A 144,179-nucleotide genomic window follows, 5' to 3' on the forward strand; every position below is an offset into this window, starting at 1 on the left:
TTGACTTATGAAGCTCTTTGATTCTTTGACTTTTTGATGCCTAAGAGACTCCTGAATTCTTTTGTTAATTCATTTGAGGTTTTCAATTCTCGACTCTCCCATGCTTTTGAGTCTTGGCGTGTACATCACCAGGTCTTGACCTCATATAATTGCATCACTAACTTGACTGCTTTGACTTGTTCACTTTAAAACTATCTTGTGGACTTTAATTTGTGATCTTCCTATGTTTGTCAATCAAAAATTTTCTTTCCTTTCTTTTTTATATTTGAGGGCTTTAGTGTCTTATGCTTGTGAAGCCTATTTTTATCATTGCCAAAGAAAGGGTCTTCTTCTAATCATTACCTCAATCAAAAACATATTTTACCATTTGAAGGCTCTTTCTTATCCACACTTGGAAAGCCTCTTCTTCCTACTAGTTGAGGGCATCTCTTTTGTAGATCAATCCTCAAATTTGCATCTTTTCGATAAAATTTTTAAGTTTGTGAATGTCACCATCTCTATCATGTTTCATACATGCCTAAAGAAGCAAGGAATCTACATAATAAATGGCTAAAGAAGTTCTAATCAAATTTAATAAATGCTAATCCCACATATAACCCTTCTATCAAATAATCAAGATGATTGCATTTAAGATCAAGTCATAAATTACAATAAGATGAACCATGTGATAAGTGCTTGTGCGATAAGAATGCGAAGCGTTCTTTCCATATGATAGGCATTACTTTTGTCAGGTTTTAGCGCTAATACGTGTGTATTTACGTACTTTTATGCAGGTTGGATTGTGAGGCCAATTATTTGTGAAAGAAGCCATTGTAAATCGTTTTACGCATTATTTGGAGGAGATCTTGAGAAGGCTCAAATGCGGAGACATGAGTCAGGTTTAGAATGCTAGAATGTATGCCAACCTCCTTGTATTTGAGCTAAGGCAATAATTCGGAGTGGCACGAAGGAAGTTACATCTTAGTATTCCGGCTTGTGCATATTTAACAAGTACTGTTCACAGCCGGCTAAAGAAGGTGCAAAACAGAGGAGCCACACGGGTGTGTGGAAATTCCACACGCCCGTACGCTAATTCCATAGGCCCGTGTGCAATATCCACAGGGGCGTGTGGAATCCCGATTCCAGCCCTATTTAAGGCCGATTTCAGCCCCGATTTCAACATTCTTTTCTCCATCTTTTCCCCAACTTGAGAGAGGGCTGCGGCTAGGGTTTTGAGAGGTATTGGCTAGAGATTTGGAGAGGTTCTACGGCTCCGACATCGTCATCTCTTTGGAAGAAGGTTGGTAAGGGAGCCTCCGTCGGATTGATTCGGCGAGGTGTATCTTATACCGGACAAGGGGATCTTGCGACGAGTAGAGGACTCTCCACAAGACCATCACCACGACTATCGAGGGTGTTTTTCCTATGGATTGTTTTCTTTTATATTTGATTTCATTATCATTTGTATTGTGCTCCATGGAGAGCGAAACCCCTAGTGGGTACTTGGGTATTTTTGAACCCTAGGATGCATTAGTTTCATTGAATCTTTTTATTATGCTTTCAATTAATTGATGTTATTTAGAGTTCCAATCTTGAATGTTTGATTGTTTGAATACTCCCTTAGAGTGACACTAGGGTTGAGAGTTCATGTGGTAACCCTTGTGAGTGAGTGACACATCACGAGAGTTAGACAAAGCTTGATTGGAGAGGGTTGAGAGGGTGAGTCGAGAGGTACATGAGCGTCCCCTTTCCCCTTCGGTGTGATAGATTCTACCTCCATTCCTCGAGTTCTTGGCGGCCATAATAGAGCGAATGAGCTAAGGGATGACCCTCCGCTGGGGCTTAGTTGCGAATGCAACGGAGTGAACCATTGAGGTGATTTTAGCATCTAGGGATTAATTGTGGTTAGGGACCTTTCTTCTGGACCAAGGGTTAGGTCTACAATTAGGAAGAGATTTATCACTTGGAATCCCTAGAGCTTAAAGCAATCTTTCTTACAAGTGCGAGGTTGAGAGGTTGTTCAACCTCTCCTCCGGGACATGTAGAGGATTAGGCTTGGTTAACCCTAGATTCGGGGCTATGCATTAAAGGATGTCCCTGACTCACCATTGCATTAGTTAGGAAGCATAATAGAGAGTTCTTACACTTGAAACGATTTTCCTAGGCGGATCAATACTTGGGTACCCCATCTTTATCGATTGCCTTACCTTCTACTTTACTTTTGCTCTCTTTCGAGTTGTTTTACTTTTGAGAATTGAATCTTCTCACACATATCACTATTCATCTTTCATATAGTTAAGAAGCAAATTATTTCACATCTTCTTTTTTATCATCGTTCTAATTTGTTTTCCTTTTCTTTGATTTCAGAAGAATGATTTACATATCCGAATTAATCAACACCATCACCGGAATGGTTGAAAATGTAGAGGACAAAGTTCAAGCATTTACAGTACCGGACACATCGTGTTACTTTTTGCAAGAGCCGGATACTATTCAACATGTCGTGGGAGAATCAGTTGAAGAGTACATCGCCAGAATGCAGAAGCAGGACTGCGAATTACATAGTGTGCTGGATCAGTTTGAGAGGTCCGCATTGGCATCATCGAGTGATCATTTAGAAGAAAGTTTGGAGGTAGTTCTCAATCAGTTCGACTCATTTTATCACGAACAAAGGCAGGAACTTCTCTCAGTAGGGGTATCATTCTCAGTAGGGGAGATTTGTGGTTTGAATACAGCGACAGTTGTTGATTATCATACAAAAGTACATTCACAGTCGGGAGACGGGAATAATGAAGTTGAGCAGGGAATGAATGAGTTTGAGGAAATTGACAGGTTGAAGGAGAGTAGGTTATGTCCGTCAATTGATGAACCGCCAACCTTAGAGCTCAAGACCTTACTAGCACACTTGGAGTATGCTTTCTTAATGGAAGAATCTAAACTTCCGGTGATTATAGCCTCAAATTTGTCGGTGGAGCAAAAGGACAAGCTGGTTAGTATGCTAAAAAAGCATAAGTCGGCTATTGCATGGAAGATTTCAGATATCAAGGGCATAAATCCATCCTTTGGCACCCATAAAATCTTAATGGAAGATGATTACAAGTCTGTAATCCAACCACAGCGAAGACTAAATCCAAACATGAAGGAAGTTGTTAAAGCAGAAGTAATGAAGCTACTAGATGCAGGAATTATTTATCCCAAATCCTATAGTACATGGGTGAGCCCAACTCAAGAGGTTCCGAAAAAAGGAGGCATGACGGTGGTAATCAATGAAAAGAATGAGTTGATTCCGACCAGGACAGTTACAAGATGGTGAGTTTGTATTGATTATAGAAGACTAAATGACGCCACTCGCAAAGATCATTTTCCGTTACCATTTATAGATCAAATGTTGGAGCGTTTAGCAGGGCATCAATTTTATTGTTTCCTTGATGGTATGTCAGGATATTTTCAAATCCTATAGCTCCAGAAGATCAGGAAAAGACCACTTTTACTTGTCCTTATGGTACTTTTGATTACCGAAGAATGCCTTTTGGATTGTGCAATGCACCAGCCACATTCCAATGTTGTATGACAGCCATTTTTGATGATTTGCTGGAGGACATTATGGAGGTATTTATGGATGATTTTTTGGTATTTGGAAACTCTTTCGACAGTTGTTTGAAAAATTTGGAGAAAGTTCTAGTGAGATATGAAGAAACAAACCTTGTCCTCAATTGGGAGAAGTGTCATTTCATGGTTCAAGAAGGCATTGTCCTTGGACATAAGATTTCAAAAACAGGGATGGAGGTGGACAAGGCAAAGATTGAGGTAATCGAGAAGCTTCCTCCACCTTCAAATGTAAAGGGGATCCCCAGCTTCTTGGGGCATGCAGGGTTTTACAGAAGGTTTATCAAGGATTTCTGGAAGATCGCACAACCATTGACCAACCTCCTAGAAAAAGATGCTCCTTTCAACTTTGGGGATGATTGTTTAAGTGCATTTAAGTTGTTGAAGGAAAGATTAGTGCAAGAACCAATTCTGACAATACAGGATTGGAATGAACCCTTTGAGCTCATATGTGATGCAAGTGATTAAGCTATAGGAGCGGTTTTAGGATAGAGGAAGGACAAGCAATTCCGTCCAATCTATTATGCTAGCAAGACCCTCACAAGCGCGCAGGAGAACTATACAACTACCGAAAAGGAATTATTGGCAGTGGTATTTGCTTTTGACAAGTTCAGGCCATATCTCATTTTATCAGGAGTGACAGTATTTACGGATCACTCAACACTCCGCTATCTCATGAATAAAGTTGATGCGAAGCCAAGGTTGATTCGGTGGATTTTATTGTTACAGGAGTTAGATATGGAAATAAAAGACAAGAGGGGAATTGAAAATGTGGTTGCAGATTACCTTTCAAGATTAGAAGGGTGTGAGGGGCAAGAACTGGCGAGCAAGGAGATCAACGATTTTTTCCCTAAAGAACATTTGTATGCGATACAGGAGTCAGAATCAGAAGGTACTCCATGGTTTGCAGATTTTGCAAACTATTTGTCAGGGAAGGTAATGAAGCAAGGTCTCAGTTATCAGCAGAAGAAAAAGTTTTTCAGTGATTTAAATAATTACTTTTGGTATGATCCTTATTTGTTTCATATTTACGCCGACCATGTGGTTCGACGATGTGTATCTAGGGAGGAAGGTTGGAGCATCATTACACATTATCATTCGGGTCCCGTTGAGGGGGCACTATGCTTCAAGCGGGGACTCGCGAAAAAAGTTCTTCTCTGCGGATTCTATTGGCCAACTTTATTCCAGGATACTCATCAGTTTGTTCTTCGATGTGACAGTTGTCAGAGGGCTGGGAATCTATCGTGAAGAGATGAAATGCCTCAAAATCCGATGCAATTTTGTGAGGTGTTCGATGTGTGGGGTATTGATTTCATGGGACCATTCCCGAGGTCTAATGGAAATCAATACATCTTAGTGGCGGTTGATTATGTCTCTAAATGGGTAGAAGCTCAAGCCCTTCCGACCAATGATGCTAGAACAGTGGTAAAATTTCTGAAGAAGTTGTTTTCTCGGTTTGGAACTCCAAGAATTATCATAAGCGATCGAGGAACTTACTTCTGCAACATTCAACTTGCTAAAGTGTTGAAGCACTATGGGGTGCATCATCGTCTTGCTACCCCTTATCACCCATAAGCGAGTGGTCAAGTAGAAGTCACAAACAGAGAACTTAAGAGGATTTTAACCAAATCTGTGAAACAAGGGAAGCGGGATTGGTCAGAAAGGTTAGACGACACACTCTGGGCTCATCGAACAACGTACAAGACACCAATAGGGACCACTCCCTATAATCTGGTTTATGGAAAGTCTTGTCACTTGCCTGTGGAGTTGGAGCATAGGGCGTACTGGGCAATCAAGGCCATGAATCTTGACTTGCATAAGTCGGGGGAACAGAGAATGCTACATTTTAATGAGCTGGATGAGTGGAGGACGAAAGCATATGAGAATGCAAGAATTTATAAGGAAAGAATTCGGAAATGGCATGACAAGCATATTAAAAATCCAAAGGAGTTCAAGGTGAGAGATCAGGTGTTGCTATTCAATTCTCGTCTATGTTTATTTCCGGGGAAGCTCAAGTCCAGATGGTTTGACCCTTACACGGTGACCGAAATTTCACCTCATGGGGATGTAGAGATTACCCATCTGGAGAAGGGTACGCTTAAGGTAAATGGACACAGGCTGAAACCATATCATGGAGAAGAGGTTAGTAATGCCGACAAAGAAGTATTCTTCCTTCATGAACCCCGTGAGGAGAGACAAGGTACGTCAAGCTTAGTGAAGTTAAACAAGCGCTTCTTGGGAGGCAACCCAAGTGTTTATTGTTTTTCCTAGTCATAGTTTAGTTCTGCATGAATAACTTGTTAAGTGTTGGTGTCTTCATGTTTAGATGCTTGTGCTATTTTCATTTTGGTGGATTTCTGTGTCATCGTGTGTTTTCAAGTGGATTTGGCGAAGATTTATTCGTTTGAGCTTGTTTCCATTGTTTTTCGCTGGTAATTGTTGCATAAAAGAGCATGCTCTAAATGTGTAAACATGTTCAGAAAATTTCTGCAGAGCCTGCAGAGTTTGTCAAGTCATCCAGAGAAAATGCACGGGCGTGTGGAATTTCCACAAGGCCGTGGGGTTGTACTGCGAGCTCATTCAGAGAAGGCACAGGGGCGTGCAGTCGCCCCTATGAGCGACCTTGCGATTATCTCACGGTCGGGCGGAATTTCCGCATGGGCGTGCATAGTTCTGTATAAACCTAGAATTTTTCCCGAGAGCACATAGGAGCGTGCATTCGCCCTTGTGGGTAACCTTGTGACCAGCACACGGGCGTGGTATTTTCCACACGCCCTTGCGGATTTCTGTAGACGATCCTTTCTCCATCCCAAGAGCGCACACGGGCGTGCGAATGCCCCTATGAGTTGGGCTTGTAATTGTCCACGGCCGTGCGGAATTTCCGCACGGGCATGCGAAACACTTGGTGATTTCTCTCGGTTTGACAGAAAGCGCACAGGGGCGTGTGGCTGCCCCTGTGGGTCGAGCGCACGGGCGTGGGTAATTTCCACATGCCCGTGCTGGTGCGTTCAGAGTTTGTGAATGTTTTCCCGAGAGCACACAATGGCTGTATCCATCACTGCGAGTCTCTCATGCAAAGGCACATGGGCGTGCGTAACTTTGCCACGCCCTTGTGGATGTGCAGGCGTCATAAAGCTGCGCCTCTCGTTATAAGCCTCTCTCATTAGCACATTGCCAACTGAGTAGAGAACATTCCCCAGCACTTCTCCCGACCTCCCAGCGGTGATTTTTCGTCGATAACTTGAGTTTCTCGCCGATTTCAGAGATTTTTGTTTTTGGTTCAACTCATCGGTAAAACTCATGTTTCATCTTGAGGATGCCCTTATTTTGATTCTATTCGATTTGATTCGATTAAACTGGAAAATGTACCTCAGTTCCAGGCTAAAATGATTTTTGATATGTTTCCATGAGTTTTGAAAGCGAGAGGGAGATGCATTCACAGCTTTTGGCAAAGGGGCCGTACGATTTTCACGCCCCGTGAATCCACACGGACGTGTGGATTTTCCACACGAGTGTGTGAATTCCTGCAGAATTATATTTTGGTCGAACTAATTGAGCTCTTTTCCAAAACATGCAGGTATGGCCCCCAGATCAAAGAAGGCAGTGGGTAAGCATCCTAGGGAGCCTACTCATGACCCGGAAAGCATGGAATTCACACTTCCCGAACATAAAACTCGATTTGAGCCAGGAGATGCCGACTGATTATTGTGGAAACTTAACCCCCCAGAAGGCTTACTAAATACTATGTGGACGAGGGCGATACGAGCCAGGAGTTTCCAAGGCCACGTGTCTTTCTAGACCTAGTTACAGATACCTTCACGCATCTTGAGTAGATCAGTGAACGGTCGCGGCGACAGCACGGGAGTCCTTAGCAAACAGGAACTTTTATACTTATACTCCATCGTGCGAAAGGAGCTGATTCATCTGGGACACATTGTAGTGGAGTATTTGAGGCATCAGGGACATTACCCTAGGCTTGGTGTCATTTTCTCAGGTCCATACATCACTAGACTCATTCTTGGGATGAATCTACGAGATACGATTAGAGGTGCTGAGAAAACAATAATTCCAGCATCCCTCGGTTTGGAAACAATGAGGCTTATGGGTATGATCACGAAACATCCAAGGGGTGTTTTTGTGCTGAATATGCCAACTGGGTCCGAGGAAGCCGCAGCCGAAAGGTCTCAGCCAACTTTAGAGTCACACAAGAGAGAGATCAGACAGAGGCGGTCCCCCCAGCACAGGATCCACCCCCAATACATATGTTCTCAGCTTCTTGAGCCCATGATCATTTTGAGAGGCTCGAAAGTGCCGTGGGGGTAGTACAGGCAGAGATCGCTGAGGCACGAGCGGAGATAGCAGAGATACACGCGACGCAGGCCGCACAATTTATAGAATTCATGGCGCATTTCGACGCTTTACAGCAGATCCATCAGAGAGATGCTGCCACACCTCTTGTACTGCGACCGCGCACCTCCCAGACGCCCCCTGCATCACCATCATTGGACCCACCAGCACCTTCTGATCCAGCAACAGCAGCAGAGGAGCCATAGCGTGGCGCCGACACTTGACTTACTTTTATTTCTACTTGCATTTTATTCTGGACATGTTATCGTCAGAAAGGACTTTCCTTCTGAGCTTATTTTTCATTTTGTTGTCTCGAGTTGTATTTCTTGCTCTATCCTATATATACTCGAGTTTTGTTTTTCTTTTATTGAGCTCTACTGAACCCCCTCATGTATGCGTGCAGATGGTCTTGTCATCATGGGAATTGAGAACTTGTTATAGACACGGCCAAGGTGCTTCGGCACTTGGCCGTGTGTGCCTCACAACCCATTGGAACATCACCCCCAAGGATTTAGCTCCATCAAATGCAACACTAGGTGTCAGGGGATTATTGTTTCGATTGCTTCTCCCACATTTATTCTTGATTGATATACATCATAAGTGGGTGGGGGAGGGGAGTTTCATAGTACACATATCTTTTTACACTATTTTTGATTGATATATATGCTCACATAGCCAATGGCGGTTCACCTTAGTTGCAATGAAGGTATTCTCGAGTTTAGGAGAATTTTTAACATTGAATGTTCTCATGCTCTAGTTCTTGCTTGAATTTTTAGGAATTTTTGCCCGAATAACATTTTGTGCACTTCTCACTCTTTAAACTCTTTTGGAAACTCAAGTCTAAGGTTAAATGGACCAGTTTTAGTTTTATTTCTTATGTTGCTTTATTATAAAAAAAAATGGAAAATGGAAAAGAAAGAAAGAACAAAGTGTTTTTATCGTTTAATTGTGCTTGTTGGGTGGAAAGAGCTACCACCCATGATGTATGAAGCTACTCTCATAAGTCGGATACTAGCTATGCCCTATTGAGAAAAAGAGCTATCTCATGGGATGTGTGAAAGCTACCACCCCGGTAGAAAGAGCTACCACCTCGAAAATGTGAAAGCCACCTTAGCGGGCGTTTTGGAAAGGGCTACCTTAGAGGATGTGTGAAGGTACTACCTTTTTTGAAATGTTTGGTATTCTCTGTAGATAAATAAGTCCCTTATACCTAGAACTTTGAGGAGTATACTTTGGGTTGACTTGAGTGAGTTCACACACTTACACGACTTCGGGTTTGTTGACCTTTTTAATTCAAGTTTTTAGCTAGAGCATTGATTCTTTTGTATTTAGTGTTGAAATTTCCTTTACTATTAGAATGTTGTCTTTGTATGCTTTGGTGAACCTAAAGCCAAGAACTTCCAACAGTCCCTTCATCTATGCATACAATGTTTTAATTTTTGCTTGAGGACAAGCAAAAGCTTAAGTGTGGGGGAGTTTGATAAGTGCTTGTGCGATAAGAATGCGAAGCGTTCTTTCCTTATGATGGGCATTACTTTTGTCAGGTTTTAGCGCTAATACATGTGTATTTATGTACTTTTATGCAGGTTGGGTTGTGAGGCCGATTATTTGTTAAAGAAGCCATTGTAGATCGTTTTACGCATTATTTGGAGGAGGGGCACGAAGGCAGTTACATCCCAGTATTCCGGCTTGTGCATATTTAGCAAGATCTCCACCAATGTAATCGTTTATTAAAGAACCAAGGCGATCTACAACGCGAACGTGTGCCTGTTTACGTTACCTCGATGAAAGCATGGATTCGGGAGTATTTCGGGCCGGCGCTGTAGCAGTTACTGTTCACAGCCGGCCAAAGAAGGAGCAAAATAGAGGAGCCACACGGGCGTGTGGAAATTCCACACGCCCGTGCATTAATTCCACAGGCCAGTGTGGAATATCCACAGGGGCTTGTGGAATCCCGATTCCAGCCCTATTTAAGGCCGATTTCAGTCCCGATTTCAACATTTTTTTCTCCATCTTTTCCCCAACTTGAGAGAGGGCTGCGGCTAAGGTTTTGAGAGGTATTGGCTAGGGATTTGGAGAGGTTCTACGGCTTCGACATCGTCATCTCTTTGGAAGAAGGTTGGTAAGGGAGCCTCCATCGGATTGATTCGGCGAGGCGTATCTTATACCAGACAAGGGGATCTTGCGACAAGTGGAGGACTCTCCACAATACCATCGCCACGACTATCGAGGGGGTTTTCCTATGGATTGTTTTCTTTTACATTTGATTTCATTATCATTTGTATTGTGCTCCATGGAGAGCTAAACCCCTAGTGGGTACTTGGGTATTTGTGAACCCTAGGATGTATTAGTTTCATTGAATCTTTTTATTATGCTTTCAATTAATTGATGTTATTGTGAGTTCCAATATTGAATGTTTGATTGTTTGAATACTCCCTTAGAGTGACACTAGGGTTGAGAGTTCATGTGGTAACCCTTGTGAGTGAGTGACACACCACGAGAGTTAGACAAAGCTTGATTGGAGAGGGTCGAGAGTTTGAGTCGAGAGGTACATGAGCGTCCCCTTTCCCTTTCGGTGTGATAGATTCTACCTCTATTCCTCGAGTTCTTCGCTGCCATAATAGAGCGAATGAGCTAAGGGATGACCCTTCACTGGGGCTTAGTTACGAGTGCAACGGAGTGAAGCGTTGAGGTGATTTTAGCATCTAGGGCTTAATTGTGGTTAGGGACTTTTCTTCTGGACCAAGGGTTAGGTCTACAATTAGGAAGAGATTTATCACTTGGAATCCCTAGAGCTTAATGCAATCCTTCTTACAAGTGCGAGGTTGAGAGGTTGTTCAACCTTTCCTCCGGGACATGTAGAGGATTAGGCTTGGTTAACCCTAGATTCGGGGCCATGCATTAAAGGATGTTCCTGACTCACCATTGCATTAGTTAGAAAGCATAATAGAGAGTTCTTGCACTTGAAACGATTTTTCTAGGCGGATCAATACCCGGGTACCCCATCTTTATCGATTGCCTTACCTTCTACTTTACTTTTGCTCTCTTTCGAGTTGTTTTACTTTTGAGAATTGAATCTTATCACACATATCACTATTCATCTTTCATATAGTTAAGAAGCAAATTAAATATTTTTATTCTCTTTTTCCTGTGGATACGATACCCCACTCACCTAGGATTTATTAGTTCGACAACCCCGTGCACTTGCGGGGAGCATTGTCACTATGAACAAAAAAAACCCTAGTTTTCATCGCCCACCTTGAATAATTTATGTATACTCCCTCTTTTTTTATTTATCGTGATTAACCGAATCCCATCCAAGAAACTTAGTTATTTCACAAAATTTTATTAAAAATTAGTTATTTTTCTAAAATTACCCAGAATTTATATCTTCACATTTCTTTCTAATATTTAATTCCAACAATAGAGTTGAATAAAGTGTTAAGATGAATTTCGAAAAAAAAAGTAATAAATGCTTCTTGATGTTAAAAAATGACAGATAAAAGAAAGATAGATTTGTGAGAAATAAAAAGGAACGGAGGGAGTATATATATATATATATATATATATATATGATAAAACAATGATCTATCTAAATGTCTCAAATCACAGTCATAAGACTAAGAGATGTTATAGACCTAACATGGTTCCAAAACTTAGACGGTTGACCTGAAAAAGTGAAGGCTTTATGGTATAATTCTACATTCAACTTTATCTATTAAAAGAAAACTACTAGTCTACTGTTGGGAAAATTTTTTGTGAGGTACCCAAACTATATCTTAATTTCACTTTGGTGTCCATACTTCAATTTGTATCAAAATAGTGTCCCATTGTCTATTCCTGTATCACCGACTGGTTATCCGCTAATTTCAAGTCAAATCCTGCTGAGCTAGCAGGCGGGAAGTTGATGTCAGTACTCTTTGGACACCCTTGAACTCCATGTGCTCCTCCACATAGGATTATTTGGTCACAACAGCCGAGGGCTGCTACATCAGTCATCTCCCACGTGTGAGTATCCATTTTTATGATGTAACCCCCTGACTAGGGTTCTTCAGTTGGGATAGAAAGGCAGCATGGTGGAGACGGGCAATCTTGTTTTTATCTACAGGGATCAGTGAGATGTTCGCCGATGAGGGAGGAATCGGTGGTGATCTTAGATTATTTTTCTTATTTTTTGTAATGAATGTTGTTTTAATGGTTTCAAATGTTGGACTTGTGATTAATCACGTTGGCTGTTGTACAAGCTCTTAAGCTCTAAATGAATTTTTTCTTATATTGTTGTTCAATGTTGTTCTTAATTTAGAATTTACAGTTGATAAATTGATGAAATAACAGTTAAGTTGAATTTGTGTTTACAAAACATTGTCAATAAATTGCGTTCAATTAAAGTTAAATTAGCAAAATGGTGTTGTTGAATGTTGTCTTTAATTTAGAATTTATAGTTGATAAATTGCAAAAATAAAAGTGAAGTTGAATTTGTGTTTACTGAACATTGTTAATGAACTGTATTCAATTAAAAGTAAATTAGCAAAAAGAACATTGCTAATGACCTGGAGTCATATAAAGGTAAATTAGCAAATTGAACATTGTTGATTAATTGCAGTTGCTACATATCAATACCTGTTATGGTAGTACATGAATATATATATCAAGACCTGTTGGAGAATTTCTTCTCATTTCCAGACAATTTAGAAAATAAAAAATAAATGTTCAGCTATTGTTCAATTAGTAAATGTGAACAAAACACATTGTCTTTCATTCATAAACACACTAATTTCCATTCATGAACACATTGTTTCTCCCTAAAATAGAACACAGATTTGATCCAAAAGTTACAGGAAAGCAATGTGACCATAAAAAATCAACCTACTTCTCAAAATTAGAGAATCATTGCAGTACTTCTGTTCACAAGATTTGCAATATTTTTGACACATAAAACATGGCATTCAACATTTTGAAAATAAAAACAAGCTTCAAAGAATCTTCTTCCTCTATGGGTCACTTGAAGCAGTAGAGCACATAAAACATGGCATTCACCTTCAGTCCATGTTCCCCTAAGACAAGTGTGCCCTGAGCTGCAGATGCTGAATCTTGTGTTCTTGCTTTGATAGACCCTCTCACCTGCAATTTAGGTCTCCTCACTTGAAATTTTCTTGGTAAGGTAGACACTTGGACCATCTGGACAGGAACCTGAACCACGTACCAATTTTTACAGTATAGTAAGTCTTATACTCTCTTTGAAATTTTGACATGATCATACAGAAGTACTAAAAAAAATCTGGCAAAGGAGCTAAGTTTGCACAAAAAAAGTAACTGATGGGATTGGCTCACATGTGATTGGTTGCTCTGCTGGGATTGGCTCCCCTCAGTTTGATCATTTCTGCCCTTAGTTGTTTGCCCTTCCCTCACCTGATCTCCTACTGAATTTGGTGGTACTTGGACAATTTGAACATGCCCTGTGGTTACCTGTAAACAGTGAACAACAAGAAACAATTTGTACTTCATGGATTACTATGGAAATCATACAAGATGGAAGTACTAAATCAAACTATCTAACCAATGATCCTAATTCAATCTCCACTCTAATTTCTGTTTCAGCTCTAGGAATTTCTGCTAAGTAAGGGTGTTGAAGTTCTGTAAATACCTGCATCAAATGTATGCAAAGATCAAAGCTGTAGAAGATGCTATTTGTCAATTATAATACTCACTTCATCATGGAATGCTTCAGTCCCAGTTAAACTGCTTTCTGGATTGGCAGGGGGGGGTTCACTTGGCTCTCCTTGGTTCTGTCTCCCAACACTTGCTTGGCTTCCCTGCGAATCATTAATTTACATTTCATAGAAGTCCATGTTGTTGAACAAATTAGCATAGTTATTAAACAAAAGGAAAAGATACTCAACTCACCTGCACCCTATGAAACCTCCTATTATGGCATGTGGCTCCACAAATGCTGCAGGTCATCTTCACACCTTTTTTCCTGACCCTCCCCTTATTCACTATCATGTTTTCACCATCTTCTCTTCTCCTAAGCACTGTTTTCCTGCCTATTTTCTTGTTTACTGGTTTAGGTCGGATGACAGCTTGGTCATCCCTAGGCCATGTTCCTCTTCCATGAGTAGGGTTTAAAATGTTTCTATATGTGTCCATAAAAGTGCTAACACTGTAACAGTTGTGGAGGTAATTTTCAGGCCTTTCTTTGTTATAGAACAAGACTAAAATTGCATGTGTACATGGTATCCCATTGAGTTGCCATCTCCTATATGAACATGTGAACAATTTCTTGTCAACAATGTACTTGCCCATCTGAGCCCACAACTTGGTACTTGTCCCCTCCAAACCAAGTAGTGTTACAAAAGAAGCTAAGTTGCTTGGACTTCTCTAGTTTCTTTATTATCTTAAGGCAGCGTGTTGTGATGACCCTAGTCATAGCATCCTTCCTTTTTTGAATTCTTTTCATCAACTGAGTCCTAATCATCTCATTCACGGTGACCACACCCTTAACCCTAGTTTCCAGAATCTGGCTATTAAAGGACTCACACAAATTGTTCAACAAAATGTCACACCTAAACTTGCTTTGAAAGTAAGCCCTCCTCCAATGTCTAGGTTCAATGTTTTTCATATATTCATATGCACCAATAGACATTCCTTTCAAAGTATCCATTTCTCTCTCAAATGCATGAAGGTTGGTTGCTTTGGCACAAGCCCACAGTTGATCTTTTATTGCCTTGCCTCTAAATGTTTTTCTAAGGTTTGTGTGAATATGTCTCACACAATACTTGTGCTCACTATAGGAAAATAATTCATGGATTGCAGTCATTAGTCCCTAATTTAATCCCACAATCATTGGAAAGAGAAGTGAAAATGGAAATATACAAGAATAAAAACCAGAAAAGAGAAGCTTGTGTTAGCAAATCAAAATTGAACATTCAATTGCATTAACAAAAGATTATTTTACCTTTTGTAAATCATACATAAACACCCATTGTCTACTATTAGTGATATTTAAATCTTGGGCCAGCACCTGCAATTGGGTAATTTTCTGTTACATGAAGGACAATTGCAAATAAATAAGATATCAATCATTTCTAGATAAAAGTAATGTCAAACTCCTGAAGAGTAAACAACAGGACTAAATCAGTACTGTGATGATGTCTAATTACCCTCACCATATAACTCAAAGCAGTAATTAAAGCAATAAAAAATAAAAAATACCTGCAAGAGTCCTTCCAATTTTCCCTGCTCTCTTTACTCACCATGGGCGAGGCAATGGGATAGATGCAATCATTGGCATCTATCCCAACTGCACATAGAAGTCTCCCTCCATAAAATCCTTTGAGAAAACATCCATCAACTAAGACCAAATTCCTGCACCATGCCAAAAAACCTGTCTTCAATGGTGCCAAGCTGACATAAAATGACTTGAAAACTCCTTCATCAGTGCATGACACAATCACTATTGAACCAGGATGAGTCTTCAACAACTCCAACATGTAATTATATAAGCTCTTCATCTGGTATTCCTCATCTCCATCTATAAACCTTTGATCAAAGAAAAAAAAAAATACATAGATAGAAGCAAGAAAAATCCTCATCTCCATCTATAAACCTTTGATCAAAGAAAATCCTCATTTCCATTACAGTCAGCATCTACCAAACCTACTATCACTTCATCTATTTCATGTTCTTCCTTTACACCCTGTACACCATCCTCATTGTTAGCAACTTCTTTTAAATAAACATCAACTTCTTTACTGCAATCACCTGCATCAACCAAAGTAAATGTAAGTGCATTTAAACATGAGTCATTACAGGTAAACAACATACATGTAAGTACTGCTAAACATGGTTAATTACAGGTAAACTTAATTAAAGTACACTAATTACAAGTAAACCAAGTAAAGTACTAAGGTCATAGATCTATTTGAAATTAGACAAAGTTAATCATCAGAGGTAATTACAGTAAAACAGAATTAAAGTATACTAATTGCAGTTATACCAAGTAAAGTACTAAGGTGATTAAACTATTTGAAATTAGACAAAGGTAATCATCAAAGGTAATGACAGTTAAACCAAATTAAAGTATACTAATTGTAGTTATACCCTTACTTACACCAGGTTCTTTCAATTTCTTACTATACTTGCCACTCAACTTCAACTTTAGTTTTGTAGTGCCCATACTTTCATACTGCAACTGGTGTAGAAGTTAGATTTTCTAGTTATAGTTTCATAGTGCCTTGCTATGTTGCTTAAGTATTGTTTCCAAACTTAAAAATCTCATTTGCAAATAAATACAAAAGCTCCATTTCTAAAGTCAGAGTTTCAATATTCGTCAAGGACCACATGTACATCTTGTGTCATCAATCTCATTACAGATAGAACACCTCACACATATAAAAATTAAAAATGAGTACAAACAAACAAGGACCACAACACTTCTACAAGAATTAAACTACAATCTCTCCAAATCAGGACATTCAAAAGGAAACTTACAGTATTCGGGTGGCTCCTCCCCTTGGGCTCTTACTTCCAAGTTCATTGCCATAGCTTGAACCCTCAGTCTTTGCTCTGCTTGGTCTCCTCGTAGGGTTGAAGGATGCACACGATCAATGTCCTACTTCCTAGCAAAAACCAATGATTGCTACCCTCGCAGATGAAAAAACCTAGAAACAAGGGGACTGAACTATGTCTGAACCCTTTCACCGGCCTCTCACCATGACCAAGGAGAAGAAATGGGCTTCCATGACACGTTGTGTCTAAATGCTCACATGTGGGAGATGACCGATGTGGCAGTTCTCGGGTGTTGTAGCCAAATAATCCTACGTGGAGGAGCACAGGGAGTTCTAAGGTGTCCAAAGAGTGCTGACATCAACTTCCCGGCTGCCAGCTTAGCAAGATTTGACCGAAAATTAGCAGGTAACCAACTGTGATACAGGAATAGATCTTGGGATACCATTTTGATACAAATTGAAGTATGAACCCCAAAGTGAAATTAAGGTATAGTTTGGGTACCTCTCAAAAAAATTTCTCGTCTACTGTTTGTGACGAGAATATTCTTTTCCGATATCTAACCTATCTTTTTTTTCCATGTTCCTCAGTTCCTTGTTTATTTTTTTATTTGTTTTAATTTTTTTCTTTCCATTCTATTTTTCTTGTTGGTGTTTTCTTTTCCCGTTAAGATCACAACAAGTGACAAGAATTTGAATTTTTTTTAAAATTTTTTATTATATACAAGTGAAACTCATGATGTGAGCCCCACTCTTTAATCAAATCCTAGCCATTGCTTTTATCTTTTAATCCTAGCCGTTGGTTTTACTTTTAATCTTAGCCATTGATTTTGTTTTTGTTTAGTTTCAAAACCCTAGCCGTCTCTTCAGGTTCTTCAGTTTTAGATCATAGGGGAAAAGAGAGAGAGAGTGAGAGAGAGAGAGAGAGAGAGAGAGAGAGAGAGAGAGAGACTTGCCTCATCTCTTTCTCTTCCTTTTTGCGGGTGGTGTCGGCGATGAGGACGGGAGAAGGGTCTCATCGTCACGGATTTCGTTTCACTGTTATTATTGAGGTAAAGTTCTGAGTTATTTTTTTATTGCTCTTTCTTATGCTTGTTTGTGACATGTTACTAGTTAGGGTTAGGGTTAGGGTTTGGTGAGAATTTATTTGATTTTAATTTGAGGATAAAATTCAGAAAGTCCCTATTAGCACAGTAGAGAACTCTAATTTATTTCAAAGATCTAGAGATTGAATTTGGGAGAGATAAAAATATAAAAATTGTAGATCGAGATCTTGTTTAGCTTGCTACCAAATTTCAGAATTTTTTGAGTATTATCCTGCAAATTATAAATTTTTAGACACAGGTGATGCGGACAGGATTTCTGTTCATCCCTTAAACAGTTTGATTATTTTCATAATTGTAAGTTCTGTTTTAGATTTATATTTATATAAGAAAGTTATATAGGATGATGTTATATTTGACTCTGCAAAATTTCAGAATTTTTAGCCATGTAAATTGTGAGATATGATCAGATTTCTATAGGTGTGCTCAATAATATTTCTGCAGAGAACATAACGATTGCTTAGACAATTTGATGGTTTTTTATATGGAATTTGGAGAAGAGTAATATAAAAAAGTTATATAGTTTTATGTTACCTAAATACCTGCAAAAGTTCATATTTTATACATCTGTAGTTTGTGAGATATAGCCCTATTGGTATAAGTGTCTCCGATGATATTTCTGTGCATAGCCTGAAGAATTATGGCCATTTTTGATGATCATAAAATTGAATTAGATAAGGTAAAAAATAGGAAAGTTTTTCATTTCTGAGTTATCTGATTCTCAGTAAGATTGTATTACTTTTGAAGTTTTATGTTGTGAGATATTTTTTATTGGAATAGGCATATCTGAAAATGTTGGTTTACATAATTATGATTTTTAATACTGATGGCTTAAATTCTGAAGGTATCAAATCATTGTGAGGTTTGGATATATTTTAGATGAAGATGCCTAGTTTTCTCATAAGTTTGAAATTTTTGATTTGGGTTAGAATTTGCAAAGCTACGCTGATTTTAATCTTAAGGTTTGTAGGTGAATTGGTTAATGGTCTTGACCTTGGTAATTTTGTTAGTGTTTGATTTGTTTTTGCATTCGTGTGAATTTTAGAATTTGTTTACTTGTAATTCTGATGGGTTATTCCCAAATTAGGACTTCCTGAGAAATACTTGATTAGTGTAAGAATTCAAAAATCTGGCTGTTAATCAGGTAAGTATCCTACATATAAATCATATTATATGTATATTCTTTAGTTTTCTGAACATCTGAAAATTTTGTGAAAAATAATGATTTTATGTATTTATTTATATTTTGAATTATTTATTTATTATTATTTTTGGAATTATTTTAAATTATTTTAAAGTTCCAGTTAATGATAATTTATTTTGTATTAGAATTATCTGAAAGGTTTAAATAATTTATTTACATTTAGATTACTAAATTTTTGAATTCCAGATATTTATTTACTTTCTGATTAATTACTATTGTGTTTTTTTTTATTATTTGTTCATGTTTGGATTCAATTAACTGGATTATTTTGATATGATAAAAATGGGATCAGTTGACTACAAATTACTTGCATTTTGCCCAGTATGAATTTTGATAGTTTATTGTTTTGTGAACATGAAATATTTTGACAAAGTACTCGTAGTCCCCAAAACTAACTTTGCAATAACCCTGTCACTGGGGATTAAACACTGACCGTGTCAACATGTACTCTGATATAGAAACTATAGTTTCCCACCGCTTTCCGTCGGTGAAGAATAACGGTCTCTGATGAATCTGGCTCGGGTCACCGAATGTAAACTTATGAGTTCTGATATTCTGGCTCGGGTCACCGAGGATAAATATATGAGTTCTGTTATTTTGTTTTGGCAATAGTTGTTTGGGGGACCTATATGCTTGGTTTTGACATCTATGTTTATTTGAAATAAATTTGATTTCTGATTTTGATTTTGATAATTTTTTATTTTTGCAAATGATTCCTATAATTTTTTAGTAAGTGCTTACTTGGCTGTCAAACTCATAATTTATTGTTTAATATCTTTTTAGATCAAGAGTAGAGTTGAGTAGCGGATAGCTTAGCGGGAATCGGTAGGCAATCGTCGAGTATTAGCATGTATTAAGTCCCGTTTTTTGTGGGGCTATGTTTTATTTGTATAAGTTTATATTGTTGTTTTCTTTTTTGCAATCCACTGAGTTTGATTCTTTGTTCTGTTTTGGATCAGGTTTTGAGGCCTTGTATACCTACATGGTTTCGGCCTTGTAGGTGTACGGCCGTTTGTCGGCGTCCCAGGTCCATAGAGCTGGGTTTGGGGCGTGACAAATTTAGTAGTATCAGAGCTTCATTAAAATTTTGACGATATTAGTGTGGCCGATAGAAACCTTAAGTTTGTAGTTCAATCCAACCTGTAGCTTTGATTTGCATCCTTGAACTTCTATCTTTGATTGTTCTTTTGTTACTGACTTGGTGTTATGGCACCCTTCGAGGGAAGTCTACTAGCGACCCTCTTTATTCTTAGTAAAGAAAATCTTGTGGTCATGTACTGTTGGTAATTAATTAGCATGTTTCATTAATTACCTCCCTACATTGATTTTCTTGGACTTTCATAGTTTATGGATTGACAATCTTATGTTCCTCTACTTGCTTTTTTCTTCAAATCATTGGCTAGAATTGCATGTTATAGTATTTTTTTGACAATTTGAATTGAGGGAAAATATATTTTTGCTTTGGTTAAAATTTGTGATTTGATCTTGTAGGATTGCATTGTACTGGAAATTGTTTGATATGGCTATTTGATATAAAGAGAATAAGGGATTTAGAAATTTGCAGATATAATGATTTGGGGGAAAAAATGATTAGAGTTGAGTTCTTGTATTGTTATACATTGAAGCATAAGTATTGTGACTTTTAAGATTTTGATTTGAGTTGCCTGAAATTTTGTCCAAAATCAGAGACTATAGATATAGAATTTGGGGAAGTTTAAAACTAGAGAATTGTGGAATTTATCCAATGCTATCTACCTGTGAAATTTTGAATTTATTAGATGTGTATCCTAAGAGATATTCTCTTATAATTGGGTCTACTCCGGATATTACTGTTATGCAGGACTTGAAGATTAAATGATATTTTTCAGGATTGTAGAGGAAGATTTAGCCAAAGTGCATTATAGAGAACTTGTTCAATATGGTCTTAACTAATTTTCTGTAAAATATTTCTACAATTGGATGTGTATTTTGTAAGATATTCATAATCTTGTAAGACTAACCTAGAATATAAATGTGCTGAATTGGGTGAGATTTATATTGATGTCATAATTTGAGAAAAACTAACAATATTATGGAACTTTGTCACATTGTATCTTGGTGGGTCTAAATATTATTGAAATAGGAATCATGAGGTTTGGCAAGTTTAAGTACTGCTATAATATCGATTTGAGGAAAAAAAAAATGAAATCAACAAAATTTAAGGTTTGTGAATACTTGACGATTGCTAATGTAATGATAAATTTATTGCATTATTGATGTTAGTAAGGCAAAAAATATTTATTGAGCTGGGAATTTTTGTCAAGGCTACTTGTTTCCAAAATGAGTAATGTTTTTTGTTCCTATTTATATACAGTGAAGTTTTGACTTATGATTTATTGTTGGTTCTATTAGCCATTTGATCTCCTGTTAATGAGGAAAAATTATGAGTGCCCTGATATTGTTGGACTTGAGTATGTGCATAATTTTAATGTTATCCATTTTTTCATAAATGCTTGTTGGTTGTAAAATTAGATATATGATAATCATGTCTTGTGATTTAGTAGGCAACATGTATTTCCAGTGGATGAGAAAGAAACTGATGACATTTTAGTATTTTCTAACTTGTTTGATTTAGTCATCACATCCATGGAGTGATACAGGGATTGGGAATTTTAATTGAGGTTTGTTGGATTGCAATGATGGTAATGTATTTGCGGTTTTAAATTCTTTTGAAGTCAGATGATAACAAACACATGATAATATATACTCAGATTGATGTTTAATAGAGGATGTCCAAGGGTATTGAATTCTATATTATGTTTGACATGAGTTTGAGACAAACCAAAGATTGGTTTATTATTTATTTGTTGTGACCATCGCTCTTAGAAGTATCATTAGTCAAGTTCTGTTTGAATTTATTTGTCTGTGAATCTTATCAGCTAATTCAATGACGCTCGAACTTTTTCATAGTCTGAATCTTACTAGAAGTCTGCTTCGATGGTTAAAGTTTGAGTTTAGAGGACTAAACTCTTTTGAAGGAGGGGAGATTGTGAGCCCCACCCCTTAATCAAATCCTAGCCATTGCTTTTATCTTTTAATCCTAGCCGTTGGTTTTACTTTTAATCTTAGCCATTGATTTTGTTTTTGTTTAGTTTCAAAACCCTAGCCGTCTCTTCAGCTTCTTCGGTTTTAGATCATAGGGGAAAAGAGAGAGAGAGAGAGAGACTTGCCTCATCTCTTTCTCTTCCTTTGCGGGTGGTGTCGGCGACGAGGACGGGAGAAGGGTCTCATCGTCACGGATTTCGTTTCACTGTTATTGTTGAGGTAAAGTTCTTAGTTATTTTGTTATTGCTCTTTCTTATGCTTGTTTGTGACATGTTACTAGTTAGGGTTAGGGTTAGGGTTTGGTGAGAATTTATTTGATTTTAATTTGAGGATAAAATTCAGAAAGTCCCTGTTAGCACAGTAGAGATCTCTAATTTATTTCGAAGATCTAGAGATGGAATTTGGGAGAGATCAAAATAGAAAAATTGTATATCGAGATCTTGTTTAGCTTGCTACCAAATTCCAGAATTTTTGGAGTATTATCCTGCAAATTATAAATTTTTAGACGCAGGTGACGCGGACAGGATTTCTGTTCATCCCTTGAACAGTTTTGATTATTTTCATAATTGTAAATTCTGTTTTAGATTTATATTTATATAAGAAAGTTATATAGGATGATGTTATATTTGACTCTGCATAATTTCAGAATTTTTAGCCATGTAAATTGTGAGATATGATCAGATTTCTATAGGTGTGCTCAATAATATTTCTGCAGAGAACATAACGATTCTTAGACAATTTGATGGTTTTTTATATGGAATTTGGAGAAGAGTAATATAAAAAAGTTATATAGTTTGATGTTACCTAAATACCTGCAAAAGTTCAGAATTTATGCATCTGTAGTTTGTGAGATATAGCCCTATTGGTATAAGTGTCTCGGATGATATTTTTGTGCATAGACTGAAGAATTATGGCCATTTTTGATGATCATGAAATTGAATTGGATAAGGTAAAAAATAGGAAAGTTTTTTATTTCTGACTTATCTGATTGTCAGTAAGATTGTATTACTTTTGAAGTTTTATGTTGTGAGATATTTTTTATTAGAATAGGCATGTCTGAAAATGTTGGTTTACATAATTATGATTTTTAATACTGATGGCTTAAATTCTGAAGGTCTCAAATCATTGTGAGGTTTGGATATATTTTAGATGAAGATGCCTAGTTTTCTCATAAGTTTGAAATTTTTGATTTGGGTTAGAATTTGCAAAGCTACGCTGATTTTCATCTTAAGGTTTGTAGGTGAATTGGTTATTGGTCTTGACCTTGGTAATTTTGTTAGTGTTTGATTTGTTTTTGCATTCGTGTGAATTTTAGAATTTGTTTACTTGTAGTTCTGACGGGTTATTCCCAAATTAGGACTTCCTGAGAAATACTTGATTAGTGTAAGAATTCAAAAATCTGGCTGTTAATCAGGTAAGTATCCTACATATAAATCATATTATATGTATATTCTTTAGTTTTCTGAACATCTGAAAATTTTGAGAAAAATAATGATTTTATGTATTTATTTATATTTTGAATTATTTATTTATTATTATTTTTGGAATTATTTTAAATTATTTTAAAGTTCCAGTTAATGATATTTTATTTTGTATTAGAATTATCTGAAAGGTTTAAATAATTTATTTACATTTGGATTACTAAATTTTTGAATTCCAGATATTTATTTACTTTCTGATTAATTACTATTGTGTTTTTCTTTATTATTTGTTCATGTTTGGATTCAATTAACTGGATCATTTTGATATGATAAAAATGGGATCATGTGAGTACAAATTACTTGCATTTTGCCCAGTATGAATTTTGATAGTTTATTGTTTTGTGAACATGAAATATTTTGACAAAGTACTCGTAGTCCCCAAAACTAACTTTGCAATAACCCTGTCACTGGGGATTAAACACTGACCGTGTCAACATGTACTCTGATATAGAAACTATAGTTTCCCACCGCTTTCCGTCGGTGAAGAATAACGGTCTCTGATGAATCTGGCTCGGGTCACCGAATGTAAACTTATGAGTTCTGATATTCTGGCTCGGGTCATCGAGGATAAATATATGAGTTCTGTTATTTTGTTTTGGCAATAGTTGTTTGGGGGACCTATATGCTTGGTTTTGACATCTATGTTTATTTGAAATAAATTTGATTTCTGATTTTGATTTTGATAATTTTTTATTTTTGCAAATGATCCCTATAATTTTTTAGTAAGTGCTTACTGGGCTGTCAAGCTCATAATTTATTGTTTAATATTTTTTCAGATCAAGAGTAGAGTTGAGTGGCTGATAGCTTAGCGGGGATCGTTAGGCAATCGTCGAGTATTAGCATGTCCCCTTTTTTTTGGGGCTATGTTTTATTTGTATAAGTTTATATTGTTTTTTTTTGCAATCCACTGAGTTTGATTCTTTGTTCTGTTTTGGATCAGGTTTCGAGGCCTTGTATGCCTACATGGTTTCGGCCTTGTAGGTGTACGACCGTTTGTCGGCGTCCCAGGTCGATAGAGCTGGGTTCCGGGCGTGACACATGATGTCTCGACTAGGAGAAAACTGAAATATACTAATAAGCAAAGATGAAGATTTTGTTATGGGATGGTCAAAGATGGAGTCTAGATGAATTATTTTGAAACTTCTCTTGAAATGGAAAAAATGCTGAAGCCCTTTCTGTTTTTGGAGACGAAAATATGCATTTTAAAATTTTGATCGTAGATCCACCAAAATGGAGGATGTTATATTTGTTATTTTTCACACGATTGGACAGCCAGAAACCAAGGATGAAGATTAATTTTGAAGTAAATATATAAAATCAAGGTGTTGGCTTTGGGGCGTAATATATACTGCAAGAACAAATACATTATTAAACTCTTTTGTAAAAAAATATTATGTAAATAAATATATTTTATAATTAATTTTAAAATATTATTAATTGTATTAAACGCATTTCTTATTAACAAAATAAATTATTAATTTAATATATTTATTTTAAATAAATATATTTAATATTTTTTAATAAATATGGATAAATGTTTCAATTCAGAGAAAACTGAAGTATTAAATTTATTATTGTTATAATTATAGAGCAGTATTTACTATTCAATGCACAGCTCCATGTTCAAACAACAATATTAACATTTTTAATTGAATCTTTCTCCAACTATTATTAATATAATTATGAAAAGACATGAAAAAGCAGTGGTGAAAATAGCTGGTATTATATTGATAAAGTAAAAAAAAATTCGAAGAGTCTATTATCTTTTAGTTTATTTTATTTTTACTAGAATAAACATTATTTAATAGAAATTAATATAATAATTTTTTCATTAAAATATGGGAAATATTCTGTAACACGAATTTTATATGCATATCTTTGCTCAGTCCGGCGTCTCAGCAATCAAACATTATTTGCCAACAAAGTAATAAATAAATAAATAAATAAATAATGGGGCATGACTTCTCTGACCACGAGGTAGGGACAAATTTTATTCTTATGATACCTAGTGACTGTGACATCCATGATTTATACAACCGCACAAAGGTGGAGATCAACTCATGTTTGAATCTATAGTTTTTGGGTTGGTATGGTTAAAGGTGGATGAAATAGAAGTTTGAAAACCTCCATTTGCCACTACTCCTACTTCTCTAACCTTCGATCCAAAAATTTTATCACAAACCCTAAATTTGATTGTACTACAGTAAATTATCCTTCAATCACAAAACCCAAATTTTATCTCAAAGATTATATTAATTTAAATATTCCTTGTACATCCTTTGTTTTTATCATTATTACTATTCAAACCCAAAATATTTGAAATTAATTATTTTCAATAGTGATTTAATTAAATATCTATTATAATATAATATTTTACTAATAAAAATAATTTAAAATATTTTAACAACTAAAATATTTTTAATTTATGATTTAATTTATTTAGAAATTTAATTATAAATTTCTTAATTAGCTGGATAAATAATGAAATTATTTTTTTATAGGTTTAATTACCAGATTGGTTCCTCTATTATAGTGAAAGTGCCCTTTTAATCCCTCTAATATTTTTTGTCCTTAGGAGGTCCCTCTATTGTTTATTTTGGGTAAAACCAGTCTCTCACCCTGACGGTCGTTCAATTTTCCGTCTTCCCATCTGATGTGGCATGGAATGTGATTAAAATATTAATAAAATATTGCAAAAAATTCTCTAAAAACCCATTAGTCAGCTAACAAGTTAATTATGTTATCGGATTCGGATCCTTAGACCCGAAAGCTAAACCATTCCCCATCTCCTCTAATCCTTTCTCCCCTTCTCCACCGCATCTTGCGCCTCCCGACGAAGAATTCTTACAACTAGGAGTGAACGAGGTCGTTCCCGACACCACCATAGCCATCGACGACCCAATTTCTAGGGCAACGTCTTCTCTACCCGATAGTCCCTCCAACGCAATAGTAGTGTATCTCCTCCATCTTCAATCAGCCAAATTAGGTAATCATTGTTGTTTTTATCAGTAGGATTTAGTCCTCTTGTCATGTCTTTGGTGGGTGAATTTGATTAGGTCTACACTTGTTCCTCTCTATTTAGGGTGTCAAAGTATGTCTGGCAGATTCGAATACATTGTAAGGTACCATCATGGAGGGAAATTGAAAAAGGAAGAGTACCCAGAATATGAAGATGGGATTGTTGATGAATTTGGAGTGGATCCTGATAAGATTTGCATTTCGGACTTGCTTGGGGATATCAAGATACTGGGTTATGATATTAACTATTTTGTGGATATGTTTTTTGTGGATGGGGATGGAATGTTGAAGCAAATTTCTAATGATGCTCGGATGGCAAGTCTAGCAGCACAACTAAGAAACCATACATCAGTGGATGTATTTGTTGAGTCAAGACTTGTTAGCCATAACATTATTTTGCCAAAAATTTTAAGGCCCGGTATGCAAGAGAAGCTTTTTGCATAATTGTTATCAGCTAATACAAGTGCTACCCGTAAAAAGATATTGTCAGATGTACCTGTGACTATCTCAGTGGGTGAAAGTGATAGCTCAATTGAAAAGTAGAACAAGGAGAGTTATAATGAAAGCAAGAAGAATGATGCATGTTCTGTCTCGTGGAGTGAAATCCAAGATGAAGTGCAAGACAAGGACACAAACAAAGAAGTGTTTGTGACTGCTTCAGGAGAGTTGGATAATGAGCAGGTACTGGAGACAAATTCAGTAAGGTTGGTGATTGATGAGAAAGTTAAAGAAAGGATAAGTTCGGGAGTAAACTTGACTGCTTTGAGGAGTGAAAGCACAAATGATGATCATGAAAAAGACAATGACAATGACTCTAATAGAGATGATGAAGAATTACTGGTTCAAATGCCATTTGCTGAGTATAACTCAGATGAAGATGCTAAAAGAGATGGAGCTAGAGACAAGGTGATAAAATATATTGAGTTAATGAAAATCCTACAACGAGATGGTCAGAATGATGCTGATGAAAGACCGAATGACAATGTCAGTTCTGATGGAGAGGATAGGATCATTGTCAGGAGTGGTGTAGGATATGCCAAGGTTAGGAGATATGAAAGTGAATACATCTCATCATCAGATCTAGGGAGCTATGAAGACACTAGTGAAGGCTCAACTACAGAAGATGCACAGAGGCATAAGTCTACAAGGAAGGTGTATGACCCTGATATTCATTTAGATGATTTTTTTTCTTGATTATAGGTTCAAGGAATTGAAGTTATTCAAGAAGGAATTAGTTGATTACTCAATGAGCAAAGGTTTTCAATTTAGATACATCAAGAATGATGCAGTCAGAGTTAGGCTGTGTATGAAGGAAAAAATTACAAATGGCTAATATTGTGTTCCTGGTGTAGTGGGAAGAAATCATTCGTAGTTAACATTATGAAATTGAACTCTCTTACCTACTTGGATGTACTAGGAACAGAAGGGTAATAGCTCTGGTAATTTCCACGAGGTTTGGGGAGATAATTTCTGTGATGCCATTCATTAGGCCAAGGCACTTAAGATCAATGGTGAGAAAAGAATTGGGTGTTTTTATCATTAACAAAGTTTGCAAAAATGCCAAAGGGTTGGTGGTCAAGAAAATTGAGGAGCAGTTCAGGGAGGACATCAAAATTTTAAATAACTGTGCTCTAGAATTAAAAGCCACCAATCCAAGGAGCAATGCCATTGTTATGTCTCAAAGGCTTAAGCCACATGAGTTTCCCATATTTTAAAAGATATACGTTTGTTTCACTGCTACAAGAGAAGGTTTTATTGGTGATTGTAGAAGGATTATTGGGGTTGATGGCTACTTCCTTAAGGGATTGATGAAGGGTCAATTTCTTGTAGCTGTTGGAAGGGATGGGAACAACCAAATGTTCCTGATAGCATGGTCAGTGGTGCAAAAGGAAACTACTAAATCATGGACTTTATTCTTTGAGTAGTTGAAAGTTGACCTATGTATTTTAGATGGGCTTGGGTGGTCCCTAATTAGTGATATGAAAAGATATGCAAATCAAAGAAGTTAGTTTTCTTAAGAAGCAAAAGTAAGTTATTTTACTACATTGTGTAACTTTATCAATACCATGTTATTTTTGGTTGTCCTAATAATACCATCTTATTTGTAGGAGAGCACTATAAACCCCCAAGACAATGGAATTCTAGGAATAGAACTCACTAATCACATTGGTAATGAAGGTCAAGTACCACCACAAAGAAGAAACCTAAAAGGACTGCACACAAAAAAGAAGCAAATATCACCTGCAGGTTGTACTGATCATGTTGAAAATATTACAATTAGTCAGACAAGAGATGAAGTGGGAGCCACACCAAAGGATAAACAACAAAAGACTACAGGTGCACTCAAATACAAGAAGAAATTGGCTCCTTCCAGAAAAGGTCCTCTCAAAATTTTCAAGGGAAGGCACAATGGAGGGTTTATAATTCGAAGGGACACTTCCCATTTCTCATCATTCGTCACTGCTACTGAATTGAAGGTATTTTTTTCATTATCCTACCCCATGCAATCCTATGGCTGACTGACTTTTATATGAAATGGCACAGGCAAGAAGGGACAGCAGGCCTTTGGCAAGAGATTCAAGGCAAAAAGAATTTATGGATACAATGGCAAGCATCACAGCTAACTCTGAAGCTCCAGAATTTGGCACACAATAGAGCATGACAGGTGTTCCAATTAAAGAGAAGCCACAAGTCTGAAACAAAAATGGTCTTAGTTAGGAGTTGATATGTGGATAGTCTATAGAATTATGTTTATATTTGCTACTTATTTGCAACAATTTTGAGGACGACTATGTTGCATTTTTGTATGTTTTCACCATATCAATGCAATTATAGTATTTATCAACAGCCTGCATAATTGTGAATTACAGTTTTGAATAATAGTTGTTACCTTTGTATATTGAGCAGATATTACAGTTTTTTTTAAAGAGTTTTGAAGAATAATTGTGGTGGATGTTGTCAGGATGTCTAAAATTATACACCGAAATTTCAGGATGTATATCGTAAAATTATAGTTTTGTGGTGAATTACAGTTTTGAATAATAGTTGTTGCCTTTGTATATTGAGCATATATTACAGTTTTTTGTGAAAGAGTTTTGAAGAATAATTGGGGTGGATGTTGTTAGGATGTCTAAATTATACACCTAAATTTTAGGATGTATACTATGATAAAATTATAGCACTGAATTGGGTAATCCTGGAGGAATTTTAGGAAAGTGTGAGAAGAAGGAAGATGAGAGGTTAAGTAAGGAGGACGACGAGAGAGATAGAAGGAGAGAAAAGAGATTTTAGGCTAAATATGACTTTCTCCATTCGTCATTCATATGTTTATATGGAATCATTGCAACACTAACAAACTTTGCCACTCTGGCATTTCAACATGCACCTACTATTCCAAGACATTTAACAATGTAATCAAGACCATTCCGAATATTCTACTCCTAATTACATCAATATGCAATCCCAAACAACCATCATTATACTGCATTTCACTATAATATGTAATCCTTAAATTTGGAGTATGGTATGTCTTGATTTTGACACGCACTCCTCCGAATCTCTATTCCCGCCTTCCTTGATGGGTCCTGTGTAACCGGCTCCTACGCAACAATAAAATTATAATTTTGTGGTGAATTATAGTTTTGAATAACAGTTATTACCTTTGTAAAATTATACACCGAAATCAAGTGTTCTATGGTTATTGTTGTTGTTGTTGTTGTTGTTGGGCGTTGGTCAGTAGTGTTGATGGCGATGGTGGCATAGGAACGGCCTCGTTCATTCTTGGTTGGGAGGCATAGGATGCGGTGAAGAGGGGGAGAAGGGATTAGAGGAGATGGAGAATGGTTTAGCTTTCAGGTTCAGATCCTTAGTTATTTAAGATCCGAACCTGATAATGTAATTAACTTGTTAGCTGACTAATGGGTTCTTAGAGAATTTTTGCAATATTTTATTAATATTTTAATCACATTCCATGCCACGTCATATGGGAAGACGGAAAATAGAACGATCGTCAAGGTGAGGGACTGGTTTTACCCAAAATAAACAATTGAGGGACCTTCTGAGGACAAAAAATATTAGAGAGATTAAAAGGGCACTTTCACTATAATAGAAGGACCAATCTGGTAATTAAACCTTTTTTTATAAAGTACAAAAATATTTAATACTTAAATACGTCGTTGATTGTAATTTTAACAACAAAAAATTGCTTAATTTAATATTTTACATTAAATATCATAGACAAACATGCAGCAAATGCATAATATTACAATATAATATAGGAAAGAAATATCATCTCATCAGTTTTAAAAACATTCTGAATTAGTATAATGCTTTCACAAATGATTTATCAATGCATTGCGAAGTGCATGTGAGCTGCTTTGTCTTTAATTTGATTATATTTAGCCACAAACTTTTCAAGTCAAGCATTTTTATCTATGATGACTTCTACATTTAGTCCAGGCATATATATCGATTCTATAATTGGTGCGCTAAGGTCTCTCTAATCCTCAATTATCACGTCATGCAAAATAATACAAGCTTTCATTATGTCAGATCACACATCCTTACTCCAAAAACATATAAGTCCTACAACAATTGCAAATCTTGATTGTAGAACTTCAAACGCAAGTTCCACATCTTTCTTGCACTATTCTTGTTTCATGGCAAAGTAATTTATTTTTTAGGCTAAGTGGCTCATGAATAGTTTTCATAATAGTTGACCATTTGGGATATACATTATCAACTAAATAATATCCAATGTTATATTCTTTGCTTTGAATGACATAATGAGCAGGAGGAGCAATACCTTGAGCTAAATTAGAGAGCACATGAGATGATTCTAACACATTTATGTCATTATTTATACCTGGCATCCCAAAATCAGCGTGCCATATCCAAATATCATAATTGCCAACTACTTCAAGAATAATGGCTAGTAACCCATACCGACCTTTGTATTTAGCAGTCCATGCTGTGGGACAATTTTTTAACATCTAATGCATACAGTCTAGACTGCCCAACTTTCTAGGAAAACCTCGTTGTTGCCCAATGTGTAGCAACCTTGTGGTATCATTGCCATTGGGAGTTCGAAGATATTGACTCAAAAAATCTCCACAATTGTAGACAAAATATCTCTAAGCTTTCAATGGTAGTTGACTCACCAATTTTGGCATACTCGTTAGTAGCATCTGCTGGAAACCATATGCTATCCGAAGGAACAAAGATTGAGACATTCAATAAGGTCACCGGAACATGTTTTCATTAAAACATGGATTTCTGAAAAATGTTAATGATTAAAGGAAAACCAGGCTGCCCTTCAAGGATGCTAAAGGATCCCTTATATAGGAGCCCAGAAATCACTTTGTCATCATGGGTCTCCTATGTCCTTACAAGTCTACTTGTGCCAATTATGGGTCTCCTGTATCCTCACGAGTCTCCTATGTTCTCACAGGTGTGCCTATACTAGTCACGGGTTATCAAATTAGATACGTATTATCTATAACTTTATCTACAACACATATTTGCTACCTTAAATTGAAAATGAATTCTCATCAATCTGGATATACCAATGCAGAAGATATTTTCCTTTGTCAAATTTACATGGAAGTTTCTCAAAATCTAATTATTGGTGTAAACCAATCCGAAGAATTGGTCTCAAGTGGAAGAAAAGTATGACAAGAAAAAAAATAGCAATTGGGTGTCTCACAATACAAAATCTATGAAGAAACGATTTCAAGCAATAGAGAAGGATTGTCAAAAATTGAATGCATGTATTCGACAAATAGAGAACTTAAATCCCAATGGCGCGTCGGAACAAGATATTGTAAGTATATCTTCAAAATTCTTGCATGTAAATTATGTATTATTTTCTTTTAGCTTGACATTACAAAATTATTGTAGTTATGTCGAGGAAAAAGATTTTTAGTGACAACTTTTTTGTGTCACCCGGTTATTTTGCCACAAATATTAGATTTTTTGTGCAAAAAGGGTAACATACACTATTGTTTGAATTAATTATGATAACTTATGTTTTTTTCACTATTATATTGATAATTGTGATAATTTAGTATATGCCACAATTAAATTATCACTATTAATATATTAACAGTGGCAAAATTTCTTTTGTGTCTAATGTTCGTTACTAAAAACATATAAGATTTTATGTCAAAATTTTTTTGATGAGAATGATGTGTAATTGTGACAAGAAATATTGCATCACTATAGTTTTTTATTTATTGTGATGAAAGTGTTCTCAGTCACTCAACATATATTTTTTGTTACAACAATTTTGTCACAAAAAATTTAATGATTTAGTGCCCACTAAATATTACCGTAAAAATAAATTTTTTAATCATGTTATTGGGTTTTTATACTAAAAAATTTAATTGACACAATAGTTTGGATTAGTTGTGACATCTAATTATTTTATGACTATTACAATTTCAATTGTGACAATTTAGTATCTATCACAATTATACATCTTATCTTTTGTGTTAATAATTTTGAATATAAAAAAATTCAAATACGTATCTACAATACGAAAAAGAATATTCCATAAATATATATATATTCGTCAATCATTTACTAAATAAACAACTATTTTTCACATAAAAATACCAAAAGTAACCAAAATATATTAAAAAATAGTAAAAATGTAGGCCTTGCTTTCTCCAATCTAGTTTTAACATACCAAATAAATTATACTTGTACTACAAGAATTGCGACATTATGATTTTTTTTTGTAACAATCGATCATTTTGTCACAAATATGAAGTTTTTGTGGGGAAAAAAATTAATTAACACTATTGTTTAAGTTAATTGTGATGATTTTTTGTCACTAAAACTATTATAATTATAACGATTTAGGATCTCTCACAATTATATTGTCACTATTTATATACCTATATGATCTCGATAGTAATTGTTTATGTTAATTGCATGCTATGCGGACGTATTTATCCAACATTCTAACGCTAAATTGTGTTCTTATATATTTTGTATTTCTTCAATCTTATTGTGTATTTGCTAAATTCTAGCATGCATATTTAGATCTTTGAAATTTTTGCAAAAGTATTTTAGTATTGCTATATTTTTGCAAGCATATACTCTATGATATTATATTTCAATACATACAATTATATACACTATACTTTTATATTTATAATTACGTATACTATATTTATGTATGTATATTTTTTCAGTACTATATTTCTGCAGGTTTATTCTTGTAATTTATTTCCATATTCCTTAATTCTGAAAACCTAAAACCTTGATTGAGTCACATTAGTATCCCTTGAACTTGATTAACGTACACTTCATACATTATGGATACACAATCTGATACTTCTTGTAGGCCAGTCTAGTTTGGAGGCAAAGTGAACTTTAGGAGGTGGAAAAACCAGGCCGAATTTACACCTTAGGACTGCACACAACCCTTACACTAGCCCCTGATTCTGATTCTTCTGATCTTGGTCGAAATGGATCACTTCGCCTAGTATCCATTTCAACTTTAGACCAAACCTCTCGTTCTTCAGCTCCTAGTAAGACTTCTGAAGAGATTGATTTCCACTATTGCCATAGAATCCTTAACATTATATCTGATCAATTTTATGATAAATGCTTTGATTTTAAGATTGCTCAGTATATATGGTATGACCTAGACAAAGAGTATGGCCCTGACAGTACCACTAGGATTAGTCACCTGAGTATAGAGTTTGAGAACTACTAGATTGTAGATAGAGTAGATATGTTAGAATAGATATGTACCTTTCAGGACTACCTTAGTGCTTTAGAGAAGTGTGGTGCTATGTACAATGAGAGCCACATTGGGTCCATTCTCCTGAACAAGCTACAACCTTCATGGCTAGGTTTCTTAAATGGACTTATGCATAAGATTGAATTCTTGGACCATGTAGGAGGTTATAACACTATTAAAATTGAGGAAGCCAACTGGATTTTCTCTAAGGGTGTTAATTCTCACAAGGATCAAGTCTATCTAACTAACCATAGTGACAGTCCTAAGAAATCCAAGAGTTCTCATTCTTCTCCGAGAGGTCGCCAGTTTCCCCCTAAAGGGAAATCCTTTTAGGCCAAGGGCAAGCCTTACCACTCACATCCTCAAAACTCTTAGCAACCCAAATCTTCTACTCCTAAAGCTTATGAGAAAAATCCTAAACACTGTTTTGTTTGTGGCAGGATAAACCATGTTGTTCATGATTGCTCCTTTCGCAAAACTGAACCTGTCAAGAAAAGTTCTGGTCCATCCAAACCATAAGTAAATGTTCTTGAGATGGGTTAATCCTCTAGGATTCACTTTAGGTCATTTTTCTTTATTCCTTCTATCAAATTGACTTGTCAAAACCTAGAGTATAAGGTTTCTTGATTTCGGTGCTAACGTCAACGTTTGTATTGAACATTTCTTGTTCTTTACTTATTAGGTCTCAAGTGGAGGATGTGTGACTCTTGGAAATGGACCAGTAGCACACATGTTAAGGAGAAAATGGATTGATTTGAAGATGACTTCTAGAAAAATTCTCACCCTATTAGACGTTCACCATGTACTCAACATTAGTGGTTCTCTTTTGATTTAATCTAGTTATAAGATTGCACTAGAGTCAAATCACCTTGTAATATCTAGAAGTAACCTTTTTGTTGGTAAACATTTTGTATATCGTGGTTTGTTCAAAGTCAATGTATGTGAATATTTTGATTTATCATTTAATGAAAGTTCTGATTATCCTTCTTGTTCATCTGTTGTTTTCAATCCTGAGGCTTGTGATATTTGGCATGGAAGATTAGGTTGTGTGAATTTTGGAACCATTAGAAAGTTGATGAACCTTGAACTAATTCTCAAATTCAAGATTGATCAAGGTTCTAAATGTCAGATTTGTGTCCAAGCCAAATTACCCAAGAAACCTTTCCAACACATCAACCGAAACTTTGATCTTCTTTATTTGATCCACAATGATATTCGAGATACTTCTAGACATCCTACGAGATTGAGAAACCATTATTTCATTAACTTTATTGATGATCATTCTAGATTTTGTTATACCTACCTAATCAAGTCCAAAGATGAAGCCCTTAGCAAGTTCATGATTTCCAAAGCCAAAGCTAAAAACTAGCTAGGCAAGATCATTAAGGTTCTTAGATCTAATAGAGGTGGAGAGTATACTTCAAATGCTTTGTCTTCATTTTGTGAACTAAATGGGATTGTGCATGAGTTTACTACTTTTTACACTCCTGAGTCCAATGGGTTACTTAAAGGAAAATATGACATTAATGGATATGGTAAATGCCATGTTATTAAGTTCTAGTGTACCCAAGAACTTGAGGGGAGGCTTTGCTCTCAACTTGCTTTATGCTGAATATGATTGCTTTTAAGGACATCAGTACAACACCCTATAAAATTTGGAAAAGAAGAATCGCATAACTCAACTACTTCAGAGTGTGGGGATGTCTAGCTAAGGTTAAAATCCCTGATCCTAAAACTAGGAAGATAGAACCAAAACCCTCGGTCTAGTGTTTGTAGGGTATGTCCTAAACAGTAATGTTGGGAGATTCCTAGTTATTAACTCAGAGATAAGTAAAATAGCTAGAAATACCATCATTGAAACTAGAGACACTATCTATTTTGAAAATATCTTCCCTTTGAGATCGGCCTCTAGTCCTACTCCTTTCGTACCTTTAACCTCCAACTCCACTTCTCGGTTAGTTCCTATTCCTATACAAAAACCTATAAGAAGCAAGAATGGAAGAGTTGAGAAGAACCTAGGTGATGATTTTGTCACCTTCATAATTGGGTATACTCCTACCACTTATCAGGAGGCTATGACTTATGCTGATTCAGTTTTTTGGAAAGAAGCTATAGATGATGAGTATTACTCATTCATTAGTAACAACACTTGTATACTTACTTCCCTGCCTCCTGGGAGTGAACCCTTGGGTTGTAAATGAGTCTTCAGGAAGAAATTGAGATCTAATGGATCCACTGAAATTTTCAAAGCCAATAGTTGCAAAAGGGTTCATATAGAAAGAGGGACTTGATTAATGTAACACCTTTTCACCAATTGGCTGCACTAACACCTTTAGGATTTTTATAGTACTTGCCTTTACTTTTAGTCTTGAAATCCATCAAATGGATGCAAAGACTACTTTCCTAAATGGTGATTTAGAGGAAGAAATTTACATGGAGCAAGCTAAAGGATTTGTTGTCCCTAGATAAGAGCACAATGTTTGCATACTCATAAAAACCTCTTTATGGACTGAAGCAATCCCCTAAGAAGTGGCATTCTAAGTTTGATTCTACAATCATCACTTATGGATTTGTTGTAAATAACTATGAGAGGTCTGTTTACTGTAAAGTAGTAGAAGGAAAATGTGTTATTGTGTGCGTATATGTTGATGATCTACTTATATTCGATTCTAATCTCAATCTTGTTTGTAATGTAAAGTATTTTTTGATAATAAGTTTGATATGAAAGATCAAGCAGAAACTAATGTTATCCTAGGAATTAAACTTAGTAGATCAGTATATGGCATCACTTTATCCCAATCTCATTACACTAACAAAGTGTTGGAGAAATATGGATATCTGGATCACAAATTTGTTGGTACACTTTTTGATCCCAGTGTACACCTTAAGAAAAATAAAGGTGAACTTGTAAATCAGGATGTCTATGCTCAGATCATAGGATCTCTGATACATTTGTCAAACATAACTATATATGATATTGCATATTCTGCATCTAGACTAAGTAGATATACTAGTAAACCAAATCAAGAACACTAGATTGCTCTTGAGAGGATTCTTAGATTCCTAAAAGGCACTATATCTTATGGACTAAGGTATACTAGATTCCCTAATATGGTAGAGGGATATATAGATGCCAACTGGACCTAAAATCAACCTAGGCTAAGTATTCTTACTTGGAGGATGAGTCGTCTAATAGAAATTTGTTAAGCAGAAGCTCAATGCTAGAAGCACCATGGAAGCTGAACTGATTGTGCTTGATTCTATATGTACAAAAGATGAGTGGATTAGAAATTTAGTTTCTGGGATTCCTATCATGTCTTCTCCTATGCCTCCTATTGCTATACATTGTGATTCAAAATCTACTATTGAATTTTGCAAGCATGAAAGTACTAACAATAAAATGAACATGCATATGCGGATCTGTAACAAGTAAGTATGGAGACATCTGAAGTATAACATTGTGAGCACTAATTACATAAAGTCAAAGCTAAATATTGTGGATTGCCTAACTAAAGGATTATCGAGACAGATGATAGCTGAGGCATCAAGGGGAATGGGGCTTAGCCCATAAAGGTCAATAACAATAGTGACCCTACTTCTTTGAATAGAGATTCCAAGATAAAAGTTCAAGGTGAAGCTATTGATAAGCTGACTAGGAGAATACCCTACACATATTTGAGATGTGTGCTCTCATGTAGTGGTTTAAGGTTGAGCTTAGCTCTTAATAAGATCAAAGGCTTGTTAAGCAAGATATTACACTATAGATATCTCTGGAGATCTCACCTATGTGGAGATAGCTATCAGGCCACAACTATGAGAGTCAATGGGCTAACTCTCTAATAATATCCACGAAATAATATTGAGTGCATGACAAATAACACGCCAACCCTGTTTATTCAAGTATAATCATGAGATTGTCATTAAAGTTGAATTATGATTCAAGTAGCTATAGTTCAAGACTTAGTTCACTATTGTCTCTATCAGTCAGAAACTCTAATAAAAGGTTAGGTTCAAGTCTTCAAAGACACCTTACCTTGATCTATTAAAACCAATATTCAGGTTGTTCATTCCTACATCTTCTTATTTGATCATGTTTGATTATCTTCTTAAATTTCCTTGTTGTATTATTCATTGATGTTGACCGTACTTAGATGATGAGTGTAGTGGGGGATTGTTGGATGTCGGTCCTATAAGAACCAATCCCATTCATTGGTTGTTGTTTGTGGGTCCCCGAATTGTCCCACATGTCTCATACACCCAAACTAAACTAAGCTACTCCCTTTCTTTTAGTCCCACATCGAATGTTGAGAGGGTCTTTGGTTACCTTAAATAGTTTTGTATCATAGGCACCTTGATTAGGGTTTTAAGATAGTATTAGCCCATGTTTTACACCACACATGCTTGCGCCCATCTGACGAGTTGACTGGTTGGCCATTTTTGCTTCTTGTCTTAATTTTTTGTAAGTTTTTTGCATCTTGACAATAGTGGCAATCCTATCCTTTGGTCTTCCCAGCGAATATAAATCTATCCGTTGAGGAATTCCCAGCTGGTATACATACCAAGTAAGAACCCTAGCCGCTCACTTTTCTTCATCTTCTACTCTTATTTTTCTCTCTCTGCTATGAGCTTCGGGAACCCTATGTTTCCATCAATTCATCCTTTTATTGTCGTTGTTAAAGCCTGAATATTGTGATGCTGCACTTGGAAAGCCTCGTTACCCAACGTGCTAGGTGGGGAGTTCATCCGTCTTAGGTTAACGAATCCTACAGCTTGGAGTACTGAGGGCATCAAATCCTACATGAAGGGGCCAATCCAGTGTTAGGGCAGTGCTTACACATGCCTACCCCAGGCTTGATCTTTCTAAACCTTTATTTATGAATTATTGTTGATTTTTATAGTGTGACAAAATTTCTTTGATCTCTACAGTGGTTGTTTGTGATTGCTGAAGTTTACTTGATCTCGATAGTAATTGTTTAGGTTGATTGCATGCTATAAGGACGTATTTTTTCCTTCATCAATTTCTTTCTTTGTTTCTCATGGTATCATACTGTTTGTTTTAAAATATTAGGTGTGAAATATATTGTATTTTACATGAAAAGTAATCTGTCATTTGATTAAACTTTTAAAATTTATACATATATAAATGTGGACAGATCATCCATTACACACTTTAAATCTTTAAATCATCGACTTTCCATATGGGGCTTAATACACTACCATTCACTTATTACTACTGTGATGGTTATTTACTTATATATTTGTCTAGCTAAGAATTAATTTTAAAATATTTTTAATTTTTTTAATGTACCAAATAAAGTAATTCTATTTGTCCCATGCATAAACAAAAGAAAATTAGATTTAGTGTAGTTTTTATATATTTTTTACCTTGTTCATTTACATGGATACATTAAAAAAAATAGTTAAGAGGCATATGCAAGCAAACCCAAAATCCTATTACTGTATATTAATTTTGCTCTTCCAAAACCATTAATGTTTCTTTTAATTAAAAAAATCATTAACGTCTTTTAAATCAAATTCATCCTCTTGTGATTATTCACAACATGAATGCTCACATAAAATTAATTTAATAGAATGGAACTGTCATATTTAATTAGTTATATTTGTAGATACTTTTGAATGATGTGAGTGGGCATTATGGATCATGGCACCGCGAGCGTGATGTTTGTGCTGGTGAAGAGAATACACAAGAAAACAATCCTATAGTGATCAAATCGCTTAAGTTTGAAACCAATCGATCGAGCGATATATGGACCATTTTGGTATGAAGCTAGCATGCCATTTAGCTTCACGATGAGAACCGGGTGCTGAGGATGTTATGGCTGGTCATCTTCTGACGAGGATCAAAATTTCCTTGAAGCCATCGGTGTCTATGTTAAAAGTTTGGGCACTAAACCAACTGGGATTAATGATGATTTGTGTTTGTTTTGTTCAACATGTTAGTGTGGGCTCGTGTTTGTTGCTGTGTACTAATGATTTTATTTGAAGAATCAATTATCCTTGGTCATGTATTTTCTGAAATTATCTTAATTTTTTTTAAATTATATTATTTGATTATAGTTATTTTCTGGATTTAAAATTTTTTAATAAATAACAGAATTTTTTTGGTAAAGTGGACAAGTTATGTTAGGGCATGTATAGGTGAGGAGTTATTCTTCAATATATATGTGCTTTCATCTTGTGTGAGTTGAAGTTCAAATCCGTCTTCTCAGTAGGACATGAATATACCCCACACAAAGGATCAAGTATCAAAAGATGAACAGGTGGTTGGCAAGTATAATAATTTTTTAGAAAAAGAACTTTTTTTTAAGTCTTGAATGTTTTTCAATGGGTCTTGATTTGAATGTTATGTATGTCCTTAGAATTCAATTCTAAGGATGTTTGTTGCAACCATTGGATTTATCATCTAAAGGTTGCAGAAAATTGATGAAAACCATGCCTTGGATAACACTCTCTCACATCTCTACTTTCTCTCCTCCTCCAATGCAGCTTCCTCTTCTCTTTCCCCTGTCCTGCTAGCGCCCAAGTTACTGTCCGGTTGTCGTCGCCACTCCATTCATCGCAGCTTCAAACCATGCCTTGGATTCCACTCCCTCCTCATCACCAGATTTTTCTCCTCCTCCTTGTGACAAGGCCTTGGATCTCAACCAGAGCCAACATAGCTTCCTTTTCTCTTTCCCCTATGCTGCCAACGCCCAAGTCACTGTTTAGTTGTCGCTGCCACTTCATTCATTGCAGCTTCCCCTTCTCTTTCCCTTGTGCCACCAGCGCCCAAGTCTGATTGTCCTTTTTTGAGATTGAGGATCTGATTAGTTAAGTGTTGAAAAGAGTCAAATATCAAATCAAAGAAGCCTCCCCTTTAAATTGTTGGGCTTTTTGCTTGCCGGAAACCACAAGAGAACCTGCATGAGACAATCATTTGAGATGTTTATTAACATATTTATTTCTATCCATCTTCATGCAACCAAAGTAGTACATGAGTTTATCTAATGAAAGGCTAGCATGAGATTATTAATCAAACAAATAGTAAATTAATACATAATTCAAAGACATGGGACTGCAAAATAAAAATAATTAATACTCACAAATGAATCTCTACTAAAAAGAGAGAAACTGTGATTGGGGATCTAATTAGTCAAATGAATTCTGATTTATGAATGTTTGGGAAAAATGCTTGATTGATTTATGTATGATTATCCATGTTCTCTATTTTTGTTTGTTTTAGGGATGAAATGGCATTTTTCCTCGTCTTTTTAAGAGCTAATTAAGAGAGGGATGCTACCATTGAACATGTATTATTAAGATGATGCTAATTCGACCATTGAGCTAGCTATTAAAGATAGTTTTATAATAACAATAAACAAGCAGGACATGACTGTTGTATTAGCTTTACTTGAAAAAAAAAATGTTTGCATGCATAATAACTAACATGATCCTTTAATTATTAATCAAATGAAACAAATGTTTGATTAGCGTTTATTTTGAGGTCTAAATCAACATAACTAATGTTCATTAAATATGATGATTTGATTAGTACTCAATTACCATTACAAATTTTTACTTGGTCTTATCTACAACAATCAATGTGGAAAATGATAAGTAACAACAAGTAATCCCATTAGTTATATGCTTTGATATATTCTAATTTGTTGTATTTTTTTTATATTTTTTTTATAGGATATATAGGATGGTGGATATCACCAATGAAATATGCAAAAATGACACTTTCATATTTGAGGATATGGAAATAGATCCAAATGAGCTCGAGTTATCTTAACATCACAACGATGGAGGTAGCCAATGACTTTTACATGGACAGGAATTGGCAAAGAGTCCACAATCTCAAGATGACAGAAATAGGAAAGAATTCCATTTGTCGGTATGGAGTTCCATGATGAGGAAGAAGCATTTCGATTTTACTTCGATTGTGCAAAGTCTAAAGGTTTTGGGATAAGAAGAGGACATATGTATCGTTTGTCTCATTCTCAGTTAATTACATGCAGACACTTTGTTTGTGGTAAGGAAACAAGTGTATGAAAGACAAAAGGCAACTAGAGAAAATTGTTCACAAATGCAGAGATACAAGGACAAATTGCCAAGCTTGGATGGTAGTGTCAAAAATGAAGAGTGGACTATGGACTATAAAACCTTTGGTGATGCATGATAAGTAATTGTGTGTTAAGAATGCGAAGTATTTTTTCCTTATTATGAGCATGACTTTTATCAGGTTTAAGCACTAATACATGTGTATTTGTGTTCTTTTGCGCATTTAGTGTTGTGAAGCTAAGTATTAAGAAAAGAAGCCAAAAGTAGATCTTGAACACACTATTTGGTGGAATCTTGGAAGAAACAAACACGAAGACACAAGTGGGGCTCTAAGATACATGAATGTGTGCCAACCTCCATGTATTCAAGCCATTACAATGAGTTGGAGGGGCACGAGCAATGATAGCAAGATCTTCACAAATGAACCCGTTTATTGAAGAAGCGACGCGATCTACGGCGTAAACGCGTGCCCGTTTATGTTACCTCAATAAAAAACCATAAATTTGGAAGTGTTTTTGGCCGATGCTGTAGCAGAAAAGCGTAGCAAAACATTGCAGCAGTACTGTTCACTGTCAGCTAAAAATGAGATTTCCAGAGAATCCACAGGGGTGTGTGGAAATTTCCCACGCCCGTGTGGATGCCCGATTCCAGCCCTTTTAAAGCCGCGAGTCAGCCCGATTTCATCACCCTTTTTCCCATCTTTTCTCCATCTTTTGAGAGGCCGGGGGCTAGGGTTTAGAGGGGTCTTGGCAAGGCTTTTGGAGTGGTTCTCCGGCTTCGACACCTCGATTCTCTTGGAAGATAGTTATTGGGAGAGCTTTCGTCAGCACCGATTCGACGAGGTGTGCCCTAGGCTTGACAAGGGGACCTTTGGAAAGGCGAGGCCACTCCACAAGACCATCGATACGAATACCGAGGGGGTTTTCTATAGATTACATGTTTTTACTTTCGATTTCATTATTGATTGTATCTTGCTCCATGGAGAGCTAAATTGCCTAGTGGGTACTTGGATTTTGTAAACCCTAGGATGTTTTTGTTTCATTAACCTTTTATTATGCTTCCCTTAATTGATGTTTCTAATTGAGTTCTAATCGAGAGACCATCTTGGTGACCTTTATGGATGAGTGACACACCATGAGGGTTAGACAAAGCAAGGTTGCAGATGGTTGAGAGGGTGAGTCGAGAGGTAGCGGAGCATCCCCTTTTCCCTCCGATGTGATTTATCCTACCTCCACGTTCCAAGAGTTCTTTGCGGTCATAGTAGAGTGAATGGGCTAAGGGATGACCTCCGCTAGGGCTTAGTTGTACAGGCAACGGAGTGAAGTGTTGAAGTGGCTTTAACATCTAGGGATTAATTGCGAATAGGGATCTTTTGCCTGGGCCAGAGGGTTAGATCTATACATTTGTATAGGGTTTATCACTTGGAATCCCTAGAGTGTCTTGCAACTCTACATAGTATGAGATGTCGAGATTGATCGATTTCTCCGCCCTGACATAGTGTAGAGTTAGTCACGGTTAACCTTCGGTTTGGGACGGTGTGTTTAAGGATTTTCACAACTCATTAAGCATCAATTAGGAGACATAATAGTTGGTCTTGCACTTGAAACATTAGTCCTACGGGGAGCATTATCCAAGTACCCCACTTCTATCGATTGCCTTTCCTTTCATTTTATCGTGCCTCTCTTTCTTATTTCATTTAGTCTTTTCATATAAATTTTATTCACACTGTCATTGATTCATTCTCATCTAGTTAAATAGCAATCGTTGTGTTTCTATTCACTATTCCATGTGGATACGATAACCACTCACTTGGGATTTGTTACTTCGACAAACCCGTGCACTTGCGGGTCACACGCAAGGGGCGTTGTAATGCACATAACCATGATTTACTAACTTGCCCCTCTAAGGTGATGAAGGTGCGGTCCCATCGCCATATTAGTGATATATGTAGAAATTTGAATGAAACACTTTCAAATGCAGGGTCTGCACAAACTACTCGATAAGATTGTTCAAATCATTTAAGGGCAATTCGAAGTAATAATATTGGGCAAGAATGCATGACTATTGTAAAGTTTTTCAAGGAAAAAAACTCAATGATGATTTTTTTTTTCTTTGATATGCATCTTGATGAGTTTGGTCAAACTAGATCTTTTTTTTTGGGCAGATGAAAGATGCAGAATGGCATCTTCAGAATTTGGCGATGATGATGTTTTTGATACCATTTATCAAACAAATAGATTTTGTTGGAGTCAATCATAATATTTGATTGTACTCTAATTGCATATGAAAAAAGAAGAGACCTTTTTATGTGTATTTCAAACATTGATGAAATGTATGCTAGGAAAGCATCCACAAACCATTACTACTGATCAAGACCTGACTATGGGGAATGCTATTACAAAATTTTTTTCAAATTCTGGTCTTCAATTATGCTTGTGGCACATTAGGAGAAATTCACTGAAGTATTTAGATGATTTGAAGAGCAAAGAAGGCTTCCTGGGGGACTACAACAACTGGTTACACCGTAGTGCATCAATTGAAGCATTTGAGAGTAAATGGGGTGAACTTAAAGCAACATACAACATTGATGATAAACATCGGCTGACTCAAATGTATGAAATTCGACACAAATGGGTTTTTCTATAATGGCAAAATATATTCACAGTTGGAATGACCTCTACACAACCCAATGAAAGTATCAACTCATTTTTTGATGGCTTTGTTAATTCACAAACTCCATTGGAAGAGTTTGTTATGCAGTGTGATAAGGCATTGTGTGCTTGATGAAATGATGAAGAAAATGAAGACTTCAAGACTTTAAACTCTATGCCTAACTTTCATACAGGTCATTGATTTACTCTTATCCTAGTTAAATAGCAATCGTTGTGTTTCTATTCACTATTCCCTATGGATACGATACTCACTCACCTGGAATTTATTACTTTGACAAACCTGTGCACTTGTGGGTCTCACGGAAGGGCCGTTGTCAAGTTTTTAACACCGTTGCTGTGGAATAGGCGTTTAGAGATACTTCGCACTTTGCTATTTTAGCAATTTATCATTCATTCTATTTCACACTTTCTTATTCTTCCATCATTCTCATTTGTTTTCTTTTGTCATGTCTTACTCTTTCTTGCAATGAGCTTACATAATGATTGATTCGTTTGTTGCTCTATATTCTCAAGTTGAAGCTCTGAGTAAAAAAGTTGATAGAATTGTTACTTCACAACAATAGAGCAATCCATGTTGTAGCACATATCATCCAATTGAAGTGGGCTACCCAAACCTATTGTGGAACAATGATGGACAACATTGGGAAGCACCTCAAGGTGAATGTCAAAAGGATGAGCTATTTGGTGAGGATGCGCTTCAGTTGCAAAACGTATTAGCTAATTTTATTGAAGCGACCGATGTCCGTGTCCAAAATATTGAGACCACTTTTAGATGTCATGAAGCCTCCTTTAAAAACCTTGAGCATCAATTAGGAGGGATACTTGACACACTCTCTAAGGAACAACAAGTATTTGAGCAAGCAATTCAAGTTCCTTATAGAAATGATGTGTTAGTGAATGACAATGAAGACGTAGGACAGAATGGGTATAATATTGTAGAGAGTGAGAGGATGCCAGAAGAACCTTTCTTTCAAAGTGGGGATTGCTTCAATGGACAGTGTGCTTGTGAGCAGGGAATGATGCAAGAAGGCTTTGTAAAGACATATTGCTTTCAAGTTGACATGGAAGAAGAAGCAAACCCTAAGGTAATGGAACAAGCATCTCTCTTTGGGATTGATCAACTCATAAATTGTAAGAAAGAGATTTTGGGTTTGGAAGAAGATGTGGGCAGAAGATTGAAGCCATCCAATAACCCACCTGTGCTAAGCTTGGACAATTCCCAACCCAAATTGTTTCCTTGGAGGCCAAAGGTAAGATGGTTGGACTCTCCAACAAATATTCTGACCCGGCAAGTAGAATTTTGGTTTAAAGGAAGTAGCTATGCAATGTTTAGTCGGGAGGAACACACTCTTTTCAAGCCCTCATAAGGTAAGGAAGAGGTACATCAAGCTAAGTGACGTAAAACAAGCGCGTCTTGAGAGTCAACCCAAGTTTTTAATGTTTTTCTAGTTTTTAGTTAGTATCTGCATGAATAAGGCTTTAAGTGTTGCTGTCTTGATTCTTAGATGCTTTTGCTATGATTTTCTCGTGGACATTGTGGTGTTATCATGTGCCTAATCGTGTGTGGAGAAGAATCTTAGTCTTTTGAGCATGTTTTTCTTGTTTTCTCTGGTTAAAATTGCATTGTTAGGCAGGCTCTGAGTGTATATCTGTGTTCAAAAATTTTCTACAGAGCCTTCAAAGTTTTCTAAGTGTCCAGAGAAAACACACGCTCATGTGGAATTTCGCAAAGGCGTGCGTTTTCGTTTAGAGCTCATCCAGAGATGGCACTGGGGCGTGGACTCGACCCTATGAGTGACCTTTTGATGATCCACGCCCATGTCGAATTTCTACACGGGCGTGTGTTTCCCTGCAGAGACTTAGAGATTTTTCCCGAGAAGACACAAGGGCGTGGACTCACCCCTGTGGATGATTCGGTCAATAAACGCACGGGTGTGGGTAATTTCCGCCCGTCCGTGTGGTTCTCTGCAGAGCATTTCTCCTCCATCCTGGGGAGACATAGGGGCATGCGTCTGCCCCTGTGGGTCGGGCGCACGGGCGTGGGAATTTTTTGCACGCCCATGTGGATATGTTTGGAAGCATAGGGTATCATCCCAAGAAACCACAGGGGCGTGCGTCTGCCCCTGTAGATCTCTCCTGTGGAGTCACACGGGCGTGGGTAATTTCCACACGCCCGTGTGGATGTACAAAACTCAAAAGGCTGCATTTTTTCTTTATAAATTTATTTTACCTTTTCATCTTTTCACTCCCAAATATTCTGAGAACGCATCCTTGCACTCTCCCAACCTCTCACCGTTGTTTTAGAGGGTTGTTACTTGAGTTTTCAGGCCGTTTTTCTATTCTTTCATTCTCATTTCGTCGGTAAGTTTCTCTTTCTCTTTTCTTCGCCCAATCTTTATTTATTTTGCAGCACCAGCATCATCTTCACCAGCAGCGGCAACAAATGCACCAGCAATTGACATCGACACTTGAGGCGTCTTTACCTTCTTTGTTCTTATTTTCCGCATTTTATTTTTACATTTTATTTTGGACTTGTATACTTAGAAAAGATCTTCCTTCTGAGTTTATCTTTGTCTCGAGTTGCATTTCATTGCTCTATCTTTTATATACTTGAGTCATTTTTGTTTATTGAGCTTTAATGAATCCCCTTGTGTATGCATACAGATGGTCTTGTCAGTATGGGAATTGAGAACTAGTCATGGACACGGTGAAGGTGTTTTACACTTGGCCGCGTGTGCTTCATAAACCGTTGGAACTTCACTTCCAAGGACTTAGCTCCATCAAACGCACCACTAGGAGTTAGGGGAGTATTGTTTCAATTGCCCACTCCCACATGTGTTTTAAATTGTATTACTTTTATTATGCTTGTATGCGTACATTGAGGGCAATGTACATCTTAAGTATGGGGAGGAGTTCACATTGCACATGTCCTTTATATAAATTTTGATTGACATACATGCTCACGTAGCCAATGGCGGTTCACCTTAGTTGCAATAATTATATTCTTGAGTTTAGGAGAATTTTAACATTGAATGTTTTCATGCTCTAGTTTGTTCTTGAATTTCTAGGAATTTTTGCCCGATTAACACTTGTTGCACCACTCGCTCATGAAACTTTTTTGGAAACTCAATGATGATTTTTTTTTTTTTTTGATATGCATATTGATGAGTTTGGTCAAACTAGATCTTTTTTTTTGGGCAGATGAAAGATGCAGAATGACATCTTCAGAATTTGGAGATGATGATGTTTTTGATACCACTTATCAAACAAATAGATTTTGTTGGAGTCAATCATAATATTTGATTGTGCTCTAATTGCATATGAAAAAAGAAGAAACCTTTTTATGGGTATTTCAAACATGGATGAAATGTATGCTAGGAAAACATCCACAAACCATTACTACAGACCAAGACTTGACTATGGGGAAAGCTATTACAAAATTTTTTCCAAATTCTGGTCTTCGATTATGCTTGTGGCACATTTGGAGAAATTCGCTGAAGTATTTAGTAGATTTGAAGAGCAAAGAAGGCTTCTTGGGGGACTACAACAACTGGTTACACCTTAGTGCATCAATTGAAGCATTTGAGAGTAAATGGGGTGAACTTAAAGCAACATACAACATTGATGATAAACATCGGTTGAGTAAAATGTATGAAATTCGACACAAATGGGTTTTTCTATAATGGAAAATTATATTCACAGCTGGAATGACCTCTACACAACCTAATGAAATTATCAACTCATTTTTTGATGGCTTTGTTAATTCACAAACTCCATTGGAAGAGTTTGTTATGCAATATGATAAGGTATTGTGTGCTTGATGAAATGATGAAGAAAATGAAGACTTCAAGACTTTAAACTCTATGCCTAACTTTCATACAAATGATCCAATTTAGAGACATGTAGGAGAAGTGTATACAAGAGCTGTGTTCAATATCTTCCAAGCAGAATTGCAAGAAAGTGATAGTATGCTAGCTGAACACATTCGTGATGGGACTGATTATGCCAAATATAAAATATGCAATCATATTGTTATATTTAGGAGAGATGGCATTGAAGATGGGGAGTCTATAGCTACATGTTCTTGTAAGAAGTTTGAGACTCAGGGTGTGTTGTGCTGTCATATATTGAAAATATTTTTTTTAAAAAAAGAGGTTGCAAAGATTCCCAAAAATTATATTCTTCATCATTGGAGTATGGTTACAAGATATAGGTCAAATGTTATGATGGTTGATCCAAGTAACAATGCTTTTACACCCTTGATGAAGTGGAGTGCATAAAATGTGTTTTTGTATTGCATAGTTTATATCATCCTTAGAGATGTACAAAAAAATTATGCCTAAGACAAGTGACATCTTTAAAATTGTTGGTGAATTTTCTAGTGGCTGAGAAGATGTCTTGTGCAAGGAGCAAAGTGAGGCAAATGAGGAGATTATTAGTTCATCTTCTTTTCTTGCCACCTCAGGTGTAGATGATGTTTGTGGGTCACACATTAGTATTCTTGATCCAAAATGTGTTAAAAGAAAATGTCGGCCAAAAACGAATACAAGGATTAAATCTATAATCGATATTCAGTTGTCATTGCAAAAGAAAAAGACTTGCAGTAGATGTGGGAGAAAAGGTCATTACATGTCTACATGCACATTTAGTAAAACAATTTCTTTGAATTGTTATTCTAATTTAATTCATATTTTCAATTGATCATTATTTTTTACAAATGAGACTTTTTATTTGGGAATGCAGGCCTGTCTTGTTAGGTTTAATATTGTTTTGCATAAGAACTTCTCTTTACATGGCCCAACTTGATGAATTTTGGCTAACAACTACTTGGAGATTTTTTATTAATCAAATACAACTACAACAACTACTGAATAATTACATTTATGTTTTCTTGCTACAAAGATCTTGCTTGACAATACAAACCATTCAAGACCACAAGTTCCATAAGTCGACCACAATCACAAAAAACAAGAACATCAAAACAACCACTAAAGATGAACACAAGTTTACAACAATAATCTCAAACTTTATCATCATCAGTATCAACATCATTTCTGTTATAGACACACATTTCTTGTTTTCAAGACAATAATACGGTTCACAGGTACTCTTTCATCTTTGTTTCTAACAAAACAAAAACAAGCATCCAGTTTTCTTTCATACTTCTCTTCAATAGTCTCTTCAATTGTGTGATGCTTGTGAGAAGTCCCCGGTGATAGTTATTTGTTGTGCTGATGAGGTGGCACTCTGCACTCATGAAACCAGCCTAACAAACCTTGTGGCTTTACTCTAGCTTGCAATGGATATATTTTTGTTGTGAGTACAAAGTTGAAGAAAAATTCAGATAGTGTGACCTGTATTGACAAATGAAGAATAGGTTTGCATCATTAAAATTGTAGAAATGAAACATAATTGGAGAGAATACACAATGATTATTTTCTTTCAATAAATAATAAAGCATGTGAAACGCTGCAAATTTTTTGAATTATCTGATTTGAAGTTTCATGATGGTGGGAGGTTGTCACAACAAAAGTTTGGAACCCAAATATTTTTTTCACCTTGTAAACGAAGTTCTTAGTCAAGCCTGCAAGTTCCGATAGATATCAAATGATGGGTTCAGCTCTATAAGTCTGTTAACATCAATCATTGCTGATTGGTACTCCTTGAGTGTAATCAAAGTTTGAGCCCACAACATCAAAGCTCATGTGTGCTCAACATCCAATTCCAAAATAGTTGTGCATTCTTATGCAGCCTATTTCAAAATCACAATTCCAAATTGAATGTTTAAGTGGCAAAAATTAAAGGATAAAACATATACATAATCAAATGCAGACCTTATTGAAATCATGGTGTTGAAGATAGCTTGATTACACACACTATCCTAATAAATCAACATGAAAATGAAGAATCTCTAAAACTCATACAACAAAACTGAGATGGATTATATGCATATGAGACCTAAAAAAGCTCATCATTTGCTAATCTACATGATGCCTAAAAATCAAATTCTTACAAACCTTCTTGAAAATTCATGCAATCCCTCCCTCTCGATCATGTTTATCACCAGTACCAACGATGCCGCCGCCGCCAACGGTTCTCCGGCGATGAAGAATTGTAAATCATTTGTTATGGAAGTGCTAGCCCTTTGATTCGAGAAAAGAAGAGAGAACAAACTTCCATACTTTGATTAATCAAACTCAATGGGATTGGGATCAAGGATATTATCGTCTTCATGTTTGGTCTTCATCTTTAATTTGGGGGTTACGGATTTGGATTCCACACGCCCACTTTAGGAAAGGCTCCATCACCGGTGGATTACAATGGACGGCTGAGAATAACATCCATAGATTTATATCCTATGAGCATCCACAGACTATCTACCCTCATATATATATATATATATATATATCAATTAAATTTCCTTTTTCATATCTCTTATAAAAAATTGAGATTTATAGATGTATATCATTGTACTCGAGTTAGTTAGAAGGGCTTTAAGAGCGTTGCACAAGGTTATGTGCCCACTGTGCACCAACATGTAGCCAGCACAACCTGGCCAGAATGACTTCGGTTTTTAGGGCATTGAGCCCATCACTTTTCTAGGGGGTTTAGGGCAAAATGACTTCGGTTTTTTGTAATTTTACACCTCCAACTATATATTCCTTCTTCCTCCCTTTTTTCTTTCATTTCCACCTTTATCTTGAATGAGAAGCGACCTTGTTCTCCTCCACCTTACTTCTTGGTTGAAGGCTTTCTCCATCTCATCTCATTCCAAGGGTTGACAAGGTATGAGATTCATCATTCTTTCTCTTCTTGTCCTATCATTTCTCTTCATTCTTTGATGGGAGATCTAGGGCTTGTGTTCGATATAGGTTTTTGAGTACCAAATTCTTGTTGGAAAATGATGAGAAATGGTTAGCATGGCAGGAGATATTTGTAACCCTCCCTTGTTCTCAACATTGTTGAATATTACCATTGCTTGAATTTGGATTATTGTATCACCAAGCTATATATTCATCTCTTTTCCTTTCGTAATCTAGTTTTGATTAGAGCTAATTCCCTTAAAAACTCTTTGAAAATAGTTAAGTACAACATTGAGTCATACCCAAGTCCTTAGTAGAGTTTGCATTGCCATATAGAGCTAGGGCTCACCTTTACTTTTACATTCCCATGCATCTTTGCTTTCGGTTAACTTTTTCTTATGTTGTGTGATTTGTTTGTAGGCGGTGAAGCTTCATCTAGAGGAAATGAACCAACGAAGGAGTAGCTCTAGTCCAACCTCTCGATTTCCTAAGTTTGTGAGTGGGATTATGTTGCATCACATAGCTCCATTAGTTTCCAAATGATTTTAATTGTTTGAATTTCCATATTCATGATTTCATATTATTCCCGTATATTTCTAATACCTGAGAATGTTTTGCCGACATCGTTACTCGATCGATATGTGTATTTATCACAATGGGTATATGTTGATATGTACTTATGTAATCGGATGAATGTGGTTTGAAAATCCTTCATAGATGAGCACTTTCTTGAATTAATCATTTATAATAACTGAATGGCTTTTGCTATATGAAACATGATTTTTTGCAAATTGTGAAACGAAGTGTGAAACATGGAAGTTTTTATTATTATTGTGACATTTGATGATGTTAACATTGTGTTGTCATGATACTAGCTATGACTCTACTTTGTGATTATGTTTTGATGGTGATGGGGCTCTAGCCCGCCTACTGCAGTAGGAAGTCCCAACTGTCCGGCCTTTAGAGGCCACATGGTGGACCCAGATTATGTTTCCCTTTCAGAGGTGTGGGGAATTTCCTGAATAGATGGTTATGCACCGAGATACAAAGTCACCACACGAGTCTCGGTGTGCCAATGTTAAGGTGATGAGTATCTTGACGGCTCCGGACCCGGTCCCAGCCATAATTAGGGTCAGAGAGATTTTTAGGCTATTGTAAATTGATGTAGAATGTTTTATCCTTTTTAGTGTTCTAAAGAAGACACATTTTCTAAATATGGTTGGATTTCAAGATTGCTTGAAAAACATACGTGTTTTCTTCGAAGTATTCATAATTATACTATACTATGTGATTTCAGAATTATTATTATTATTATTATTATTATTATTTTCTTATTTACAAACTTATATGAGGACTCTTTTGCTGCTATGTCTTTCCCACTCAATAAGTGACCATAGTTACTAACCTATTCTCTATCTTCCCCTACTTTAGCAAGTAGTGAAGACGTGATCAGATGGGTGCTCGGTAATCTTCTTCTTCTTCTTGTCTTAGATGTTTGTTTTGTCATCTTGATGTATCATGATACATTGTATGTACTATGGATCTACTAGTGAGATGTATGACTTTTGAAAATCATGTTGAGACTTTGACCTATATTCTACAAATTTGTATCGCTCTTTGTTGAACCATGTCAATTGGTAATATGTTATATACTCTATTGTTGCTATCTTTTGTTTTATGTCATCTAGTTGCATACTTCTTTTCTGTGTTGTTGTTAGCAGGGAGTTGTAAGCCTTGCAATAGACTGAGGTAGGGTGGTGTGTATCCATTTCGGGTTATCGCGAGCCCGTCCTTCGGGTTTGGGAGTGACATATATACTTTTGAGTCCAGCTTATTGTTTATTATCTTTTTAAATAATAAGTAAAGGATAATATCCTTTATACGCTGAACAAGAACATCTGCTTAAATAATGTGCATAGGTTACATTTTTTTTATTGAATTAGATATGGACATTTTGAGTTATCACCATTTATAAAAATAATTTTTATTTAAAATATATTTATAGATATATAAAATATTTTACAAAAACGTTTTGAGGCATTTAAGCGAGATAATTTTTTTAATATTAATTTGATAATATAAGTGAAAAATGTAACTACCATGGATGTATATAAAAAAAGTCAGCTTTTTATGCAGTGTATATATTTATATCACTACACTATAAATTAAATAATTTTGAGGCTATTTTCAAAGCCTATAGCTTTAGAGGTGGTTTTTCATCCGCCTCTAAACCACCTCGTATAAAGCCTGCTCTAAAATTTAGACTCAATTTATAGCAACCGTTGGGGTAAGTTTTAATTATGGAAGCTTTTTTTTTTAGTTATCAATTTAGAGGGTTTATAGCCATCCCTACTTTTAAAGGTGGTCATAATTGCTTCTAAGTTAGTAATATTTAAATACCAATCATACTTTTAGAGGCTATTATAACTGCCTCAAAGATTAATAATGTTTTAAATACTACTCATACTTATAACCGCATCTAAATATAATAATTTTTAAAACATGTTCTCACATTTAAAGATGGTTATAATTGCCTCAAAACCTACCTATTAACTAGATTTAATTTAATATTTTCCTTTAAGCTGTAAATCTACAATTGTATTTTACTTTTGACTTGCAAATATACAAGACAAATCTTACAAAATAATCTTAAGTAATCTAACTTCTATTTTTATTGATTTTTATTGATAAATCATGATCAACTCAAGAATAATGTATTTTATTTAAGTGCACAACAAAAAAAAAAAAAGAACTTAGCACCATCTTATCTATCTTTATTACAATTGTTTATATGTACAATGTTTAAGTACACCAAAAAGAGAACTTAGCACTATCTTGACCTTCAAGCTTCTTAATCCTTGAACCATGAGTTCTCCTACATAAGTAAATAAACATAGTCAAATAATGAACAACAATGGTAATTAAAATTAAATAAAAATCCATTAAATGTTGGAACATGAAACCTTAACATGCATAATCTTAAATATATTTTCTAAGAGTGATAAAAATAGTGAATATGTTCATGACAAGTATTTATATACTTAAAAAAACTATTAGATGCTCAAATATGAAATTTTCAACATGCATAATCTATATATATATATATATATGTGTGTGTGTGTGTAGAAGTGAGAAAAACATCATGGAAAGCCAATAACACAACCAACCTCTTAAGCCATATTATGTTCATATTTTTGTCAAACTAACATGCATTGCAATAGTTGTTGCAGAATATTGTATCACACCATTGACATGCATCGCAAATTTAGAAAAGGCATCACAAAATATCACAAAAAGTGTTGGAAATATTGTTGCAACCAATCACAAATTGTGTTGCAAAAAATTGTCGCAACAAGTGGCACAACATATCATCTCATGATTTCTCAATTTGTGACACAATTTGAGACAAGAAAGATGTATTGCAAATACATTGTCTTACCAAGCGTCACAATATGTCATCTTATGGCTACTTAATTTGCGATACAATTTGCAACTCGAAAAAAAAATATGGCAAAAAATGACTTTGTATATCATTGCAAATCGAATCGCAGATTTCGTCTTGTAGAACCAGGGATGGCACTGTGGTGGTTGCTGTACCTCACCCCACCACACATACCACATACCATGTCCCAAACTCTGCCCTGCCTGCCATGGTTTGATCCTCTCTTGGCCCGCCCCTCCTTGCCCCACTTTTCATTTTTTGCAAGAAAATAGATACTTTAACACATTTTTGTTTATTTACATCAATAATTAGAACCTTTATAATGCTAAATTAAATAAAAATATTACAAGATATATAAGTAATTTCCCTTTGGGAATGGAGTGGGGTGAGGCAAGATATAACCAACCCCCCAACCACCCAACCAAAAAAAAAAAAGGTTCGTGCATATCGAGTCAAAAACCACGGGTTAGCTTGGATTTTTTTCATTCCTAGGGGGAGGCCATAATTACTATGAGTTTTGCAACATTTGTTATGTGGTGTCACATAATATGCGATACATTTTCAAAAGTGTCGCAACAATTTACAACGCTCAAAATTTCAACACTTCTTAATACTTTAATACACATATACCTTCTCCCTGTTTGAGCTAAGGTTTAAACCTGCCTCATCATAAAGGACATCTACGAATATCCTACTCAAGGGACCTATATCACAGATTTTGTCGTAGATTAGATTTTGTAATACATTTTGGTGATTTGAAATGACAAATATAATGTTTTTCTCTGGTAGCCATTATATGACCAGAAAATCTCAATAAATATCTATTTAACTTTGAAAACTAGTTCACATAAGTCTAACCTTTATAATGAAATAATTAACTAGCAAGTTCAAAAATACAATGAAGAAGTAATATGTCTAAACATTTTTATCAGCTATCTAACTAAAATTTAATTTGTCTTGAGAAATCTTACTTCATGGATTTTTTTTTTCAACACAGTTAAAGAGTTATATGTTATCAAAATCTTATAATATCGCACTTAATTTAATGAGTCTTTAGCTAGATAGCCAGAGATGAGATACCAACATCCAAATTGTTTGACGAGACCACCCAGCTGGCAAAGTTTTGCTAAGCACTAGAAAAAAGAAAAAATATTTTAAAGAAAAAGTGGGGGAACAGGAACAACTAATCAATGTGCATTTCTTTCACATTAGAATTGTTTGTTAAACAACCAACTTTTAGCCTCATCGAAAAACCACTTTATACTGTTTTTTTTTTATAACTCAATCCAAGCATTGTTTTTTTTAAACCACTTAATTAACATGCATCTAGTCATTATGTGGGTTATCCTCATTTCTTTAAAAAAATATAATAAAAAAAATCTAGTTAAGAGAAAATAATGAACACAAACAATGCCTCTCAGTTCCTAAAGTTATGGACCCCTAAAGTTAATTTAAATTTTGTCTTAAATTAAAATCATTATGGAGTTAATTTAAAATTTAAATTATATTCAAATTAACATGCAAAATATACAACAAAGACACTCAACGATATAAAAGTTGATTTTCACTGGACATCCATTCACCAAAATCATGAAATAAAATATAAATTTACCGTTTCCGTCTGTTTCAATTGTTCAATTTTTTTTTTTAAATAATTATCAAGAGCTAATTTGTGATCCTTTTCTTAAGTTTGAAGTAATACTTTAAATCACAGTTCCGATCATTTAACAAGTGAGGTGCACTTGAGAACTTTTTTCAAAGTAGTTAGACTTTTGATGCCAAGATAGGCTCCATTTAATATTGAAAGTGGAGAAGATGGAAGACCTGCAAGACCTAGCCTTACTGGTTAACATATTTTGTGTTTGTATATATAACAGAAGAATTCTCTAACTTTTCTTGTCTCAAGTCTTTGCTCTTCCAAAAATGGTGAGTGATTACAATATTCTGTTTTTGCTTTTTCCTCTTTTAATTTTTCCCAAAGCTCCACTGACGTGTTTTTTTCTTCAAATTCTCATGTTCAGGATGGTATGAGACTAGGTGAAGATTTGGAGAGTTATTTCATTTTGAGGTGCAGAGGAAACAGAGAAAAAAATAAGGGAAACGAATGGAGTGATGGAATGGGAGGACAGGTGAAACAAATTTGCATTTGGTATGATGATTTGATCTATGGTATTCAAGTCTCATATGAGAGAAATGGGAATATTTTTCATTCACCAAGGCATGGTGGCAATGAAGGAAATTTTGAACAGGTTAAGTCACTCTCCCAATTTGAAGAGGTTAATTAATAAGGTTAGAATATTTAATATTTAACTTGTTACATTTGTAGATACTTTTGAATGAGCCAATCACTTGTGTGAGGGGACATTATGGATCATGGACGTGGACGGATGATAATTTTCCCTATGTAGAGAATGCACCCTATGTCAACACTGTACTGATCAAATCACTTACCTTTGAAACCGGTAAAGCCACACATGGACCATTTGGGAAAGAAATCGGCATCCCCTTTAGGTTCAAGATGGCTACCGGGTGTGCCGGATTCCATGGCCGGTCATCTTCCGATAAGGATCATGGTGTGCTCCTGGCTGTTGGCATCTATGTTAGAAGTTCCACCATTAAACCAACCTCAGATGTTTTTTCTCACATAATTGCACCGGTTCCTTCCGTAATCCATGCAAACGAAGACAATGAATGATGACCAATGTCAATGTTGTTTAATATATGATAGTGTGTGTTTGTGTTTGTGGTCAATGATCATTTAGAAACGGTCATCACTATCTATATGTTTTTATTAAAAAAAATACTTTAAGTTGATTTTCATGTATTAGAATATATAAGAAAAAAAAATTATGAGGGTATATTAGCAACTATCCAGTTTGCAAAACTACGCAAGAAAGTTTTTGTTATTTTATTCAGTTAAGAGTATTTTCTTAATCATTAGTAAAATTTATCCATAAATGCGTGTGATTTGTCTTCTAAATCAATATTTAATTAAAAATACCTCCCCCTTTCTATTAATGTAGTTGATAACCAGTTCGTTAACAAAAAGCTTATTTGCCAGTTTTAGTGACACTGTTGGAGAAAATTATCAAAGCAATCCATTCTTCTTTAAATACCTTCCGAAGGAAATCCTTAATTCTCAACTGAAGATCCCCTCTTTCTCTCATAAGTGGATGAAATGTATTTTGAAACCATGGTTGACCAGGCCGGTTAGACCCTGGTTGACCAGGCTCAACTGGACCCAGCAATGTTATCGGTTGGGTTAATCCAGATTTATAAATCATACACATTATTTAATTTAATTTTTTTGTTTTAGATTTTTATGTTAGTAGTTGTTAAGTGTTTTGATTAAAAGTGAGGTCTTGGTTTTAAATTTTAAAGAATGCATTATTTTTAGAGTGATGCTATTTTTACCAAATAGGTTTCCTGAATGATGTGGATGTCAACTTATCATCCATATTGTGGACCCCACTGCCTTATTAGATCCTAGCCATTTATGGAAATTTTTTTAAGCATAGCCATCGATTTGTTTTAAATTTTATAACCTTTGTTCTTATCCCTAGCAGTTACCAAATATCACGATCTGACTACATCTCCACCGCCCACGATCTTCTATTGCTGTAGAAAAAAAAACTCCCAATCTCCCTTTGGTTTCCTTCATGGTGGTGCCACCGACAAGGACTAGTGGATCTTATTATTGATGCTTGTTGGCTCTAGATTTCTTCCTTTTTAAAACCCTAAAATTTGTTCCTATTTGTGATTCACCTTTAAACCTTAGATTTAGCCCTTGAGTTTCTAGGGTTTGTTCCCAATTTATAGTTGAAGGAATTTTGTTCCTCTTTCGATGTGTGCACCTAAGCATATTCTTAAAATCTTTGACCATGATGTTTTATGGACTTAATCACGTCTCAAGGATGAGATTTTGCATGATATATTTGATGTAATGTGAAGTATAGTTGATTGAGGTATAATATTTCGCCATGAGAAAGGAATTGTTAGCTGATTTAATTTGATAGGTTTCAGATTTCCATTTTTGACAATAACAGAAATCCCTCTCCGATTTTAGGGATTTTAGAGGAATAATTTGGAGGAGAGTAAAATATGAAAGTTGTAGATTTCGATGTTACCTAAATACCTGCAAAATTTCAAATTTAATGCATCTGTAGTTTATGAGATATAGCCCTATTAGTATAATTGTCTCGGATGATATTTTTGTGTAGAACCTAAAGAATTATTGCCATTTCTGATGATCATGGAGATGGAATTAGATATGGTGAAAAGTAGAAAAGTTGTTCATTTTTGAGTTATCTAATTGTCAATAAAATTTCATTACTTTTGGAGTTGTAGGTTAAGAGAATCAAATGAATGCTATAATTTGAATAATACTCCAAATAATGTGAATTTTGAATGTGTCATAGTCTTAGGTGTCTACGTTTCTCAGGGTTACTCACAGGGGCATTCACACCCACCCTCTATTTTCTCGGGATGGCAAGGTCTTCTCTGCAGGAAATCACACGGGCATGTGGAAATTACCCATGCCCGTGTGTAATGCACAAGGTCAGACATAGGGGCAGACACACGCCCCTTTGTCTTCTCGGGATAGAGCTCTGAACGTTTGCAGAGAAACACATGCCCGTGTGAAAATTATTCACGGGCTTGTGACCTTTACAAGGTCATTCATAGGGGCAGACACATGCCCCTGTATCCTCTCGGGATGAGCTCTGAACGAAAACACACGCTCGTCTGGACATTATACATTGCCGTGTGTCTTCTCTGGATGACTTAGAAAAACTCACAGACTTTGCAGAAAATTTCTGAACATTTACACCTATTCAAAGCCTGCTTATAATATGCACAAGTAACCTAGAGAATCATGAAAAACATGCTCAAATGACCAAGAAAACTTCACCACACGCGATTAAGCACATGAAAATACCAACGATACACAAGAAAAACGTAACAATAGCGTGTAAATGATCAAGAAACCAACACTTAAGCTTTTGTTCATGTAAGTTTTAAACTAAGACCTAGAAAAATAGTAAAGACTTGGGTTGCCTCCCAAGAAGCGCTTGTTCAACGTCACTAAGCTTGACGTACCTCTCCTCACCTCACGGGGGCTCATGGATGAAGGTTTCCCTCTTACCCAAAACATGAAAGCATGATGAACATAATCTTTTGAGAATAGAGGAGGAGTTATCGAGCATGTTACCACATGAGGGTTTGTCAACCTCACTCCGTTCTTATACATCCCCATTACCCTTGGGGCGTTTCTTGTGGCGTCTCCTTGCTCGCTTCATCTTTTGGAGCACCTTTTTATCGATCTCCGGGGTAGATGGTACCTTTTCCTCTAGACCAAGCATCAAGACTTCTTCATTTTGCACTCCTTGGTCTAGCACCCCTTCATATGGGTCCAGATTTATCATTTCCTGCACATATTCATCAATTAGTTCATCGGTAGTGTCAATAAAGTAAAGAGTATCACCAAAGTTAAGAGAATGTTGCATGGCTTCGGCGAGGTGGTATGCCAACTTGTCGTCCCCAACCCTCAGTGTCAACTCCCCACCGTCCATGCCGATAAGTGCCTTGGAAGTGCGCAAGAACGGCCTCCCAAGTATCAAAGGAACATCTACATCCTCGTCGACATCCAACACTACAAAGTCCACAGGAAATATGTACTTATCAACCTTCACAAGTATGTCTTCCATAATGCTCCTCGGATGTCTAACCATTCGGTCCGCCAATTGAAGTGTCATCCAAGTGGGGCTAGGCTCTCCCGAGCCTAGCTTCTGAAAGAACGAGTATGGCATGACATTGTTACTAGACCCTGAATCAGCCAATGCTATCTCTTCACCCATATTACCAATGTTGCACAAAATAACAAAGCTTCCGGGGTCTTTCTTCTTGTTCGGCATATTCTTTGCAAAACCGCCGAAGAAGAGGCATCTAAGATCACCGATGCACTCTCCTCCAACTTCCTCTTGTTGGTCAAAAGATCTTACAAAAACTTTGCATACCGAGGCATTTAGGACAACACCTCCACAAAATGAATGTTGATGTGCAATCGCTTGAATAGACCCAAGAACTTCTTGTATTTTTCATTATTTTGGTCGTTCTTCAACCTTGACGGATAAGGGATTCTTGGCTTGTAAGGTGGGGTTGCTACCTCTTTCTCCTTGTTTGCTCTCTCCTCAACCTCCATGACCTCGGGTGCTTCAACATTGGTTTTCTCACTTGGAAACATACCCTCAACCTCACGACCACTTCTCAAAGTGATCGCCTTCAGATGTTCTCCTGGATTGGTTTCAGTGTTGCTAGGTAAACTCCCTTGAGGTCTCTCTGATAGAGACATCGTAATTTGCCCCACTTGATTCTCCAAGTTATACAATGAAGCGGTGTGGTTGTGAAGTGTGGCTTCAATCGATTAAAATCTTGTATCTGATGACTGGACGAATCTCGTCAAAGCTTTCTCTAAATTGGCCATCCGGGATTCCAATCCTGAAACTCGGTTCTCCATGTTCGGGGCTTGTTGTTGTTGAAAACCCGGTGGTGCCATAGCCTTTTGTTGTCCTTGGTTATTCTAAGAAAAGTTGGGATGACTTCTCCATCCTAGGTTGTAGGTGTTGCTATAAGGATTGCCTTGTCCTCTTCCCCAATTGGCTACAAAGTCTACTTGTTCAGTTGGGGCTGCAGTTGCAATCAAAACAGGACAATCGGATGGCATATGTGAACCCCCACAACCATCACAACTTGTGATTGCGGCTACCCTTGGTGAAGTCAATGTATCTAATTTCTTGTCCAATGCCTCTACTTGGGCTGCCAAAGATGTAACCGCATCAATTTCATGGAGTCCGGCCACTTTCTTCATTTCTCTTGCATTCCATTAGTAGCTATTCAAACCCATTTCTTCAATCAATTGCCTAGCTTCTTCGGGAGTCTTGTTCCTCGTTGTACCTCCTGCGGCAGCATCTAGAAGTTGTTTGTTGCTTGAGCTCAACTTGTTATAAAATATATTAATGATCATCCACTTGGGAACCCATGTTGTGGAAACTTCCGCAAAAGGACCTTGAATCATTCCCAAGTCTCAAACAAAGTTTCAAGCTCCATCTAAAAAAATGAAGATATGTCATTGTGAAGCTTTGCCGATTTTCCCATAGGGAAGTACCTTGCAAGGAAAGCTTCGACCATTTCATTCCATATTGTGATGGAAGCTCTTGGCAATGAATGGAGCCACTGTTTGGCCCTTCCTTTCTAAGAGAATGGGAAAGCCCTCAAGCGAATTGCATCATCAGAAACCCCAATGATCTTCAACATGTCACACACTTGAAGGAAATTCTCAATATGATTGTTCGGGTCTTCATCGGTTAACCCATTAAATTGTGCGGACTATTGAACCATCTGAATAAAGGCCGGCTTTAACTCAAAATTCTGGGCTGCTACAGGTGGCCTCACAATGCTCGATTGCGTCCCATTAATAGTAGGTCCAACAAAATCTAAAAGAGTTCTTCGTTGGCCCTCTTGTTCAGCCATGTTTTAGTATCCTTCACCCTCTATTTCAGTTGAATGATTCTGTTCTTGCACAGGTTCTTTACCCCTTCTACAAAGTGTTCGTTCAAGTTCAGGATCTCCTTCAGCCAATGTCGAAGGGTTCCCTCAGGTCATAACCTGGAGATACTACAAAAAAAATAAATAAAGAAAAACAAATCAGAACCATGATAGAATAAGAAAATGTGAAATAGAGTAAATGATGAATAGCTAAAATAGCAAAGTGGAAGGTGTTTCTAAAACACCTATTCCCTGGAAACGGCACTAAAAACTTGACACACCCCTTGCGTGTGACCCGTAAGTACATGGGTTTGTCAAAGTAATAACACCCCGGTGAGTGGGAAGTCGAATCCACAAGGAATAGTGATAAAAAACACAAAGATTGCTATTTAACTAAAGTGAAAATGAATCATGTGAACAAAATCAATATATAAGAACTAAAGAAAATAAGAAAGATAGAGGCAATAAAATGAGAGGAAAGGCAATCGATAAAAAATGGGGCACTCCGACATTGCTCCCCCTATGATTATTGCTTCAAGTGCAAGACCAACTATTATGTCTCCTAACTAATGCTTAATGAGTCATGGAAATCCTAAAATACACGGTCCCAAACCTAAGGTCAACCATGACTAACTCTACACTATGCCCTAGTGGAGAAATCAATCAGTCTCAATACCTCACACTATGTATAGTTGCAAGAAGCTCTAGGGATTCCAAGTGATAAACCCTATTTCCTAATATAATTCTAACCCTTTGGTCCAGTTGAAAGACCCCTAGTAACAATTAAGCCCTAGCACTAAGGATTACTTCAACGCTTCACTCTGTTGCTCGCTCAACTAAGCCCACCAGAGTTCCTCCCTTAGAACTTCACTCTATTGTGACCGCAAAGAACTCTTGGAACGCGAAGCTAGGATTAATCACAATGAAGGGAAAAAGGGTGCTCCGCTACCTCTCGACTCACCCTCTCGACCCTCTCCAATCTTGCTTTGTCTAACCCTCATGGTGTGTCACTCACTCACATGGAGTACCAATGTAGACTCTCAACCCTAGTGCCACTCTACGGGAGAAATCATTCAACAAGCATTCAAGATTGGAACTCAATTAAAGACATCAATAACAAAAAGCATAATAAAAGATCAATGAAAAATAACATTCTAGGGTATACAAGTCCAAGTACCCACTAGGGATTTAGCTCTCCATGGAGCAAGATACAATCAATAATGAAATCAAAAGTAAAAACATGCAATCCATAAGTAAAACCCCCTTGGTATTCATGTCGATGGTCTTGTGGAGTAGCCTTGTCTTGTCCAAAGGTTCCCTTGTCAAGCCTAGGGCACACCATGCAAATCGGTGACGACGAAAGCTCCCCCAATAACTCTCTTCCAAAGGAACGCGGTGTTGATGGCCGTAGAACCACTCCAGAAACCTTGTCAAAACCCATCTAAACTTTAGCCACAGGCCTCTCCAAAGTTTTGGAAAAGATGGAGAAAAGATGGAAAAAAAAGATTCCCAAATCAATACAAGTCGCGGCTTTATAAAGGGCTGAAATCGAGAGTCCAGACGGGCGTGTGGAATTTCCTCATGGCCGAGTGAATCTACAGGAATATGATTTTCTATGCCCTATGAATAGTAAATGCTACAATAAACTGCTACATTGGATTACTACATTAACCTGCTAAAGTACTCTGCAAAAACACTCCCGAATCCACATTTTTCATTGAGGCAACATAAACGGGCACACATCTATGCCGTAGATCGGGTCGCTTCTTTAATAAGGGATAACATTGATGAAGATCTTTCTAGCACTGCACAAGTCGGAATACGCAAATGTGACTGCCTTTGTTCCCCTCCAAACCATGTAATTTCTTGAGCTCATGGAGGTTGGCACATATTCACATATTATCGAGCACAACTTGTGTCTTCATGTTTGTTCACTCTAAGATTCTATCAACAAAGTACAATCGCAATCTACTTTGGCTTCCTTCCACTACATTTGGCTCCACAACCCTACATGCACAAAAGAACACAAAAACACATGTATTAGCCATAAAATCTGAGAAAAGAAATGCTTATCGTAAGAAAAGAATACTTTGTATTACTAATACACAAGCACTTATCAGTAGCCATCACATGTCCGACCTTTCTGCCAATCTTTTATCTCTTCTTAAACAAACTTTAGAAGACTTTTATCAATTCCTCCTTATGTGGTGTGTTGGAGTTCTGCCGGTTATCCAAGAAGGTAACAATTTATTTTTCATATAAGACTCATTTTAATATCATCTCGGTGAGAGATAGTAACAATTTATTTTTATGTAGGTTTACTATGGAGAGTTTTTGTGCTATTGCTAGATACAAAGGGGACGAACTGGTGTTAATGTTCACGGCGCTGACTCCTTGGGAATCAATCTTGGCGGAGACATGTGAGCGACGGGGTCTCGATGATTCCCATGTCAGGGTGAAGTTTGTTCACACCTGATGCACATTATATCGGACAAAGTTTATAGCCGCTGACCATTTTAGAGATGTAATCTGAAAGTTTTGTCATTGGATATCGGACAATGTTGATTCATTCCGTGTATTTGATCTGATGTATTTCATGATTTTTTTTTGTTTACTTACTTCATTTAACGAGTAACATAAACTGTTCTTGCTTGAACTAACGCGTTATTGTTTAAAATTAATTATTCCTGTTTAAGTTTTAGGGTTACCATTTAAAATTAATTATTTCTGTTTAACTTTTAGGGACTTCATTTGATAATGCTTTATAATGTTGTTATCATTAAAAATGTTTGTTTCTGTTTAAATTTCAGGATCTTCGCTTAATAGTAACTTATAATGTTTAATTGATAGTGTTTTTCGATCAATTCATCTTATGTTTCACTTTATAAGAATAAAAAAGTAAATGTATCTTATGTTTACTTTCATTGTTTATTGGCTTTTAACAAATTGACTGGAGAAAGGCACATATATGAATAATTCAAGCAAAGTATTGATCAGTGATCCAAACTAGCACTTGAGCAAATCTTAAAGTTGTAATTTGCTTACAAGGAAACCATTAACCTTGAAAGTAATGATTGACTTCCTCCTTTATTATTGTCATAGATTCTATACATTCTTTAGAAATTTGTACATGTGAAACAAATCAAATGATCTGAATGATGAAATATAGACATGCAAAAAAAAAATTATAAATGAATCAGACTTGGTAGAATGATACATAAATATCAGAAAGTTATTAATTACTAGAACACAAGAAAATGGAATTATGCAATCTAGTTTTACCAGCTTTTGATTGTTTTTGATTAAGTTTTAAGGTTGCCGTTTAAAATTAATGGTTTCTGTTTAACTTTTAGGGACTTTGTTTGATAGTGCTTTATAATGTTGTTATCATTAAAAATGTTTGTTTCTGTTTAAATTTCAGCGCCTTTGCTTAATAGTGACTTATAATGTCTAATTGATAGTGCTTTTCGACCAATTCATCTTATGTTTCATTTTATAAGAATAAAAAAAATAAATGTATCTTATGTTTACTTACATTGTTTATTGGCTTTTAACAAATTGACTGGAGAAAAGCACATATATGAATAATGCAAGCAAAGTATTGATCAGTGATCCAAGCTAGCACTTGAGCAAATCTTAAAGTAGTAATTTGCTTGCAAGAAAACCATTAAACATGAATGTAATGATTGACTTCCTCCTTGATCACTATCGTAGATTTTACACATTTTTCAGAAATATGTACATGTGAAACAAATCAAATGATCTGAATGATGAAATATAGGCATGAAAAAAAAATTAGACTAGGTAGAATGATACATAAATAATAGAAAGTTATTAATTACTAGAACACAAGAAAATGGAATTATGCAATCTAGTTTTACCAGCTTTTGATTGTTTTTGTTTAAGTTTTAAGATTACCATTTAAAATTAATTGTTTATGTTTAACTTTTAAGGTTACCGTTTAAAATTAATTGTTTCTATTCAACTTTTAGGGACTTCGTTTGATAGTGTTTTATAATGTCGTTATCATTAAAAATGTTTGTTTCTATTTAAATTTTAGGGTCATCGCTTAATAGTGACTTATAATGTATAATTGTTTGTGTTCTATATGTTCAAGTTGATGCGCATGTTATGCACCCGGCATGAGTAGTCGAACAAATGGAATACCAACTTATGCCACGACATTTATAACAGGCTACTTTACTAATCAAACCGCCATAAAAACCACAGAATGTAAAAATAAAACAAAACTCTAAAACTTTTTCAACGGCGTCCACCTTGCCTCAATACCTTAGAGCGTAAGTTCTCCTGTGATCGAGTGGTGGAACAAAATTCCGATCCTATAGAAGATGTCCAGCAATGACAACCTTGGCAAAAAGGGAAAAGACAAAGAGGCTAGTAGAGGAAATATCAAATAACCGGTGCCAATAATGGTGTTCTCTCGGGATTACAAAAAAAAAGGGAGCCATTAATGATATCCAGCAACTTCCCAAGCAAGGAAAAAGACAAGGGACAATTTCGTCCAAAAAATTCAAAACTAACTCTGTTAACCACCATTACATGCTGGGGGGTTTGAAAATCATTGAATTAAAAAAGGAAGGGACTTTTAGGGATACTCAAACTTAGAGGGAGAATTTGTACATATTGCAAACTTCCGGGGTGCTTTTGGCAATTAACACTATATATTATGATAATTTTGAAATATAATTTGAATTAGAACTTTATTTATTTTTGTTAGAATAATAGAGGATCCACAGGGGAAAACCAAGAGAGCAATAAGACAATAAAAAACACACAAGATTTACGAGGATTGACAATGTGCCTATGTCCTCGGGAGTGGAGCGGTCGTATTCCTCTTATTCACTCATCTCTCCTTTTTAGTTGAGACAAAATATCAGGGTTACAAGTATTTATAGGTCGAAACCTAAACCTATCTAGACCCTAACCCTATCTGGATCCTAAACATATCCAGATTCTAAACCTATCCAAATACAAATCCTATCCAGATACAATTTACAAGATTATCAAATCATAATCCTAACTAGATACAAATTACCCTTGTATCCTACTACGGGGGTGTTTCCCTCGCACAACCAACTTATCAAATTGATGCTCCCCCAATATGATAGATGCTGTCACGCACTCCACTCCGTTCTCACATCAGCTCGTTTATTTGTGTATATGATCCATACACAAGAATCTCCACCTTGACGAATATACCCCATGAAGATATAAACCAGGGAACTCCTCATCATCTAGATAGGTTGAGTGACATGTCTCCTTAGCATTAGAGACATTGATCAAGTCCAAGCAATGCTCGAACTTCCCTGTAGTGATTTCCTTGATCTAATTTTGTAACTACAACAACAACTCCACCTACAACTGTATTTCCCATCAGCATATAGATATTCCTTGCACTCATTTCTCCTTTCATTACTATCAAACAATCCTTACTCACCGTAATGCAATCTTTTTCGGTTTTATAGCCAAAACCGTTTCCATGCAAAGTACCCAAAGAAGTCAAATTCTTCTTTAATTCTGGAACACGTCGAACATCACACAAAGTACGAACAACACCATTATACATCCGAATCTTGATCTGCCCTTTTCCAACAATAACACATGTTTTATCATTGCCCATGTAGACAAAACCAAAATCCCTTAATTTGTATGAATCAAACCAGTCCTTGTTCCATGTCATGTGAAACGAACATCCCGTATCCAAAATCCATGAATCTGAGGTTTGACATGATGAAACTGAAAGCAGATCCCCATCACTACAGTCTGAATCATCGCGCTGGATCACATTAGTAAACTATGATGAATTACTATTCCTTTCATCAATCTGTTGCTTCCTGTTTGGATAGTCTTTTCTAATATGTCTCATCTGATGGCACTTATAACATTGAATAGATCTTCTGACTCTAGGATTCCTTTTGCTAAAACCATCTTTCCCTTGCCTTCTCCCATTTTCCTGGTTCCCTTTCACATACAATGCTTCCGTTTGAGAACCTTCAGCATTATTTTACTTCCGCTGATTGTGGGCCAACAACGCCATAGTGATTTCTTCTACTTTGAGCGAATCTTTCCCCCATATGAGTGTAGTCACCAGATGCTTATACAAAGGAGGCAAAGAACACACCAAAATCATCACTTTGTCTTCATCTTCAATCCCGACCTCAATTCTCTGCAAATCACAGACTATGTGATTGAAAAAATTGATATGTTGTACCAATTCTGCACCTTCCTGCATCTTCAGGCTGTACAGTTTCTGTTTCAGATACAACTTATTTGTTAGAGATTTTGACATATATCGACTCTCCAATTTCCTCCAGACCTCCACTAGAGATGAGAGATCCATGATGAGATACATAACATCATCCGCTAAACACAACCGAATAAGTTCCGTCGTTTTTGTTTGTAAATCCAACCAAACTTGGTCTTCCAAACCTTGAGGTTTTGTCTCTTTCAATGCTTTTAACATCACCTGCTACACTAGCAAATCCTTTACCCTCTGCTGCCACTATATGAAATTCCCAGTTCCATCGAATCTTTCCACATCAAATTTTTGTAACAGAGTTCATCTTGCCAATGAAACCTCTCTCTGATACCACTTGTTAGAATAATAGAGGGTCCGCAGTGGAAAACTAAGAGAGTAATGAGATAATAAAAAAAACTCACAAGATTTACAAGGTTCGGCAATGTGCCTACGTCCTCGGCAGTGGAGCGGTCGTATTCCTCTTATTCACTCGTCTCTCTTTTTCAATTGAGAAAAAATTCCAGGGTTACAAGAATTTATAGGTAAAAATCTAAACTTATCCAAATACAAACCTATCTGGATCCTAAACATATCCAGATTTTAATCCTATCCAGATACAAATCATATCCGGATATAATTTATAAGATTATCAAATCATAATCCTAACCAGATACAAATTACGCTTGTATCCTAATGCGGGGGCGTTCCCCCGGTACCACCAACCTATCAAACTGATGCTCCCCCAATATGATAGATGTTGTTGCGCCACTTCACTCCGTTCTCACATCTGCTCGTTTATTTGTGTATATAAGCCATACACAATAATTTTATTGATAAGGAAAAAAAAATCAAAATCTTTTCCAAAATAAAAAATATAATCACTTGGAAAATAGAAAACTTAATTAGATAAAAAATAGTAAAAAAATACCAACCATATAATAATAATAATAATAATAATAATAATATTATTATTATTATTATTAATAATAAATCATGATGCAACAAGTAAACACATTTAATCTAATCAATTATAATGTCCTTGGGTAGATTAGCCCTTGAAAACAAAAAATCTAATAAACTCTCAAATTAAGATAATAAAAAAATAACATTTTATTGAAAAAAAATAACATGAATTTGTCATTGAAGAATTGGATGAAAATTTGCAATAGTGACTCAATTACCAAACTACGAAACAAAAACATCTGTTTATCACAACCATAACACTAACTACTAAAACACATTCAGTTTAATCACATCTATTTAATTCAACCAAATAAGGAACAACTGTTAGTTCTGCCGGTGTGGTTTGTGGGTTTGGAAAATACTCAAACACTCGAGGAAATCTCACACAAATCAGAACAAAATAAGACACAAGAAATTGGTAATCCAGTTCGGCGTCCACTCACCTACGTCTGAGGGGCCAAACCCAGAGATAAACAATCCACTAAAAGAGGTAAAAATACATGAGTACAAATACTTTGCCACTCAAGCTCACAAATGAAGATCACTATCCTCTCTAGATTGTCTAGTTCACACACTCTCTCTAGAGCCAGTTGTGCACCATAATCTCAGAGAAAGGTAGCTTATATAGACGCCTCAACGTCCCAAATATAGCCCATACCTCTTTTAGAATCTCCGCAGCTACTAACTTTAGAACCTTCCAAAATTAGATGTTGCAACTCCTGTTATAACATAACTTGAAACTGACCCTAATTGCTGACTTGATTGAGTTCTGGTTACATTGTGAACGACTTCAAGACCCATCAACCTCTCTGTCATGCTTAGTCCGAATCGGTGCAGCCATATCTCCAGATCCTAATTACCGGCAACTAGCCTACCTCCTCAGTTCCTCACACCCAGTCCCCTCGTAAGGGGGCATGTCTTTGTGCATCTTCACAAAACTTTCCAAACTTGATCTTTGATTCACCCAATTTTGGCCTTCAAAGATTTTCTAAACTTGATCTTCAATTCACCCAAATTTGGTCTTCAATCAATCATGTCATTCATGCCAACAATAGGCATGTCTTCAATCATACCCTTCACAGTCTTCAATCATACTTATTAAGGATCTTCAAATCATACCTTCAATAGACTTTAATCATACCATTGATAGATATTTCTTCAATTAAGCTCCATCCATATTTAGTCTTCAATCAAATCTCCTAAATATGGTCTTGATAAGATCTTGCCTCCAAGTTGTTGCTTGCTTGATCTAATTGTCAAAAATACAATTGTCTTCTTTTAGCCTTCATGATGGTTACTCCTCAAGTTGTAACACATATCAAAAATAGCTCCTTCAAGATCTTCCTAGATATTTTACATCCAAGCCAAGCCTCCTTACCACCCCATCATACTTCCCATGTCATTATCAATGCCACATCACAATAGTTGCCATGTCGCCTTGACTTGGTGTCAAATCATGCCAATTAAAGTGCTTTTGCACTAACAATAACCATATCATAACAGAAAAGAACATAAGACAAGATGTAAAACACACTAGTCTTTAATCACATCCAACTCATCTTGATAAGAACTAAGTCATGCCCAAAATATTGATATGCATAATCTAATTAAATATTGAATTAATACTAAATTTTTGAGAACCGAATCGAGTTAATTCAAATTAGTCTTAAATCTTGGTTTATATTTTACACTATTTTTTTTTATAAAGTCATTAAATATATACTTATGATTTACTTCATCCATATACATGCTTATACTTAAAAATATAATAATTTGTTATATGATATTAAAAGACATTGGATTTGTCAAGATTAATGTTATTTGTTGGTACCTAGAAATTATTAAAACAATATTTGTTTTATGTACTTTGTATTATTTATTTTCAAATTCTTAGCAATTTATAGTACATATTATATATTTATATATAATTCAAATTATAAAAAATATATTATTTATAACCTGGTTAACCCCTAGTTAACACCTATTTGATGACTAATCTATGACCCAGAAGCAGTCCCTAACAGCTCTCTCAAATTGGGTTTCAAAACATTGGTTGAAATATTTCTATTGTATCTTATTGATTACCCATTTTGATTAAATTGTGTAAGTTAATTTTATTATATCTAAATTTGGATTCACATGTAAAAGAAATTGAAGATAATCTATTAGGTTTCATCTTTATAGCTGGTGCGCGCTTCACATGAAGTATAGTAAATGATTTCCAACTTTTAAGAATAAGATCATGAATGCATTTTTGTAATGAGTCTACATGGTTCTAATATAGGAAAACTTCAGATCCAAATAGCAAATGAAAATTTAACTTTCTGCTAGGTATTATCCATGGATGATCATTCAATATTTGTGTATAACAAGGAAACGGACTACCAACAAAGCACCAATATTCGTGCAACCTGATTTTAATACACTCTAGATAGTTTCCTTTGATGCTCTATCTGCCTACTTCGGGATTAGAATTCTTTATATTAATCAAGGGCTTAGATCTAAGTCAGATGAATGGCTCTGTCTGTTGCTTAGATGAACGACAGAAAAGAGAGGGAGGGGTGATTCTTCGAGAAATCATGAAACACCCATGTTCAAACGTAGGAGAAGAAAGGAGAAGGAGAGAAGAATCTTGAGATGATAAAATTGGATCTGATTCTCATTTCAATTGAATTAAATGTTTATAGCTATCACTGGTTTATATAGAGACAAAAATATAACAACCTTGATGATGTGGCCTATTATAAAATGTAAACCAATAACTAATGTAATTAAAGCTGAGCTAGTTGCTGAGTTATCTACAACCAACTAACTTGACTAAAATTCAAATAGAGCTTTATTTTTCATTCAAAATAGAAAGAGCTTCAATGAGATTCAGCAGCAGCTTTGGACATCCATCTTTAGACCTTTCTTAGACTCCAAGCTTCAGCATCTGAACTTTGCCTTCATCTCTAACATCCCCCCCCCCCACCCTTTTCCCCTCAAGTTGGTGGGTGTGAAGAAGCATGAAACACTCCCAACTTAGAAATTTGATGCTGATGTTAAGGTCCAGATAAACTCTTTATAAAGACATCTGCTAATTGTTGTTTGGATGGAACATGATGTAAACTAATCAGACTTCTTTGTAATTGCTCTCAAGCATAATGGCAATCAATTTTTATGTGTTTTTTCTCTCATGAAAAACTAGATTTTTGGTTATATAAATTGCTGCTTGATTATCACATTTAAGAGCAATTGGTGTAACAGTAGGGACTGTTAATCCAAGCAATAATCTACTTAACCAAGCCAGTTTAGAACAAACATTTCTCAATGATCTGTATTCAGCTTCTGCTGAAGAGAGGGCAACAACATGTTGCTTCTTTGATTTCCATGATAAAGGAGTACATGCAAGTGCAATGTAAAAACCACTAATAAGCTGTCATGTGTTTGGGCAAGAAGCTCAATTATAATTACAATAGGCCACAAGTGTATAATTAGAATGTGTATTCAGAAAAATTCCTTGTCTTGGATTTAAACCAATGTATCTGAGATTGTGTATTGCTGTTTCCATGTGATATTGTCTCGGGGAAGCCATAAATTGGCTTAAATATTGAATTGCAAATGTTATGTCAAGCCTGGTGTGTGTAAGATAGTTGAGTTTACCAACTAAGCACCTATATTCTGCAAGATCAGTAACAAGAAGATTGTTGACAAGTGCTTCTGTATAAGTAATACAAAATATACTTTTCTTACATTGAGCATTACTTTTATCAGATTTTATAGCTCATTCGTGTGTATTTGTGTTCTTTTGTGCATTTAGGGTTGTGGAGACAAGTTTGGAAGAAAGGAAGCAAAAGTAGATAGTGGACGCGATTGTTGATAAATTTTTTGTATCGAACATGGGTCAAGGCACAAGTTGTGCTCATAGACATGTCCGTGTGTGCCAACCTCCATTATGCTCAAGTGAATAAACAAAGTGGAGGGGCACAAAGGTAGTCACACTCATATGTTTTGACTTGTGCAACATTGTTAAGATCTTTATCAATGTGGTTTAATTGAAAACGCGACGTGATCTACCGCATGGATGTGTGCCCAATCATGCGGCCTTGATGAAAAAAGTGAATTCGGGAGCATTTTGGTGAAGCATTGTAGAAGTTTACTGTAACAAAATAATGTAATAAAATCACTGTAGTAGTTATTGTTCACAGTGCCCAGGAAAAGAGTACCTCAAAATCCACACGGCCATGTGGAAATTCCACACGCCCATATGGATGACCGATTTCAGCCCTATAAATACTAATTTGAGAGTTTTATTTGGGGATCTTCTCCCCATCTTTAACCTATCTTATGGGGAAAACGCTGCTAGGATTTGGAGAGGCTTTTGCCAGGTTTTAGGAGTGGTTCTACGGCATTCAACATTGATTCCTTTTAGAGGAAAACTATTGGGGGAGCTTTCTTCAGCATCGTTTCAGCGAGGTGTGCCCTAGGTTTGACAAAGGGGTCCTTGTAGAAGACGAGGCGGCTCCTCATGACCATCGATACAACGACAAGGGGTTTTTCTCAATGGATTGCCTGCATTTATCTTTAATTTTATCTTTAACTTTGTATTGCTCCATAGAGAGCTAAACCCCTAGTGGGTGCTTGGACTTGTAAACCCTAGGTTGATTTTGTTTCATTGATTTCTTTTATGGTTCCTTTAATTGATGTTTTAGTTGAGTTTCAATCTTGTGTACTTCTTGATTTAATTTTTCCTTAGAGTGATACTAGGATTGAGAATCTATCTAGGTAATTTTTTGAAGGGGTGACAACTTAATTAGGATTGGACTAGCGAGACTAAAAAGGGTTGAGAGGGTGAGTCGAGAGGTAGCGGAACGTCCCCTTTCCCTTCAGACATGATTTATCCTAGCTCCATGTTCCAAGAGTTCTTTACGGTCATGATAGAGTGAAGTGCTAAGAGACAAATTCTACTGGGGATTAATTGTGTGAGAAACAGAGTGAAGTGTTGAAGTAATCCTTAGTACTGGGGCTTAATCATGACTAGGCGTCTTTCGCCTGGACCAAAGGGTTAGATCTACATTAGGGAAGAGGGTTTATCATTTGGAATCCCTAGAGCTTTAAGCAGTTCTACACAGTGTGAGGCGTTAAGACTATCCCTTTCCGCCGAGGCATAATGTAAAGGGCTAGTCACGGTTGACCATAGGTTTGGGACCATGTGTCTTTGGATCTCCACGACTCATTAAATCTCAATTAAGAGACATAATATTAGCCTTGCACTTGAAACAATAGTTCTAGGGTGAGCATTATCCGAGTACCCCATTTTACCATCGATTACCTCTCCTTACTCCTCTTGCTTTCTCTTTTCTCTTTAACTTTTCTTTGCATTGATATTTTGAAGCAACATCACACTTGGTTTTCACTCTAGCTTGTAGCAACACTTTTTGTTTCATAACAACTATTCCATGTGGATTCGACTACCCAGTTACCGGGGTATTTTATTTCTTTGACGATCTGTGCACTTGCGGTACACACACGCAAGGGGTGTGTTAATTGTCATCTATGTGGAGTTTGATTCCTGCTGGTAAAGGAGTTAAGAAAGACTTGAGTTTCACACAAAGACATGAAATTTTCTCGTTGGGGGTTTCTAGTGTAGCTTAAGAAACTTGTGAGATAAAAAATGTGGAAAGCATTGAAGATCATTAATCCTAACAAGCACTAGAAGATAGTCTGGAGAAGGCCTTTGAACAAGAATCAACCCAATTCGAGGAAATTGATAGACTAAAGGAGAGCAGATTGTGACCATCCATTGAAGAACAACCCTATTTGGAACTCAAAGTTTTGCCTGCACATTTGGAATATGCTTTTTTGGTGGAAGATTCAAAGCTCCCTGTCACTGTTGCTTCAAATCTCTCTACAGATCAGAAGGACAAGCTAGTGAACATGTTGAAGAGACATAAATCTGCCATTGCTTGAAAGATTTCTGATATAAAGGGCATCAATCCCTCATTTTGCACTCATCAAATCCTAATGGAGGATAATTACAAGTCTGTGATTCAACCTCAGAGAAGATTGAACCTCAACACAAAGGATGTTGACAAGGCAGAGGTGGTAAAACTGTTGGATGCAGAGATTATTTATCCTATCTCCGATAGTGCTTGGGTGAGCCCAATTTAAGTAGTCCCAAAGAAAGGAGGGATGACAGTGTTGAAAAATGAAAGAAATGAATTAATTTTGACTGGAACAAGTACAAGTTGGCGTGTCTGCATTGATTACCGGAGGTTAAATGATGTAACTCAAAAGGGTTATTTTTCGTTGCCATTTATTAATCAGATGCTGGATCAATTGGCTGGATATAAGTTTTATTGTTTCCTTAATGGTATGTCAGGATACTTCTAGATTCCTATTGCCTCAGAAGATCAAGAGAAGACAACATTTACTTGTCCCTACGGGACTTTTGCTTATAGAAGAATGCCTTTCGGATTGTGTAATGCACCAGCGACATTCCAGCATTGCATGACCGCTATTTTTTATGATCTTTTAGAGGATATCATAGAGATGTTCATGGATGATTTCTCAGTGTTTGGTGATTCTTTCGATATTTGCTTAAGAGATTTGGAGAGAGTAATGTTGAGATACGAAGAGACAAATCTTGTTCTTAATTAGGAAAAGTGTCATTTCATGGTCCAAGAAGGCATTGTGCTTGGTCACAAGGTTTCCCAAATGGAGATGGAAGTAGACAGGACGAAGATTGAAGTTATAGATAAGGGGTTCTACAGAAGGTTCATCAAGGATTTTTTGAAGATTACTCAACCGTTGATAAAACTCCTCGAAAAGTATGCTCCTTTTGATTTCGGAAATAATTTCTTGGTTGCTTTTAATTTGTTGAAAGAGAAACTAGTGCAAGCACCAATTTTGATAACATCGGATTGGAATAAACCATTCGAGCTCATGTGCGATGTGAGTGATTATGCTATTGGAGCAGTTTTGGGGTAGAGGAAGGGTAAAAAGTTTCAACCGATATATTATGCTAGTAAAACTCTCACAAGTGCTCAAGAGAATTACACCACCACAGAGAAAAAGTTATTAGCAATCGTGTTTGCTTTTGATAAGTTCAGATCGTACCTCATCTTATCTAGGGTTACTGTATTCACAGATCACTCAGCACTTCGTTATCTCATTAACAAGGCTGATGCTAAACCAAGGTTGATTCGATGAATTCTGCTTTTGCAAGAGTTTGATATGGAGAGAGAGGTACCAAAAATGTGCTTGTAGACCATTTGTCTCGTTTAGAGGGTTGTCAAGGGCAAGAGTCATCAAATAGAGAAATTAACAATTTCTTTCCCGAGGAACATTTATATTCAGTTTAGAGTTCGGCATCTAGTGACATTCCATGGTTCGCGGATTTTGCAAATTATTTATCGGGGAAAGTTCTGAAGCAAGAGCTAACCTCCCAACAAAAGAAAAAGTTCTTTAGTGATTTAAAGAATTATTTTTGAGATGATCCATTCCTGTTTCATATTTGTGCAGATCATGTGGTCCGGAGATGAGTATCCTGGGAAGATGGATGGGACATTCTGGCATACTATCATATTTTTGAGATGACATCCTGGGAAGATGGATGTGTATCCGGAGATGTGCAGATCATATTTTTGAGTTGACCGATCGGAGGGCATTTGCTTTAAGTAGAACTACGAGAAAGCCTTCGTTGTCGGATTTTATTGGTCAACCTTGTTTCAGGACGCACACCAGTTTGTCCTTCAATGCGATAGTTGTCAAAGAGCAGGGAATCTCTCTCGATAGGATGAAATGCCTCAGAATCCAATGCAATTTTGCGAGGTATTTGATGTTGGGGCATTGACTTCATAGGGCCGTCTCTGAAATCTAATGTTAATCAATATATCCTAGTGGTCGTTGATTATGTCTTCAAATGGGTGGAGGCTCAAGCTTTGCCTACTAATGATGCTAGAATTGTGGTGAAATTTTTTAAGAGAGTTTTCACCTGATTTGGAACCCAGCGGATTATTATTAGTGATCGAGGAACTCATTTCTGCAATGCTCAGCTTGAAAAGGTATTGAAGCATTATGGAGTACATCATCACCTCGCTACTCCTTACCACCCGCAGACTAGTGGACAAGTGGAGGTCACTAACAGATAGCTTAAGAGAATCCTGACAAAATCAGTGGAATAAGGAAAGCGAGATTGGTCAGAACGATTGAATAACACACTTTGGGCTCACCGAACAACATTCAAGACTCCGATAGGGACCACTCCCTACAACTTGGTTTATGGTAAATCATGTCACTTGGCTGTGGAACTTGAGCACAAAGCATATGAGGCAATCAAGGCAATAAATCTTGATTTAAGTAAGGCGGAGGAACAAAGAATGGTTCATCTTAACGAGTTGGATGAATGGAGGTTGAAGGCATATAAGAATGCTAGGATTTACAAGGAAAGAATTCAGAAGTGACATGACATGCATATCATGAATCTAAAAGAGTTCAAAGTAGGCGATCAGGTTCTACTGTTCTATCCTCGACTGCGTTTGTTTCCAGGGAAGCTTAAGTCTAGATGGTTTGGGCCATATACTATAACTCAAGTATCACCCCAAGGGGCCGTTGAAATCACCCATCTGGAGAAATGTACATTTAAGGTGAACGGACATTGGTGCAAGCCATACTTTGGTGGTGAGGTTAGTAGCAATGACAAGGAAGTATTCTTTCTTCATGAACCCTTGTGAGGTAATGACAAGTACGTCAAGCTTAGTGACGTTAAACAAGCGCTCCTTGGGAGGTAACCAAAGTCTTTATTGCTTTTCTAGGTCTTAGTTAGTTTATGCGTGAATAAAAGCTTTAGTGTTTGTGTCTTGACTTTTACATGCTATTGCTATGTTTTTCCCATGGATCGTTGGTGTTTTATTGTGCTTCATTGTGATTGGTGAAGTTTTAGGTCATTTTAGTATGTTTTTGTGAATCTCTTGTCAGAGTTCCATTATATTTGCAGTCTCTGTATATGTATTAGTGTTGCAGAATTTTTCTGCAGAGTTTGTAATTTTTCTGAGTCATCCAGAAAAGACACATGGTCGTGTGGAATTTTCATAAGGGCGTGTGTTTTAGTTCAGAACTCAACTTCTCCATCCCGAGAAGGCACAAGGGGTGTGAATGCCCCTGTGAGCGACCTTGTGATGGCCACACGCCCTTATGGAATTTCCACAAAAGCGTGTGGATCTCTACAGAGTGAAAGGTCACCATCCTGAGAAGACACAGAGGCGTGTGGTTGCCCCTGTGGAAGGCACACAGGCGTGGGTAATTTCCACACGCCCGTGCGAAACTCTGCAGAGACAACTCTCTTTCCCGAGAGCACATAGGGGCGTGTGGCTGCCCCTGTGAGCCCCCCTCCCCCCGTGAACTACCACATGCCAGTGTGGAATTTTCATAGGTGTGTGTGGGTGTCCCTATGGGTCAAGCACACTAGCGTGGATAATTTTCACATGCTCGTGTGGATGCATTCAAAGGCTGAAATTTCTATCCCAAGAGCACACAGGGGCGTGTGGATGCCCTTGTGAAGCCCCCTGTGGAGGTAGACGGGTATGAATTATTTCTACACGCCCGTGTAGATACATATAACCAAAAGGCTGTGACTTTCTTTTAAATCTATTCGTGCCTTTTCATTTCTAAACGCTCTCTCACTCAAAGAACGTTTCCATTCATCTTCCCGACCTTTTTGCCGTCTATTTATAGAGTTTTAGGTTGTTTTTCGGCCAATTTCGAAGCTTTTGATTCTTACTTCATCGGTAAGCTTTCCCTTTCTCTTTTCTTCGCCAATCTTTTTTTCTTTTGTTTAATATGGTCGATGTTGCATGGATTGCATGTTTAAAACACTTGTGCATCATCTTAGAGTGTATTTGGAAGTAAATGAAGTGATTTATAGGAGTTTTTCTGCTTGCGGCCGTGTTGTTGTCACGCCCCGAAGATCCACATGGGAGTGTGGAATTTTCACATGACCATGTGGATTTTTACAGAATTGCATTTTAAGTTGAATTTGATCAATTTATTTTTAATTCTTGCAAGAATGGCTCCCAGATCGAAGAAAGCAGCCAGCAAGCACCCTCGTGAGCTTTCACCTGAGCAAATGGAGTTTGCTATTCCCAAACATCAGGTTCGGTTTGAGCGGTTATCGAAGCTCAGGTTTGGCCAGGCAAGATTTCCAGACTTGAGCGCATTGAGAGAGATACAGCTCGGCGATGAGATGGCTGATGTGGTTAAGGAGTTGATCTCTGTGGTAGCTGGAGGCGATTATTGTCCATTCGAGAGTCGGCTATCCGTATGCTTACTTTGGAGGTGCTAGCATCGTTTGACTTTGATCATTTGTACTCAAGTTTCGATAGCATTGACGGTATACAGTTCAGAGCCTTCAGACAATACCATAGCATGAGTGTCACACAATTCTCAATCTGACTTGGTTTGTATGATAAGGCCTACACCAACACTGAGGAGTATGAGCAGCTCCTGACTGATTATACGGGCAGTTTGACTCCTCAACATGATTACAGGACGTTGTGTGGCCAGGGTCAGTACAAGCCAGGGGTCTCCAAAGCTACGTGCCTTTCTCAGCCTCCTTATCGATATATCCACACCATTTTCAGTAGATTAGTGAACGGCCGTGGTGACAGCTTGGAGTCCTTAGTTGACAGGAGTTGCTCTATTTATATTCGATGGTACAGAGCGAGCCACTCATCTTTTGATATATCTTAGCTGAGTACTTGCGTCACAAGGGCCCGTATGCCAGAGTGGGAGTGATTTTCTACGACCCATACATCACCAGGCTCATCATGAGGATGGGTTTACTTGATGTGATTAGAGGGGCCGAGAAGATCATCGTTCCATCTTCCCTCGGCTTAGAGACGATCTGACTGATGGGGATGGTACGGAGGTACAGAGACGGTGTTTATGGATGATTATGCCCGCACCAGAGCCAGGTGAGGGTGAGGGTTACGCTACCGAGGGGTCAGCCTGCTCTTGATCCACAGAAGGAGCAAATGGAGACGGAGGCATCCCCTGCAACATAGGAGACACCACCAGTGCGGATCTTTTCTCCATCTCGAGCCTATGATCATTTGGAGATGCTCGAGAGCACTGTAGGGATGCTACAGTCAGATTTGGCTGAGGTTCGCGCAACACAGGCCGTGAACCACGCTGGGGTGATGGCGCGTTTCGACACACTTCAGCAGATTCTAGAGCGAGAGGTGACTTCACCCTTTGTACTATAGCAGTTTATTGTAACAAAACACTATAGTAAAAACACTATAATAGTTACTATTCACAGCGCGTAGGAAAAGAGTTCCTAGAAATCCACACGGCCGTGTGAAAATTCCACACGCCCGTGTGGATGCCCGATTTCATCCCTATGAATACCGCTTTGAGAGTTTTATTTGGGGATCTTCTCCCCCATCTTTGACCTATCTTTTGGTGAAAGCACGGCTAGGATTTAGAGAGGCTTTAGCTGGGTTTTAGGAGCAGTTCTACGGTATTCAACATTGATTCCTTTTGGAGGAGAACTATTGGGGGAGCTTTCATCAGCATCGATTCTTTGAGGTGTGCCCTAGGCTTAACAAAAGGGTCCTTGGAGAAGACGAGACTGCTCCTCAAGACTATCGATATAGATGACAAGGGGGTTTTCTCTATGGATTACTTGCATTTATCTTTGATTTTATCTTTGACATTGTATTGCTCCATGGAGAGCTAAACCCCTAGTGGGTGCTTGGACTTGTAAACCCTAGGATGATTTTGTTTTATTGATTTCTATTATGTTTCTTTTAATTGATGTTTTAATTGAGTGTTAATCTTGTGTTCTTGTTGATTTGATTTTCCCTTAGAGTGGCACTAGGGTTGAGAATCTATCCAGGTAATTTTTTGAAGGGGTGACAACTTAATTAGAATTGGACTAGCGAGATTAAAGAGGGTTGAGAGGGTGAGTCGAGAGGTAGCAGAACATCCTCTTTCCCTTTCAACGTGATTTATCCTACCTCCACATTCCAAGAGTTCTTTGTGGTCAAGATAGAGTGAAGTATTAAGAGACAAACTCCACTGGTTCTTAGTTGCGCGAGCAACAGAGTGTGGTGTTGAAGTAATCCTTAGTACTGGGGCTTAATCATGACTATGCGTCTTTCACTTGGACCAAAATGTTAGATCTATATTAGGGAAGAGGGTTTATCACTTGGAATCCCTAGAGCTTTAAGCAGTTCTACACAGTGTGAGGCGTCGAGAGTATCTCTTTTCGCCGAGGCATAATGTAAAGGGCTAGTCACGGTTGACCTTATGTTTGGGACCATGTGTCTTTGGATCTCCATGACTCATTAAATCTTAATTAAGAGACATAATATTAGTCTTGCCCTTGAAACAATAGTTCTAGGGTGAGCATTATCCGAGTACCCCATTTTACCATCGATTACCTCTCCTTACTCCTCTTGCTTTCTCTTTTCTCTTTTACTTTTCTTTGCATTGATATTTTGAAGCAACATCACAACTTGGTTTTCACTCTAGCTAGATAGCAACACTTTGTGTTTCTCAACAACTATTCCTTATGGATTCAACTACCCACTCACCGGGGTATTTTATTACTTCGACGACTCATGCACTTGTGGTACACACATGCAAGGGGTGTATCAATTGTCATCTATGTGGAGTTTGATTCTTGCTAGTAAAGGACATTAAGAAAGACTTGAGTTTCTCAAAATAAAAATCTGCTAGCGTATCAATGGTAAACTTTTGTTGAGTTAGCAAAATTCCATTATATTTCCTGACGGCCTCAATTCCCAAGAGAAAATAAAGACTGCCAAGATCCTTGATGTTGAATTGAGAATCAAGAAATTCCTTCAAGGATTGAGTTTCTTCTACATCTGTTCCAGTAACTAGTATATCATCCACATAAACTGCTAAAAAGACTATCAAATCACATGTCCTTTTAGTAAACAAAGAATATTCATTCTTTGACCTGATATACCCTCTGGTCTTTAAGGATTCTGAAAACTTGGAAACCTTTGCCTTGAAACCTGTTTCAGCACATATAGTGACTTTTGTAACTTGCAAACATAATTTGAATTTTTGGTAATCAATCCTTGTGGAACTTTCATATAAATTTCCTCATGTAAATCACCATGTAAAAATGCATTGTTAACTTCTAATTGGAATAAAGGCCAATTCTTCTTCATTGCAACTACAATTAAGCATCTAACTATTATGATTTTCACTACTGGTGAGAAATCCTCTGTATACTCTATGCTTGCCTTTTGTGTGAAACCTCTTATAACTAACCTTGCTTTGCATCTTTCCATAGAACCACCTATTCTATATTTAATTGTATACACCCACTTGCAACTAAAGGGTTTCTTCCCTTTGGGAAATTTCATTAAAAACCAAGTGTCATTGGCCTTCAAAGCCTCTAACTCCTTATTAATAGCATCCTGCCAAACTGTTTGAAGTACTACTTTTTCATATGTAATTGGTTCTTATAATTCAGTCATACTAGTGAGCAATTATTGGTTATTTGTTATGAGGGTGTTGAAACAAATGTTTTTTGGAATTGGTTGAAAATTTGTAAGAGTATGTGAGCAAGGACATACTTTTGTATTGGCATCTGTATTAATGTTGGTACAAATATAATCTTGCAAATATGCTGGCTTATAATGAATTCTAGTAGTTCTTCTGCGAGTGGGGTAATTAATAATTGGAGAAGAAGCAGGATTTGAAACTAAATTGGGTGAATGATTATGAGATGAATTGTGCTGAGTAGAAGGAAAAATGAAATCTGAATTTGTGTCTAAAATAGGTAAAGGTAAAGCAGAAATTTCTGTTGCCTTATATTGATGTAAAGAAAAAAATGATTTTTTAAAAACAACATTTCTAGAAGTGTGTACTTGCAAGTTTTTAAGATTTAAGAGTAGGTATGCCTTTTTACCGAATGCATAGCCTATAAAGGCACAAGGTATGGCTCTAGTTTTGAATTTATCAAAATGCTTAGCTATAGGAGTCATATAACATAAGCATCCAAAACTTTTTAAATGTGTATAATCTGGTTTTTTTCTAAACAAAATTTCATAAGGAGTCTTGTTTTGTAAAAGTTTGAAGGGAATTTTGTTGATTAGATAAGTAGAAGTTAATACACATTCTCCCTAATAAGGCAAATTTGACTAGAATAGAAGGGCTCTAGATTTTTCTAACAAATGTTTGTGCTTCCTTTCCACAACTCCATTATGTTGTGGTGTATAAGAACAACTTGTCTGGTGAATTATTCCTTTTTTTGCAAAAAAAATGTTTACCTTCTAAACTAGATCTTAATTCATAAGCATTGTCTATTTTAATAGTCTTAATTCTCGTTCTAAATTGAGTCTCTACCATTTAGACAAAAGCTTTTAGAATTGATAAAGCATTTCCTTTTGTACTTAATAGATGTGTCCATGTTGTTGTACTAAAATCATCAACTATAGTCAAAAAATATCTATACCCTTGATGAGTTTGTTTATGATAAGGTCCCCAAACATTCACATGTATTAAATAAAAAATGGAATTGGTATGTATTTGGGTATGAGAAAAAGGTTTTCTATGTTGTCTAGCTAATGGACAAATGTGGAAAGAATCCAAGATACCTTTTTCATAATTGCAATTAACAATAGATAAATGATGAAGTTTATACAAAGGTAAATGCCCAAGTCTATTGTGCCATATTATTACAGGATTTGCAGAATCTAAAACAAATGAAGAAATACAAACTTTATGTTCTGATTTTTTATTGAATTTAAGAGGAAGAAACCAAGTTCCTGATTCAGACACAGGATTGGAAAAGAAAAGCAAATATAGCCCCTTGTGAAGTTTACCAAACCTGTGCATTTCACTAAAGGGTCTTGTATAATGCAAACATCAGATGTAAAAGTAAGTTTGCACTTCCTCTGCTTAGTGAGTTTACTCACAAAGAGAAGATTATAGAAAAAATGAGGTATAAAATGAACATTCTCTAATCTAAGATTGAAAGTAATCTGAATTGTGCCAGTGTGCGAAATAGTTACCTTGTGTCCTGTTGAAAACATTAAGGTGGCGTTTGGTTGGACGTAATTGAAAAATGCAGTGGATTTTTAGTTACAATGTAACTGTAAATACTTGAATTTGAAAATGCAGTGAAGTAAAATTTAGTGTTTGGTTAGATGTAACTGAAAAATCCTGTATTACAGAATTTTGTGTTTGGTTTGAGTAATTTATGGCTTTATAACTGGGAAATTTGTGATATGAGCACTCAAGGTAATCTTACTCCCCCAATTATCATTTTAAACATAATTTTTTTAAATACTCAAGGTAATTATTGTATTAATCACTTTAAATAATGGTTTTATTATGAAAATTAATTATTAAATTTATTAATGTATTAGTTAAATTTATTATTAAACTTATTAAATTTAATTTGTTAAATTATTAAAAATTATTTATCAAGATGTAGGTGGAACAAAATTTTATTGATTTCAAGGTTTTAGTGATTCTTTTTCATATATATGTATGTGTTAATAACTAAATTTTTTTAAGCTTATGTTTAAGTAACAAGCACAAGCATGTACATATAAATTTCACTTAATTTCTTTTAATACAATAAAAACATAATGCTATAATTCACAACTTATACATCATTGAAACACTAATAAAGAAACCATGCAATCATCACAAATTTTACACCACTTAACATTGACAAATTTAGTAACAACCATCATAATAGAAACATTATCTACAAATGACACAAAATCAAGTTCTTATATACAAAATTACAAAACATCTCAATGCACATATATAAAAATTGGTATAAACTTGCCATGAAATTCCTGTTGTTCACATGCTTGCAAAGACCTAAGAAATTACAAAACATCTCAACACACATATCAAATTGGTAAGTTAGAAATTCATGATACAAGAACATAATGATAAAGTTTTAAAAGTCTTTAAAGAACTTCATAAAATCTCCAACTACATGCACAAATACATAGATTATGTTCAATGATTCATCACACATAATTCGATGATAACATAGGAGATAAAAAAATAATATCAAAGGTCCTAGTAACACAAGATAGCATATAGAACATGATAGAATAGAATATATAGAAACTTGGGAGTCAAATCTGGCTAATTGGGATCTTAAGACCTTCTTCATTGATTACAGAGTGAATCAAAAAATTCTTTTGCCCAATATTGCCTGAGCTCCTCATCTTTTGCTAAGAAAGATATGGCTCTACTATCATCGTCCATCAACCAATCATAGGTTTTATTAATCTCACGGCTAGAGTAACCATATTCTTTCAACTTCATGCATTCATTAATCATCTCTTTAGCAAAGGATAATGTATGAGTAGAATTCATTGCCGCAACTCCCTCTTTAAGGGTGCTATTCATCTCCTATATTGCCTCGACTTCAGAGATCAATTTTCTTTTCCCTTTTCCTTTTTTTGTTTGACTAGAAGTTGCCATCCTGGGTTCTAAGCTCCCTAATTAGTTATGGGTTGGTGTTGACATGTTAACATGAAAATTTGTCTCCTCAAAAGACATGTCATCTTACCACCAGTTTGAGATTATGGGCAAGGCTCAACACTATCATACATATTTGTGCCAATTTCATCTCCAAAGTGCACAACACGTTGTCCAGTTGCTTGATCATTACCACAAATAATTTCAAGCAAGTCATGGTCTTCAATTGGCTTGTTAATGAATGGATCATCCTGGGGATGCATCTGGTATATAGTAAAAGGTTAGTGAATAATTTAAATAAAAGATAATTCAGAGTTAAAGCATAAATAAAATTGGTTCAAAGTTAATTGATACCTTTACATAGTCCCTGTACTCTGATTCTCCCATGATTATCATCTTCAATCAATCATCCCAACCCATTCCACTTAACTCTTTCAGTTTTTTTTATTTTTGCCCACCGCTTGCGATAACCTAAGATGGTTTGACACATTCTCTTTAGTGACTATGATACCAAATTTACTTTTCATTGCACTAATAGCAGCATGAAGTGCTTGGGATTTGAGGCCCTAGTCAACTTTGAAACCTTGTTCAACTTGAGAAGCCATAAATTTTATAAAGAATCGGCTTTCAGCTACAGTCCACCTTTTATTGCCACCTATTTTCTTTGTAGGGGTTCTCATTGTTGACGTTTAACTATCCTCTGACATCCTTATGTTGTTCATGTTTTACCTGGTAAACATAATCAAAATTTTTTAAAAAAAAAGGCTGAAATTTTGCCGAAATCATTGCCGTGTGTAACACAATAAAGCTTCATAGTAAACATATTACAAACATAACAAATGTAAATTGCTTCAAAGAAAAATGGAAAATAGTTATCAACTATATATTAAAACATGAAAAGAAGTCTTGTTTATCATATAACTTCATGCATTCATCAATCAAGTCTCTAGGAAAGGCATGATCTAGAAAGAAGTATAGGTTATCATATAAATAAAAAGCAACTATCTACTTGTTGGCCCACATATTTCGTGCAATTTGTTCTCTCCGTGCCACCCATTCTTGGGCCTCCTCTCTTTGCTCCCTCCCTCTACTTTTTGAGTACGGCCGATGTGGTGTCCACTCTTCTTCGGAAGGTATGAAGGCGTCTTCACCCCCACTTAAGATATAATTATGAAAATTACATGAGACTATGACCAATTCATTCTGTGTCTTGAATGGAAAGAATGGCATTGATGAAAGAATTTTAAAACGTCCTTTAAGAAACCCAAAAGCATGTCCAATAGTGGCGTGAGGCAGAAAAGTGTCAAAGATTAAAAAGTTCTTTATAGTTTGTTGGAGTTCTCGAGCCAAATTCCTTAAGATGGTATCTAACACCTCTATAAGGAGATATAAAGGCTGGTCTTGTGGAGTACCCGGCATCAACCAAGTAAAATTTCCCTAAGAAAACCATGTATGATAGTTGGGAAAATTATAATGTTTATGTTATTCTTATATATAAACCCATATATTAAAGCTAATTAAAATGAATACCTTCAGTAACTGATAAACCATTTGGTCTTTCAAGTGCATCACGTAATACTAAAGCATCGTGTGCTGAACCTTCCCATCTAGCAAGGACATATGTAAACCATAACTTGAAGTCTACAACAGCTAGTACATTTTGTGTGGGGTATGGTTTTCACCCACGAAATGCTGCAACTTCATTAGTAGGAACAGAAGCATGGATATGGGTCCTATCTAGAGCTCCAATACATTCCTACCATATTCATATTATAATTTAGAATTGGTTACATGATATTAAATTCAACATAAGCAGAAAATTTTCCAATACCTTGAAGTAAGGATATAGTGTAGATCTCGAGGCTATACATGTTGGGGTTTGCGTACTAGGTGCACATATTTATCATGTAATTGGCCAATTGCATATAAAACATGATTGAAGTGCCTGCTAACAGTCTCACCATACCTGAGAAAATTATGTGTTATGACATGATTATGTTGATTATGGCCTATAATGTGTAAGAACATTAGTAGTTGCTCTTCAACAGTGGTGCGCAGCGTATCTCGCATAAGCCCTCTCCGTTTCATTATTGAGCAAAGGTTGAAAAATGAGGACTTGTTCATAAGTACCATGTTGATACTAGTAGTGTCATTTCCATCCACCAGTCTAGACAAATATTGTTCTCTAATTTCCAACTGACTATGAGAAGGCTCTCTACAAACTCTACGTCTTTTAAAATGAAAAATAAGTTTGACAACGAAAGTTGCAGCAAGTATAATAGTTTGAGCAGCATATAATACGCTTTCTGTCACACCCAACCATCTACAAGTTGTAAAGATTCAAAAATAAAAACCATTGCATCTAACATATTTAATAATCTAGAACAAAACTATCCACTTGAGTGTAGATAATCAAGCCAGAAAAATAGTTCTCCAAGCATATAACAATAATTAGAAAACCATAGGATAATGAAAAAAATCAACTTTGGACATTATGCATAAAGATCAGCAAAGATAGATCTTTGTGCTAAGTGCCATCTTTTGAAATTAATGAAATTAATGAAAGAATAATGAAAATAATAACATAATAACAACATTATCTAAAAACAATCAATAGGATAATGAAAATAATAATAACAACACAATAACCACCAAACAATCAAAATATTATCCAAACACAATACACAACTACTTGAGATTCATTAAAAAAAATTCACCAAAACATAATTTTAAAAAATAATAATTCAAACATAATCACAACATAATCATTAAAAATTTTAAAGCCGTAGATCATATAGCCTAATATTTGAAGATATAAAAATAATTAAAAAAATTATCTCACTGTTATGCTAGATCTAAAAATTTTATATCATAATTAGTAAGAAATTAAATATATATATATATATATTGTGGCATACCTTACAGGGAGGAACCGCCGAGAACCAAAGGATAATGAAAATAATTTAAAATAATAATAATAATAACACAATAACCACCAAACAATCAAAATATTATCCAAACACAATACACAACTACTTGAGATTAATAAAAAAAAATCACCGAAACATAATTTTAAAAAATAATAATTCAAACATAATAACAACATAATCATTACAAATTAAACTTTAAAATTTTAAAGCCGTAGATCATATAGCCTAATATTTGAGGATATAAAAATGATTTAAAAAATTATCTCACTATTATGCTAGATCTAAAGATTTTATAACATAATTAGTAAGATATTAAATATATATATTGGCATACCTTACAGGGAAGAACCGCCGAGAAGCAAACGAAGATTGTTAAAATCATAGTAGCAAGATCTACAATTTTTTACACAAAATATTCATGTTCAAGAAAAAAAATAAAATTAAAAAAAATAATAACTGAAATGTTACCTCAACTTCACAATCGAACGGAGAAGCAAGAGGAGAAGCAGGCACTTGTGAAACAAGGACCGGAGATGGAGATGATGATCAAAAGCGGAGGAGCGGTTCACGAGAAGAGCTCTTCACGGGTTACCACACCTTTCCCAAAGTGCAGGCTTCTTCACGTGAGTCACGTGAATAACTTCCAGCTTGATGGGTTTGGACTTTGGGCATAAGTCCAAATAAACCATATAAAGTAACTAAATGTACAAATGTACTTTAAAAGCATGCAAACCAAACATGGAATTTTAAGAATGGGGTATTTCAAGTTACAAGTAACTTCAAATACCGCCAAACAAACACACCCTAAAAAGGTTTTACAATAGGTGATTTGATTTCAAAAACGTTTAGGTCGTGGCAAATATGGTCACTGGCCCCAGAATCTAAGATCCAAATGTAGTTTGAAAAAGGTTGCTCACTAATATTACTAAAAAAACAAACGAATTATAAGAAGATGCAGTAATCATACCAACAAAATTTGCGGAACCTGTCAGTTGAATACTTGATTCTCCTTCATTTTGTTCATTTATAAACTTCAGAAATTTTGTATACATGCCCTTTGTAAAGTCAGGAAAACAGGAAATATTCTGAACATCATCAGTAACATTTTCTTGTAGTGTCTCTCCTTGCACCTGTGTCATAACCTTTCTATCCTTGGTACCTTTAAAACTCCCTAGAAACCCATGTAATTTAAAACACTTCTCCTTCAAATGACCTGGCTTCTTGTAGTAATCACAAAATATATTATTTCTTCTATTGTCAACTCTCCCTTTTTCACCTCTTTCTCTTTGGAAAGTAAAACCTCGTTGGTGAGAATTATTTTGGCCAACATGAAAAGAAGCAGAATCAAAATGAGAATTAGAGTAAATCTCCCTTTGTGTCTCTTCTTGCATCAAAATTGAATCAACTTGGGCTACAGAAGGTAGAGGCTTCATCATCAATATATTTCTTCTAATAGAGAAATGTATTACTCATTTAAACCCATCAGAAACTGCATCAACTTCTATTCTTCATCAGTTTTTGTCAAGATTGTAGTTGAACCACATGTTGTACAGATAGAAGATGCTCTTAAAGATTGAAGCTTATCCTAAAAAACTTTTTATCTTTGTATAATATATTGCAACACTACTTGCACCTTGGGAAATTTGTGATAATTCCTTTTGTATTTCAAAGACCTCGCTCTATTAGATTGCCTAAATCTTTGTTCAAATTCAGCCCAAATTTGAGCTGTTGTATTACAATACAAAACAGTCTCTGAGATTTCATTTGCTAGGGAATTCAAAACCCAAGAAATCACCATATTGTTGCATCTCTCCCAATGATACAAATTAGGAGATACTTCTGCTGGTTTAACACAAGAACCATCTACAACACCCAATTTATTCTTTGCAGAAAGAGCAATGATCATGGACCTCTTCCAAGGACCAAATCCAAACCCCTTAAAGACTTGAGAGACAAGTGCAGCACCAGGACACTCAGAAACATTCATGTAAAGCGGACTAGTTACATCACCCATAACAGAACTTCTAGCTGCTAAATTTCCTTGATTCAAATCAGCCATAACTTTAAGATCAAATAGCAAGAACTCAAGAAAACACCACAAAAGCAAGCTAGAAAAGCAAATCAGCCACAAAACTAATAAATAACACCAAGAAATCCAAGAAAACAACACCAAAAACATGATAGAACACCGAAATCAACAACCAAAACAGATTTCCTGAAGAAATTCACCTTGAATGAATCTATGATACCATGTTGATTCTTCGGTAAATCAAGAAAACATCCATGTTTAAACTTAGGAGGAGAAAGGCGAAGGATTGAAGAAGCTTGAGATGAGAAAATTGGAATTGATTCTCATTTCAATTGAATTAAATGTTTACATCTATCACTAGTTTATATAGAGACAAAAATATAACAACCTTGATGAAGTGGCTCATTGTAAAATGTAAACCAATAACTAATGTAATTAAAGCTGGGCTAGTTGCCGAGTCATCTACAACCAACTAACTTGACTAAAATTCAAATAGAGCTTCATTCTTCATTCACAAACAGAGAGAACTTCAATGAGATTCAGCAGCAGCTTTGGACATCCATCTTTGGACCTTTCTCAGACTCCAAGCTTCAGCATCTGAGCTTCACCTTCATCTCTAACATGGCGGAAGACTTAGAAGGACAACCAGACTAGGGGTTCATTAACAACTCTGGCAATAGGTGGCTGCCACCACCCCCTACCCCGGTCACTCCACCCCTACACATTCTTGGGTCTTTCTCTTATGGTCACCCTAAATCTTCATAGCAAGGTCTTCTATAGATGTCTTCACATCCCAAAAATTGGATCTCCTTTTTTCAGAATTTTCACGGCTGCTTAAATTTAGACATTTTCCAAATTTAGGTGTCACAAATCCTGTAGAAACTAAGCTTGAATTGTGATCCTCCTATTAACTTTAACTGAATTCTAGCATCCGTTACAACATGGCCTAAAAATGCATTTAACCCTCTTGGTTATTTTTGTGCCTAACAGCGTCGAATCCTCCTAATCTCGACCTACCAACAACTAGATGAACTCCTTATCATTTTGTTAGCAGTGACTTCTCAAGGGTTTCACCCCACCCAAGGTCTGAGGGAACTTCTAGACAAGCATCACCTTAACTTAACCTTGAGTTCATTTCTAGAGAGCAAATTGGGAGATTTCAGAGGTTGAGTGTACAGCTTAATGGTGAGTACCGATGCGTTGTGTGGAGTCTCTTAGGTGGCATTTGGTTTGATGTAATTATGAATGCAGTGAATTTTTAGTTACAATATAATTGGAAATACATGTATTTAATGTTTGGTTGAATGCTATAGGAGATGTTGTATTTCAGAATTCAGTGTTTGGATGAATGGATTTTGAAATATGGGAAAATAAATCATGTGTTTGGTTTGATGTATTTGATGAGTGTGTATACCCAAGATGAGATTACCCCCAACCCTACCCATCCACATGCTAAACCAATTAGTAATGATGTATGTTGAAATACAATATTTTAACTTACAGACAACCAACAGTCTCTTAATGTATTTCTACAACTTTTAATAAATTATATTCAATTACACATTTTTAAAACATATTTTAAATAATGGTAATATTGAAAAGTTATATATTTTTTTTTATAAATTTTAGATTACCAATTAATTGGAACTACTTTTTTTTAATTCATGTGATTTAGTTAATACGAACAAGTAAAAAGGATCGGAAGGAGTATTATATATATTTTATATGGAAGTAAACCTTTTGGAGGTTATTTATGCAAACCAGGTTCGGAATTATCAAATATATTTATATGAAAATAAACTTTTTGAAGGTTATTTTTGCAAAACAGGTATCAAACTCGATCTGATGATTCTGATCTTGATCATAGCCGTTCATTCGCACCCTTAATATAAACACCTATGGGGCATTTGGATAACGGTAATGGTTCACCCATTCCCATGTTTGGATGATATTTTTAGGGTGGTAATCATTACCCTTAGGGGTTACCATTAACCCCGACAAGGTAATGTTCACTCCCCCCAATATATTACCCATTTTAACCCTCATTAATATATGTATTTGGGTATATATATAACAATATATTTATATATTAAAAATATATAAATATATTAATATTAAAATAATTAATATTTAATTATAATAATTATATAATAATTATATTAAAGAAATATTTATTTCAAATTTAAGCCATAAAATAATTAATAAGTAATTTAAATAATTAATTACAATTATTAAAATTAATTTAAATTATTTTATAAACAACAAAATTTACTTGTTTATATTAAGAGTATAAAAGTAATTTTACATCTTAACTTTTCATTACTTTTTTAATTCCCAATATATTACTTTTCTACTTTTCCCATTCCCAATGAATTACCTCTCCAACCAAACATATTTTTTCATTACCATCCTTATCCATTCCTTTCCCCTCTCTTCATTACCTCATTCCCCCTCATTTCATTATGGTAATCGAAACGCACACCTAGAACCGTCAGACTGATAGTCGTTGATTGGACAGTTGGGATCGTTTAGAATTCTGTGATAAATACATTTAGCCGGAGACTCTCTCTCTCTCTCTCTCTCTCTGTCCATAACAATTAGTTTTAAGGTTTTAGGCTCTCATTAATCGTATGTGATGGTGTTATGAATTTTATTGAACTCCAACTAACTGAATCAATAGATCAGCAAATTCAAGCATAAATCTCATTCTCCAATCAATTAAGCTCTAATATATTAAGACTATAATCTCTGATCACCCAAATAAGCAGCAATCCATCATCATAGCAGCAGATAAAATGCAAAACTGAAGTCAAATAGCATCAAACAAACAAATTATGCTCATAGAGCTATAGATCTACTTATACGAACTGAAATATATAATATAGATGGGAATTGTTTCCCTCCTGCCGGAGCGCTGGAGAAGATCACTAGAGAACCAACCAGGCCCAAAAAATCCTTCTTCTTTCTTCTTCAATATCCCCTATCATAGCCCTAGCTTTTCCTCCTATAGTCCGTTGCCTCCCTGCCTTGGGATCATTTCTCATTGGAGAATACCAATCTTGATGAGTCATAATAGATGGTCTTGTTTAAATTGCCTGATTTTGTTTAGTTAGTTGAGTTGGTTGATGAATGCGAGGAAGGGGAGGAAGAAGGAGTTGTTTCAAGTGTTTGCCAATTTTTAGAGGCCATGCCCGAAGATTGAAGTCTTACCCCTTGTTTGGTTCAAAGGGGAAGGAGGGAGGGGGGAGTGAGGCGGAGTAAGAAGGGGAGGAGAATGGAGGGTTTGAAAAAATTTTATGTTTGGTTCAATAGAGGAGTTTGGAGGGGTAATCTTTTTGGTTGGTTACAAGGAAGAGTGAGGAGGAATGAGAAAACATGCAATGTGTATTTTACTAATTTATCCTTTTATATAAAACTAATCATAATAATTTTTTTCTATGTATCCAAGATTATTTTGTACAAACTTTGTTAATATTAATATTACTAATAATATTATTTGTACAATAATAATATTATTATAAAAAAAATAATATTATTTTTAAACTAATACTATAATTATTCAATTTTTTATATTTGTTTATTTTTTTATAATAATTATTATTATTCAAAAAAATATTATTATTAATCTTCAATTGACACATTAAAATATTAAGAAAAAAATAATAATATGAAAAAATTAAATTAAATGTTAAATAGATATTATTTTAATTTCTCAATTTGATAAAGGATAATTTGGTCTTTTCATACCGGTTTAATAAGTAAAAAATAGGGTTTTTAATAAATAAAGGATATAATGGGAGTTATTGAAATAAGTGAAGGCAATATTGACATTTCATATTATTTGAAAATAATAATAATAATACAAACACCCATCCCCAAAAAACCCCAATTTGAGGGAGTGGGTTATGAGGGGTGAGGAGGGGTGAGATGCCCTCCTCACCATCTCTCACTCCCTTCACTCCCCCAACTAAACACACACTACACCCCCAAACACCCCCTCACCTCTCCCCACTCCCCCCAATCAAACATAGCCTTAGAGCATCGTCTGTCTAGGCAACTGTTCATCATCATTGCAGGTTGGGTCACACAATGCTGACATTTACTTCTATATTTCTTCTTTTTTTTTAAGAAGCTTTTGGAGCTCGATTTATATTTTTTTCCCTTAATTTTGTGATAATATTCTTGTGATATCTAGATTCGTTACAAAGATGATATTTAATTTCATACCCAAAAAAATATATAAAAAACAATGAAATATGTTTAGGGGGTTTCACAAGAGAATGAAACTGTGTTTTCTGTTTTCGTTTTTATTTTCTGGTTTTTATGTTCTCCTTTGAATCATGATATGATCAAATTAAGAGCCATTTTTGTTTTTAATATAAATTAATTGACACACTGAAAATTGTTTGTAATTTAAATTTATTGTATGAGTTTCTGAATACCAAGCAGGACACTCAACCTTCAAAGTAGGCACCAAGAAAAGTTAGTGAATAATGGCTAATAAAATAGATCAACAATCCAACTTTAAGGCTTGTCACTGACATTCAATTGGAGGTAAACTTGTATTGCTAAAATTAATTTTTTTCAACAAATTGTTTTGTACAATTTATCTTTTTTTTCGTTGTAAAGAAAAACTGTATCTTTTTTTTTTAAAATATATACTTTAATGATCAACTAAATAGCTGAATCCTAATGTTTGATTATTTGTTCTTAAAGTATCTTGTTGTAAATAAAGAGATCAGAAGGTAAATTACATAATGCATTGATTATTTGATGCAGATGGGAATTGTGAAATGCTTCGATAATTTGCTGAGATGGTAAATTGAATGATAAATATATATGGTGCGCAAGATCTTGGACATTGTGTATTTGCTGCAAGATGATACTTCCTCCATTTTGAAATGCAAATTATTTAGAGATCTTGCCCAAGAATTAAAGATATAAATAGACTGGTAAAGCACTATTCTTGATGTTTTAGTGGTTGATTTCTTTGCGAATAAGTTATATCACCTAGCAGTAGTTAATTTTTTCTTGCAAGAAGTCAACCTGAGCTTGTAATTAGCTGATTGAAAAGGAATCTGTCTATTGATCATGCTAAATTGCAGGTAGTTTGTCCTTAATGTCTTTGTTGTTCATAATTGTTGTGAGAAAAATAATTTGGTGGACTGGTGGAGTGATGACAAATGCATGGTTATTGTCCATAACTTTTGTATTTTATTTGTGCAAGCATAATTGGTGCCTTTAGCTCCTTGCTGGGCCTGAATTATAAGTGCAATTGTTAATTCTCTTGTAGAGTAAAAAGATGTTACATATATGTTAAGTTTTGTAGTGATAATTTACAAGAGCATTTAATTTTAATCCTTTAATTTTAATCTTTCTTTTATGCCAGGTTATGTATTTATTGGTGAATAAGAGAACCATTAAATACCTTAAATGGAATATCTTTCTTCTGCTATTGCATATAAGCCATCTTTAAATTCCAGGGAGATAATTGGCTTGCAATGTTGACAAACATTAGCATCTCAGTTTTCTTTTTTTTTTTTTCCCAAATCTTAAAGTGATCTTTCGTAAGATGTGTTCAGCTAATAAATTATCATTGCAAAATACTTCGAACAATATAAACCTTGTCTTGCGCAAAAGCAAGGCATCTCATGTTGAGGGTCCTAAAATTATACTGCCATTAGCAAAGGATTGATTTGTGGAGATGTTTCAGCTTTGGTCACGGATAAAGCTAGTAAGTGCGTACTTACACTTTAACATTGTAATAGCTCTTCTAAGATGTTGAAAGGCTTTGGTTAGCAAATTATCTCATCTCTCAAGTTAATGTTCTTATTTAGTTTGAGTCTATGTTATATATTTTGTTACAATTTCTAACTAATTCATAAAGATCAAAAGAAGATGTGAATATCAACTTGCCCATCGAATATTGTAATAACTTGTATAACATGTTTGCAAAGGAACAACTTAATAGCTATGTTTTTCATTTTAATACTTAATTTTGTAATTGTTCACTAATTGAATTCTTGTCTAATGTGCTATTTTCATATCTAAATTGTAGGTTGTGGAGGTGCTGAATATGCTAGAGATAAGGGCATCCCTGTTTTATTGTTCTCTAGGTCCAAAAACTGCCCTGAGGGGTTATCATCAATTGATCAAATAAATGCTCTAAGGTTAGCATTTTTTTTTTTATTTTTTTGGTGGCCATCCACATGTATTTATAAAAAGGGTATTATGTTAGCTGTGTCTATGTCACCAATGACCAGACCTCATTGGTACATGCAAATTCTTCCCATTGTTGTATTTAAATTCATTGTTTTGATGTAAATTGTGAGACTTAAAGGTCTATAATGTCTAGGGTAAGAGTTCTTATATAGTATTGCATTAGCATAGGAAAAATTCAGTGTTTGATTGAACTATAAAATTCATAAGTGGGTTAAAAATGACTTCATCTAAATTGTGATCGTATGAATGGTGTTATTTTGAGATAAGCCAAAACAAAATATAAGAGTGATTTTTCTCTTTCGCTCCATCATTCATTGCTTACATGGGCAACATTCCTTTGTTGTTTTGAAAGAATTGTGTGTTTTATTATTTACTTAATTCAGTTTTTTTTTCTTCCATTGTTCATTGCTTATGTGGCCAGAATTCCTCTGGCTTGAAAGAAATTGTGTATTTTATTGTTTAATTAATTCAGTTAAGTAATATTTTTTAATTGTTTTTTAACTATTCAGCAGGACATTTGAAGTTGACTATCTGCTACTTGCTGGCTACTTGAAACTTATACCCACTGAACTAGTTCAGGCATATCCAAAGTCTATATTAAATATCCATCCTTCTCTTCTTCCAGCATTTGGTGGCAAAGGATTTTATGGTATGAAAGTGCATAGAGCTGTCATAGCTTCTGGTGCTAGGTATTTCAACATGTTCTCCGTCATCTTCATAGTGATGCCATATTTAAGAACCGATGAACCATGCTTATCCTTAATTCTTCTTGCCGGTAAAGTGGATTCATTTCTCTTATTATTATTACAGTTCTCAAACTCTCTTCTTATATCACAGGTTTCCTGGCCCTACAGTCCACTTCGTCGATGAACATTACGACACTGGCCTCATTCTTGCCCAGAGAGTTGTGTCTGTGCTTGCAAACGACACTCCTGAGCAATTGGCTTCGAGGGTACTTCAAGAGGTAATACAATTGCATTTTTTTTCTTGATAGCTTATATTTTGTAAGCAAGCAGATAAATAATTCACTGTTGTTGTTTATTATAAACAACTCCATTTTCAGGAGCATAAGGTTTATGCAGAAGTAGTTGCTGCATTGTGTGAAGATCGTATTGTCTGGAGAGACGATGGAGTTCCTCTCATCAAAAGCAAGGAAAACCCACATGCCTATTACTAATTGGTGATTGTTTCATCATCATCATCAACATCTTAGCATCAATCCATCTATGGTGATTTATCCTGTTGAATTTATAACAAAAGTTCAATTTGTTGGGTGAATTTGTGGATTCTCACTTTTAAGTTTATTCACTAGTTGGAGTTGTCAGCATGTATGTGCAACATAAATGTATTATCCATCTTTTGAAATAAAACTTTTTGGCTACGACTTCCACAAAACAGGTTTGTAACGCGATCTGATGATTCTGATCTTGATCTTAGCCATGCATTCTCACCCACAATCAATTGGAGACCGATCTGAAGCTGGAGACCCCATCTTTCTATTTTTATAGAAAAAAAGCAGGAAACAGGGGAGAGGAGTTTCTCAAACACTCCTTTTGTTTGTTTGTTTTTTTATTGTTCTTGAAATTGAGACCTATGAAGTGTTAGAAGTAGGAAGAATGATAGAAGAGAAGAAGAGAAGAAGATCAATGCTCATCCATCTCACATTAACAAGTGTAATCATGGGGCTACATATAGAGGCCAATGATACAAGTATACCTATGTATATACATACATACATACATACATACATCTAATATAATATACATACATACATCTAACCCCCCCTCCCCCCGCCTCTCCTAAAACTCAAGGTGGATCATGTGTCCTAAGTTTGGATAACATAAATAGATGCTGATCACGTGTCTGGGCTTTAGTGAAAAAATCAGCCACCTGGACCTCTGTAGGAAGATAATGGAGCGACACAGTATGGGCACGGACATGACAACGGGTGAAGTGTGCATCCACACCAATGTATTTGGTCAGCTCTTGCTTGACCAGATCGGCAGCAATCTGAAGGGCTCCTTTACTGTCACAGTGGATAGGAATAAGAGAATGGATCGGTACACCAAAATCCTGCAGAATCGAGCGAATCCAAATTACCTCCTGTATTGTAGAAGCCAAAGCATGAACCTCAGCCTCAGCACTGGACTTGGCAACAGTCTGCTACTTCTTAGTCTTCCAAACAATAAGTGAAGACCCAAGAAAGATACAGTAGCCAGTGACAGAGACCGGATCATCAGGAGAGCTGGCCCAAGTAGCATCACAATAGGCATGTAGCTGAAGAGTGGACTGATAAGGGTAGAACAGACCACGCGAGGGAGTGCCACGAAGATATCGCAATACCCAGAGAAGATGTCCATAATGAACAGAGGTGGGGATCGCAACAAACTAACTAAGGATGTGCACAACGTGAGAAATGTCAGGACGTGTAACAGCAAGATATACCAAGCTGCCAACAAGATGCCTATAGCGAGAAGGATCTGGTAAGGGAATCCCATCGGAAGCACGAAGCTGCAAATGCAACTCCATCAGTGTAGCACCAGTATGAGTATCAGTCATGCCAGAGCGATCAAGTAGATCGAGAGTGTAACGCTGCTGAGATAGTCGATAGCCATCAGGATGAGATGTGATCTCGATACCCAGAAAATAACGAAGCAGGCCAAGATCAGTCATCAAGAAGGTTTCACACAGTTTCTGCTTCGCAAAAGTAATATGAGCAGAATCATCACCAGTAAGAATCATATCATCCACATACAGAAGGAGAATGGTCCGGCCACGTAGAAAAGAATGAATGAAGACTGTCGGGTCATGTATGCTCGGAGTAAATCCAGCAGCCTCAACAACTGTGCTGAACCTCTCAAACCAGGCACGAGGAGCCTGTTTGAGACCATAGAGAGCGCGGTGAAGGCGACAAACAGATCCTGGAGGCACCTGAAGGCCAGGAAGAGGAGTCATGTAGACCTCCTCCTTCAGGTCCCCATGAAGAAAGGCATTCTTCACATTAAGCTGATGAAGAACCCATCTACGAACAGCTACAACAACAACTAATGTACAAACAGTGTGCATGTAGGCCACGGGGACAAAGGTCTCCTCATAGTCACGACCATACTCCTGCTAAAAACCGTGAGCAACAAGATGCGCTTTATAGCGCTCGAGAGATCCATCAGATCGGGTTTTCACCCGATAGATCCAGCGACAAGTAATAGGAATGGCATGGGCAGGGAGAGGGACAATATCCCACGTGTGAGTCGGAGACAAAGCATCAAGCTCCTCAGCCATGGCAGTCCATCACTCAGGGGATCGAACCGCTTCCCTGTAGGTACCTGGCTCAATGACACCTGAGACACTGGTACTAGCAGAAGCATAACGAATAGGAGGATGTAAAGTGGACCGATCTCGTAAAGAGTAAGGAGGAGAGGATACCTCAGGAGCTGGATCGATAGTAGGAGAGGTGTCAGAGAGGACCTGCCCTGGTAGAGTTACTATGGGATCCCGACGATGGTAAAATAACCGAATTAGCGGGTGAGGAGGAGGGAGTAAAGAAGAAGGGGTAGACATAGCAGGAGACTCAACAGATAGTGGAGAAGGAGGGTCAGCAGAAGAGTGACTAAGATACTCTGGAGAAGTGAGGAACGGAGGAGAGGAAGTCACAGGGGAAGTATCGGTAAGAGAAATGGTAGGGAAAAGGAAAGATAGAGTAACCGAAGGAAAGGGAGACTTAGTAGAAGAAGGAGAGCTATAAAAATGGGTACCCTCATCAAACGTGACATCACGAGAGATATGAATACGACGGGTAATAGGATCATAGCAACGATAACCTTTATGCTCAAGGCTATATCCGAGAAAAACGCAAGAGACAGACTGGGCAGTGAGCTTGGAACGCTCCCGAGGTGAGAGTAAAATAAAGCAATGACAACCAAAAACACGGAGATGATCATAGCGAGGAGGTGTTCCATAAAGACACTCTCCCAGGCTGCGATCGTGAAGATGAGAGGAAGGTTGAAGGTTAATTAGATAAACAGTCGTACTAACAGCATCAACCCAAAAGTGAGGAGGGAGAAAAGCACCCAAAAGAAGAGCATGAGCGGTATCTAAGATATGATGATGCTTGCGTTCAGCTACCCCATTCTGAGGATGAGCCCCAGCACAAGATAACTGAGGCAAGGTGCCCTCAGAAGACAAGAAGGCACAAAAATCCTGAAAAATGTATTCACCACCCGAGTCAGATCTAAAGATCTTGACTGAGGTAGCAAATTGGGTGTGAACCATGACTATAAAAGATCGATAGATAGATAATAATTGACTACCATTATGCATAAAATAGATCCAAGTAAAGCGAGTGTAGTCATCAATAAAAATAACATAATAACGGTTACCTCCTTTGGAATCAAAAGGAGCGGGACCCCAAACATCGGAATGAATAAGTTCAAAAGGAGTAGAAGTTTGAGATACACTCTTAGGATGAGGACGTTGGAGCTGTTTACCAAGCTTACAGCCAACAAAGACAACATCAGAGGAAGGAGAGACATCTCTAAGACTCCAAAACGAACAAGAGATGATAGACGAGAGTGACTCAAATGACCAAGACAGTGATGCTACATATGATGAGATAAAACTGTAGCATGACATTGATGAACAGGCCTAGCTGAAGATGACAGGTGAAGGGTATCCAACACAAAGACTCCATTATGGTGGCGGCCAGCTCCAATCACTGTCCCACTGTGATCCTGCAGATAACATGAGGTACGGTCAAAAATAACCTGACAACCATAATCAGTAAGCTGACTAACAGACATTAGGTTCATGGATAAATGAAGGAACAAAGAATAATGTAGAAGAAAAATGACCAGTAGATGAAATAGGGAGGAGGGTGCCATCAGTAGTATGAACATGTGTGATATGTAAGGGTGGTCGGGAATGATGAAGATGAATGGCATCAGGAGTCGTGAAGAGAAACACCAGAATCAAGAAGTCAGAGAGGACAGGAACTACCTGGAGCAGAAGGAGGAACCTGAGCCGACCGTGCATGGCCAGTGGAGTCTGCTAGGTGGAACTGCTAAAACTGTCGGAGCATCGCCAACAGCTACTGATTGGTAGGAGACAGTAGAGTAGAAGATGGTGGAGCAGGAGACAGTGGAGTAGGAAAGACCTAGACAGAGTGTGCCTGTTGGTGAGAGTGAGGTAGTGGAAGAAGAGGTGGTGAAGAAGCAGTACGCGGAAGTCCACGCTGCTTCTTCCGACACTCACGCTCAAGATGACCAAATTTACCACAGTAGTGACAAATCATAATGCATTTAGGAATTGTAGAAGAAGAAGGCCGAGATGAGACAAGAGGAGCTGGGGGTCTAGTAGATGAGGGTGAGGAGGCAGGAGGAAGGCGAGAGACAGCAAGAGTAAAACCCCCCCTGTGAAGGAAACCCGGAGACGGGTTTCCTCAGCATGAACAAAGGTGAAGGCCTCATCCAAAGAATAGACTGAGGGGGCATGAAGTAACTGAGCCCGAGTTTGCTCAAACTCGAGACGAAGGCGCATAATGAACTCATACATATGCCGTGTTTCATCATGGCTACGGCGACGAAAGCAAGACTCAGAACAAGTAAGGATCTGGGCAGCATGAACAACGCAGTAGGGAGGAGTCAGAGCATCAATCTGAAGCCATAAGGTGCAATACCGACTATAGAACTGGTCGACTATGTCCTCACCCTGCGGAAGACTAGAGAGATCCTGGTATAAGGTGTAAAGTTGCGCCTGACCGGAACCACAGCAGCGACGCTCAAGATAGTCCCACATCTCCTGAGCAGTAGAAAGATCAGCAATCTGAGTACGAATATCAAGAGTGACCGTCTGACAGATCATCATCTTGGCTGTAGAATCATCAGCAGCCCATTTATCAAACTACTGCTCAAAGGCTGTGAGAAGAGCAGAGGCCTCGATGGAGGCAATGGTGTCAGAAAGAGAAGGAGCAGTAGGAGCAGAACATGTACTGTCAACATGGCGAAGAAAGTGGATGCCATCGAGAATCCGATTGATAGTGAGTCGGCAAGCAATACAGTTGGTGCCATCAAGCACCACATCTAAATGATGGAGATTGTGGTGACGTACCTCAGGTAAAACCCCACTGAATCCATAAGCATCCATTTTTTTTTTAATACAAATCACATGTGCACAGTATAAATCTCATCAATGTCTTTGCTTTTGAAGGCAAAAGATTTAACTCAGGTTGTCTTCATATGGTTGGAAAAAAGCCACAAAGCCTTGATTCCAGGAATTGCTAGGCAGGCTAACCAACAGGCGGTGCCATCCGGCGAGTAGCAGTGAGCGGCACGGGCAGAGGGGCTCGGGCTCGAGCGCGGCTAATGCGGGTTCAGTCGGAGCGCAGGCAGGTCACGGGCACGAGCGCGGGCTGGGCGAGTCTTGGGGGCGGGCGCGTGGTGTGCGTTAGGGCGAGCGGTCACACGAAGACTAGTGGGTTTTTTTTTTGAATGAATGAAGAAGAATAGGATGTAGAAGAAAAGACTGGTAGAGAGTGAAGGAGAAAATGGGCAGAGAGATGGCCGGAGAGATGGCCGGAGAAGATGGCCGGAGAAATGGCCGGAGGAAGGTACCTAGTCTGATACCATGTTAGAAGAAGGAAGAATGATAGAAGAGAAGAAGAGAAGAAGATCAATGCTCATCCATCTCACATTAAAAAGTGTAATCATGGGGCTACATATAGAGGCCAATGATACAAGTATACCTATGTGTATACATAATACATACATCTAATATAATATACATACATACATCTAACATGAAGGACCCCATCTTTTGTATTTTTGTAGCATGGAATTTAAGTTTCAGTTTTGTTGTGCTTGTTGCTGAACTGGCTCCATTTTAATCTTCAAGGAATTAAGAGCATATTTAGAACAAGTTACTGAAAACACACATTTGCTCAATAATCTATAGGAGCTGTGAGTCATTGATACAGTTTTCCATAGTCAGGTAATGAATATCATGGGAGGCACATAATGGAAGATGGTTTAAGGAAGTACAAGTATGAAGAGCCATGTGAAGTTGTGTTGAGATACTCTGGTTAGGAGGATGTGTATGTAATATATATATATAGCTTTTTTGAGTTCAAAATCCTAATATTTTATAATTAGAAGTTCTTTTTTCTTTGTTAAATATTGACAAGTCATACGTGAGAAAGAGAACAAAAGCAAGTTCAACATTATCTATACCTTCACCTTATGCGAGTATTGAATCCATCTTTTAGTAGGATAATACAAATATGCTATTAACATATTTGAGCCAAACGGTTGTTGGTCCAAATGAGATTTCTTTTTTTTTTCTTTTTATATTTTGTTTGTAATTTAAATTTTATCGTGTTAAATAGAATCTAGTTATAAATGAGGCTCCGAATTCCAAGCAGGAAGTTCAAACTTCAAAGCACAAAACAACCGTAGGGAATACTGGCAAACAAAAGAGATAACTAATCCAACTTTAAGGCTTGTCAGTGACATTCAATTGGAGATAATTTTATTGCTTAAATTAATTATTTACCAACAAATGGTTTTGTACAATTTTATCTTTTTTCATTGTCTAAAGAAAGACTTTGTCGTTTTTTTTTTAAAATATATAGTTTAATGATCAAATAAATAGCTGAATTCTAAATGATTGCTTATTTGTTCTTAAAGTATTTGTGTTGTAAATAGAGGGATCAGAAGCTAAATTACATAATGCATTGAATAGTTGATATGGATGAGAATTATTAAAAGTTTAAGTAATTTGCCACTGTCTTAGATGGTAAACTGAATAATAAATATTTGTAGTGCATGAGATATCTTGGACATTGTGTATTTCCTACTAGATGTTATTTCCTCTATTCTAAATTGCAAGTTGTTTAAGGATTTTGCAACAAAATTAAAGATAATATAATATCAAATTTTTTTGAAATTTAAAATAAAAATAAAAATAAACTAAATAAATAAATAAAAAATTAAACATTTTTTAATATGTGATGAAGACATGCTGACAAAGAGACAAATCTTTTAGCAACGAGATAAGGACATCACTAGTGACGGCTGAGGAACATCACCAGGTGCCCATAGACCAATGGATAAGTGGCAGCAGGTGGAAGGCTAGGATTTGGAGTGGCAGTGGTGGTCATTAGGGTTTTGGAGTATCGGCGGCGGCTAGAGTTTTGGTGTTTAACCCAATGCGCTGGTATCATGTGAGAATAGGAAAAATAATTTGAATATTCATTAGAAAATGAGTACAAAGATATATATAGAGAAATATTAAGGGTTTTGTGGTATGACCTAATATGGCATATTAACTAACCTAAACTATAACATAACTCTAAGACTTCTCATGTTGAGAGTCCCAAATTTATAATGACACTGCAAAAAAGGTTAGAAGGAAAAAGCTTGGAATTTTTATTTCCGGTGGTGGTTCAAATTTTCGGGCAATACATGATGCTACTAGCAGGGGATTGATTCATGGAGATATCTCAGTTTGGTCACAGATAAAGCTAATGAGTGCTTATTTACCTTATCATTGTAATAGCTCTTCCAAGAAGTTGAAAAGCTCTTGTTGGCAAGTGATGTCAGTTTGGTCACAGATAAAGCTAATGAGTGCTTATTTACCTTATCATTGTAATAGCTCTTCCAAGAAGTTGAAAAGCTCTTGTTGGCAAGTGATCTCATCATGCAAGTTTATGATTTTGTTTAGGTTTATATATCCCGTACAAGTTACAGTACATTGACATGCATATTGAGTTTAAGTCTATGTTGCATTATCCTGTTATAATTTCTAGCTTGTTATAATTTCTAGCTAATCCAAAAGGTCAAGGAAAGATGTGAGTATTAACTTTTCCATGGAATGTTGTATTAAATTATATAACATGCTTGTAAGAGAACAACTTAATAGCTCTATTTATCATTTTACTGCTTTATTTTGTAATGGTTCATTAGTTGAATTCTTTTATAATGCACTATTTTCATATCTAAATTGTCAGTCATACATGGAGGTGCTGAATATGCTATAGATAAAGGCATCCCTGTTTTATTGTTCCCTAGGCCAAAAATTGTTCTGAGGGACCAACGATTAAGTGGTCTATTGGTAGTCAGGTCTCCAATAAAACCCTTTATAAGTGGTGAGAATTTGAATCTTGGGTGAGGGCATATATCTGGAAATGTGAGTAGTGGTTGTGTGCAGGTGGTCCCAGTACCCATGTGTGGGTGAGCCCTGTCCCACTTGTTCCGCCGAGACTTGTGCACACGCCTACCTTTCTTAGCAGCCTAGCCACTCATCTTGGGAAAAGAAAACATTGTCCAGAGGGGCTATCATCAATTGATCTAATAAATGCTCCAAGGGTGTGTTTAATTGTCAGGAGTGGATTGGGAGTGAAATGAGACCGTAATGAAGTAGGAGTGGGAATGAAGAATGTGTTTGGTTGGTAAGGTTTGGAGAGTGTAATTTATTGGGAATGGGAAAAGTAAAGAAAGTAAATATGATAAAATGACACTTATGCCCTTATGCAAATAAATGATATTGTATATATAATAATGAGTTATTTTTAATTATATTTTTTAAAAACATTAAAAAAATATAACTAATTAATTATCAAAAATAAATATTTAATTTTAAAATATTACAATTTCATTCTAATTTTTAGATGTAAATATTAATATCATTTATTGGTTGTTAATTAATGGTGTTAAATATAATGAGTTATTTTAATTATATTTTTAAAAAATATTGAAAAAATATAACTAATTAATTATCAAAAATAAATAGTTAATTTTATCATACTATAATTTTGTTCTAATTTTTGGATATGTGGTCTTCATTTTTAACTTAATAAGCATCATTTATGGGCGTTCATAGATAGCAAATCTATGGACATCCTACAACAGGCATTAGTTCGCCTATCTAACGGCTGTTGTTTTATTGCTAACCACGTAACTTAGCAAACCCCACCTACATAATATAATAAAATTCAAATGTTAACGAACTGCAAATATTTAAAGATTTTTCTAAACAAATATTATTTTAAAATCAAATATTTTGGCCATGTTTGCAGGGTTAGGGTACCACGTTTGCAGGGTTAGCTTACCAATACCCATCCCTCATTCATATATCTTAATTAATTATCAAAAATAATTTGAGTAAAGTTACCTCTTTACTATTTTTTCAATCTGCTTTAAGTTATCATGTATTAAATTTCTATTGTTATGGATTTTTAATGTTCTTAGGGCATCTTTAACACCTTAAAAATGGCATTTATATTATTTTATTAATAATATTTAATATTTTTTTATTTAAATTATTTTAAATTTAGATAAAAAAATCTATTTTTTTTAAATTCAAATATTAACCAACTTCAAATTTTTAAAAGATTTTAAATCATCAAAAGATTTTTCTAAACAAAGATTTTCTTTTAAATCAAATATTATGCCATGCTTGCGGGTTAGGGTACCACGTCTGCTTGGTTAGCTTACCAAGCTTGCGGGGTTAGGATACCCACTACTCATTCATATATTTTATTATTTTAAATATTTATTTTAGCATTGGGGTTACTAACCCCAATCCTGGAGTTACCCTACTTCCTACAAACACAACAACAACTACAACAGAAAAGTTTCTTATGTTGTTCCAACACCAAGAAAGTCTTGCAATACAATCCATGAAAAAAAACTTTTAAAAAAAACATTGTTCTTGCAATATAATCCATAATAACTAATGATATCACATATTGGGTGCTCTAAATGACAATCTTGACAACAATACATGACAGAATCAAAGCTTCTTGTTGTCTGGCAACCCAAAAAAATTCATTTGGTCGTCATCTTTAGGCAAAAACTACAAAAGATGAACATTATATCATCATTATAAAGAATTTAAAACAAATCATGGAATAAGAATTGAATTGTGGTTATAAAGAACCTGTAAGATGAACATCGCCTTATCATAAAAAAGACCATCAATCTCAAAAATTACTTGTGGCAACATGTCTTTCATTTGCACAATTTCAACAAGAGCATCCTCACGTGCTTTCTCACGGGCTTCACGGGCCTCATCACGAGCTACTTCACGTGCAGCGGCATCCGCTAGTGTTTTAAATCCTGGACTAACAATTTCAACAAAATTGTGCAAATTTTGTGAAATTTTTTCTACTGACTGGTCCACAACACTTTTCCTCTTCCGACATGCTCTTGAGGTACTTGTTTCTGATCCTATGGGTGATGGAGTCAGAATGGGTTCATGTGTAGCACTACAACAAATTTGTCAATTTGTGACAAATTACATTGTGACACATTAGTTTTTTGTCACAAGAACAGACATAACGTGACAAAAACATTATTTTGTCACTCACCTCCTTACAACAAGTATTTTATGTGACAATATTTTAAATTTTCACATTATAATGTCACAAAAAACTTGGCGCCAAATCTTCGAACCAATTGAAGATGGAGGGAAATATTTTTAGTGACAGCTTAAATATTCATTGACAAATATATCATGTTATTAATATTATGTTTTTTTGTGACAAATTCTAAAGTATGTTATTTGACATAAAATTTAATATGATGTCACTAATAATAATGTGTACTATTAATGACAATTTTAATTTTGTCATTTATCTAAATTAATTTTTGTGACTTGGTAGATTTGTCACAAAAATATAACTAATAATGACATTATATTATTGTCACAAACAAATATTACATTAGGTACTTGTTGATTAACTTAATGATATTAACTATCTTTAACTAATATTTTCCTTATTTTTAATGAAATATTTATTATTATTAGAGGATATAAGTATTAAATCACATAAACAATAATACTTATACAATGAATGGAATGTTGAGTGGCAAATATATTAGGAAATTAATATTATTTTTATTTTTACGAATTCTAAAATGTCTTATTCAAAACAAAATTTTAATATGATGCCACTAATACTAATGTGTACCATCAATGATAGTTTAAATTTTTCCATTTATTAATTATTTTTTGTGACATGCAATTTTATAACAAAAATATAATTAATAATGACAATATATTATTATCACAAATAAATATTAAATTGTGTGATGATATTAATGAATGCCACCGCTAGTTGATTAATTTAATAGTCTTAACTATCTGACACTAATATTTATCTTATTGTAACGAAATATTAATTATTATTAGAACATAAACAATAATACTTTTAGTAATGACTTGAATATTGAGTGGCAAACATATTAGGTGATTAATATTATTTGTTTATGAATTTAAAAATTACTTATTCAAAACAAAATTTTAATATAATGCCACTAATACTAATGTATACCATAATTACAATTTTAATTTTGTCATTTATTTATTAGTTTTTGTGACATGCAAGTCTATTATAAAATATAATTAATAATAATATTATATTATTTTCGCAAACAATATTGGTGATGATATTCAAAAATGCCACCATGATTAATTTAATTATATGCACAATTTTAGTAAACTTGCCACTTTCGGTCAAATAATGTACACAAATGACCTGGTAAAAATTTTATTCATATATATGGATTCCAAAATATCAAATCAAACACAAATCATTAACGGGTGATATTGGATCTTTGAAAAGAACAAACTAATGGTTTTCTTACAAATACACCTCACCTTTTTTTAAAAAATCACAAAATGGAAGCTTTTTTGTTTTTTAACATATTTTTTAATTATTTTTTTAAAAGCTATATTTTTTACCACATTTATTTCCAAAATTTAATTATTATTATTATTCAAGTTGTTATTATTATTTAAGGGTTAAAATATAAAAAATTAAATTAAATTAAAATATAGTTCCACGCTACTTTTTACCACAAGTAAGGAAACTAGTCAGTGCGCTCATGTGACTCATGTGACTTTGGAGCTATCCTGCTTTAATTAGACATCGACAATCATTAGATCCCGTGAGCTCAAAGCAGTGAGGGAGAGAGGTAGAGGGACGGGCGTAGGGGTCCATTGATCATGCAACATAATAAAGGAAGCGGGCAATGTCTTGCTCTTTGTTCCTCTGCCCATGCATACCACACTCTATAGAGGGGTTCGGATTCCTCTAGACAATGCATGTCATTTCTACTACTACTACTACTACTACTACTACTACTACTACTACTACTACTACTACTACTACTAATAATAATAATAATAATAATAATAATAATAATAATAATAATAATAATAATTTTAAAAAAATAGATGTGGTAAGAGAAAGGCTTTTATAAGTAATAATAATTTTAAAAAAAGGTTAAATAAGCAAGAAAAGTTTTTATTTTTGTGAATTTTTTTAAACGAAGGGTGTATTTGAAAAAAAACCATTATTTTTTTATTAAAGGTCCGGTCATCACTTATGTATAACTTGACTTTTGATTTGACAATTTCAAATCCATATGCATGAATAAAATTTTCATGAGGTTGATAATTTAAAAATAAAAAAAAGGGTTGACTTGAAAAAAAAACAAATTGAAGGATACCATAAAAATATAAAAAAACCTTAAAAGTTTTATAAAATTACTTAAACCACACAAAAAATATATACCAGTTTGTTGAAGTTGAAAGTGAATGGAAAATTACACATGAAAGTTAAACCAAGGAACACACAATTTACCAGAGAAGTCAACTTCATAAATTAAAAAAGATTCAACATTCTTCATGAAAAGGTTTTTACTATCTATTAGGTATTGTTTATAAGATAAATAAGAAGAAATTGAGCATCATTACAGATTGGTATAACATCAAACAAGACTACCACTTATCAAAATTAAGTTCATATGTGCATAATAGTATTTAAGAGCATAGTATGAAACTTAGAAGCCATAAGTTGTTATTGCATTTGTATCCTAATAAAACAGAATTCATTTGAAAGGGAACATACTTGTGTTGCAACTCATTTCCGGCCTCAACCAAGCAATTGACAATTTCACCTACCTGCAAAGCGGAAAATATGAGTTAACATATACTATCAAGGACAACGAATTTGAAAGGAAAGACAAAAGAAAACATAGACCAAAGAGACGCCTTGCAATGAAGTAGTCATGCCACAAGAAAATTATTATGCTAATATATTTGCTAGTATTTTGGCTTTTCAATCTGAATAACATAGGTACAAGAAAAATTGATGTTTTGTAAATAAACAAACCATTTGATTAAGATAGGATAAATACCTTGAAATGAGAGTAAAACAACAAGATTCTAGCATTTAGTGAAACATAGGATCTACATCACTATCATCATCATCGTCATCATCAACATCATCAACATCATCAACATCATCATCATCATTGCATCCAAGATCTTCCTCATCAATATCAATAAGCCCTCTTTGACTTTGTTGCCCAAAGTTTTCCATGGAAGCATCATCAAAATCAATGACATCCGGTGCAACATCATCTCTATGTAGTGGTTGTCCTCCAAAATCATCAACATGGATAGTCCAATCATTCTCTTGGTCTATGTTGTCATCCATATCAAACATTTCAGAAACTTCAATTTGTTCAATCTCTAGAATATAAGCCTGTGATGAAAGTTTTGTACTACTTTCCAATTTTTACCTAACTTGATGTCATTCAAGTAAAAAACTTGCTTTGTTTGAATTGCTAATATGAATGGGTCATTTTCATACCAGCATTTACTAACATTAATGCTTACTAAATTACCTTCTTTATAAATTCTTCTCTTCCTACCATTAACGTCAAACCAATTACACTTAAACATGACAACCTCACATCCTTTTATATAATCTAATTGAATGATATCTGTCAAAACACCATAAAAATCAATTTCCTCCTCTTCATGCATTCCTTCAACCATAACACCACTATTTTGACTTCTCAAATGAAAATCACGTTCTTTTGTGTGAAATCTGACTCCATTAACAATGCATCATGTGTACTTTCTAACGCGTCTATCTGGACCACAAGCTAAAGAAAATAATCCATCCGACACTTCTTGCAAGCCTTGATTTCGCAATGATGTAACCTATAATTAAAAATAAAAAAGAAAAAATTTCAATAAAATTACTTATCAATTTATATCATCATTGATTTCAAAAACTATACTTACATTTTTTTTAAACCACAATGGAAATTGCTTTTTATGCCTTTCTTCAACAAATAATGTACTTTGCAACTCAAGCTCCATTTTGTGTTTCCTACAATTTAAAATCAAAATAATTAAGCAATTTATATGTAAAATGAATAATTTAAATATGTACAAGAAAATACTTACTCCAAAAAATGGTTTGACAAGTTCATAATTGTTTAATATATACCACTGAATCATCTCAAACTCTTGATCTGATAAGACCTCATATTTTGATGCACCAAAGGGTCGGACACTTCTTGAAAAAATTAATAATCCTTGGCTAATTGTTTCTTTCTCTCAATCAAAGTTTCTCTTTTCCCAGTTAAATTTAGTCTCAATCCCAGTAAGATATATAGAACAGAACATTAAACATTCATTAGAAATGTATGTCTCTGCAATACAACCTTCTGGGCGAGCTAGCTTTATTTCTCACATATGCCTTAAGTTTGGCCAAGAACCTAGCAATTAGCAAAATAAATTAATTAGACTCTTCAAATACCTTGGTCACAAAATTTAAAATTTAATTTAGCAAATAAAGTATAACCTCTCTACGGGATACATCCATCTATACTGCACAGGTCCTCCAAGCATAGCCTCACGTGGCAAGTGTATCGCCAAGTGCACCATCACATCAAAAAAAGCTGGTGAAAAGATTTTCTCAAGCTTACACAAAATAAGGACAATATCATCTTGTAAACTCTTCACATCATCTTTCTTTAATGTCTTACAGCATAATCGCTTAAAGAAATTGGCTAACTCATCCAATGCTAGAAAGATATCTTTTGGAACAAACTTTCGAATAGCAACTGGGAGTAGCCTTTGTAAAATAATATGGCAATCATGGCTCTTCAATCCTGAGATTTGACTATCATTAGAATTTACACATCTTAAGATATTTGATGCAAACCTATCTGGAAACTTCACTGATTTTAGAAAATCACAAAACTCCATTCTTTCATCTTTTGATAAGATGTAGCATGCTTGAGGCATCAAGTAAGAACCGTCTGGCAACCTTTTCAAGTGTAATTCTTTCTTTATGTTCAAATCTTCTAAATCTAATCTTGCAGTTATTGTATCCTTTGTCTTTCCTTCAATATTTAATATTGTGCCTAAAATATTATCATAAATGTTTCACTCAATATGCATAACATCAAGATTGCGTCTTAACTTTAATGTCTCCCAATAAGGCAACTCAAAGAATATGATCTTTTTAGTCCAATTCAACTTAGTAGGGGTTCGTTTTCTCTTTTTATTATTTGGATGTTTTCTAAAATTGATATCTTTCACACTCTCTAATTGTTGTACCAAATCAGTCCTAGATAGCTCCTTAGGTCTTGGCCTATTTTCCAGTTTACCATCAAACAATTTGCTTCTTCTCCAAGCATGATCTTGAGGCAAAAAATGACGATGATACATGTAACAAATCTTGTTCCTTAACCTTGGATGAGGAGTTTCATCATTGCAAATAGGACATGCCAAATACCCTTTTGTACTCCACCCAAATAAATCCCCATAAGCTAGAAAGTCATTTATAGTCCACAAAATTGCAGCATGCATCTGAAAATATTCATTCTTGTAATCATCATAAGTCCACACACCAGTTTCCCATAAACCATTCAACTCATCTATCAATGGTCTCACATAGATATCAATATCTTTTCGAGGAGAGTTTTTCCCAGGAATAAGCAATGACATCATTATAAATGGATCTTTCATACATTTCCAAGGAGGAAGGTTATATGGCATAATCATAATAGGCCACATGCTATAGATAGAGCTCATCATTTCAAAAGGGTTAAAGCCATCAGTTGCTAGTCCAAGCCTAATATTACATGGATCATTAGCAAACCATTCATTCTCATTATCAAATGCTTTCCAAGCTTCTCCTTCTGCTGGGTGCCGCAGAGTATCATCATCAATGTGTTTTTCTTCATGCCACCACATATCTTTTGTTGTTTTCTTAGACATAAATAGTCTTTGGAGTCTAGGTTTTATAGGAAAATACCGCAAAAATTTCCAGGGAATTTTCTTGTCATTATATTTCCATCTTGATGTTCCACACACTAACAACTTTGTCTATCTTTGAACTCCTGACAAAATAAAACTTAATCATATTTACATGCATGAATCGGCACATAAGGCTTGTGAAATTTTTTGCAACTTGTGAACTCTCCAACGCTTTATCCTTGAGGTTGTTGAGCTCATTTGTTGATTTATTTGAAACTTGGATCTTTGATTTTGCATCTTAGATTTAATTTGGATTTCAAGCTGCGGATTCCCTATGTTGATGAATCACAAACTTGATTTGACTTTTCATGAGCTTCGGCTATCATGCTTGTAAAGCCTTTTTCAACTTGTGAACTCTTCAACATTTTAATTTTGAGGTTATTGAGCTCATTTGTTGATTTATTTGAAATTTGTATCTTGAACTTTGAAACTTGCATTTTGGACATTTAAACTTGAATCTTGGATTTGATTTGAATTTCAAGTTGTAGATTCTTTGCATTGATGAATCACAAACTTGGTTTGGCTTTTTATGAGCTTCGGCTGTTATGCTTGTGAAGCTTTTTTGCAACTTGTGAACTCTTCAACACTTTAGCTTTGAGGTTGTTGAGCTCATCAGTTGATTCATTCGAAACTTGGATCTTTGATTTTGTATCTTAGATTTGATTTGGATTTAAGCTGTGGATTCCCTATGTTGATGAATCACAAACTTGGTTTGACCTTTCATAAGCTTCGGTTGTCATGCTTGTGAAGCTTTTTATAACTTTTGAACTTTTCAACACTTTAATTTTGAGGTTGTTGAGCTCATTTGTTGACTTGTTTGAAACTTGTGTCTTGGACTTTGAACTTGCATTTTGAATTTGATTTGGAACTTGATTTGATTTTTTATAAACTTCAGCTTTCATGCTTGTGAAACTTTTTGCAACTTGTGAACTCTTCAACACTTTAACTCTGAGGTTGTTGAGCTCATTTGTTGATTTGTTTGAAACTTGGGACTTGGACTTTGAACTTGCATCTTGGATTTGATTTGAAACTTGATTTGATTTCTTTATAAGCTTTGGCCTTCAGGCTTGTGCGGCTTTTTGCAACTTGTGAACTCTTCAACACTTTAACTTTGAGGTTGTTGAGCTCGTTTATCTTGGATGTTTTGAGTTTGTCTTGAATTTGATCTAGACTTTAAGTTATAAATTCTCTGCATTGAGGAATAACAACCATGGTTTAGCTTTTCATGAACTTCGGCTTTTATGCTTGTGAAGCTTTTTACAACTTGTGAACTCTTCAACTCTTCATCCTTGAGGTTGTTGGGTTCATTTGTTGAATTTGCATTCTTTGATTTGATTTGGAACTTGATTTGACTCTTCATAAGCTTCGGTCTTCAGGCTTGTGAAACTTTTTGCAACTTATGAACTCTTCAACACAGTAATCTTGAGGTTGTTGAGCTCATCTATTGATTCATCATTTTTTTAATGCCTTGATTTTGATTTGATTTTTTTTTTCTCTTTTTTTTGTTTTGTTTTAGAATGCTTGGCATTTGAAGATATTGAAATTTCTTCATCACTCTTAAGAGAGTCAATGGCCTCAAACAGGGTCCATGAGCTCAAAAAGAGTTTTATAGGTTTTGGAATTTTTTACCACTCCTAAGTGAGTCAATGGCCTCAAATAGGGTCCATGAGCTCAAAGAGAGTTTTATAGTTTTTTTTAGAATTTTTCATCACTCCTAAGAGGGGCAATAAGCTCAAATAGGGTCCATGAGCTCAAAAAGAGTTTTATGGGTTTTGGAATTTTTCATCACTCGAAAGAGAGTAAATGGCCTCAAACAGGGTCCATGAGCTCAAAGAGAGTTTATGGGTTTTGGAATTTTTCATCACTCGAAAGAGAGTCAATGGCCTCAAACAGGGTCCATGAGCTCAAAGAGAGTTTTTATGGGTTTTTGGAATTTTTTTCGTCACTCGAAAGAGAGTCAATGGCCTCAAACAAGGTCCATCAGCTCAAAGAGAGTTTTAAGGGTTTTGGAATTTTTCATCACTCCTAAGAGAGTTAATGGCCTCAAACAGGGTCCATGAGCTCAAAGAGATTTGTCATCACTCCAAAGAGAGTCAATGGTCTCAAACCGGGTCCATGAGCTCAAAGAGAGTTTTAAAAGGATCTTCAATAGCCCATCCGCTTCCGTGACTGTTAAGAGGCAATGAAGAGGCCCTCCAAAAGAGAGCAGTTGACATGCATTACACATCACGGTAAGCTTAAGGGGGTCTTGTGAAATTACCAAAATACCCCTCATCTTCGCTAAAAATCCTTTTTTTCTTCTTTTCTTGTTATTCTCTTTTTTTCATTTAGATCCTCTAACTTTTCATTTTTTTCACATTTTATCAAATTTTGCAAATAAACCCCCAAACTTTCACATTTTCATTTTTTTTCATGGCTTTCGCCATTAAACCCTCGAGCTTTCATATTTTCACACATTTTCACATTTTTGCATATATGTCCTCAATTGTTTCATCATTTTTTTTCTCCATGGATTTGCATAAAAGCCCAACTTTCTACAAATATATTTTGTTACCACGACAGAGCCCTCTTTTTTTTCTTCTCTCTTTTTTTTTAAATAACGAACAATTACATTTCTAAGCATGTTAAAAGTTCAAAAAAACTAACTAGAGGAAAATCTACAAGCAAAGGCATGAGATGGAGATTTTGATTGAGAAAACATGCCACCATGGATACATAAAAGCATGTTGCCACATATACAATTCTTTACTCACTTAGTCAAGGAGTGCATGGCCACCATGGATACATAAAAGCATGTTGCCACATATACAATTCTTTACTCACTTAGTCAAGGAGTGCATGGTTAGTAAAAGTAATCCAAGTTATGGATCCTACCATGGCATGGATTGACATGGGAGTGAATGAAAATTTTTTGTTTTTTAAAATAAAATCTAGACATTTTTTCTTTATAGCATAGATGCAACCAGAACATATATAAGTATATATATTTTGGATTGAACTCTATAAGAGCATCTACCTCTTTCAAGCTATAAGCACTTGACGAGCTTCTCAAGCATGCCTCGAGATTTGTGCTTGGGTTATGAACATCATCTTGCTTGCCGTGGTGGAGCAATTGATCTTTTCCTTCTTTTTTTTTTAGGGAAACATCAAAATGCCAACAAGTCAATTTGATGAAGAACTTCATCGATGATCCTTTTTTTTTATGATTGAATGTTGTCTCTCGCCATTAATCTTCTCATTTCCTCGAGATGGAGATGGAGATCTGGGATTGGAGAAGAGAACAAGCAACGAGGCTTCTTAGGTTCTGCTAGAGTGGTGACGGCGGCAGAAGCCATATACATCGTCACCACCACCACTAAGATGTCCTCTGTCTTTGTGGTGGTGTTTAGAGAAAGAAAGAGAGAGTGGGAGAGGAACTAATAGAGCCAAAGGACCATTGTCTGACTCCGACGATGTTTGGATTCTCAAGTTTCTCTTCACAAGAATCGGTCATTATTGATCTCCTCAATGCCTTAGAATGAAGATCGGAACCTGGAATCGGAGAAAAGAGATAAAGACGAGGAGGAGCAAGGTCTCCGATGATGCCACGACCATCACCACGCCAATTCTCTTCGTCTTCTTCTCTTTCTTTCTCTTCTTCTTCTTTCCTTTTTTCCTTCCTTCTCAGTCTCTCCTTGTTCTCTTCTTTTTTCTGCTCTCTGTGTCTCTTGTTTTTGTTTTGTTCTCCCTGTTTTGTTTTCTTTTTGCTCTTCTTTTTCCACAAATCCTCAACTTCCCCCCAAAAATCCTCAACCCCCGAGAGATTTTTTTCTTCTTTACTTTTTTTTTATTTTCAAATTTTATTTCAAAATCCCTTCTTATCTATTTCTTTTTATTTCTTTTTTTATATTTTCACTTATTTTTTTTAAATTTTGATTTTAATTTTATTTATTTATTTTTCACGTGACAATTTGTGGCGCACGTTTTTTTTACATTTTAGCCCTCATATATATTTTTTATTTGATTTTGTTTTCTAATTTTTTTTCTTCTATTTCTTGTTTTTTTTAAAGTCTATATAAACATATATATGTATATATATATATATATATATTCCAAAAATAATATTTTTTTTATAAATAAATACCGATGGTTTTAAAAAAATGTTTGGATTGAAAGCAAAAATTTATTATTTCGATTTTTTCCTAATCTATTTATATAGTCTAAAAAAATTTTTTTTGTTTTCAAAAAACTACTATTTATATTTAATAAAATGTTAAATATAATTATTAAAAATAAATAAATAATATAATTTTAAAATTATATTTCAAAATAAATATTTAAAATAATAATAATAATGTATGAATAATAATAAATTTATTATATTAAAATTAATTAAATAATTAAATAGTACCGTTGTTTAATGTAGTTGATAACCCCCCACCCCCTATTTCTTATTCTTTAAATTATTATATTAAAATTAATAAAATAATTGAATAATATGTTTTTTTAATGGAGATAGTAACCCAGTCATCAGGGTTACTAACCCCGATGTTGCGGTTATCAACCCCTCCCACTTAGCCTCCTTCTGCAATTCTTCATACTATCCATTACGTGATTATTCTCCTTCTTTAGTTCTTCCAACCATCGATTACTTATTAGTATATTTCATTTTTCTTCACCCAAAGTTTTTAAAATTTTAAATTAAAGATTTTTAAACAGCTGGTAAGATTTTTAAATTTTAAATTAAATATTTTTAAAATATCTATAACATTTTTAAAATATCCATAAAATTTTTAAATTTTAAATTAAAGATTTTTAAATTGCTCATAATATTTGTAAATTTTAAATTAAAGATTTTTAAACTATCTATAACATTTTTAAACTATTCATAAGATTTTAATATGCAAGATTTTTAGTAGATTTTGTTAGTATATTTCATATTTATTTATGTATATAAAATAATAATAAATGTTGTTAGAAGGATCCCTCTCTTTTTCTTAAAATAACTAATCCACATTTTTTAACCTATCAAATGTAGGTTTATTCACGTAACTCCATGTGATGTACAAATATAATTATATGAATTTTTTTAAAAACTTTTAATGAAAATTTTTTATTTTTTCTAAAAATTAAGTTAAAATTAAGATTAGATAAAATAAGCTATCTATCAACTTTAAAAAATATATTATTTTAAAAAAATTAATCTTATTATATATTATGAGATAAAATAATAAATAAACAATACTTCTATTCCTATTTGGATAAAGAGAGTAAATTGATTTTACCATTGCACCGTGCTTATCATCTATTTTAGTTATTTATTTTATTGTTTCGGATAATATAAAAATGTGTGGCAATTGAAGGTTCAACTTTTCAAATAAAAAACAATAACTGTGGTTTCGTGAACGTGGGTTTTTAAGTACAATATTTTTTTAAAAAATTTGTGATTACTATATATTGTATATTAAAAAAATTGAATCAAGTAATGTGATGGTAAGTTCTACACTGATCAAGATTTTCAAAATCTATCAATACAATGTAGAGAGAGATTTATGTACGAGTGGTAAATTGGTAATGTATGAACTAAACATTGAAATTTGTTTAATATAGATATATCCAAATCGAATAATTTTTTTATAATTAAATATGAAAATAAAAATTGAAATTATTTTAATATAGTTATATTCCAATGTGACATTTTCATATAAATACTGCTAAGCATCATCGCCAATATCGCCTCTTGAACTTCCATGTGCTCTATCTCTTGCAAAAACCGCAACAAGATCATTGAAGAAAGGAAAAGCTTTTCTATAAAGACTTGCTGACTCCTTATGATTCTGCATTGCATAAACAATAAAATTAAAATCCAAATACCATAGATCATAAGATGTTACAAAATAAAATTAAAATTGTTCATACCTTCACATACTCATCATATGTATTTTTTTCACACTCCATAGTGCACATCTCCTACTTTCAAACAAATCCACTTATTTGAAGTATATCGGCTATTGTAGTGGTTTTGCTTCTATAAAATTTAATCCGAAACTCTATGTTAGGAACAACTATTAATGTGTTTGTTGGAATCTTTTCCTTCACCATTCTTTCAAATTGAGCAAGGTACCTATTTTTGAACCCATTTTCAGCACGGCAGATTGGATTTGTATTTAGCTAAACAAAAGCATCAATCAGGGCTTTATCTTCATCTACGGTCCACTAGTGTTTGCTTTGACTCCTACCCATGGATTGTGAATCTGCATCCATACTAAACAACAAAAAAAGAGAAAAAAAAAATTATTTTTTACATAAGATATATATGAAAAAGGTAAGAGGTTGCCATCATCTCATACAAACATAAAGTAATTAACAAAATACTTGTTGATTCTTTATACAATACAATAGTATTAGGAATTGTGTCCATCATGTCATACAATACAATACAACAAAGTTATTAATAACTTGATTATGCTCAAGTTGAGTGCCAAGCATTAAACATATCCACGGCCATGTTAAGCCAAAATTGTATCCATTCATCTATTGGTCCAACGGTCATAATGTTTTCGATATCATCTGGTGTGCTTTCTTCTAGGGTTGCATCACTAACATATCTTCTAGCATCTCTTGTCTAATGAAGTTATGAAGCAAACACTAAGCATTAATGATATGCTGTTGAGTGGCTATATTATAAAAACTGGGCTAGATAAGATTTTCCAATGACGTTTTAGATAACTGAATGTCCTTTCAACTACGTTCCTTGCGCTAGCATGCTTCATATTAAAAAATTCTTGAGGTGTAAGTGGTTGATGTCCATCGGCCCAAGAACTTAAGTGGTAGCGTTGTCCTTGAAAAGGTACAAGGAAACCAAGGTAATTTGCATACCCAACATCAACTAGTAGTAAAAACCTAGAAAATAGAGAAATGAGCTAATGGTTTAATAGCCATTTATTAGAAGGTCTCCAAAAGCAATAATATATATATATATATATATATTTTACCTTCAGGAACCTTCATGCCATTAGACGATGTCACTGCATCCTTAAGAACCCAACCATCATGGGTTGAACCTTCCCATCCATACAAGACATATATAAATTGCATGTCTTGACTGCAGACGGCAAGGAAATTTATAGTAATTTCATATTTCCTTGATCTATATCTTAGTTAATCAATTTTAGGTACATTCACACATATATCTGTCCCATCTAATGCTCCGAGACAATTCTATATTAAATAAAAAAATAATTAGTCACATAATATCTAGGACTAACATAGCATAAGAATTTAGGTTATTACCTTAAACCACTTCCACCTAAAGTCATTTGAGTTTTCATTTACAGGTTTTGATTTTTTCAAAAGAACAGAGTGACAAAGAATAACTGACTTCAACACAGTATGAAAATGCCGACTAACGGTCTTGCCTTATCAGAGGAATTGAATTTAATCACTCTATTCTTGACATGATATGCTATCATGTTCAAAAATATTGCAATTATCTCTTGGACACCAACATTTAATATACCTCGTAGCCCACCAGGTGTAGTTAACAATTGGCACAAATAATGAAAACAACATCGATCCATGCGTAGCATGTCAATACACTTAATATCACTTTCAGAAACTAAACGGTGGATATACTCATGTTGATTGCGACATCTAGTAGATGATGATGAAATCTCATGTTCAATCATTCTTCGTCTATTATTGCGTTGCTCCATTGCACACGTAGTGAGGACAACATTTAATACGTAGAAGTAGCATATGATCATTGCGCAATATACCCGAAGTTGTTTAAACCTCGTTATATTATCCAAATCTAAGTTGAGAATAACGCTTATGTGTAAGTTAATAAATATATTTTGAAGCAATGGAACAATTGTTATTTTCCCATATATAATAACATGACAACCATGTTATTTTTTCATATATATTTTGATGCTGAAACATTATCATATATTGATTAGTTATATGTCACTTCTTATTCTGAATTTATATATTCTCTAAGAATGTATAGTAAAACAATGTTCAGAAATAGTACGAATTCAAAACATAACATTACATTACACCAAAATGTGAAAACAAATGAGAAATAATTATTCTCAATCATGTCATCTTTTTCCTGCTTGAATTGGATTAGCATGAGAAACTCTCTAACTTTGATAGATAGATTAAATCATTGATCATAGCTCTCTGACATAAACATTACATTACACCAAAATTTTTCTGATTAAACTTCAACAATATTAAGGGGATAAGAATGAAACACTACCAATGACAGCTCTCTGCCATAAATAGGGAAACTCAAAACTAGCTACAAAAATCATTAACCTAACTAGCAAAATGATGCTAAGGTTCCCTATTTCTATAACTCATACAAACACAATAAAGAGAAATGATCAATCAAATAATTCAAAAGGAAAAACATTAAATGGGAATCAAAGAGAATTTAATTTTTATAAATAAGGGGTTGTTTGTTATATAGAAGTGCGATGGAAGTCAGAAAGTCAGGAACTCCCACTTCGGTAGAAGTCCCACTTTTAAATGAAAGTGACACTTCCTGCTGTTTGGTTGCACATTGATGTCATGCACTTCTGTCCCACTTTCAATGTTTGGTTTATAGAAGTTAAAGCTTGGAACTCTCACTTCAAGACTTCCATGTGTTTGGTTGGCATGGAAGTAGGTATAGAATCACCACTTTCTCATAGTGGTGAAGTTACCAACTCATACCTAAAATTTTATTAAAAATAATTTTTTATGTAAATTTCTAAATTGTGTAAATAATTTTTTTTCCATTGCAAATTTTACCGAAAACTACATTTGAATATGGTATTCAAATGCAGACAAATATCTGAGTGAACATCAGCACATTGGAATCACTCAAATTTCATAATTTTTTAATGAGACAACTACGTTTTAAAAAGTAACAACCCAATTAGTAATAACTAAAAACACCAAGAAACTCTATGTTGAAGTTGTAAACATACACCGATTTTCAGCACATAAACAAAAAATATATTAATTATATATATGACAGACAATTTATAACAAGAATATAATTCAACTCCCATTTGAAACAAGAAACCTATCTCTTGTGATCACATATAACTCAAGCATCCTTTCATTGACCATCAATGTGCCTAGAACATCATTTATATCCATGTCACAGACAATAAGAAATAATAACAAATGGAGACATATGGCAACATGGCTCAACATTTCCTCATAACAACCATCATTCCAAAACATGAATAAATTTATCCATTCATTGATTGATTCATCCAAGAACAATTCAAAAATAGGATGCATATAGATTACCATTGAGTCATTCAAACACATAATAAAATAAACAACTCAAAGGGTTGATAGTTAAATTTCATATAGGCATTGTCTATGACAACATCATTCCTAATAGTTCAACATAAATAAAAACATCCCATATTACACAGCATATCAGGCCATGGGAGAACTAAGGAATCTCTTGATCCAGGCTTTTCTCATATCAAGCTTTTTCTAGACAACCCTCCGACCTTCTCTCTCATGTGCATCAAGGTAGTAAAACACCTCCTCCAATTGATTATCCTCAAATCCCTCAACTTCAAGCACCTTTTTGTAGATCATGGATGTTATAAGTGTAGGATTTTCCATTGATGCTTCCATTCTATCAACTGTACCTATCAAGTCTGTTATAGAAGCACCATCGACTTAAGCATAACCTCTTCTTGTCCCTCATTGGGTTCTAATGGGAGCCAAAGTTGATGAGCTACTATGAACTAGTGGGCTTATGTGTTGGTCACCATTATCTTCATTATTGACAAGTATTTCATTTCGCTCACCTTTCTAACTCCATGTCTTCATCTTCCAATCTCTCTTCAATATTTGCAAGCATAGAGGTCGCATAGGATCCAGTAGCATTATGATCTCCACAAATAATGCATAACCCATCATAGTTGTTTAGTGTCTTGTTAATAAATGGTATTGCCGCTGGATGAGCCTGCAATACTCAAAGTTAACATCTATAGTACACTTATTATCAAATGTGTGGAAGCATTGAAATTTGTTTGTATTTAAATTACCTCTGTGTATGTTTTGTACACTTCTGGGGGAAGGGTGATTATCTTCTCTACATCATTCCAACCAGCACCACTTAATCCTTTTGCTTTCTTTATCTCATAGAATTGTACCTTCAATGTTCTATAGTGATTCTCAACATTGTCAGCTATATAATCTATCTTAAACCTAGCATTAACAACACTTGCAACATATACAAATGCTGGTTTCTTGAAAGTCTTATCACATTTCATACCTTTCTTTACCTGTTCAACAAGTACAGGAATGAGAAAATCACCATACTCAGTTTTCCAGCGCTTGTTGGGTGTGCCACGTCTGGCACGTGCCCTAGATGAGCTACCAATCTCCGCTGTGGTGCCATCCATCTTGTTATGAGCTATAAAAATCCTTCATTATCAATGATGATCATGTATGATATAAAAACCATAATCACACATGAATATCAAACATATCAAATATTTGTTACTCTCCAATACATTAAACATAGTATAATCACAAAACAAGAGATTACAATAAACATAGTAATGACCCAATCTAAGAAGTTGTATAACATAACCACATCTCATTGGCAATTTGTCTCTCAATTCAACCCACAATCTATTTTCTTCTCTTTGTTCACCTTGGGAGCGGTTCTAAGATATGATTAGGAGATATTTTTTGGCCCTGGAAGTTGAACAATCTGGTCATTTGGGTCAACAGGTAAAATATAATTATGTAGGATACTAGTACCTAGTACTAGATTCACTTGAGTCTTAAATGGATAGAATAGTTGTGAAATCAGAATTTTGAAACGGTTCTTAAGTATACCAAAGGCACGCTCAACTCTTATACGTAAAGATGCGTGTCTTAGATTAAATAATTCTTTAAAATTTGTTGGTGCATGGCCACTGTGTTCCTTCAAATGATACCTAACTCCATGATAAGGTGCAATAAAACCGGACATTGTGGTGTAGCTAGCATAAACCAAATAATATTTTCCTACTCAAGAACCTAAAGCTTAGAACATTTCTTTATATAATTGTGTCTTTCAAATATTTTCAGCATACCTTGTATAATCCTTAACCCCTCAGTTTGAGGTCATGATATAGCATCTTTTAAAACTGTAAAATCACTTGCTAACCCTTCCCACCGTGCTAAGACAAGTAAATTTTAGGTCTGGGTCCTCTACAGCAAGCACACTTTGGGTTGGCCCTTTACGCCCACAGAAACATGGTAACTTTTCCAGTGGGACAGATGCCACTATATGTGTTTCATCCAATAATCCAATGCAGTCCTGCAATTAGTTGTTTTGTATGAGTTGACATAACTACATTAGTTTTATAAGTTGTAATTTTTAAGAGATGTTCACTTACTTTAAAAAATGGATACCAAGTAGGATTGTTCTTTATGTCTAGATGGCAACTATGGCGTGGAGGTTGTACAATGTCATCTCAAATGCAACAAACTGCTCGTAGAACATCGTTGAAGTATCTACTAATAGGCTCCCCCGATAGTAGAAATTCAACTTGCATAATTCTATTTTTTGTGTTGTGCCCAATTATATGGAAAAACATAGCCAATTGTTCTTGTATGGACACATGTCTTGTATCACATAAGAGGTATTTATCATGCATGATTGATGCAAGACGCATAAAGGGCCCCACATCCATTCCCCGTTCCTTAAAATACGGTGCATGTGTCGTTTCCTAGTCAAGTCTCTAAACACAAAAGGCTCCTTTAACCTAGATGATTTATGCATCCCTATCTGTTCATTTATAATCCAAATAATAACTACCGTCACGGTAAATGTGGCAGCATAATATTTTGCTCGTTTGTTTGAGATCTAATTATCCATCTACATAACAGGTAATTTTCTTGTTAAACTTATGTATTATTCGGCATTGAAGTGCAAACAAGATGATGTAAATGTTCAGCAAATCCGTGCTATACATGTTTACCATTTTGTCATTAAAGATATCAAAAGATGGACAAGTGTTTATTATTATTATTATTTAAAAAATGTTTTAGTTATACATATTCAATCATTATTCTTTTAGTTTTACATATTCAATCATTATTCAATCATTATGCTTTTAGTCAATAATATTTATATATAATCAATTTTGAATCACATTGTTGTATGCTTTTATTTTATAATGTTTTCAAATGAGGGACTGTGATTATCATGTATGTGGCCTAAATATGTGTGTGTGTGTGTGTGTGTGTGTGTGTGTGTGTGTGTGTGTGTACAATGCATACGTTTTTCAGTCATAACATCATGCCTAATAAAAAAAATGAAACATACAACTTAATATCTAATGAAATCTATTGAGAGGAATCAAAAATAAAATTATCTAAAGCATCCTAACAACCATTCTCATAACAGCTTTAGGTCCAATAACATTATGTTTTAAAAAAAAAAAGAACCAGCAACAACTTCAATATTGATATAAGAAATCATCACAACACCTTTAGATCTAATGAGTTCTATTGAAACATATGAAACATATAAAATCTAATGAAATCTATTGAGAGGAATCAAAAAATATTGTAAGTATCCAAAGCATCCTGACAACGATTATCGCCACAACTTTTAACATTATTGTTTAAAAAAATATAGATACATCAACGACATCAATATTAATATACAAAATCATCACAACAGCATCTAAAGAAATATATTGAAACAAATGAAACATATAACTTAAAATTTAATGAAATCTATTGAGAGAATCACAAATAAAATATCTAAGCATCCTAATAGCCATTATCATATTCAATAACATTATTTAAAAAAATCAACGACATAAACACAGAATCATCACAAACCTCTAGATCTAATGAGATCTGATGAGATCTATTGAAACAAATGAAATATCCATATAACTAAACAATAATCATAAAAAAAAACCCTCATAAACATGAAACATATACATGATCTAAAACTTTTGAAAAAAATTTACCAATTAGAGTTAAAATCGGTAAAACAAAAACCCATATCAAAATCTCAACAATATACAAATCAAATCTAAAAATGTGTAGATCAGAGTACCTTGAGATCATAGAAATATAGATTTAGAAAAAACATCTCAAGGAATTAAAGGGGAAAAAAATGAAAAGATAAAACTTTTGGCTATGGGTTTTTAAATTTGGGAAAAAAAACTCACCTATGAAGAGAAGGTTGTGAGCTAACTGCGCTCCAAATCTATCCACCGTCGGATGAAAAGTTCAGTCAAAACCTGATCATGAATAGAAAAGAAAAACTTTTAACTCTTACAAGAGCTCAAATACAGAAAAAAAAAAAAAGACTTTAATGGTGGTTTGAAGGTAGATCTATTCATGAGAAACCATGAGAAGATGGGGAGAAAAAGTTAGCAAGATGGAGACGAAGGAGTATAACGACGAGATTAGGGTTTTCAAATGGGAAGGGTCATCATAACAACGTATAATACTGAAGTAGGGTTCAGTGTCACTTTAAAAAATATTTAACAAAATTTAAAAAATCATGGAAGATGGACTTCGCAAATTTTTTCCCAAAAGTCAAAACCCGGAACTGACATTTTTTTAGAAGTGGGACTTCCCACTTCTAATCTCACTACCACCAACTAAACCCATGGAAGGGTCCAGAAGTGAGCCACTTCCATCACTTCTAGGCTCACTTCTATGAACCAAACACGCCCTAAGTGAGCCTAAGAATTCCATTGGTGCATGGCACATAAACCATTAGCTTTATATGGGTTTTCCTTGAAATTATAAGTTAACTAATCTAGTTTGGATAATTGAAACTCAAGCAGATATCACAGAAACATATGCTGAAAGGATAATTAATAAACAATGAAAAAATGATGAAAAAGTCTTTACTAGAGTGCTAGACTGAACACTAGTGGGAGATGGATGGCTTTTGGTGTTGTCTTTGTTTGTGGCCACCAAAGATGCAGTTCCAATGTCTCGTCTCAAGTCTTGAATTTCCTGCCTCAATGATCGATAAATGGCAAAGATCTTGCCACCGAGGAATTGGCAAGGGGTGATAACGTGATCCTCTCCGGACATTAGAGCTAGCTGTCACTGGCGGGGAGCAACACCTGTGCAGGGGTGAAAAGTCTAGAACAAGATTATGCCCTAACTCTGAAAGCATCATGAGCCTCAAGAAAACATAATAAAAAATTGATATTCTCAACGGCACTTTAGTCTTTTCCTTATTCTCGAGTGCCTCATCCACCTAGTTGGTGGTGATTGAAAATCCCTCCCACACTACCCTCCCACTCCCTCCACACTACTTTCCCATTCCCATTGATACATACCCAATAAAGGGTTTACACTCACTCCCCCCTTACTCCCACTCCACTCTTGACAACCAAACATACCCATAGACATCGAACACTTCATATCCAGCACTCTCTTCATAGAACACTTCATCATCTCCAATTCCTGCTTACCTCCAGCACTCTCTACTTCAATCACAAACCAACAGGGCGATGACGATCTCCTCCTCCTCGTCCTACCTTCTCCATCTCCGTTTACACCAGCATCGATGGTTCCCTTGTCGACGTTGTTGGTAACTCTTGGATTTTGAAGACTGATTGATCCCATATCCCTCACTTGGCATTCTATGAGAGGTGTTGACGAAGCTAGACTCCTTGAGATCATCACTGCTCTCGCCAAGGACATGGTTGATCTCAACTACATTCTTATCACCACCACTTCCTCAAATTTTTACGACAAACCCATTGCTCGTGCTACCCGTCTTGTTGTCATTACTGAGGAGATTTGTTTCCCCGATGTCATTCCTGCCTTGTGGTGCAGAGCTTCTCGAAGGATTTGATCAAGCCGTGGCTCAACGGAAGCTTCAATGGCAATGGCTTCTTGTACGAACTGAAATGGGGTAGGATCGTCACTAAGCAAGGATCGGTGGACTCTGCCGTCGACTTCAGTTTCGACATTTTCAATAATCACCATTACCATCTTGGCTACTTCCTCTACACCATCACCTTGCTTTCAGGCTTGATCTGGAGTGGGGGAGGACTTACAGACCTCAAGCCTATTCAGTGATGGCCGACTTCATGACACTCTCTAGGAATTCACCATGCTATAATGCTATGAATGTTGAACAAAGGGTGCCAAAAATACCAGAAGAAGCTGTGAGTAAAGGGAAACTGGCACCAAAGGAAAAGAAGTTTAAACAAACTCACGTGTAGCACACATGTGAGGGAATAACCAATAGCGGAGTCAGCAAATCACCTACCAATGAAGAGCCGAGTAATAAACTAACATGGCGTCGAAGTGGCAGAGAACGAAAGGTGAACAAACATCTTGTGGACTTCTGGGTAAATGATAGCCTGTACAAATGAAGAAAGAGCAGTGGATTCTCTAATGCTGAGTTGACACAACCATACAAAAGGGAAAGAGAAGCAAGTTAATGGGCAGGAAAAGTCTGGAGGAAAGTAGGACTGATCATCTAGAGTCCCCACCGAGCATCTCCAATGACCGGCAACAAGAGGGAGTGTCTCCCAAACTATCTTACTATTTTTAGTCTTATTTTTACTTGATCTAAGTGATGATGGACTCTATTTGTTGATTTGAACTAAACTTTTGCAAGCTTGTCATGAATGTTGCATGAGAGTACTCAATATAACTATAGAAGTTTGTTCTGGAGTGTTAATTGTGTTAGATCTGGTTATTTGAGTCGGATTTCAGTCTATTTCTTCTCAAATTTCCAGAACATTTGGTGCTTTTGTTATTACTCATGGCTGAAGGTACAAGATTCAAAGAGTTAGCTGCAAAGATTGATTCCTTATTTTCGATCATGGATCAAAGGGAAGACGTCTCTTGGTCGTCCTGGATCTTCACGATGCGAGGGTTACAGCTGTTGAAGACTCCTTGATTAATATTTCCAAATGTTTAGATGTCCTACAAGCATCTAAACCTCCATTGACAGTGGCGCCAAGGGCATCCATGCAATTGGAATTGGCAGACGCTCATGATTCCAAGGACATCATCTCCTCCCCAAAGCAATAGCAACCACCACACTCAGTTCGGGTGGATTTCCCTCCATTTCAAGCGGAAGATGTGTTTAACTAGATTTTTAAGGCTGAACAATATTTTACTTTTTATGTGATTTCAGATTCATCTCGTCTGGAAATTGCTTCAATTTATTTTGATGGGCCGGTGGTTCCGTGGTACTATATGCTAGTTAAAACAAGCACTGTCACTGGTTGGGCATATTTAACAACAACATTGCTGGAAGACAACAGACCTACTGATTATGAAAGCCCTGAGTATTCCCTGTTCCAACTAGTTCAGGAGGATTCAGTCACGGTTTATTATCATCGCTTCACTGAATTAGCCAATCGAGTGGATGGCGTCTCTACAAAAGCTTTAGTAGCATGTTTTATTGGTGCCTTAAAGCAGGATATTCAATGTGATATTATCCCATTAAAACCACCCACCCTTCCCAAGGTAGCAGCCCTTGCAAGGTTATATGAAAAAAAATATTCTTCATAGGGTCCTGTGAAGAAAGACATTTATCATCCTGATAGCAATGTCACACCCCATCCTGGCAAATTTCACACTGCAGTGCCCAAACCAGGACACCAATCCATTACAACATCTAGTTCTTCTCAGTTGGTTCCTACTGCCCTTCACATCAACCATTTCGCTGAATTAGCTTCCAAGAGATGCAAGTACGGAAAGCTAAGGTCTTGTGTTTTAATTGCGACGAAAAATTCACACCTTCCCAGAGATGTGCTTCAAGAAGACTGCTATTACTTTAATGGGACACCGATCCCCCTGATGACTTAGAGCCTGACACAGCTGATTTTGTCGTTGACTTGGCTAACTCATAATCCACAGATGATAGCAATTCTAAGTTAGCTTTGAATGCTATGAATTCTTCCACTTTATCTGGTACCCTACGCTTCACAGGCACAATTCATGGACATCCCATTAAAATTTTGTTAAACGGAGGGAGCGACGACAACTTTATCCAACCATGCCTTGCTCACTTTCTAAATCTTGATATTCAATCTGCAATCCCAATTAAAGTAATGGTGGGAAATGGCACTGCACTCCAAGTTGAAGGCTGCATTCCAGATTTATCAATCACTGTACAAGGAAATCAGATTCACCTACCCGTCTATCTATTGCCTATTGCGGGTGCTGAACTGATTTTAGGTGCAGCTTGGTTAGCCACCTTAGGCCCTCATATGGTTGACTACAATGCTCGTTTTATTCAATTCCACTATGATACGAAATTCATCAAACTTCAAGGCGAAATCTCTTCACCACCCAGTGTACTTCACTGAATCAATTACAGCGCTTATACACCACTAATGCTATTGTCGAATGCTAAACAATTACAGATCTAGACATTGAGCAACCTGCACAGACTCCACCATCCATGTTATGCTCAACTCACAGCATTATACCACCATTGGAATTTCCCCACATATGCCAATTTCTATCCAACAGTTATTGCTCAAGTATTCACAACTATTTGCTATCCCAACCGGTCTTCCACCATCGAGGTACTATAATCACAAGATAGACTTAATTCCTAAAGCAGAACCAGTTAAAGTGAAGCCCTATTGCTACCCTCACAGTCAGAAGACTGAAATTGAAGCTCAAGTTCAACAGATGATAGCTAAGGGATTGATTGAAGCCAGCACAAGTCCATTTTCTTCTCCGGTGTTACTTGTCAAAAAGAAAGATGGGTCTTCGTGCTTTTGTATTGATTACAGAGCATTGAACACCATTACAGTGAAGGATGCATTTCCTATACCCGCTGTTGATGAGCTTTTAGATGAATTGGGTGACGCACGAGTTTTTTCTAAATTCGATCTCTGGTCAGGCTAACACCAAGTACTATTAAATTCATATGACAGATATAAAACTGCTTTCGCACACATCATGACCACTTTCAATGGCTCGTCATGCCATTTGGCCTTTCAAATGCCCCAGCCACTTTTCAGGCCTTAATGAATAGCATATTTCAATTCGCTATGCGAAGGTATGTTCTCAATTTTTTTATGACATCTTAGTCTACAGTGTTGATTGGCCTACTCATTTGCATCATTTAGAAACTATTTTAATGACTCTCCAACAGCACAAATTGTATGCTAAGTATACTAAATGCACTTTTGGGTTATCCCAAATTGAGTATCTTGGCCATGTAGTATCTACAGCTGGAGTGCAGATGGATCCTACCAAAGTTGCTACCATTGTCAATTGGCCTATTCCTAATATAGTGAAGCAATTACGGAATTTCTTGGGCCTTAGTGGTTACTATCGCTGGTTTATCCAACATTATGCCAAAATTGTGCATCCTTTGACTAATCTACTAAAACCGGAAAATTTCAAATGGACAGATAAAGCTCAACTCGCTTTTGAATCTCTTAAGTTGAGAGTGTTGGGTGTTGCATTCACTTGTCCTATGAAGCTAAGGGAGATCATTAATACTCAATAAAAAAGACATAAAAAGAAAATAAAATCCACTAAAATTCCAAAAATGGAATACACAAATAGTAAGCTTAACTCCTGCTATAAAAGATGAATACATGTAAATAAGAAATAAAAAGTACAAATGGAAATCAAAATCTAAGGCTTGTCGACATCGAAGGTGAGTCTGGAGTCAGTCGCTAGATGCGGTAGGCTCAATGCCAAGGCGGTGGGGCCAGGCAGGCCAAGATATCCAAGCATGGCTAAGGTCGACCTTGATCCACACCTGCCACTCCATGATAGTGTATTGGTCTGCATTAATTTGTTGGTGCTCTACTTTCAACAAATCAATGTGGGTCTTCATCTTCTGGAGGCGCGATCATCTTCGACCAGAGTTGTGGGGTTGACAGGTATGACAAGTCACTATCATTAGACTCATCCTCTAACTCTTAATCTGAATCCTCACCCTAAACTGGTGAGTAAGTGGTGTTGGGGCGAAGATGTAATTGGTGCCTCTACGCGCGGCCATCCCCATCAGGTGTAGAGTTTCCATCCTGAGGGGTACAGTTCCATCGCTAAACTCCTACATCTCAAGCCTCCACTAGTCCCATGCTACAAATCAACCTCATGATTATGGGCCCATAAAAATCACTCCGAGGCATACATGGTAGCCCTAATGTCCATGGAAGCCCGCCAACATGTAGCCCAAGTGTGTGGGGCAGCGCTCAATCATGCTATGTACATGTATAATCAGTTCATCCTACAAAAGAGCGAGTGATAACTGCATGTACATTCCTATGAACCGGGTGGATGAGGATGAGGGTTTTGTGAGGCCAGGCTGATAATTACAGCCCCTACTCATGTAAGGCCAAATTGAAGTTAGCCCAACTCCTGGTGGAAAGTCAATGAGAAACTGCTTTTACTAATGGGTTCTGGTGAAGTTTGAGTTATATAGCTTCATTAGTAGAGCAAACTGAGTATATCTTTAGCTTTAAGACTCGCATAAGATCTATAAATGGATGGCCTAGGGCTTATCGAATCCCACCAACCATCTGTCCACATCAAATGTACTAAGGGCCTCTAGGGTGGCATCCTTGTATGTCTGCTTCTCGACTGACAATAGATGGCTCCATCCATCGGTCTACATCATACCCTGCACCTCTTTCTCTAACCCCAATAATGCGAGGACTTGATAGTACATCATTCAAGACTGACCAAACCCTTATCTCCTTAAGTGGGCACACCACTCTCAGAAGAGTGGGGCAGAGAAAGTAGGTTGACTAAAGTTCTTTCCTTTGATAGTTGATTCTCTCCAATTGTTCTTTTTCAAATCATTGGATGATCTCCCATTATAAAAGGACCAATAAACCTAACCCTAGGGTGACTTCTTCTCTTACTCAACTTTTACATCTTAACATTTTCTGAGATCATTGCTGCTTGAGAAACCTGAACCTTGGTGACACTTGAACAATGACTCCTCACCGAATGTGCTACACAACGAGTAGATCTTCCTAGTGGGTTAGTGTATCCTGGCATTGGAGTGAGGCTAATCCATCCTGCATGAAGGAGGCAATGAATGTTAGGGCAGCGTCTTTGCACGCCTGATAAGTGCTAATTAGATTATCTTTTTTATATCATTCACACTACATTTAGCATGGAATTTGACATGTTTTTCACCGCATTAGTATGAAATTTCAATCTTTTGTTCACCACTGCCTTTATTTCTAGTTTAAGGAATTAGAAGTGAATACGGGAGCATTTTGAAGCAAAATAGGCAAAGTTGCTGAATCAGAACTTCACAACAGCTCACAATGGGCGTGATGACAAGTTACAACACCCGTTGTCTTTACTTAAAACCACCATTATGAATCCGTGGCAACATGGAAACATTGGAAGCAACACTGAAGTCACAACGGCCTCACAAAGGCCGTTGTGAAAACCAACAACACCCATGATATAGTCACACAATGGCTAGAGACCATGCCAGGATGTTACTTGGAGCCCAAGCAATAACTTACTCACCACGAGCATCACAATGCCAGTGGTGGAGCCGTGGTAGATCCAATCACTATAAATACCCTAGTTTTCTCTAAATTCGGGGATACTCTTTTGCTAAATAAGGTACGATGGCCAGAGTTCTTGAGATGTGAGAGGATGGAGATGAGGTTCTTGGCAATATTGGGATCCTCTCACCATCAATCTTGGCGGACCCATTGGAGGAAGTTTGTTTAGGGATTCTATTGAAAAATTATCTATTTTTTGGACTTATGGTTTTCTCTTATTTTAATTTTTTATTTTATGATCCATAAGAACATAATTCAAGGAGAATTGTATGTCCAGGTGCCTCGATTATTGTTTATGAATCTTGATTGTTTAATCCAATAAATCTTTCTAGTTTTTGTGAATCATTGCATGTGTGCTTGGATGTTATTCATGTTAATGTGTAGAAGGAAAATATGCCCCGACATTTGGAGACCCATGCTATGTTAGATCTATGCATGCTCTCTAAGAGGTTAGGTATTGCTAGATCTCTAGATTAGGGATTGATTGTCCGTTAGGATTAGTTTTTGATTTATCCTTTCTCGTGGAATTTCCACACTTAAGGCAAACATAGGAGATTGAGATGGAAGAGATTCTATCTTATGTTCCAAGAGATTAAAACCTAGTTGTTGATAAGTGTCTAAATGTACATATTTTAGTACATGCATTTTATACACTTTGCATGAATTTTTATAGGAATGGATGCCCGTTTTATGCTTAATTGTGTATTATTTATATTGTAGAGCATGGAGGAGCCATAAGGAACACGAGGATATGATTAGGGTGAAAAAGAGAAGAAAACCAGGTCTCACAGCAATGTAGCACATTCACTGCAGAAGATTACTGTAGCTGGAGTACTGTAGATGATGTATTGTAGCATAATTAATGTAGTAGTCGTTGTAGAAGCTGGAGAATTTTTGAGATAGAAAGTTTGGCCTAAGTCATACGACCTCAATGCAACCCGGTATTGACCCTTGTATACATCGTTTTGTGGCATTATAAAAAGCTTCTTTGAGGGCAAAACAAGGGGACTTCCTCTTGGCCTTTTGGGATGCCACCACTACACTTCCTTGAGCCCTTCTGGCCATCTTTCGGCGACGATCTTTGTGGGAAATAAGCACACATCATCACCAATAGAGAGAGGGGCAAAGGAGGAGTTGGAGTGAAGTTCTAAGCCACCATTGCATCACTATTTGAGGCTTAACCGATTCAAGGAGATCAAGATCGTATAAGGAGTTTTCTTGCTTCTTTATTGTCTTTCTTTTCCTTATATATTATATAAGTATCCCTCATCATGAGGGATTAACTTTTTTTGGTGTTTGGATGTGGATGAACACTAGAGTTTACTCTTGTGTAAGAACTTAGGATGTTGTCAGTCATTTAATTTGATGGTTGTTTGAGATTCAATCTTTCATGCTTTCATGTCTAGAATTACATTTGTGGAGAAATCTGAAATTTTTTTATGAGTTGTACACATAGATGTGACCTACTCAAATGTACTAGATCTAGGAGAGATTGAAAGGGGATTCTTGTGCCGACACGCGAGAGATCGGGTGTTGGTAGCCCTCCATTGCTAGGTTTAAGCGGAAGGATACTAGATTTACTCCTATTAGAGATTTCCTTGAACTCTTTGCAATCATAGGTGGGTTGATCCAGAAGAGATTCTGATTAACACTTGTATGAGATTAGAGGTTAGCCGCCAAGAAAATGGGGTTAACATATCTAAGAGATCTCTATGTCTTAACCGCAATTAATACACTTTAAACCATCGTAAGTTTTCTCAAGTTTTTATCAGTAAGTTCTTTGGTGCCCTAATTTTATACTTTTCATTTCTTTCTTGCTTTCTTGGTCTTGTTTGTGGATTCTTCAAGCATGTGGCTTGCCTTTTGTGGTGTGAACATCATGGTCGTGATTTCATGTGAATTTATGTATAATTTTTCTGGTTTTCATGATCATGGGGAGATGCCTGCAAAATGAATAGTGTCCATACGGCTCCTATATGGCCATATGGTTCCTATTCATTGAATTTTCTTAGTTCTCCTTCAATTTTTGCACCACATTTCGAATTGTTTTGGATTATTTTAAGCTTGATATGATCTATCCTTGAAGTAGGGATGCCAAACGTCAAGAGACTCGCCTCCAAATGTCCAAGGAACGAGATTCACACCCCCCGAAGTGCCCCGTTTCACTCATGCTCTTCACAAGGCAAGATACAAAATTTTAAAGACCAAACCATTAATTTGGCACATTCTGGCACATAGATGGGGTATTTTGGAGGAAATCAGTATAGATGAACAAGTGAAGAAGTTACTGTCACATAATGGTTGGGCGAATTTATTCTTAATTGATGAACCTACCTTTCATCAACTTACTTTGGAAGTTTTAAGAACGTTTGAAGAATGCCAAGATGCAAGAAATATCATTGCTCGAAGACAAGGAGTCATCCGTTTTCAAGCCTTTGGAAGGTCTCATGAAATGAATCACTTCGAGTTCGCAAAGTACTTAGCGATTTATGATGGCGAATTCATTGGCATGATGCCATTCGCATTCGGCCAACTACAAGTTTGTTTCCCACCACACATGAATGCAAACCAGTACTGGACTGCCCTAGCAGCTAGTAACACTAAGAACACTCAGAAAGCAACCCGTATGGTGAACCCCATGTACAGATATGCACATGCTCTTATCGCTCATTCTATTGGGGATTGCATGGGCAGTACTAGGGTGGTTACACAATTAGACTTATGCACCATGTATGGTATTCTTAAGCAGCATCCTCTTTATCCTGGGTACCTTGTGGCTGTAGCATTCATCCATCAAACGGCAGTGTGTTCGATTGGGAGCCATCTTTGTAGGGCCATACATCACTAGGTTGATTTGCAATATGAACTTGACGGACCGCACTCGAGGTATGACCATTGTCGGGGATGTGGCACCCCTTAGAGCAGCCATCCTAGGGGCAATAGGATTATTAGAAAAGAAAGGTAGCAAATACAGACTTGCCCGACACTCGACCATGGGATGATCCAGTCATCACGAACCAGTTGAGATAGAGTTAGAGTCTGAAGAGTCACCTACTCATCCCACTCCTGGTACCTCATTCCCACCAGACTTCGACACTCGGCTCAAGGTAATAGAGGATGACATTAAGGCCATACATCACGAGCAGCGCGAGGCATGAGGTTAGCTCATAGAGAACTTCAATCAGTTTGTCATCTCCTCTCGTGGGTCATCCTTGCATACCACTTCTGCTTCTTGCACCATTGCACCACCTCCCGTAGTAGCTTTTGACGATCAGTTTCACTTTTGAGCATGGACATTTGTTTTATTTCCTTTGTTTGTTGCTTTGTTTTACTTTCTGCACGTGTGTTTGTTTGGTACTAATAAGTTGGAAAGGGTTATGTTCTACCAACCTTGTGTAGAACTTTAATTACTTTTATCTAGTATGTGTGTTTGACTACTCCCTAATGTTTAATCTTTGCAATTAAATTTTTCTTAGGAATGATGACGTCCCTTTTTGTGTTGTAGGGCATTGAGGGAACTTTGTGAGCTTCTCCATATTTAATGGAGACCGAACCCAACATGTATAGCTCGCCATACTTTGTGTTTGGGTCACACTTTGCCAATTACACTTGATTAACTGGGGAAGTTTGTTTCCACCCTCCTCTATTATTTTCATTGCTTATTCTACCATGCTTTTCATGATTAGTACACATTGGGGACAATGTACAACACTAAGTGTGGGAATGGGTGTATTTCATGTATTTGGGGTCATTGTTTGCATGCTAGTGTTACCCATGATGGCTTGTTCATTATTTTAAGATTCTTCTAGCTTGGATTATTGATTGATGTGAGTTACATATTGTTATTCTTTCTTGAATCCTATTTCACCTCTAGTATTGTCTTGTGCACAGAATCTTGTGTTGATGCCCTAGGAATTGCCAACTTGACTACTCTAACTCTCTTGTATGCTTAACACACAATTTTGAGTACTTGGCCTTAGAACACTAAGTTCTATCTTTTAATGAACTCTTAAGAACTTCTAAGTCTTGTTGAGCTAGCCCTAGTTTTATGGCATGTAGAGTAGTCTGAAGACATAATCTAGGGTGAATGTGAAAAAAAAAGAAAAAAAAAAGAGTCAATGTCAGTATTCATCTGCTAATGAAGCATGAATACGTCTATGTAGAATGTAATCAAGTCGTTGGTTGACTCTTGTGCATAACCAGCATGTGCACCCTCCAAAAAGAATTTTTGTGTAGTCTACTTTAGTTGGACTCGAAAAAAAAAGAAATGAAATGAAAATAAAAACCCTAGTGATCTTTTTGACAGCCTACCAGAGGTTTTGAGAAGAAAAAGGGATTTAGTTTCAAGTTTATGAGTTAGAAGGATCCCACTTGTTCATTGAAGTAGCACTTAACATTTTAAGACTTAGTACTCTTTGTATGTGGAGTGATTGGCATCTAGAGTTGTACTGATTGAAGTCAGTAGGCTAGACCAAATCATGGCAAATGAGATAGAAGATTCACACACATGGCACAGACATATAAGAGGTGAGACAGGATCTTTCTATTATGTTTACTGTTTGTAACTCAACATCTGTATATCATTATCCATTGCTTGTAGATGCTTGTATTTATTTGAGCCGGAGGTGATACATTTAGCCACTTATCATTCTCTTTGTTTTTCATGATTTGTTTGCTTGGGTACAAGCAAACGCTTAGGTGTGGGGATATTTGATAAGTGTCTAAATGTACATATTTTAGTACATGTATTTTATACACTTAGCATGTATTTTTGTAGGAATGGTACCGTTTTATGTTTAATTCTGTATTATTTTCTTAGTAGGGCATGAACAAGCCACGGAGAACACAAGGACATGATTAGGGTGAAAAAGAGAAGAAAACCAGGTCTCGCACATGGAGCTTTTTCCGGACAAAATGTTGTTTTAAGTCATACGGCCTCAATGCAGCTCGGTATTGACCCTGGTATCAACCTCGGTATTGACCCAGTATGCCTCGAATCTTGAAGGTTTTGAGCTCCATGTGACATCTATACGACCCCCATATGGCTTGTATACATTGGGGGTATAAAATCACATTTCTAGGGCAAGATAAAGGACTTTTGGGCAGCCACCACTTGGAAGAGAAGAAGGGAAGAAATGAAGAAATCTTGGAGAGGTGACATTTTGAGGCTAGAGAAGGAGGCAAAAGCATCATCATCAAAGGGAGAGATTTACCACAAAGGAAGGAAGGATCAAGGACTGTGGAGCGGCCTTCAGCTAGGGGAAGCGTCATTCGGCACTTCTTGGATGGGGGAAGCTCATTCGACCGGATTTCCATCTCCTTCTCCATCATTTCATCTAGGGAGTATCATCTATGAACTCATTCTATTTTTTTTCTTGATTTTGTTGTTATTAGTTGGATGATGTCACACTAGACCCCCAAGGCTACCGGGTGTTGGTGAACCTTGGGGGAGGGGGTATCATGTATTTTAGATGTTTTACACTTAATTGAAATGCTTGGGTTGATTTATGATTTAGTTCATTATTCTTCATGCCAAGAATTACTCGATAGAGAGATCTGTAGTTCTTTATTGAGTTATACATGTAGATGTGACCTACTCGTATGTATTAGATCATTAATAAACTAAAAGGGGTTTACTTGTATCGGCATGCCGAGAAATTGGATGTTGGTAGCCCTCCGATTCATAAGGGTATACTTATAGTAAGTATACCTTTATCTTGGGATTTCCTTGTACTTAATGCAATCGTAGGGATGTTAGTTAGGGAGAAATTCCAATTAACATTCGTATGGGATTAGGGTTCAATCGCCGAGAAATCGGGGTTGATCTAATCTTGAGATTCATCGGTCTAAATCTCCCTTGCTATGTTTTATTGTTCATCCATGTATCATGGTGACCCCTCAAGGGGATCCACATCCATAGGCCTTTGCATATTATTGTAGCTCTTGCAATCACTTGTCTTGTTCTTTAGTTCATATAACCATATTTTATTTATTGTCTTGCATTTATTAGATTAATTCTCCTTGCTTAAGATGTTAGGTTAGATAATAGGTTGTGAAGGAAAAATAGGAGCTCCTTAGCCCCGTGGAATATGATTCTTGTGTTCTTACACGAGGTATTACTTGGCGATCCCGTACACTTGCGGGGAAGCAATCAGTTGCCAAGTGATTTCAGACTAGTAGGCCTTTGAATTCTCCCAGTCTAATTCTAGAACACGATTGTCACATTAAATGTCAACGATAAGTAATACTTAAGATAACTATCATACAACCTCTAGACTCCTTCCAATTGTACTTAATGATTCTCTAATTGTGCTACCCCACGAGGTATTACCTGATGACTAATTGTAATACTAATTGCATATTCGCATGTTTACACTTGTACATATTTAACATCACACATAAAGTGTCCGTCAAGTTTTTGGCGTCCTTACCGGGGAGCGCTTAGTCGAGAAACTCTATTAAAACTTGTAACTTAGGGTTTAACCATTTAATCTTTTGTATTTAATTTAGTCAACTCAATTTATCACTTTTTTGTACCATTACTACATAATACTATGAATATTTGTCTTTTCATGGAAGGTATGAGAGGTTAGTTGGAGAGGGTACTAGCCCTGCTTGATCAATATAGAAACCTGATGCACAATACATCAATGCAGTTGAGCAGCTCCCTATACTCAACATTCACTATAGACAACAGGAAGAGATAATGGAATTCATGATAATAGGGGAAACAAAAGAGAGAACAATGAGCAACGTCATAGAGGACTTTATTGGAATTGACAGTGTATAGACAAAAGACATCAACAAGGGGGAAAATATAATTTATGAAATAAAAGATGATGTCAGTTGTTGTTGTTGGAAACTCGTGGTGCCATAGCCTTCTGCTGCCCTTGATTACTCGAAGAAAGGTTTGGGTGGCTTCTCCACCCCGGATTGTAGGTGTTGCTATACGGATTTCCTTGATCTCCCATTGCATTACCTACAAAATCAACCTATTCCACTGAAGTGGTACCACCAATAGAAATCGAGCAATCAGATGGAGCATGTCCTCCCCCACACCCAGTGTAACTCATCACTGCCACCCCTCTAGGAGAAGTTAGAGTGTCTAACTTCTTGCTCGATGATTCAACCTGGGCCACTAATGATGTGATTGCATCAATCTCATGAAGTCTGGCTACCTTCTTTTTGTCTCGTGTGTTCCACTGATAACTGTTCATAGCCATTTCTTCAATAAAATGTCAGGCTTCTTCAGGAATCTTGCTTTCTAAAGTACCTCCTACTACAGCATCAAGTAACTGCTTCGTGCTTGTGTTCAACCCACTATTGAAAGTTTGAATAATCATCCACTCGGTGAACCCATGTTGAGGACATTTCCGCAGAAGCTCCTTGAACCTATCCCATGTCTCAAAAAGAGACTCCAAATTTGTTTGCACAAAAGAGGATATTCTAAACTTCGCAGATTTTTTCAGGAGAGAAATATCGGGCAAGAAAAGCTTCTACCATCTCCTCCCAAGTAGTGATCTATGCTATAGGTAATGAATGTAGCCATTGCTTTACTCTCCCTTTCGAGGAAAATGGGAAGGCTTTTCAACTTGATAGCGTCATCCGTAACAATATTATTTTTGAGCATGTCCCACACTTCGAAGAAGTTCTCAATATGATTGTCTGGATCCTCATCGGCCAAACCATTAAACTATACTGACTGCTATAACATCTGGATGAAGCCTGGTTTGAGCTTAAAACTTTGAGCTATAATCTGTGGCCGCATAATACTAGACTGCGTGCCAAGAACTGCGGGTCTTGCCTAATCTGAGAGCGCCCTCTGCTGCTCAATCTGTTCTGCCATATTATCAGATCCTTCACCTTCTATTTCAGCTTGATTTGGCTGTTCTTGCACAGGTTCTTTTCCCTTTCTATGAATTCCTCTTAAAATATCCGGATCACCTTCAACCAATGTTGAAGGATTTCCTAGAGTCAAAAGCTGGAGCTTCAATAAAAGAAAGAAAAATAAATCATAACGATGGAAGAATAAGAAAGTGTGAAGTAGAACAAGTGATGAATACTTAAAATAGCAAAGTGCAAAATGCTTCCAAAATGCCTATTCCCCGACAACGGCGCCAAAAACTTGGCACACCCCTTGCGTGTGTGTACCACAAGTACACGGGTTATTGAAGTAATAAAGTATCCCAGTGAATGGGTAATCGTATCCACAGGGAATAGTGCTCAGAAACACAAGTATTGCTATTTAACTATAGTGAAAACAATTAGAAGTATGTGTGAACAATATCAATGCAAATAAAAATAAAGAAAAGAAGAAAGAGACGTAATAAAAATAAGCAAAGGTAATCGATAGAAACTGGCGGACCCGAACATTGCTCACCCTAGGACTATTGTTTCAAGTGCAAGACTCCCCATTATGCCTCCTAACTGATGTCTAATGAGTCGTGGAAATTCTAAGACATACGGTCCCAAACCTAAGGTCAACTGTGACTAACCCTCACACTATGCCCCAGCGGAAAGGGATACTCTCGACGCCTCACACTGTGTGGGGTTGCATGAAGATCTGGGCACTCCAAGTGATAAACCCTATTCCCTAACATAGATCTAACCCTTTGGTCCATACAAAAGACCCATAGTCACAATTAAGCCCCAGTACTAAGGATTACTTCAATGCTTCACTCTATTACTTGCGCAACTAAGCCCCAGCGGAGTTTGTCTCTTAGCACTTCACTCTATTATGACCACAAAGAACTCTTGGAATGTGGAGGTAGGATAAATCACATCGAAAGGGAAAGGGACGTTCCGCTACCTCTCGACTCACCCTCTCAACCCTCTCCAACCTTGCTTTGTCTAACCCTCATGGTGTGTCACACATCCATAAGGATTACCAAGATAGATTCTCAATCCTACTGTCGCTCTTAAGGGAAAATAAATGCAATAAACATTCAAGGTTGGAACTCAATTAAAACATCAATTAAAGAAGCAAAACAAGTGTCAAAGAAACAAAATCATCCTAGGATTTACAAGTCCAAGCACCCACTAGAGGTTTAGCTCTCCATGG

The 144,179-nt window shown here is 35.9% G+C and overlaps 2 protein-coding genes, 1 long non-coding RNA gene and 2 other non-coding genes across 5 annotated transcripts; 4 read left to right on the forward strand and 1 right to left on the reverse strand.

Moving 5' to 3' along the window:
• The first annotated feature begins 56,894 nt into the window (after positions 1-56,894).
• Positions 56,895-57,823, forward strand: LOC120267786 (jacalin-related lectin 19-like). Its single transcript, XM_039275470.1, has 3 exons — positions 56,895-56,986; positions 57,082-57,309; positions 57,387-57,823. Exons 1-3 carry the CDS (start codon positions 56,984-56,986, stop codon positions 57,753-57,755), a joined length of 600 nt encoding a protein of 199 aa, XP_039131404.1. The 5' UTR covers positions 56,895-56,983; the 3' UTR covers positions 57,756-57,823.
• A 4,267-nt stretch (positions 57,824-62,090) lies between these two features.
• Positions 62,091-62,196, forward strand: LOC120268158. The gene has a single exon (XR_005538828.1). It is a non-coding gene; the product is annotated as a small nucleolar RNA R71 (small nucleolar RNA).
• Positions 62,197-85,772: 23,576 nt separating this feature from the next.
• On the reverse strand, positions 85,773-89,829 carry LOC120267840. Its single transcript, XR_005538600.1, has 4 exons — positions 89,696-89,829; positions 89,562-89,620; positions 86,652-87,026; positions 85,773-86,560 (listed from the first exon to the last, which is right to left on the reverse strand). It is a non-coding gene; the product is annotated as an uncharacterized LOC120267840 (long non-coding RNA).
• Positions 89,830-95,749: 5,920 nt separating this feature from the next.
• Positions 95,750-98,655, forward strand: LOC120267331 (phosphoribosylglycinamide formyltransferase, chloroplastic-like). Its single transcript, XM_039274986.1, is given in 6 exon segments — positions 95,750-95,810; positions 96,946-96,990; positions 97,315-97,426; positions 97,991-98,167; positions 98,316-98,442; positions 98,542-98,655. Coding segments are annotated over 6 exon segments (636 nt in total).
• A 43,816-nt stretch (positions 98,656-142,471) lies between these two features.
• On the forward strand, positions 142,472-142,580 carry LOC120268134. The gene has a single exon (XR_005538803.1). It is a non-coding gene; the product is annotated as a small nucleolar RNA R71 (small nucleolar RNA).
• The last annotated feature ends 1,599 nt before the right edge of the window (positions 142,581-144,179 follow it).

This window comes from Dioscorea cayenensis, chromosome 8 (genome assembly GCF_009730915.1).
Source record: "Dioscorea cayenensis subsp. rotundata cultivar TDr96_F1 chromosome 8, TDr96_F1_v2_PseudoChromosome.rev07_lg8_w22 25.fasta, whole genome shotgun sequence".
Lineage (NCBI taxonomy): Eukaryota > Viridiplantae > Streptophyta > Magnoliopsida > Dioscoreales > Dioscoreaceae > Dioscorea > Dioscorea cayenensis.

Excerpts from the sequence above, each read along its gene's own strand:
- LOC120267786 (XM_039275470.1), top strand. Across the intron at positions 57,310-57,386 it reads ATGAAGGAAATTTTGAACAG|ATACTTTTGAATGAGCCAAT; the intron begins GTTAAGTCACTC and ends TTACATTTGTAG.